Source organism: Meles meles, chromosome X (genome assembly GCF_922984935.1).
Source record: "Meles meles chromosome X, mMelMel3.1 paternal haplotype, whole genome shotgun sequence".
Classification (NCBI taxonomy): domain Eukaryota; kingdom Metazoa; phylum Chordata; class Mammalia; order Carnivora; family Mustelidae; genus Meles; species Meles meles.
Window position 1 is genome coordinate 102,848,032 of NC_060087.1, and position 144,179 is coordinate 102,992,210.

General features: G+C 42.1%; 1 pseudogene; it reads right to left on the bottom strand.

Moving 5' to 3' along the window:
- Nucleotides 1–131,425: 131,425 nt before the first annotated feature.
- LOC123935287 lies at nt 131,426–131,958 on the bottom strand (annotated as a pseudogene).
- Between the last annotated feature and the right edge of the window lie 12,221 nt (nt 131,959–144,179).

A 144,179-nucleotide genomic window follows, 5' to 3' on the forward strand; every position in this document is an offset into this window, starting at 1 on the left:
GGTCAAGCTGGATGGGTGATGCCCAAAGTGTTAGTGAGATAGAGATCCAAAGTTACGACTCCATTACTGGCCTCAGTGTGATGAGCTTCTAGGTCTATAAGCTCTCCAGATTACAGACTTTGCATTGCTCCAAACTAGAGAGGAGTTAGAGCTAAAGGCTGAGGGATGAGGCTACAAAGATTTAGAAATCTAGGGAAGGAGGCTAGATAAGCTTGAACCTAATCTCTTTGGGCACTCTTCCAAGAAGGATTTAAATGGCCCTTCTTCCAAGAAGCATTTAAATGACCCATGTGGCATCCTGAAATCTAGACCCCTAGTTATTTAATAATTAACAATGGGGAAATTGCTTGGAAATGTTTACTTGACTGAGCCAAGATTTTAAACTTGCTTCCAGGTAAGTATCTTGGGAGGGTCAGATGCCTTCAAGGCATAGTTGGTTGCAAAATGGGAATTAGATGGAGAAGGGAATCCATCTTGATGGTGATGATGATGATGATTGTGATGTTGGTGATTTTAGTAATCTCTACCCCCAGTGCAGGACTTGAACTCACAACCCCAAGATCAAGAGTGTCATGCTCCTCCAACTGAGCCGGCCAGGTGCCCCAGAATCCATCTTGATTAATCTTCAATTAGGTAGAATTGTGGAGGGCTAAGAACATCATTGTTCAGTGTCTTCAGGAAGTCACTTATTTTAATCTCTCTTCAGTAGTTACCTATTAATTAAATGGAAATAAAGAGGAGAATAATTAGAGATGGATTTACTCAGACTATCTTGTGCCTTGTAGAGTCTTGGGTATTAATAAGATCTTGGATAAAAGGGAGTAGGTGAAAAGGGAGGCAACCAGGCAGAGGTATTGCCTAGCTAAAAGCAAGATGTTGGGCTAGATGGACTCAGAGTATTTTGCCTCTTCTCCTAACTTGTTCAGTAATCCTTTCCTCTGGGCTACAACAGGAGTCCCAACCCTGGGGTTATTCCACTATAGACAGAACCCCACGATTTCAAATATAATGATCGAGAGTATGGGTTTGGTGTCAGATCTGAGCTAGAATCCCAGCATGGCCATTTACCACCTGTGTGAACTTGAATAAGTTACATAATTTCTCTGCTTCCTCAGCTGCAAAATGGTAGTAATAACAATACTTAACCCTTGATCATTCAGAGAATTATCGAATTTAATGCACATAAAGCACTTAGTGTAATGCCTAACAAAAGGTACTTGACAATGAATATTTGTTTCTTTTCATGCTTTCTCATACCAGGAATCTACTGTGGTGGAAAATCCCAGTTGCTCTGATTTTTTAAAATACATATTTCTTCTGATAAGGCTGCTACCAGTGGAGGCTTGATGAAGCCCTGGGCCCTACTTAGGGCCATGGCCTGGCAGCCCCTCTGTCTTTGACAAGCCCATCTCTACTTTTCCCAGTATGGTATAATAATTTTGAGTGTGGCCTCTGGAGTTAGATCTGGTCTAGAATCCCAGATCAACCATTTCTTGGCTTGTATAACTTTGGGCAAAACACTTAACCCTTCTATGTCTCCACTTCCTCATCTATAAAATAGTAATAATATTAAGTTTCCTCATAGAGATCGTTAGGAGGACTCAATGGGCTGTTGGATGTAAAGCACTCTGAACAATGTCTGGCACTGGATGCCTGGGTGGTTCAGTCTGTTAAGTGTCTGCCTTCAGCTCAGATCATGATCCCAGGGTCCTAGGATCGAGCCCCGCATCGGACTCCCTGCTCAGTGGGAAGCCTGCTTCTCCCTCTGCCTGCCACTCCTCCTGCTTATGTTCTCTCTCTCTCTCTGACAAATAAGTAAACGAAATATTTTAAAAAAAGGTCTGATACATGGTAAGTGCTCAAAAAGTGGTAGCTGTATTGTTCTCTATATTATTTTTATCCTCACTCTCATTCTCTCAGTGACCTGAAGGGTGTCAAGAGTTCATCTGGCAAAATCATATAAGCAGACACTAAATGGTTTAAGTGCTCCCTCTTCCACTACCATGAAACCAAAGGCACCATTAACTACTGACAGGTTATGAGTTTTAAGCTATGCCATTTTATTTTTTGAAAGATTTCATTTTTATGATTTATTTGAGAGTGAGAGGAAGAGAGAGAGAGAGAGCATGAGAGGGGGGAGAGTCAGAGGGAGAAACAGAATCCCTGCTGAGCAGGGAGCCCAATGCAGGACTCAATCCTGGGACTCCAGGATCATGACCTGAGCTGAAGGCAGTCACTTAAACAACTAAGCTACCCACATACCCCAATTTATTTATTTATTTTTAAAGATTTTATTTATTTGAGATAGCGTGAACAAGGGGAGCAGCAGAGGGAAAGGGAGACAAGCAGACTTCCTGCTGAGTGGCAAGCCCTGCATGGGGCTTGATCCCTTGACCTGAGCCAAAGGCAGACACTTAACTGACTGAGCCACCAAGGTGCCCCTAAGCTGTGCCATTTTAAAACATGGCTCTTGGGCACCTGGGTGGCTCAGTGGGTAAAGCCTCTGCCTTTGGCTCAGGTCATAATCCCAGGGTCCTGAGATCGAGTCCTGCATCGGGCTCTCTGCTCAACAGGAGGCCAGCTTCCCTCTCTCTCTCTGCCTGCCTCTCTGCCTACTTGTGATCTCTGTCTGTCAAATAAATAAATAAAATCTTAAAAAACAAAAACAAAAAAACCATGGCTCTCACATTTTTGACACTTCTCCCATTGAGAGGTGATGTCTAGTCCCCTCCCTTTGAATCTGGGTTCCGTGAATTCTTGGCTAATAGAATAAGGCAGAAGTGGCACTATGCCAGTTTCTGGGCCTGTGCCTTAAGAAACTGGCAGCTTCATCTTCCTGTCTCTAGAGGTGTTTATTCTTGGAATCTAGTCACATGCTATGAGGAAGGCCAGACAGTCCATGGAGAGGCTCCTATGGAGAGGAACTGGGTCTCCTGGCCCTCGGCTCTGGCCAGTTGACTGCCAGCACCAACTTGCCAGTCAATGTGAGTGAGCCATCTTGGACATAGATCCTCCAGCTCCCAGTTGAGCTACCCTAGGTGATACCACATGAAGCAAAGATCAACCCACCTTGCCAAACATTGTCCATTGTTGTGACCAGTAATGAATGTTGTATTAAGCCACCAAGGTTGGGGTGGTTTGTTACATATCAAAAATCATCTGAACACAGATTATGGGCAGCTGGCCAATAGGTGGGAGAGATTTTGGGGGCAGGCTGTTTCATGTATTGTGAGCTGTATGTTGCAAGAGGTAACTGGTCTTATCTATGTGTAGGACTAGCCTTTGGCTGAATTATGGAATGGAATGGTCATGGGATGTAGTTATTAAGTTTAATGCTTCAGTCTTAAAAAATAAACCACAAACACAAAATGTTTTTGACCAAAATTGTTGGACAGAATTGCACTGAATGTTGACCTTCTCCCTGCCAAATCTATTCCTCCGCCATACCCCATATCTCAGAAATGATATCATGTCCCACCCAATTACTCAAGTAAAACACATAGGGGTCATCCATGAATCCTCCCTTTCCCTAACCCCTCAATCCATTTCTTTAGAGAGTGCTGTTGGTTCTGTTCTCAAAATGTATCCTAAATCTGTTTACCTTTCTCCATCCCCACCGTCACTACTCTAGGCCAAAGTGTCACTTTGTCTGACTTGGGCTAACCTGTATAGGACACAAACTGGTGCACCTTCTCAGATTCTTTTCCAAGTTTCTGCCACTTTCCAAAGCGTGCTGTTGACGTTGCATGTTTTGGCCTCCCTCCTGAACTTTCAGGGATACAGGGTAGTCTGCATTGTAGCCCCGCACCTGCTTGACTCTCATGTCCTGTACCCTGAGCCTGTGAGTGCCAAGGTATCACTCCACTTCCGCACTTGGGTCAAATTCCATACTATGGGTATGGGGTCAGGCTTTGTGAGAAGGTACCAAGGGACCAGATGATGAAACTCGGGAGGCAGAGTCAGCACCTTGCAGTATAAAACTTGACTAGGGGAAAGGAGGACATATGAGGGTTCCTTGATTTTCTCCCTTTGTGTCCCAACATGTGTGCGCATTTTCTTTTCAACCTTTTGGAGCAAACATACCCGGCAAATGACCGGCAGTTTGTGGTGCAATGTCCAGGGAGGCGTGCATTGCATCACATTGTTGTACATCCTTCCTGGCCTTACTTACCCTTTGCCCTCGTGCGTGTTGCTTTAGGCTTGCACAACTCCCAAGTACTACTTGAATTCCTGGCCCAGGCTCTGTTTTAGAAACCTGGCTGAGATATTTGGTGTTAGAAGTGGTTCTAGAAAACAGACTATCAGGATGGGGTTTTGGAGTTGGATTGTTGGCCCGTCTGAAAGCAATAGGAACCCTGTGGGTAGTGATAAGTGTATGGAAATAACCCCTGATGTGAAGTGCCATGGCAATTACTTGAGCCTTCACCTGTGGTATGTGGTATTTGATTGGTATAGTGTGCAGGTGCAGGGCAAGATATGGGAGGCCAAGTGACTGTGGCACTTAATCGATACACAAACAATGTTATTTATAAGGATCTGCTTTTGACGGCAGTAGAAACTCTGCCTCTATGGCAAATTTAATGGAGATCGTTATGTCCCGCAGCTGCAGAACAGACTGGCCTAAAAATCTAGGCTCAGGAACTGATAATAAGGGTGGGAGAGATGCAAAAGAGATGAAACAGACAACCTTGTTGGGTCTGTTTTTTCCAAAATCACATGGAGATCTGGGATGGTTGTTTGGGTGGGTGAATCCAAGTATTATGAGCCCTTCCGTCTCTCCCTGGACTTCTCTTGGCGGCAGAAGCATCCCCTTTTCCTTTGCCAGAGGAGAATAACTCCCCTTTTCATGGAAACCATGTCATGATTTCACCTGAAGCAGTTGCCTTATGAGATGACATTTTTTTCCAAGGTGTGCCCCATCATCCTCCTTACCTCCAGGTCACTAATCAGAATCATGTCTCGGCACAGCTTGGATAGAGAAGTACACGTCCTGCTCTGGACATCTGCTCAGAGTGGAGCCTGCTTAATATTCTCACTCTCTCCCACTGCCCCTGCCCCCTCCCTCTCTCTAAAAAAAAAAAAAACCCCAACAACGAAGGTCTCTTTTTTTTGTATGTAAATTATATGTCAATGAAAAAATTAAACAGTTTACCCTTATATGGCAAGGACATGCTCACTGTCTTACCTTGGGGCTATTTTAACTTTCTCATGCTTTCTTTCTTTTTTTTTTAATGAATGGCTTATTTATTTTTCAGAGAGAGAGAGAGAGAGCACAAGCAGGGGGAGCAGCAGGCAGAGGGAGAAGCAGACTCCCCGCTGAGGTAGGAGCCCGAGGTGGGGCTTGATCTCACGACCCTGGGATCATGACCTGAGCTGAAAGTGATGCTTAACCGACTGAGCCACCCAGGCATCCCAGCACTCGTGCTTTCTATAATAATATTGCATATAGGAAACTTAAACATCCTCACACTCTGCAGAATATTGCACTAACCCACTTCATTGAAGAATATATTTGCATCATGAATTTCTACAGATTTGGGGGCCTGGGGCAGATTATCCCCTCTAAGGTAAAAGACAAAATACCGTACTTTGCACTCTCTAACACTAAAAAGTGGCACAGCACTAGTAGATCTTTGGGGATTTTGGATATAATACATGGGAACACCGCTGTGACCTGTTTATCGGATAACCTAGAAGGCTGCCAGTTTCAAGTGAGGCCCAGGGCAAGAGAGGGCTCTGCAGCAGGTCTAGCCCATGTTATAAATTGGTTTGTATCCTGGGTGATGTGATTTCTCAGATCCAGTGGCGCTAGATTAATAAGTCTCTGGCCAACCCCTAGAAAAGTCACAGTGTAAATCTGTTTGGTTCTAGAGCAAGGCCAAGCCCTTGGAGGCAGAGAACTGTTCTTTTAAAACCACCTCCCACTGGGGCACCGGGGTGGCTCAGTGGGTTAAAGCCTCTGCCTTCAGCTCCGGTCATGATCCCAGGGTCCTGGGATCGAGCCCCACATCGGGCTCTCTGCTCAGCAGGGAGCCTGCTTCCTCCTCTCTCTCTCTACCTGCCTCTCTGCCTACTTGTGATCTCTGTCTTTGTCAAATAAATAAATAAAATCTTAAAAAAAAAAAACCCACCTCCCATCACCAGAATACAAGCATTCAGGTTTACCCAGTTCCTCCATAAGCAGGTGATTAAGGAAACTTTCTTTAGAGAAACTGCCCAGCTCAGTGATGTTAACACTTAAGGGAACTTACCAAAACATGCCAGAAGGCCACATGTCTCTTCTAACATGCAGCCCACCATTTGGCAAACTCTGCCCACACACAGAGATTCTATTCAGTGTTTAGAAGTTCAATTTATTTTTTTAAAGTTTTTATGTAAATTGCAGTTAGTTAACATACAGTGTAATATTAGCTTCAGGTATAAAATATGGTGATTCAACACTTCAATTTAAAATTAAATGAGTGGGGTGCCGGGTTGGCTCAGTCGTCAAGTATCTGCCTTCGGCTCAGGTCATGATCCCAGGGTACTGGGATCCAGCCCCACATGGGGCACTCTGCTTGCCGGGAAGTCTGCTTCTCTCTTCTCCCATTCCCCCTGCTTGTGTTCCCTCTCTTGCTGTGTGTGTCTCTCTCTCTCTGTCAAATAAATAAATAAATAAAATCTTTTAAAAAAAAAGAGTCCTTAGAAAAAATTAAATGAGCAACCAAGAAGCAAATAAAAAGAATGAGAGATAGTTCAAAAACTTCAGAAAGCTTCCAAATCTAACACTCTTAGAGTGGTAAGATATTCTATCCACCAAACTCAAACAGGACGGTGTATAAAAGAAACAGAGAACAAGTGACTTTGGAACTCATTCTAGAACACAATTTTGGTTTTTGTCTTCTAGTCATACACACCGTGATGGAAGGTAAGAGTGCAAAGTTGTGAACATGAGTACCATACCGAAAAGAGGGGATGTAAGTGGCCAAAATGTGGACTGAATATTAATTGAAAATACATTCGTACATTTTCTCACATTACAAACAATCCATGCTGTTTCAAAGAAAGAGTATGAACTGTCAGCCAGACATAGAGCTTAGGGCCTTCTCAGCTATCTTTCTGAACATGAGTGTGGCCTAGAGTCCCAGGAGTATGTGGAAGGTTTTCAAAGCCCTTATTCTCCAAAGCGTCTCATGGCCCAGTCTTTCCTGGATTGGTCTATTGTTTGCCCCAACTGTTATCCCTTGACCCAGGTGGTAGCAAATAATTTGTTTGTTCAGATGTTTTTGAGAATCACCCCCTGAGTTGTCTTAGTCTCAGCCCCGGGAGAGTTCTGAGTTAGGCTAATAAAGGCAAACTTTCCAGGGCAGGGAGTCAGCAGGCAAGTCCAACAAGGAGACACAATTCTTTGAGAATAGGTCTGTTCTGCTCCCTCCAGGACCGGGTATTGGCTACTGATACCAGGAATGTGGGCTGTTGTTTTCAAGGTCGCTGCTGAGCTGGGGGTGGGGGGCGGCGCAGGGAATGGGTCCTGGGTTGGTTAAAATGCCACAGAGCCCTCTTACCAAGATCCAATGGCTTTTTCTTGATTGAGCATACCTGTTTCTGCAAGCCTTTGATTAGTATCCAGAGTTCTGAAAAAAATGAATTCTTTTTTTAAAAAGATTTTATTTTTAGGTAATCTCTACATTCAACATGGGGCTCAAACCCACAACTCCAAAATCAAGAGTTGCACAACCTACCGACTGAGTCAGTCAGGTGCCCCTGAAAAAGTGAATTCTGATTTTTTTCTTGCCAGTTTATTTGTTCCTTTTGGGGCCAGGAGGGACCTTTACAGTTCTCTTCTCTACCCTTTGCACAGAAGTCACCTGGAATACTTCCTTGTCTTTGATGGCCTTGACAGTTTTGGGGAATACTGGTCAGGTGTTTTTTAGAATGCTTGTTCTCTCATAATTATACTGGGGCTATGGGATTTGGAAGGAACACCATAGGAGTAAAGTGCCATTCTCACCACGATATATCACGGGTATATACGCTCAACAAGACTTCTTACCATTAAGAAGAAGAGAATTAAAGTGGAGTGGTTTAGGGGTTTGGGCTCTCAAGTGAAACACAATAGAATTCAAATCCTGGCTCCTCCAGTTGCTTTGAATAAATGATGGGACTTTTCTAAGCCTCAGTTTTCTCATATGCAAATATGAATAATAATAGTAGTTACTGCATAAGGTTGCTGTGGAGAATCAAATGTAATTAACACAATGTCTGGCACGTAGTAAGTGCTCAATATACGTGAACTAATGGGATAAGAAGATGTGTGTATGTATGGGTATACACAAGAAAAAAAAACTAAAGATAATTTCAAGAGAATCTGAAGTGATTTTTAGGATATAAAATAGTGCCACAATTTCTCAGAAAGATTTGATGGGGAACCCAGAGTTCTGTGGAATTAGGTATGTTTGGATAAAATGGGAAATTTCATACGTGGGGCATTATTCCCGAGGGCAGACCAGATGGCTACCTCGGCTGGAGCTCCTGGGTAGCCAGAAGGTATTGTAAAGCCTGGCAGTTGTGGTCAGGGAGGGACACTAGAAAGAAAGGATGTAGTAGTAAAAATGTAGTAGCTAAAAACACCTCTATTGGAATCAGACAATCCAGGGATCAGATCCTGACATTCCTTTCACGGGCTCTGTGACCTTGAGTAAAATGACTTAATTTCTGTCAGCTGAAGTTTCCTCATCTGTAAAATGGGGATGGTAAATTGAGGATTAAAAGAAATAACCCATGGAAATGGCCAAGAACATTCCCTGTCACATAGTTCGTGCTCAGTCTTAGCTGGTCTTTACTACCTAACAATGGTGACTTGGTCAGGTCTGGAGACACACCATACTAGACTTAAGTCTTTAAGTCAAAGAGGGCATTTTGTGCCAAGGGGTGGCTTTAGGAAGCTTTGCCTTTCAATATGGAGGACATTTTGGTTTCCTCCCCTTTCTAATGGTCTCAGTCCCTTGCTCAGGCCTGTTGCAAGCTGCCCTAGGGGGGCAGGATTCTTTTGTGATATTTGTGGAGAATCAAAATCTTAACAAAACAAAAGACTACCCATGTACGGACAGAAAGAAAATGGAAACGTCATAGAAAAGTTAGGCCATTCCAATGTGTTCTTAGTCTCCTATTCTACATCCTGCTAGGCCCTCTTCTGCAGATGATGGCTGAGAATATCCTCTTTAGAGTAATAAATCACAGGAACATTAAATGCATCCTTGCAGCTGCACCATGGCTAGTTAGAGGCCTATTCAAGAAAAGGGCGTATGTAGAGGGTTTTTTCTCCCTCTCCTCCTTTTAAAAAGCCACCTGTACCATTTTTGTCTTGGTTTTTTAAGTGGAAATGATTTTAATTTTCTTCCTCTACTTGTTTTTATGATGTACAAATAGTTCTTTGTTAATAGGAAATGGAAAAAAAAACCGAAATCCAAATGCCAAACCTAATTAAGGCTCTTTAGAGAAAGTGTGCCTCTTTAACTTTCCAACTTCCTTTCTGAGTTAGTAATTTAGGGGCTGGACAAGATGCAGGTGGAAGGAATTGCTTCCTTGACAGCTGGCCCTGAATCTTTCAAATTCCTGGAAGTGTACCAGTTCAGGGGTACAGAGCTATCTGGGAGAACTAGGGCTAGTCTGGAAACAGCAAATACTGTAATCTAAATCCTTTTCCTGTTGATTGGCAAATTCCCAAAAGTTCTTTGAGGCTAGGAGAGATAGCTTTGAGGAGAAAATTGGGACCAGATAATCTAATCCAGATGTCAAAAACCAGGCCTTGAGGAGGAAAAAACCTTTTTATTATAAACTGGGCCTTGAGGGGAAAAAAATCTCTTCTTTATAAACTAGACCTTGAGGAGGGAAAATCCTTTCATTATAATCATATCAATTCTAGTTAGATTCACATAATGAGGTTAACCGTGCAATTTGGTGAAGATGATGATCAGCCATGTAGAATGATTTAAAGAGTTCCAGAAGGGCTCCTTCTGCACAATATAATCATCCCTACTCAGGTTCACAGTGCCTGATATTTCTTCATCAGTGGTTCTTAACCCTTTTTTGGTCAAGTACTTGCTTTAGAATCTGGTGAAAGCTACTGACCTTTCCCCCAGAAAAATGCTCCTGTGTATTCACACACCAGTATACATTTTTATGGGGTTCACACACTCCTGTGAACTGCCCTGGGGAGTTTTTGAATGGCCAGTGTTTTTCATAGTTGATTTTTAAGAGCTACGTAGTAGGCACTCTTCCCACACAGAGACCCTCATTAAGGTAGACTGAAAAGAAATTCCACCACAGGGGCGCCTGGGTGGCTCAGTGGGTTAAAGCCTCTGTCTTCAGCTCAGGTCATGATCCCAGGGTCCTGGGCTCCAGCCCCACATCGGGCTTTCTGCTCTGCAGGGAGCCTGCTTCCTCCTCTCTCTCTGCCTGCCTCTCTGCCTAGTTGTGATTTCTCTCTGTCAAATAGATAAAATATTTTAAAAAAAGAAGCTCCACCACACTTTTATCACCACTACATTAAAAATATTTTGAAATAATATATTTAATAATGACTTCGTATCAGGGAGAAGGATGGAGTTTAGGAGCAGTAGTTCTCCAAGGTATATGTCTACCTTGGTGATGCACAGCTTAATCACAGATCAGCTTCCATTTTGACCTGGTTTCTTTCCTATTTCTAGTAACTTAAAAAAAATATCCAAACTTTAAAATACTCTGGGATAGGAGGACCTTGCTTGTTCAGTCAGTAGAGCATGTGACTCTTGATCTTGGGGTCATGAGTTCAAGCCCTACATTGGGCATAGGGCTTACATAACTAACTAATTAACTAACTAACTAACTCCAGGATAGATGAAATAAGAATGACAAAATTTGATAACTATTTGTCTTATATTCCCCCCCCCCCAACCACCACCAAGCAACATCTGAAGCAGGGACTTGGGTGTAGCTAGATATATTTGGGGTGATACCCCAAGAAGCAGAAGTGAGGTAATAGAGAGAAGTAGAAAAAGAGGAAAAGTCAATGCAAGGGTGCAGCATGAGGTTGCTACATTGGGTATCAAAGGCTTTATTCTGGTCAGACTTCCTGAGAAGGATACAGAACATCTCCCAGAACTGTCCCCCTGATGGATGAGAGGTTCTCTTCCACTGGTCCATGGCTCCCACCGGTTGAAGCCTATCCCCAAAGGTATTAACATTCCCACACTTCCAGGCTGTGCTTTCACGTAGACTGGTTTGGCAGAAGGGCCCGGGGCAGAAGCAGAAAGAGCAGCTTGATCTCAAAGTAGGATGTTGTTAATGCAGTGTGAGTCTGAGCTTGCGTGGAACTGTCCATCAGAGCTCTGGCTGAAATCCGAGGTGGACTGTTGGGCTGTGATATAGGGCACCAGAAGCATTTGCTACACTACTGAACCTGAGTAGTGGGTACATGGAGGTTCATTATTGTGTCTACTCTACTTTCGTGTATATTTGAAACATTTTCATAACAAAAAGTTAAAATTCCTGGAGCGCCTGGGTGGCTCAGTGGGTTAAGACTCTGCCTTCGGCTCAGGTCATGATCTCAGGGTCCTGGGATCGAGCCCTGCATCGGGCTCTCCACTCAGCGGGAGCCCGTTTCCCCTCTCTCTGCCTTCTTCTCTGCCTACTTGTGATCTCTCTCTCTCTCTCTCTATCTCTGTCAAATAAATAAATAAATAATCTTTTGAAAAAACTTAAAATTCCTAACTCAGAATTTTAAGTCCCTGGGAACTCTCTCAAGTATTTAGTGGCTTTATTTTGTAGTTTTTGGTGTTTGGAGCAAATTACAATGACAGTTCCCTGATAATACTTTGAAGCACTCTATCAGATGCTAAAGTCCTTGAGCAAATCACACTCAAAGGCTGGAAGGTTGAATAGTTCAACTTGGGAAGTAGATGGATATGGAATCCTAATCGCCTCTTTGATTGCATTCAATTCTAGAAAGCATGGTGGTACCTTCTACTGAAAGACTTGGATGGGATGTTTAAACATATTCAATAATATGTAGTCTATTTCTTTTTGTGAGAAGTGAAGAAATCTCCATATGTTGGGAAAGAATAAAAAAAAGTTAAAAAAATTAAAAACCTTTCCTCTTATGGAGAGAAACTGGATGACTCTTACCTTGCTGGTGGAAATGTAGAATGGCACAGCCATTCCGGAAAATAGTTGGAGTTTTTAAAAAACAGATTTATTTATTTATTTGAGAGGGGGAGGGGCAGAGGGAGAGGGAGAGACAGTCTTTTTTTTTTTTTTAAGATTTATTTATTTATTTATTTGACAGACAGAGATCACAAGTAGGCAGGGAGGCAGGCAGAGAGAGAGGGAGAAGCAGACTCCCCACTGAGCAGAGAGCCCGATGTGGGGCTCGATCCCAGGACCCTGGGATCATGACCTGAGCTGAAGGCAGAGGCTTTAACCCACTGAGCCACCCAGGCACCCTGGGAGAGACAGTCTTAAGAAGACTCCGCACTGAGTGCAGAGCCTGATGTGGGGTTTGATCCAATGACCCAGAGGCCAGGACCTGAGCCAAAACCAAGAGTCAGACAGCCAACCTACTGTGCCATCCAGGCACCCCAATAGTTGGACTTTTTAAAAGTTGAAGTACAGTTGACATACGATATTATATTACTTTTGGGTATACAACATAGTAACTTGACATTTAGGTACATTATGAAATGCTCACCATGATAAGTATAGTTATCTCTATCACCATATGAATTTATTATATTATTGACTATATCCCTATACTGTACTCTATATCCCTGTGACTTATTTATTTTATAACTGGAAGTTTGTGCCTCCTGATCTCCTTTACCCGTTTTTCCCATCCCCACCCACTCCCCTCTGGCAACCACCAGTTTTTTTCTCTGTATCTGTTTCTGTTTTGTTTTGTTTGTACATTTGTTTTATTTTTTAGATTCCACATGTAAATGAAATCATACACTATTTGTCTTTGTCTAATTTATTTACTTGGTATGATATCCTCTAGGTCCGTCCATGATGTTGCAAATGGCAAGATCTAATTCCTTTTTATGGCTGTGTATATTCCTGTGTGTGTGTGTGTGTGTGTGTGTGTGTGTGTGTACATGAACCACATTTTCCTTATCCATTTGTCTACTGATGAATGCTCAGGTTGTTTCCATATCTTGGCTATTGTAAATAATGCTGCAGTAAAGATAAGGATGCATATGTCTTCGAATTAGTGTTTTTGTTTTCTTCAGATAAGTACCCAGAAGGGAATTACTGGACTGTATGGTAGTTCTACTTTCAATTTTTTGAAGAACCTCCATAGAGTTGGGAAGTTTCTTTCTTTTTTTAACATCTTAATTTTATTTTATTTTTTCAGTGTTCCAAGATTCATTGTTTATGCACCACACCCAGTGCTCCATGCAATATGTGCCTTCCTTAATACTCACCACCAGGCTCACTCAACCCCCTACCCACCTCCCCTCCAAAACCCTCAGTTTGTTTCAGAATCCACAGCCTCTCATGGTTCATCTCCCCCTCCGATTTCCCCCAATTCACTCTTCCTTTCCTTCTCCTAATGTCCTCCGTGTTATTCCTTATGCTCAACAAATAAGTGAAACCATATGATAATTGACTTTAGAGTTGGGGAGTTTCTTCTAAAACTAAACATGCAACTACTATATAGCCCATCAGCTGCAGTCATGGGTGTTTATCCCATTGAAATGAAAACTTGGGCACCTGGGTGGCTCAGTGGGTTAAGCCTCTGCCTTCGGCTCAGGTCATGATCTCAGGGTCCTGGGATCGAGTCCTGCGTTGGGCTCTCTGCTCAGCAGGGAGCCTGCTTCCCTCTCTCTCTCTCTGCCTGCCTCTCTGTCTACTTGTGATCTCTCTCTGTGTCAAATAAAAAAATAAAATAAAATAAAATCTTTGAAATGAAAACTTACGGTTACACAAAAACCTCTACACAAATGTTCCCAGCTGCTTTATTCATGATAGCCTCAAACTGGAAACAATTCAGATGTCCTTCAACAGGTGAATGGTTCAAAATATTGCGGTGCATACATATCATGGAATACTGCTCAGCAATATAAAGGAACAAATTATTGATACACACAACATCTTAGGTAAATCTATAAAGAATTACACTGAGTGAAAAAAAAATAATGCCCAAAGGCTTCATACTATATGACTCCAAAAATATAACATTCTTGAAATGACAAAATTATGGAAATGGAGAACAGATTAGTGGGTGTCAGGAATAAGGAGGGAATGGAAGTAGGGGTAGTAGGGGTGGCTATAGAAGGACATCAGGAGGGATTTTTTTTTTATTTTTTTGAAGATTTTATTTATTTATTTGACAGACAGAGATCTCAAGTAGGCAGAGAGGCAGGCAGAGAGAGAGGGGAAAGCGGCTCCCCCGCTGAGCAGAGAGCCCGATGTGGGGCTCCATCCCAGGACCCTGGGATCATGACCTGAGCTGAAGGCAGAGGCTTTAACCCACTGATCCACCCAGGCGCCCTGACGGATTATTTTTAAATTCAGTTTCAAGTTAGTTAGCATACAGTGCAGCACTGGTTTCAAGAGCAGAATCCAGTGATTCATCAGTTGCATACAATACCCAGTGCTCATTACATCAAGTGCCCTCCTTATGCCCATCACCCAGTTACCCCATACCCCCCACCACCCCTCCAGCAGCCCTCAGTTTGTTCTCTATAATTAAGAATCTCTTATAGTTTGCCTCCCTCTCTGTTTTTATCTTATTTTATTTTTCCTTCCCTTCCCCTATGTTCATCTATTTTGTTTCTTAAATTCCACATATGAGTGAAACCGTATGATATTTATTTTTCTCTGACTGACTTATTTCACATAGCATAATACACTCTAGTTTCACCCATGTTGTTGCAGATGGCAGGATTTCATTCTTTTTGGTGGCTGAGTAATATTTCATTGCATATATGCATACCACATCTTTTTTGAGAGATTTTATTTATTTATTTGACAGAGAGAGAGAGAGATCACAAGTAGGCAGAGAGGCAAGCAGAGAGAGAAGTGGAAGCAGGATCCCCGCTGAGCAGAGAGCCCGACATAGGGCTCGATCCCAGGACCCTGAGATCATGACCCGAGCCGAAGGCAGAGGCTTAACCAACTGAGCCACCCAGGGGCCCCCCACATCTTCTTTATCCATTCATCAGTCGATGGACATATGGGCTCTTTCTATAATTTGGCTATTGCTGATAGTGCTGCTATAAACATTGGGGTTCAAGGACAACATGAGGGATTCTTGTGGTGATGGAAACGTTTTGCATCTTGACTGTATCAATGTTAATATCCAGGTTGTGATATTGTACTATATTTTCACAAGACACTATGGGGAAACTGGGCAAATGGCACATGGTTTCTGTCTGTATTATTTCTTTTGTTTGTTTCTGTCTGAATTATTTATTTTTGTTTGTTTTATTTCTTACAACTGCATTTAACTCTACAATTATCTCAAAAATTACAAGTTTAATAAAAAAAAAAACAACAAACCCTTTCCTTGGGGCACCTGTGTGGCTCAGTCAGTTAAGCATCCCACTCTTGATCAGGTCTCAATCTCACAGTTATGAGTTCCACCCGTTCATCAGGCTCCACACTGGGTGTGGAGCCTACTTAAACAAACACCCCTTTCCTCTTATGGAATGGGATTTCAGGGTCAAAGATGCAAAAAAGCTGTCAAGCACTTCTCCCTTATGTATATAACACTCTTATGCCAAGATTCTGCATATCTGTGGTTCTTTCTGACTCTAAAATAAAATATCCACCAGTGTCCACATGTGTTAGTAATTGTCCTGCACTGTGTGCTATAGATATTATGGATGACCAATGATGTTGTTTGTTACAGGAATTCTGCCAATATCTTGTTCTGCTTTTTCTAAGTCATTTGTCATTAGTGTTGTGCTTGGTTTTTCAAGCTTCCTGGCAATAAAATGGCATGTACCTGTTTTGCCAAGAGGTCTAACAACTTTGAAGACTTACCCCTATAGCTTTAGTATCTTTTCTCAGAATATTCATCAATTTCATGTAGCAAAGAATTACTTCATGCTTGTTCTTGAAAAATTCCACTGGTTTACCACAGAGTTCACTGTACTTTGTTTAATAATTATGTTAAAGCTTTGATGACTTCATGCTACAATTTTCAACATGTCTTATTACAGATAGCATGCTGGAGACTTGTGGCAAATGAATGGCAGGTCTAATAGCGTCAGATTTTCAGATATTTATCTTCTTACTTCATGTTTGCATTTTTGGCTGCTTATGTGATTTGTCACATGCACAGATTTATTTATCCCAGTACATACAGATACACATTCTGTATTAATATTAGAGTTCTGTTCACTATTTATGTTCATGATGTTTACTGAGTTGTAGCATTTAATTTACTATTTTTACTACTATTTTAATATTCAGTGAACCATTTTTGAGTGTTTGATTTGGTTGGGGGATATAATGGTACACAATGGTCATAACACAAAATACAAATTTATTTTTAACTTTTTTTGCAAATTTAATAAGCATAAGGAATAACATGGAAAGGCACAAATTTATGTTAACAGAGAGGAATTGTGCCCTGATATGTGGGTGTTGACGGAGACAAATACCGTTCTTATTCATTCCCAACCTTTAAGAACCTAAGGATTGTTAAGAAGGTAATGTGAGGGGCGCCTGAGTGGCTCAGTGGGTTAAAGCTTCTGCCTTCGGCTCAGGTCATGATCCCAGGGTCCTGGGGTCGAGACCCACATTGGGCTCTCTCCTCCGTGGGGAGCCTGCTTCCTCCTCTCTCTCTCTGCCTGCCTCTTTGCCTACTTGTGATCTCTGTCTGTCAAATAAATAAATAAAATTAAAAAAAAAAAAGAAGGTAATGTGATTGCTGTGGAAAACAGTAACTAGCCCATTTCAAATAGGTGGAAAGCATATGAAGAAATAATCTCATTGCTTTTTCCTGTGCCTCTTGCTAGGTTTCTAGGGGACAGTTGGTGGCCTAGGACCTCCCAGAGTCCATGCATCACACTTTGAGAAACAGTGCCTATGGGAAAGGTCTATGCTACACATTAAACATATTCATTCATACTTAAGTTTTGATTCTCTTTAGGTTTGTTGAACTTGATTGAATTGGATGGTCAGGTTTCCACTCTGGGTAGGACACTGGGACAGAACAAATACTTTTTCCTGATAGGAAAGAGGTATGGCATCTTTCAAAATAATAGAATTGTAGTTGGGATAAGGCTGTCCTCCTGGGTACTAAATTTCCCAGCCCCCTTTGTGGTCAGGTGTGGGCTGTGAGCAACGGCATGTGAGTGGAAGTGATGTGTGCTCATTCTAGGCCTGGCCCTTTAAACTTTGCATGTGTGCTCCTCTATGCTTTCTTCCTCTTTCTGCAAGCAGAAACACTGATGGTCCTGAAACACAGCTTTAGTTGGGCAGATGAGACTGGAGAAAAATGGAGAAACGTGATGGGATGGAATGAACCCAAGCCCACTAATGACTGAATGGAGACAAAATGCTCTCAGGTGGACAGACACTATGTTGTTCTTGACCCACTGCATTGGGCCTTTGTATTATAGCCCCTTAACCCTTTAATTCTGATAAAGAAGGGGGAAATCCTGGAGGTCTGAAAGCCCTGTTGGTAGGTTGTTGGAAGAGTGGCTCTTGGTAGCACAAGGCAGGTGGGAAGGAAAAGGGAATTAGGACTTGGCACAAGATTACCCACTGTGGTAGGTGAATATGGCAGATGACATGATTTCTAATGCTGATTCTGATAGTAGTGCCAGGCGGGGGAGACAAGAAACAAGGGATAGGCTTGGTTGTGAGTCATATAGAAATGTAGTGGAAAAGAATGACTGACTTACTGAACTAGTGATACTCGGAGTCATCCTGTTTAGGTTGAGAAGGAAATAACACCAAGGGAGGCACATCAGGCCAGGTCATTCCCTGGGCCATCTATTGCTAGATCCAGGAGCCTGACAGTTCTAAGCTACCTGAAGGGTGACTGGGAATTTTGATTAACTTCAGCCAAGATTAGTTTAAGAACTGCTGTGGAACTGGGTCTACAGATTGTGGTTTCATGGGTGGCTTCAGGTATAAAGATTTGGGGCTGGGAGAAACCAGAGAAAAATCTCTTCTACCTTTCTATTTGATCAACAGCGAACCTAATGCCTCAGCCACTGCGAAGACACTTTTAAGTCAACTGAAAATAGTGCCCCTTTTTTTCTGGACACATGGCCTAGGCAACACACAATATATCAAATTAGGAAAAGAAAACATGGCTTGCTGAGTGCAAAGCATTTTGGATTTTACATTTTGATTTTGCATCTGACTCCATGACTGAGCATCTTTGTGCAGTAAACGACATGCACAACTGTATGTGGTGGCCTTGCAGACCCCAGAAGTACAGTGAGAGTGAAGAGTGAAATTGGAGAGTGAAGGATGAATCCAAATGTGACTCCCTTAAAAGGAAAGGTAAAAGGAAAATGTTTTGGAAAAGGTGAAGGGTGATTTTATTTTTTGTAAATTAATTAATTTAGTTTTAATTAATTGTTTTAATTAACATATAATGTATTACTTGCCCCAGGGGTACAGGTCTGTGAATCATCAGGCTTACACACTTCACAGTACTCAGCATATCACATTCCTTCCCCAAAGTCCATAACCCAACCACTCTCTCCACCCCAGCAACCCTGAGTTTGTTTTGTGAGATTAAGAGTCTCTTATGTTTTGTCTCCCTTCTGATCCCATCTTGTTTCATTTTTTCCTTCCCTACCCCCAAGCCCCTCACTCTGCCTCTCAAATTCCTCATATCAGGGAGATCATATGATACTTGTCTTTCTCTGATTGACTTATTTTGCTCAGCATAATACCCTCTAGATCCATCCATGTAGTGGCAAATGGCAGATTTCATTTCTTTTGATGGCTACATAGTATTCCATTGTATATATATACCACATCTTCTTTATCCATTCATCTGTTGATGGACATCTACGTTCTTTCCATAGTTTGGCTATTGTGGACATTGCTGCTATAAACATTCGGGTGCACATGCCCCTTTGGATCACTACATTTGTGTCTTTAGGGTAAATACCCAGTAGTGCGATTGCTGGGTCATAGGGTAGGTCTATTTTCAACTTTTTGAGGAACCTCCACGCTATTTTCCAGAGTGGCTGCAGCAGCTTGCATTCCCACCAACAGTGTAGGAGGGGTCCCCTTTCTCCGCATCCTCGCCAGCATCTGTCGTTTCCTGACTTGTTAATTTTAGCCATTCTGACTGGCGTGAGGTGATATCTCACTGTGGTTTTGATTTGTATTTCCCTGATTCTGAGTGATGTGGAGCACTTTTTCATGTGTCTCTTGACCATCTGGATGTCTTCTTTGCAGAATTATCTGTTCTCTGCCTATTTCTTGATTGGATTATTTGCTCTTTGGGTGTTGAGTTTGACAAGTTCTTTATAGATTTTGGATACTAGCTCTTTATCTGATATGTCATTTGCCAATATCTTCTCCCATTCTGTCAGTTGTCTTTTGGTTTTGTTGACTGTTTTCTTTGCTGTGCAAAAGCTTTTGATCTTGATGAAGTCCCAATAGTTCATTTTTGCCCTTGCTTCCCTTGCCTTTGGCGATGTTTCTAGGAAGAAGTTGCTGCGGCTGTGGTCAAAGAGGTTGCTCCCTGTGTTCTCCTCAAGGATTTTGATGGATTCCTGTCTCACATTGAGGTCTTCCATCCATTTTGAGTCTACTTATGTGTGTTGTATAAGGAAATGGTCCAATTTCATTTTTCTGCATGTGGCTGTCCAATTTTCCCAACACCATTTGTTGAAGAGGCAGTCTTTTTTCCATTGGACGTTCTTTCCTGCTTTGTCAAAGATTAGTTGACCATAGAGTTGAGGGTCTATTTCTGGGCTCTCTATTCTGTTCCATTGATCTATGTGTCTGTTTTTGTGCCAGTACCATACTGTCTTGATGATGACAGCTTTGTAATAGAGCTTGAAGTCTGGAATTGTGATGCCACCAACTTTGGCTTTCTTTTTCAGTATTCCTCTGGCTATTCAGGGTCTTTTCTGGTTCCATGTAAGTTTTAGGACTATTTGTTCCATTTCTTTGAAAAAAAATTGGTGGTATTTTGATAAGGATTGCATTAAATGTGTAGATTGCTTTAGGTAGCATAGACATTTTCACAATATTTATTCTTCCAATCCATGAGCATGGAACATTTTTCCATTTCTTTGTGTCTTCCTCAGTTTCTTTCATGAGTACTTTATAGTTTTCTGAATACAGATTCTTTGCCTCTTTGGTTAGGTTTATTCCTAGGTATCTTATAGTTTTGGGTGCAATTGTAAATGGGATTGACTCCTTAATTTCTCTTTCTTCTGTCTTGCTGTTGGTGTATAGAAATGCAACTGATTTCTGTGCATTGATTTTATATCCTTTCACTTTACTGAATTTCTGTATGAGTTCTAGCATTTTTGGAGTGGAGTCTTTTGGGTTTTCCACATAAAGTATCATATCATCTGCGAAGAGGGAGAGTTTCACTTCTTTATAGGGTGATTTTAAAAGTTTTAAACTGCTTTGCAAAGGGCTGTCTGCAAATACCCAAAGTATTTTCTTGTATTGATACCTTTGCTCATGGTGTTTTCCATCTGGTTATGAAATCCTTACACATGCTTCAAGGTTCAGCTCTAGACCTATTTGTTTGCATGTCCATCTCTCCTTACTGGATCCTAAGCTCTCTAAGTACAGGAACTGTGGTTGATTATCTTTATCCCCACCTAGTCTACGGCTCTACAAATGTTTGTTCAATCAACAAATGGGTAATCTGTGCTCCAAAGGATGTCTATTTATTTGAGTGACTGAGTCTGGAAGATTTCTTCTTGGTCCCAAACAATGTTTATTTCTACTTGGGGAACCTCCAGCGAGCTCCCCACCACAAGGCATGGGGACAACTTGTGACCAGTCAACTTAAAATCTTTCCCCGGTTCAGACACTACTTTACCAAATTCTTGTAGGGGCAAGGGCTCTGGGCTCATCACCTGGTTCGAGGCCAGTATTGCTATAAACTAGCCAGGGGGCTTGAGCAAGTCGAATTAGCTCACTGGTCAGCCTTGGTTCCCTACCCTGTAAAATGAAGAAATAGCTTTAATAGTCTGCCATGTTGTAAAGCAACACAATAAACAATGGGGTAACTGAGCTGAATTGAAGACGTATGAATATCTATGGTAATACCTAACTTCTAGTTCAGCCTAAAGCAGTTTTTCTTTGGTGGTAAAAGGTCACGAGATTTTTATATGTCTGATGATGAACAAACAGCTGTAGGAAACATCGGGAAAATATAACTCTCTCTCGGCGTGTGCAATTTTACTTGTTGTTGTTATAACGAGTTACCACCACTGCCTCTCTCTCCTGGGGGAAGTTGATTTGTTCCTTCATCCATTCTACTTAAGGTTGACAGATTGGTCAAATAAAAATACAAGATTCTTTCCCTTTTTTATTTTTTCTTTGTTTTAAAGATTTTATTTATTTACTTGAGAGAGAGAGAGAGCACAGAGGGAGAGGTAGAAGCAGGCTTTCTGCTGCTGAGCAAGGAGCCCAGTGCAGGGCTCGATCCCAGGACCCCAGGATCATGACCTGAGCCAAAAGCAGATGCTTAACCAACTGAGCCACCCAGGTGCCCCACAAGATTTTTTTCGTATTTGTTCAATCCTTCACAGGTTATGAAAGGGCAGCGCAATGGACTAGAATGTGCTAAGGCAGGAATAGCCTTGCTATCTGAAGTGTGTCCCTCCAACGAGCAGCTTCAGGATTACCCGGGAGCTTGTTAGAAATGCCAACTCTGGGCCCCACCCCATACTTATGGAATGAGATTTGCATTTTAACAAGGTCCCTAGGCGATAGATAAATCCTACATTACATTTAGCTCAGGGAGCCCTGGGCTAGTTGCTAATCTCGTCCACCATCTGCTCAATGGCTGTGCCCAAACTCTGGAGTGGGGAAAAGGGAGAAGGGTTGTCTAAACTACAAACCCTTCAGCTGGCCTCTGCATTAGAGAGGCTGTGGCAAATTCAGTGGTTTTGTAGGGCAGTGCTTACTAAAGAACAGGTAATGTTGAGGTTTCTCTCTGGGCCACGTGCTTAAAATGAAGTCAGAAACCACATCCCCAGGGAGATGAGAATGTGGTGTCTGGGCAGGGCTGGACCTGGCTCAAGCCTTAGTCTGCCTAGCTTGCTCTGTCTATGCCTGTGGGTACCCTGGAGCTCCCCCTTTTGGCTCCATCTTGTCACCTATAAGTCCCTCTCCCTTTTCCTCTCAGCCCCTCTGTGCCCTCCCCAGCCAAAGTGATCACCGGGGATGGGGGTGCTCTGGTGTAAAATTAAGCACATATTTCTCCTCCCCAGGGTTCATTACATTCTCAGTTGGCTTCTTCTTTGCAAACCCCCTTTAAAAGGGACTTCAGTCCTCAGCTAGTATTGGAATGGGGTATTTGGGGAGAGGTGGGTCACACACTCCTGAGAATAAGGACATCTCTCCCAGGCTCTCAGCCCCAGCCCTGCCCATAATACAGAATCTCTCCACTTGACTGGCCTCTCATGCAGTTGCCCCTCCTGCCTTCACAAGTCTCTCCCTCCTTCTGTCCCCTCCCAGTCTGGGCTTTGGTGTCCTGTGTTTGAGGCTACAGTGAGGATGGCGAGGCCCTAGAGACCAGTCAGGGACACAGAGACATTAAAGCAACTTGGGGATTCCCAGGAAATCAGAGTGTTTCAGTGCAAGAAGTGCAGTGAATTAGGCATCGCGTGGTACCCAAGGGTCTTATAAGAGGGAACTAGGGTTTGGGATTCAGAGGCAGGAAAGGCTCCAGATTTCAAGATGGCCTCAGATCAAGGAACCTGATGTACGGACTAGGGATCCAGACAGAGTCATGACTGGGCAACCAGTGATTAGCAAGAAACCAGGGAGTAGACAGAGGTTCTGAGATCACAGATGAGCCAGGGATGGGGATGGATTTGGACCTATACATGGGGTTGGTGGCTCCACAAGTGAAGGCTTGAGTCCTATGCCAAAGCATCACCATTAGCTTTATTTGTTTGAGCTACGGACCTGGGCATTACGGAGCTGGGATTAAGAAGGTGGGCTCTGGTTGCCGTCCTCTGAGAGCTTCTGTGAGGATCATAGCAAACCCTTAGCACAGCGCTGGCCCACAGTACCTCCGGGATAAATGCTGTGCGTTATTACGATTAGCTCTCAAACTTCATGCTGCCACCCGCTGCCCCTCAGGCTCACCTATGGTCACTGGAACATGTTCCGTCTGCTTGGATGCCCTTTTCCATCAGTTCCTTTTCATCCTTCAGGCCTCAGTTCAGACATAATTTTCTGTGGGGCTCTCAGGAGGAAAAATGCACTGTTATCCTCTATTCTGGCACATTCAGTACCTCAGACATCAGATGTTTGGGGTTTTTACCCCAAGCAATTCTCTGACATCTGCTGGGTGTCTTACAATTCGGTTCAATTCTAACACTAACCAGAGTTACCACAGACCCCACAGGTTAAGGGCTCAGCCCCACAGGGCAAGCATGTCCACCCACCTCAGACCCCTGTCAAAAGTACAGTTTGTCATCTGTGCTTCTCACCAGCCAGCTGTAAATAGGAGTTTCCCAGGAACCCCTCCTCAGGTTCAGTCATTTGCTGAAATAGCTCACAGAACTTAGGGCAACACTTTACTTGTTGATTATTATAATAGAGGATATGATAAAGGATACAGATGAATAGTCAGATGAAGACACATATAGGGTGAGGTCTGGGAGGGACCTGAGCACAGGAGTTTCTGTCTCCATGGCGCTGAGATAAGCCACCCACCTGGCATGCTGATTGCGCTGGCAAACCACATTCTTTCGGGTCTTCTATGGAGGTTTCACCCTGTAGGCATGATTGATCATTCCTCAGTCTCCATCCCCTCTCTCCCGTGTCTAGAGGATGGGGGCGGTGTGGGCTGAAAGTTCCGAACTTCTAAGCACGACTTGGTCTTTCTGGTGACCAGCCGCCATCTGGAAGCTATCCAGGAGTCCACCAAGACTAACCTCTTTAGAACAAAAGATACTCCTATCACCCAGGAAATCCCAAGGGATTTAGGAGTTCTCTGTCAGGAACCAGGGTCAAAGGCCAGTGTTGGAACAAAAGATGTTCCTAGTGCTCTTATCACTTAGGAAATTATAAGCGTTTTAAGAGCTCTGTGACAGGAACCCGAGCAGAGACAAGTATGTATAGGTTTTCTGTTATCTCAGAGGGTCTCTTCCCAGACCCTCTTGGAAAGGGTGAGGTGCTCTCCTCACGCTCAGACAGCAGTTGCCCTTCCAACATCATGTGTTGTAATCGCTCATTTCCTTGTTGCATCTCCCAGGAGACCCTCAGCTCCATGAGTTTTTGGATTACATCGGTTTTTCCATTGCTGTATCAGCACTGCTGACACACAGTAGAGATTCATTAAATGTTTGTTGATTAAATGAAAAAAATGGGGAGAGACGCCAGGCTTAGATCCTGTGGGGAGCCATAACCAGGCAGGATTTCTCTGTTAAAGCTTACTCTCAGGTCAGCTAACGATTGTAGAGCCGGAACCCCAAGGCCTAACATCCCTTTCAGACGAAGTCCCTTTGAGAAGGTGGCAGTGAAATCCACCTGGCTACTGCCTTATGTGTCTGCTCCCTGTGTGCCGTGTGGGCCACAGTAATGTCAGGCAGAAGAGCTTTCCATTCAAAAGTGCCCTACACGTCCTCCAAGCTGCAATGGCAGCCACCATCTTTCCCAGTCGCGTTTGTGTCATGGCGCCTGAAGGCCAGCTAACAGAGAATAGTCCAGTACCATTCAAAGCATTCTGGGAAGTACAGTAAGTGTGCTCCTGCTCCTGGTACGTGGATATGTCTTACCTCATCTGAGATGCTGCTTTTCTGAGAATTCATAATAAACTCTTGCTTCAATCTTATTTTAATAGACCTGTCAGTCTGTCTTTGTGAGCAGAACAATAGCCTCCATCAGCAGAACTATTAGAAGGCTGCAGGTGCCTGAAGAGGTGGCCTTAGAAGTCACAGGGCAAAGGCTGGAAAATAGGCCTCTTTTCCCTCCTTCTAAACTGTGTGACTCCCCGCCACCCACAGCCACCAGGCAACAATCACAGAACATTCTCAGGGCCTTTATTTTATTTTATTATTTTTTTTAAGATTTTATTTATTTATTTGACAGACAGAGATCACAAGTAGGCAGAGAGGCAGGCAGAGAGAGAGGAGGAAGCAGGCTCCCTGCATAGCAGAGAGCCTGATGTGGGGCTCGATCCCAGGACCCTGAGACCATGACCTGAGCCAAAGGCAGCGGCTTAACCCACTGAGCCACCCAGGAACCCCTCTCAGGGCCTTTAAATGACTGACCGTCACCCACTGTCTAGTCACTTGGGGAGACCTACACATTTCTCTAAAACTGGCAGGCGGTAAGGCGAACCTGGGAAGAGTTCATTTTGTGGGAGGAAAGGGGACAGGTACCCCAGAGCGAGTGAGAATTGGAGCCAGGAAAGTAGCCAGCTGCTCTGAACATGAGAAAACTAGCCTTGTATATTTATTGCAGTTTGGGGGCACTGGGCTTAGGTCTGGAGAGTTAGGCCCTCATTAGATAATTTGGGGAAAAAAGCACACGTAAACTTTGGAGACCCTGATTGATTTCTTACCCCATTTTCAAAGGACAGCCTAGAGTAACATTGCTGCTATAGGATCCCTGGGTAGAATTTGCTAAATCTTCCAAATTTGCCTGATTTAGCAAATAAAAATAAGGGATGCCCAATTAAATTTGAATTTCAGAAAAATAACAGGTAACTTAAAAATATTTATATATTTGGGGCACCTGGTTGGCTCAGTTGGTTAAACTTCTGACTTGATTTTGGCTCAGGTCGTGATCTCAGGGTCGTGAGATCGAGCCCCACATGGGGCTCCACGCTGAGCAGGGAGCCTACTTGTCCCTCTCCCTCTCTCCCCTTCCTCCCGCTCGTGCTCTCACTCTCTCTCCCTCAAATAAATAAAATCTTTAAAAATATTTATATGTCCCAAATATTGCATCCTACAATTTATCTGGCAACACTATTCTCAGGCCATTATTACTTGGGACTTCATGCTGTCGGTCTGCTTCATAAGGCAAATGCCTGAGAAGCTTCCTGCTACTGGGGTGCCTTCAGCAGCTAGACTCAGTTTACCTCCCCCCAGCACTGCTGGAGGCTCTGAGAGGCTAGCAGAGCCCCTAACAGGTTGAATTGTGTGTGTGTGTATGTGTGTGTGTTGTCTTAATTAAGCCTCTGCTGCTGGCATATGTTAAGATGGGGTTGGTTGGAACAGCAGGTCTTTCAATAGCCCTGTCCCCCACTTCTCCTCTTTTCTCCTTGGGGTGTGCCTTGAAACCCTACTACTTCATTCTTCTCTAAACCCCTTTTCCCAGCAGCCAACCCAAATCAGTCAGGGCTCTTGAAACCTGAAATCAACTTATCCTAATAAACAGAAACCACAGGATTCGAAAGGAAGCTACCGCATGTATGTCAATAAGAAAAAGAACAAAAAGGCCCCTTGCTGAGAGTCCCCAGGCCTGTTCACATGGAAACCATCCAAATGTGGGAATCTGAGAGGACCGCCATGCCTCACCTGGCCATTGAAATAAGAGAAATAATGCAGATTCAAGTCAAAAACAAATGGACTGGCAGCAGTTGGTGTTTGGCAGCAGTGGTTTGGGGCCCAGGGAGCTGTAGGGAGGGGCTGTTTGTTCCCCTGCAGATGTCTTGTGGGCTCCTTTAAGAAAAGAACTTTCCCTGGGTGTCCTGTGGAACTGGACCAGGAGGGTTTATAACTAAGTGACCCGTCCTAGCCTGTTCCCAGCACCAAGGGGCAGTTTGGCCCCCTTAAGACTGAGGCTCCTGGGAAGATTCAACTGACCTTCCTTGGTCCTCAAGTATTCTTTCCTAAGTCTTGAGCTCAGGGAGCTGTTTGAGAGGCACGGACGCCTGGGTGGCTTTATGGGCTGGTGGAAAGATGGGGGTGGGGAAGGGTGAGGATAATTTCTACCCTTCTGTTCAGTTCTCAGCAAAGCCTGGGGTTCAGTGATTCTGAGACACTGTTAGGCTACCTGAAGTAGAAATAAGTTGTCTCTTTTCAGTCTCTTCTCATTTCAGATGATGAGGGCTATGTTGACAAAGAATGGTACACATAAGGCTTAAGAAAAAAAGGCCAGGTGGGGACTGAGCCAGACTGTCAGCCAGACAGGGGTTAAAGACTCATCAGTATTGTCAGACCAGGATGCCCTGACATGTGGCTAACAACCTGCATTTAGGGCTGGAGGACACTTAACTGCATTTGGGCAGCACTTTCTAAAGTGATTTTATACACGCAGCTATCAAATCAGCCCTGGCATCTGGAGCCAGCCCTGGATCAGCTCCCACGGGGCACTTTGCACTGGTGGGTCCCCCTAGGCTTTCAAGAGGGGAACCTTGGCCAAATCTGGGATAATTTGAGGACTGAAATAATTAAGTGCACTAATGAATTATAAACCACTGGAAAGAAGGGGAATCCATGAGTCCAGACTGACAGTAAATTGATGAATAAACGAAGAGGAAGGGAGGTCTCTTGGTTATAAGAGTAAGAAGAATACTGAAAGCCAAGTGACATTAGAAGGAGCGCTCAAGTTGGAAAATTATCATTTTGCAGCCATCATAGTAAATATTGGATCAGGTAACAATTATCAATGGATGCTAAATCTAGGGGAAATATTTTATGAGGAGCAGGGTATTTGCATGTTCTGAACGTGCCTCCCCACAGCATTGCTTATTACTTACAAAGGAGAAAAATTAAGTAATCACACGGCAGAGAAATTGGATGACACCTTGGCTGGAGAATGAAAATGAACATTCCCAGTGAAGGACAGATGCACATCGTGTGTCTCCAGATGTGAGACCGTGAGAAGAGCACAGCGTCGCCTTTGCAGTTTTCCAGTTGGGAATGCACAATCTGAATCTAATCAGGGGGACATCAGGCGAATCCCCAGAGAGGAATGTTCTATTTTTTAAAAAAGGGAAAGGACTGTATGTTTCAAAAATGCCAGTGTCCTAAAAGACAAAGGATGGCTGCATCAACCAACAAATTTGAATACAGATGGTAGATTACATAAAATATTGTTATCAATGTTGAACTTACTGAAGTTGATTACTATAGTTATATAAGAGACTATCCTTATTTTTAGGAACAGACACTGGAGTATTTAGAGGGAAAGGGCTATGGTATATGTAACTTATTTTCAAATTGGTCAAAAAAAGATTTGTGTATGTGCATACACACACACACACACGCACACACACAGATGGAGAATGATTGCCTCATTAATATTAGGTGAATCTGGTAAAAGCTAAAGGATATATGAGTATTCTTTGTTCTTTTTTTATTCTTCCTACTTTTCTGTACGTTTGAAATTATTTCCAAATAAAAAGTTAAAAGAAAGAGTGGGGGAAAAAAAAGAATGGAACCTGGAAGGTAGGTGTTGATCCCCCCAGAAGGATCCATGAGTCTGAGCTTCATGGCATTGCTACCTTCCTGGGGCAGTTTGGAGGCTACGGGAGAAGGCTGGTTCCCCAGGAGTTTGGCTCCTCTCTCTCTGACCCCCAACTTGTCCTAGGTCATCTGTAAAAAGAGATGATGATAGTACTTATCTCATAAGTGTTAGCAAGATTAAATGAGATACTGGATATAGAAACCTTAGCTCAGAGCCTTGCAGGTGGTAAGCACTCAAAGAGTGTTAGAAATGAGTAATCCATGCCCAGCACTATGCTAAGCACATCTGTATCTGTTCAACATCACCGAGCTGGCAAGTGGTAGAGCCAGGACTGGAACCCAGGCTGTCTGACTTCATAGATAAAGCTTGAAACCCTGACCTCATCATTTCTCAGCCTTCAGTCTCTCAAATACCGACTTCATGATTTTTGCCATACCATGCACTATCTATATTATTATTTCCTCAACAGTTTTGAGTCAACTTGCTTTTTAAAAAACTATGTTATTATTTTTAAGAAGGCTGTACGCCCAGCGAGGGGCTCAAACTCATGACCCCGAGATCAAGAGTTGCATGCTCTACTGACTTGGGCCAACCAGGTGCTCCAATATTTTATTATTATTTTTTTTTATTTTCTAGGTAATCTGCAGGCACCTGGCTGGCGCAGTTGGTTAAACGTCTGCCTTTGGCTTAGGTCATGATCCCAGGGTCCTGGGATCAAGCCCTGCATTGGGCTCCCTGCTCGGCAGGGAGCCTGCTTCTTCTTCCTCTCCTTCTGCCTGCCACTCCCCCTACTTGTATTCTCTCTGTGTGTGTCAAATAAATAAAGAAAATATTTTAAAAAGATAACCTGTACAGCCAACATGGGGTTCGAACTTCCAATCCCAAGATCAAGAGTCACGTGCTTTACCAATTCCAGCCAGGCAGCCCTCAACTTGCTTTTTTTATATATAAATAAAATTTTATTAATTTATTTAGAATTTTATTTTTAATTTTATTAAAAATTTGTTAAATTTGGGGGCACCTGGGTGGCTCAGTGGGTTGAAGCCTTTGCCTTCGGCTCGGGTCATGATCCCAGGGTCCTGGGATGGAGCCCCACATCGGACTCCCTGCTCAGCAGGGAGCCTGCTTCCTCCTCTCTCTCTCTCTGTCTGCCTCTCCACCTACTTGTGATCTCTGTCAAATAAATAAATAAAATCTTTAAAAAAATGTATTAAATTTTGTGTCACTTTACTATCATAAAGTGAAATCCAGTATCAAGTGCCCTAAATAAAACTGTAATAATGACCTGTAACTGTTAATTATAAAGGTTAATCTTGGTATGACTGACAATTGTCACGCATCTTACTGGTGATTTGCCTAACATACTTTGGGCAACAGTACATTGTTCTAAGTAATTTCTCCATCCTCGGGATTATAACACTCCTTGAGAGCCATTTACTCAACCTCCCTCCCTGATCTAATCTTGGAATAGCCTACACAGTCTTTCGATTGATACTCTCCTGCCTCGTCTTGAACTTCTCTTATGAGATGGAAAACCTTTTGCTTCTGACCAGAAGCTGCCATCACACATTCTTCAGTGCTCTTTGATGTTGACATAAGTATATAGCCTTTGAAGAACTATTAGTACCAGTGGAAACTAGCCATAAGGCTGCATGGCTCTCCACACCTTTGTACTTCTTCTTTCTCCTTTCTCTTTTAACTTAGCCCTTGTAGGGAGGAGAAGGGAGTGCATAGGTGATCCTGGTGTGTTGAAGAGTATGCACAGGATTGAAGTTTGATTTATGTGCTTCACTCCAAATGAAAAACCAGGTACAGTGAACTGGACCTAATAAGAAATCCTTCATCTTGGGAGGGAAAGAGAAATTCTGCATGCAGATGTGTGTGTCTCCTAGGCCAGCTGCCTTTCAAATCATTTTTGAATCTTTTGGGGAAAAGGAAATGGAAGAGAAGGAAGGAGTTGCTAAGAAAAAAAACAACAAAACCTTAGTAGGACTTTGGCACATAAGCAAGCAAGCCTGCTTTGTTTTCTCCAACAAAGGGTATATCACAAAAGGAAGCGGCATTCTCCTTCATCTATGAGAACACACGGCATGGCTGCTTTGTCATTTCAGGAGTCCCAGGGCCTCAGCTGGAGCAGATTGCAGTGCCCAGCAGACACAGAGGGCCTCAGCACTGGTACCAAGGAGAGCAGTGGCAGCAGCCCCTGATAGGGAGCAGATATCCCTTATGCTCTAATAATATTCAGGGGTCTTTTGTTAGAGGCTATGTTCTGCATGAGAGATAAAAGCAAGAGTGGTAAAATTGGGGACAGGACTGGTAGTGGGACTTTTTATACACCCACAGGCTGGCGAGGCCCGGGGACACTCAGGTTACATACAGTTCAGAGGAAAACTTGGTGCCAAGGCAGACTAAGCCAGTTCCAGACTTCACAGAACAAGAGGTACGTGCCCTTATAATGAAAGTCTCTTTCAAAGCTCTCAGAAAGGCCTTGAAAATATAATACATGGAAGCAGAGCCTGCAACAAAGACACGAGGTGTCCTGCCCCATCATTATTGTGAATTAGCCACTTGATCACCAACCATTGCTCGAACATAGCGCGTACTGCAAATGGATCTGAGTAATTGGAGGCCTGCTATTTGTTCGCTAGGGAGGCAGAGCTATTAGAGCGATGTCTGGGTGAGTTATTGAAAGGGAGGGATGCATTCATGGAACAAAATGGCTCCTCAAAATAGTTTCTTGTATGATGGCTCAGAAAGAAAACCAGGACTCCCGCCCTTTACGTGGCCAAATTACCATCTGCTAATGTCTGCTGCACTTCATCTGGAGTGGAGTCTGTCTGTGCGCTTTGTGTTGACATAGGTGCTGAGGAGAGGCTGGAGAGGGGGAAATAGGCTGGAAAGGCTGCTGTCAGGAGCAGCACCAGGGTGGGGAGTGGGTGGGGTGGGGGCTGCTTTGGGGAGGCAGAGGTGGGAGGAGAGGGATCAGAGGTTTGCTGTGTTCTGTGTATCTGCACTGACAGTGCTCACCAGCCCAACTGTGCCCCATGGGGCCTGGATAAGGCCGCCCTGGGCAGCAGTTGGGGGAAGACAGTACACCAAGAAGCCACTTTCATTCCTCATTTTCATGGGAGAAGGAAGGAGAATGATAATGAAAATCCGTATTTGTTGACCTTTCCCTGAGCCAGGCATTCACAATGATCCTGATAGGCAAGGTATTAATACTGGGCCTATTTTACAGATGAGGATGGCGAGGCTCATTTACCCCTGCTATTTTTTGCGTGACACTGATCACAATCTTGAATCCTCATGTTTATTTGTCCCCTTGTCCGTCCATCCCTATAGAGCATATATGCTGGGAGGGAGGACTTTTGTGTTTTTGGTTCACTGCTCTATGTCCAGTGCCTAAAAGTGTGTGTGGCACATCACAACATAGGTTGTATCTTCTCTCAGGTCTGGGATTTGATTTTATCCTACTTACAAACTCATAATTTCACCTGTTGCTGTTTCCCGGGTGCTGGAAGAAAATCCGAGACTCTTGGATCGGCGATAACGGACTGTATTTTTCATAGCATAGCAAGCGGCATGGGGATTGGCCTGTTTGTGTCAGTTCCGCTTGTCCTGAAATCCTACAGGGAAAACACAGAGGGCCCCAGATGCATGCTTTACACATTGTCGGTTTACATCACAGCTGCAGGGCACCGAGCTTAGGGAACCCAGCATTTTATAGCAAGCAGTAAGCCTGCCTCCTCTTTGTCCCAGCGGGTGACATTAACTCCTTCCACAAGATTGCCGGCTGCAATCCGTAACCCTGAGAAACATCCAGATAAAGCAGGGCCTTGCACTTTGGGCATAGCCAGCGAGAAATATCAGAGCACAACAGACCCATGGGGGAGTGTCTCCCAGAATCCTCTTCCTCCTTGTTCTTCTGAACCACGTGTGGGCACTTGGCAGAACTACCTTGTATTAGGCTCTCTTTCATGCATAGGGCTCGTCCCCATATCTGGTTCAGACTGTGGACTTATTGAGGACAGTCCCCCTGTGTACTTACTCTTTGTGGTCTTCAAAACTGTCTGCGTGACTTGCATACAGCAGCTCCTTAGGAAGCAACAAGGATAATGACAGTAATAGCAGAAGGCCTTGGCGTCACGGAGTCAGGTCTGGCTGTCAGCTCTGACTCACACTCATTTTGTGATCTTGGGGAATTTGCTCCACTCCTCTGAACCTGTTTTCTCATCTGTAAAGTGGGTAAAAGGTACTTATATCAGAGGGATAAGTGAATTTATCCAAATCTGGGGAGTTGGAAGAGTGCCTGGCATGTAAGAAGTATTTAATAAGTATTAGCTATTTATTGTTGCTACTCTTATTGAGCCTCTATATTGAGCCAGATGCTTTGCTCTTGAGGTTTTTGAAGGTATAATCCTTATCATACTCAAGCACAATAGATGTTATCCCATTTCTCTAATGAAATGTTCCAACCCTCAGCCACCAAGGATCTTACAGCATGCCCCCAGAAACTTGGCCTGGGGGAGTGGGGTCAAGGACAAGCTGAGAGGAAGAGAGGGGGCTGCCTTTCTGGGGAGCTGAGGGTGAGAACAGTGTGTTGAGGGAGGGCCAAAGCAGAATTAAATCCAAATGCAGGTGATTTCACTGAGGCCAAGAAAAGAACAACTTTCTGGCAGAGAAGAGAAACCCCGCCCACCAGAGGCCAGCAGGGCCAGTTCCTAGCAGCTGGGAAGACTTTCGCACTCCTTACAGCAGCCAGTTCTCAAGGATCCAATGTATGCTTCTGTCTCTTGGGACTTGTGCAGAGAGAGCTGCGAGGAGGAGTGCAGAGCAAACAACGCAAGTCAAGGCCAAACAGATGCTCTCTGCTTGAGGATGTTCAGGGTGACTCGATCTGCAACAGGGCCCCCTGTCACCCCTAATTTAGGAGCCTCATGTTGAAGGAGAGCTCATCCCCTTCTCCTGGGACCTGAGCCTGCTAGGATAGAGGCTTCACTAAAAGACATGTGTGCTCTTTGTCCAGGATCTGAGTTCACTGTCAAGGGCTTTTGAACTCATCAAGGAACTCCAGGAAATGGAAGAGGATCAAAGAGCACAAGAGAATCATGCTTTAAACGTCTTTTAAATTCTAGCCTGGCTGTGCTGTGAAGAGGGAGGAAGCATCTTCCTTGCCCAGGGACATTCACACAGAGACAAGAGCTGTGAGTCCTCACCAAGGACCACTTGCCCCATGAGTACCCAGGCAGAGGGGAAGTGGGACTTGTGACATGCACATTATTGGGCTCTCCTTAGACCCGCCAAATCTGAATCTCAGGGGTTGGGTCCCAGAAGTTAGCATCTGATACAAGCTCCTCATGAAAAAAAATGTTTGAGGACAACTGGGTTAAGGCATGGGCTTTAGAGAGATCCAAACCTGCTTTTACTACTGACCAACTATGTGATCTTGGGCAACCTGTTTAACATCTTGGAGCCTTAGTTTCTTGCATATAGAAGGAAATAATAATACCTTCCTTGCAGGGCTATTGGGAGGATTAACTGAGATTCCATGTGCATAATTAAAAAGGGTAGTTAGTGTTCAACTTCTTTCCCCACCGCCACCATGCTTTTTTCTCCCACTTTCCCTTTTCAGTGGGAAATGCGAATTTATTTTTCTCCATTTGTTGCATCCCTCTTTCCTTTCACCACCAGGTATTTGGCACCTCTTTGCTTGTCAAAAACAGGGTTAAAAGCTTAGGCAAAGCAGGGGCTCCCGATAGTGGCTCCAGATGCTTACCACATGGCATGCCTCTCTGAGAAGGTCCTACCTGGGCAGTGCCCCCTTTCAAATTGCCTTCTCTCCCCTTCCTTCCCCCTAAATTAAGACTTATGCATCCAATATTCCCTCTGTGTATGGCCCTCCTCGCTGTCAGGGCTGTGGCACTGTGACTTAGTCCTGTAGCTGCATAATAATGCAGTACGTGTTATCAGTCTTTTGGGAATCTGGTGAATGGGAGTTAATCCCTCATGAAGATCCCCTCTGAATGGGCTGACAAAATCGTTTGTTATAAAACTGAAAGCTGGCTCGTGGACCTTGGTTGATTCCATGGAGGCACAGGTGCACGTGGAAGTGTAGCCTGTCTTACCTCTTAACCGTAGCACAGTCAATGATGCCCCACAACTCTGCCTTCAACCATACTACACTGACTGCCCATTTTGTCCCCCCACCCCGTGATTATTTGAACCTGATCTCATCCAAATTCTTTATTTAATGAATACTTATTGGTTTTCTCTGCAGAGGGGTTGTTCCTGTTACTCATAAGATATTAAGGGCTATTTTGACTTTTTGAGCCAGGAGTTAATGCTTATTAGAGTCACCCAGTTAACTTTAAAAAAGAAGAAAGAAGAAAAGGAGCAGAAGAAGAAGAAGAAGAAGAAGAAGAAGAAGAAGAAGAAGAAGGAGAAGGAGAAGGAGAAGGAGAAGGAGAAGGAGAAGGAGAAGGAGAAGGAGAAGGAGAAGGAGAAGGAGAAGGAGAAGAAGAAGAAGATTCTTGGACCCTATTCCCAGAGATTCAGATTTAATGGATATCAGTAAATTTTAAATGCCCTCTACTCAAGTGATTCCAAATGTACACTGAGGGCTGGGAACTACTGCTTGAAACAATGTGAATTTACTCATTCCACAAATACTGTTTGTCATGTGCCAGCCGCTGTTATAGGCCCTGGGAACACAGCCATGAAGATAGTCAAGAGACAACATGAGACTGGGGTGCCTGGGTGGTTTATTCGGTTGGGTATCTGACTTTGGCTCAGGTTGTGATCTTAAGGTCCTGGGATCGAGCCCCCTTCCCACTGCCAGGCCCCATGTAAGGCTCTATACACTCAGTGGGGAGTCTGCTTGTCCCTCTGCCCCTCCCCTCACTCATGCTCCCTCTCAAATTAAGAAATAAAATCTTTAAAAAAAAGACAATATGAAACTAATCTAACAGTTTATATTAATTTAAAAAAACAAACAGAGGGGTGTCTGACTGGCTCAGTCAGCAAAGCATGTGACTCTTGATCTTAATTAAGGTCATGAGTTTGAGCCCCACATTGGATGTAGAGTTTATTTAAAATAATAATAATAATAATAATTTAAAAAAACAGGAAAACAGATAGCCAAGAGATGAAAATCCCTACCATATTTCAATGGGAAAATTAAACAATAAAAATAATTAAATATATATTATTTTGATATGATGATGATAAATGCAATAGGAAAAAATAAAGTAAGGAAGAAGGGATGGCAGGAGTGGTGTGTTATGCAGTTTGGATTGGGGTGGTTGTCTCAGTCCCTTTAGGTTGTCTAAAAAAATACCATAGACTGGGTGGGTTAAATAACAAGCATTTATTTCTCAAAGTTCTGGAGGCTAGGAAGTCTAAGCTCAAGGCGCTAGTAGATTTGGTGTCTGGTGAGGACCCATTTCTTGGTTCATAGACAGCTGTCATCCCACTTTGTTCTCATGTGGCAAAAGGGGTGAGGGAACTCTCTGGGGTCTCATATGGGCACTAATCCCATTCATGAGGGCCCCACACTCATGACCTAACCACCACCCCCAAAGGCCCTGCCTCCTAATACCATCACATTGGGGGTTAGGATTTCAATATATGCATTTTGGCCAGGGGACACAAACATTTAGTCCAAGAGAGGTCGAGGAAAACTTCAGGGAAAGGGACAATTAAAGAAGACCTGAAAGAGGTTGCTGGAGGGAACCATGCAGATAATGGAAAAGTGTTCTTGGCAGAAGGAATAGCTAATGCAGAGAGACCAAGTCAGGGGTGTGCCTGGTGTTCTAGGTAAAACCAGGAGCCTAAGTGTGGCTGGAGGGAAGTGAAGGGGAAAGTGGCTGGGGTGCACAAGTTGCTTAGGGCCTTGTAGGCCATTGTAAGGACTAGGACTTTTCTGAAAAAAAGATTTTATTTATTCATTTGACAGAGAGAGAAGGAGAGAGAGCACAAGCTGTGGGGAGGGGCAGAGGGAGAGCGAGAAGCAGGTTCTCTGCTGAGTAAGGAGCCTGACACCGGGCTCTATCCCAGGACCCTGGGATCATGACCTGAGCCGAAAGCAGACGCTTCACTGACTGAGCCATCCAGGAGCCCCAGGACTAGGATTTTTACTTTGAGGGAGATGGAAAGACATGGGATGGGTTTGAGCAGACGAGGAGCATCGTGCGCTGCAGGGCAGCAGACTCGATTCCCAAGCCTTTGTGCGGGAGATAGGCTAGAGTGGCAAGGATGGGAGGAGGGAGGCTATGTTGGGGGCTGGGGGAGTATACAGATTGGCCTGCACATTCTTGTCGCCTCTTATCCATTCCCCTTGTGGGGATGGGGGAGTGGGGAAATTCGTGACCCTGGACTTTGTGCCACAATGATAAAGGGAGAAATGAATCAGACGTGAGAGTGTGCCTAACATGTGCAGATGTGTTTTCTCTGAATTAAGAGCCAAACACACTGTGGCAACTTGAATCTCTTCCCCTTTTGTCTCTCATTCCACCTCAGATCTCCTTCCCAGTCTGTTTCTTGAAGCTTCTTAGGCACATCCCTCCCCCACACCCCCGTAATGACTGAGGTCTTTTGTCCTGTTTTACCTCCCGCTTTTGACAGAGAAGAAAAAGATTTCTGCGTGGATGTGAGTGGAGATCTTATTAGCGCGGCCACCTGTGAGACAGCGGCGGGAGGTAGAGGTGCTTAATGTGTAAAATATTCGGTGTCCTGGAAAAAATCAATACCACAAATGCGGACTTAATGGCACCCCTTGGGGAATGGGAGTCTGGGCAATGTAACATGCTAGTTAATTGAAAGGTAACCCACTCCTCACCCCTGCTTTCTTCCCTCCTTTTCTTCGCATTAGCTCTTGTGTCTGAGGAGAAAAGTGCACTTATAATGTGCCGGGCACTGTGCGAGGTGCTTTATAGACATTGCCTTGTGTGATCACTGTACCAACTGATGATGTTAGACTTAACCCCGTTTTCTAGCTGAAGGTGAGGCTCAGAGAAAGTAAATAACTCGCCCTAAGCGGCACAGCTAATAAATGGCCAAGCCAGTGTGTCTGACACGGAGGATCAGCCTCCGCGATCAGTCTGTCCATCAGAGACTCTGTTGGGACTAGTTGTGCGACTTTAGAGGGCACCTCAGCCTTAGGGCGTGGCTAGTCTGGGGACACTGCTCAGGGTCAGCGGTGCAGGCGGAGGGGGACGTCGGGGGCCTGAGCCGTGTGATGGAAGCTCGGGGAAGGAGGTGCACTTATTATTATTTTTTTAAAGTAAGGGCCTTGGGACGCCTGAGTGGCACAGTCGTTAAGCATCTGATTCTTGACTTCCGCTCACGTCATGATTTCAGGGTAGTGAGATCCAGCCCTGAATCAGGCTCCGCGCTCAGCCAGGAGTCTGCGAAAGGATTCGGAAAGAATCTGCCCTCCCCTCTCTCTCTAATAAATAAGCAACGTTTCGTTCATTTGGTAATAGTGTTATGTTACCATAAGCATCCAACCTCCTCAATTTGGTATACCTAGTTTTTATTCCGGGGGTGGGCGAGGATGTAAGAAAACCAACCTGAAATAGCTTTAAATCCAAAATCCAGGTTATTTTCAATCAATACAGTTCCATTCCTTCCAGTCACATTTACTAACACGAGCTAATGCTAGCAAAGGGCCAAAGGGATACCTATTTTAATAAACAGATAAGAAAAATTTTATTCATTGTCTCACGCAAATGGATTCTTACATAGTTTAAAATTGTCTGAAAATGTTTACTTTCTTCCAAAGGATTAAAAGCTCTTTTTTACCATTTAGTTTATCCTGCTCATTTGCTTAACAAAGCCAATTTTCATGGTCCAACGAACAAGACCTTGATCTCCGCTCCTCTGAATTACTGAAAAATCTGAATGAGAAGTTCTGTGCTGGAGAGCTCCCATCTGCCCCTCCCGAGCTTCCCTCCATCCCTCTCTACCCCGCACTCTGCCTCTGGAGGCTGTCCTGTAGACATGACATCAAAGGTCTCTTGCCTCGATGGTAAAGTCATCCCCATCTCCTGTTACCAGCCCTGGGCACCCTGCCTGCACCTTTGTAAATAGTTAATTTACTAACCCTCTCTCTCCAAAATACTCATTTTGAGTATGCCGTCTAATTCCTGATGGGACACTTGAATGATTTGAATGATGTCTCTATCTTTACAGGTCTGAAACCGATTTTGGGGTGTTATGACCATCTACTAACTCGAATGTAAAAAGTCATCAATCAGATTCCTGCGACATGAGTTTCAGGAATCTGGATATAGATAGATCATGACTGGGAAAAAGATAGGACCAGTTCAAGGGGTGATGGTGACCTGTCTAGCCTCTTTGTTTCTGGCCTATGAAGATCCTTCTGGCCAGGCTTTGGGTCTCAGGCCTGGGGTCAAGGCAGGAAACCCCTGTGGAGTGGATTCAATGCCCACGATTGGTCTGAGTAGAGTAGAAACACCCGGGTTAAGGAAGGGACTTAGGAAAGGAATCTGGTCCAAGAATCAAACAGACAGCAGACCCAGGAGAACACTGGATTGTAAACTGAGGGAAGACATTGTGATTGCCTTGCTCATTGCCATATGACCACCTCTCTCATTAGTACCTAGCTAGTAGACTGGCACATAGCAGGCATTTTATGCATATTTGAGTGAGTGAATTCTGGAAGATTAAAAAAAGAACATAATGACATAGTGAGTACTGGAAGATAAAAGGAAATAATGCACAACGAAGTTACAGGGCAACCCTAGGGAGAATCTTAACCCCGGTATCAAGGTCAGTATTTAGAAATGAGTAGTAATTTGCCTTCCCTGGCTAGGAAAGCCCCAGCTATGTACTACCCATAATCCTTTGAGCAAGTTAAGACCACCAGAGCCAAGGACCAGAAGCCATGGTCAGTTTGGCCACTGTTAGTTTTAAATAGAGAAGAGTTTGAGTAAATGGGGGTCTGATTTGATGAAGGTCTTCTTGGGGCTTAAGTAATTATTTGAAAAAGTAGGGAGGGGTTTTTTTTTCTTCTACTGCAAACAAAATGTACCCATATGATCTCTTTTGCTAGAAACATGGGATGTGTCATTTTCAGGGATTCTTGTCTAAAAACACAAGATCACATAGAAGATCTAGTGGCAGATCTGAGCCTTATAGTTCTTTGACACATGTAGTGGTACAGCTAATTGTTTTACTTAAGTGTATAATATAAAAAAGAGAGAGAGAGAGTAAAATGTGCAAGTGACATGTTTTGGGGTTTTGAAAGTATGCGAGTTGAGGGTCCCTTTGCTTTAACATTTCTTCTTAGGCCTCTTAAGGACTGCCCCCTGGCAATGACTAGTGGGGAGGGGAACACTTAAAGTCACACTCTGTGCTTTAAATTAAGAAGGCAGATTATAGTACCAGAAGCCTGGATGTTTTGGGATATATAAATTGATCAGAATCAGTTGAGAATGACCAACCAGTTTAAACTTTGTATCAATTTGGACCGGCCTCGTTCCTTCCAACGATCTGAAATGGAAAGTTATCCTGAATTCCAAGAAGCATGAAAAATGGTTTGGAAGAGGTCGGGTCAGTGAGGTTTTAGGCTCAACCAGTGGTGACAGATTATGGTGATCCAAAGTGAATGATTCCTTTCCACTCAACCCCTGGGTTTTTAACATTTCAGGTCAACCTTGGTAGCTAGAGCTGGTGGGAGAGAGTAGCTTCACAGCCCCGCTGAGCATCAGCTGACAAAAAAAAAAAAAAAAAAAAAAAAAGAGGTCATGTCTTTCTTTTACACAATTTTAATGTAATCCTCACCAGCATTAGCGAAAATTGCTTTTTGGTGGCTGGAGGCAAGCAAAGAGCACTTGACTATCTTACCATCCCCATCCCTGACAGCCTCTGTTAAAATGGAAAATTGTTGCGTCGGGAAGATCAGCTTCAGAGACTCTGACAGGGGGCAGCAGGTTCAAATCAACCTTGATTAATCCATCTTCTTTGAAAATTGGTTGTGTAAAATGGTCAAGGTCATAAAGAGACACTTCAGTCTCCTGGATCCTGTTCACAGAGTGATTGTTCTGTCTTGTTCATGTAGAACAGTAAATGTGCCATAATTACGGTGGGGGCAAGGCATTCTGAAAAGGAAAAGGAAGGGACAGGAGGGAGGGAGAAGAGTTTAGAGAGCAGGGCTGAAAGTAAAAGAGAGAGGAGATGGGAAAAAAAGGAAGGGGTGAGAAAAGAAATGAAAGGTGGGGGAAAGGCGGTTATAATTCTGCCCCAGCAGGGTATTGATAGAGCCAGAGGACATGCTGGGAGCACGCACTAGGGAACTGAGGAATAAAACCTCGATTAGGAGGAAGGGGAAAATGGTATAAAATCCAGCGTCTTGGGGTGGGAGGGCGAAGCTGACAGTCCAGATATCAAGTCCCAATGGGAAGGGGACAGGGTTACTCTCATGGAAGTTATGGGGACTCTGTAGTTATGGGATGTGTGACAGGAGTGCATTTTGGGAGGGTACAAGACAAAGATGGTGACTGCCCATTTCTATACCTGTTTGCCTCGGAGTTTGGTCAAAATCGGGCCGGTCTAGTCCCCAAGATGAGCGTCATATGAGCTGGGGCTTCAGGGAGACCGAAGCTCCCGGCACTCATGGGGCCCAGGTAGACATAGAGAGGCCAGAGCCACCGGCATCTATGCCATTTAGGTGAACTTCCAGCCAAAGAGGTCTGCAAGGAGGCTGTGTTTGGCCCTGGGCAAGCTGAGTGATTCCCAGTCTCCTGGCAGCTGTGTGCGCCCAAACAGTGCTTCCCCCCGTCTGCCATGGGATAGGTGCAGCTGGCAGACCCCACCCGAATTTCGGGCTGCTTATCTGGGCCTATGACAGAATAAGGATTGTACTTGGAGGAGAGCGAGCCTAAGAGAAGGAACAAGGTAGAGGAGAGTAGAGGCATGGAGAAGAAAGGCCGGAAGAAGGGAGGAAAAACATGTAAAAGGAAGTTGTACAGATTTAGGAAACCGAAGTGAAGGAAAGATCCTTATTGCAAGAGAAGGAATAAGCAGAGTCCCTCCTTCCTTACCTCCCCAACTTTGAACCTATTGCTGATGTCTTATTCTCTATGGATGACTATGGGCAAAATCGTTTTATATATTCTGTGCTAATTTGACTGAGTAATTTCTTGTGCCTCAATGGTGACATGCTGCATATTATTTTATTTCTTAATTTAAAAAAAAACCTTTTGTTTACTTACTTACTTGAGAGAGAGCCGAGGGGGAGGGACAAGCAGCCTCCACACCCAGCACAGAGCCCGACTTGGGGCTCCCTCTCACAACCCTGAAATCATGACCTGAGCCGAAATCAAGAGTCGGAACTCAACCTACTGAGCCCCCCGGGCGCCCCCAAAATACTGTATATTCTAGCTCTGTTCTAAAACTGTTGCTTAGATACCATCTCATGCCCTGCATCTTGGATTTTTCTGGATCTTGTGGTAGCAGCAGTGGTACTTGAAGTGCTGAAGACATCGGGCGAATGGTTGTCAGGCCCTCTCCCTTTCGCATGAATCAGTTTCAACATGCCGGAAGGAAATAGTCTGCCCAGCCAGGCTGGCCCTGCCCTCCCTTACTGCTCCACTAATCGGGATCCTTTTAAAAGATCTGGCTACTCAGTTACCCCTTGTCTCGGCTGGTGAGGTGTGGCTGGCCTCCCTGGTCAGCTGTGCTAGCTGCGTCTTGCAGCACCGCAGAGAGCTGGGTTTCAGGGGCCCCTTATTTGCTGTTTCTGAAAGGCCTAGATATGTCTGTGTTTGGCGCTCTCTGTGTTGCTTCCGGCTGCTTGCAGCAGGCGTAGTGAGCCAACCACCGCAAATATTTGTTTAAGGTGGTTGTTATCCAGAATCTCTGATGTCAAGGGATGCGAAATTAATGCTAAAAGCAGGAACAGTCTCTTGTTGGCCTTTGGAATGCACGTGGCTGGACTTGATTCATTCCACATGTTTGGTAACCTTCCTGAGTTTACAGGAACACTTAATGACATTTTAAGCTCTTTCCTAGTAGAAGGAAGAGGTTACTCTCCTTTCCACTGGTAGTCAGCAAACACATTTCTGGAACTCTGTGGCATATTGGAAAGAGGACTGTGTTGAGGGTCAGAGCACGAGATCTCTCAGAGAGCAATTTGGTGAACCTGGACACCTGGGTCTCAGTGTTCTCATTTGTGAAATGGAACGTTGGACTAGTGTAAGTGATTCTCAAACTTTCATGTGCATTGGAATTGCCTGGAAGGCTTGTTAGGTCACAGATTGTTGGGTCCATCCCTTAGAGTTTCTGATTCAGGTGAAGCCTGAGAATGTGCATTTCCATAAACTCCCAGGTGATGGGAATGACACATGAATATACTCATGAAACCGCCACCAGTGATCATAATACAGAACACATCCATCACCTCCAAAAGTTTCCTCCTTCTGCATGGCAATCCATCCTTGCCCTGCCCAGCCTCGGCCAATTACTGGTCTCATTCCTGGTGCTCCAGATTAAAATATATTTCTTAGAATATAAACTGAATCATACATTATATAGTAGTTTTTTAGTCTGTCTTCCTTCACTCAGAGCACTTTGAGATTCAACCGTATTGTTGCGTCTGTTACTAGTTCATTCCTTTTTATTGCTGAGTAGTATTTCATCGTAGGGTTATATCACAGTGTTCATTCATTCACTTGTTGATGGAGATTTTTTCCCCCAGTTTTTGGTTGTCATGAATAAAGGTCTGTGAATATTTGTGTACTGGTCTTTGTGGGGACATATATTTTCATTCTCTTAGGGACGTGACTTTCAGTTTCAGCTCTGGAGATTGGAAGTCATTGCTCCCATCCTTACAGGAAAAACTGGGCAAGCTGAAAATCAATGACTTTTTGGGGGGCCCATCAGAGAACTAAGGTCAGAGGGCAAATGTCACCCCTAAATCTGGAGAGACAGACACATAGATGTAGCATTGGAGATTTGCTTACATGGAGCAGAAGGCACTGGACTCCATAGATAGCTGGACCACTTTCTTGACTAGTAATTTTGACAAATTGCTGGGGTCTGTATGTGGGCCAGCATGAGAGTGAGAAAACTCCTGGGGGCCATAGTCACAGGCAGCCCCCCACACTAGTATGAGTTTTCCCTCCAGAAATTCCACCAGACTGTCAAAGTGAGGACCTGGGAAGGGGTCTTCCTGGTCCCGGCTGGCTGGGGAAGAAGAGGAGGCATTGCCACACACAATTCGGAAGGCTGCTCTGTGACAAAGCCCTCCTTTCCAGGGAAAACCTTTTACCCCTGGGTGATACAGAAACTGTACCCCACCTGGGAGAAGGGCATTGCTCTCTACCCCCATTCCAGCTGGCTCCAGAATCCCTATCACACTTAAGAACAAAACAAACAAAAACAAAAACAATCAGACAGTCACGAGGGGATAGGGTTTCAAGGAGACAGATTGGGAGGGCTGCAGCTGGGTGGGGACTGAGGGACAGGGTGAAGGGAAAAAAGCTATGGCCCTGGAGGGACAGAAATACTTGTGAAGGTCACATCCCAGAGATGCTGGACGACTCAAGGACAGAGACTTAACGAGAAGAGTATAGAGTGCCTACAACAACTCCTGCCACACCAACCAGCCTCTAGTACACTAACAGCTCGAAGAGCTGCAGGACACAGATATTCTCTAAGGAGGAATACTTGGGGAAGATTAAAGTTAAGAGGAGACAAAAACAAAGACACTAGAGGAATTTGAGGCCTTGAGTACCTATAATGACAACACACCTTAAACACAGTCTAGTTTCAAGCCATATTAACATACACTACATCTATTTGCTTTATTCCCTATTGACATAGCACCTCTGGTGTTCAGCCCAAAATTACAAGGGATGCCAAAAAGCAATCAAGAGTAGTTTGAAGAGACAAAGTAATCAAAACAAGACTCCGATATGACACAGGATTTAAAGTATTTAATTTCAAGCAACTATGAGGATTTATGGGGCACCTGGGGGGGCGAGTCGGTTAAGTGTCCAGCTCTTGATTTCGGCCCAGGTCATGATCTCAGGGTTGTGGGTTCAAACTCCATGATGGGCTCTGTGCTGGGTGTGGAGTCTTAAGATTCACTCTCTCCCTCTCCCTCTGCCCCTCCTCCACCAGCTCTTGCTCTCTCTCACAAAAAAATAAAAAATTAAAAAATAAAGTAACAGAATTTAAAGTAACTGTGATATGTTAAGGACTCTAATGGAAAAAGTAGATAACATGTAGGAACAGATGGGTAATATAATCACAGAGAGGAAGAGTATAAGAAAGAGTCAAAAGGAAATACTAGAGATAACACAAAAACAAAGGATGCTTTCTTTTTTGCTTTTTTGTTTTTTGAGAGGGGGAGAGAGAGAGAGGCAGGGAAGGGGCAGAGGGAGAGAGAGAGAGAGAGAATCTCAAGCAGGCTCCACACCTAGCATAGAGCCCCAAGTGTGGCTCGACCTCACGACCCTGAGATCATGGCCTGAGCCAAAATCAAGAGTCAGAGGCTCAACCAACTGAGTCAGCCAGGCACCCCCCTCTTTTCAGAATGTTTTTGAGGGGCTCAGTGACAAACTTGACACAGCTGAGGAAAGAATCAGTGAATGTGAAGATAGGGCAATAGAAACTTACTGAACTGAAATGCAAAGAGAAAATAATGACTACTACTACTACTACTACTAATAATAATAACAACAACAGAATAGCAAATTTAAGAAATGTGGTACAATACTGAAAAGTATGACTTTTCTCTTGGGTAAGTATCTATGGTAGACAGAATTCCAAGATGACACCCAAGATTCCTGCTCCCTGGTCTGTACATCCTGTGTAATTCCCTCCATTGAATGTGGGTGGGCCCTGTGAATATGACTGGATATCACTCTTATGATAAGGTCACATTATATGGCAAGATGAAAGGATTTTGCAGATGTAGTTAAAGTCCCTAATTGGTTTGAGTTAAATGGATATTATTCTGGGTGGGCATTGCCTAATCAGGCAAACACTCTTAAAAGAGTGTCTAATAGTCTGAGAGACCATCTTCTGGCTTGCAAGAAGCAAATTGCCATGAATTATGCACTGGAAAGATGAATTCTGTAGCCAACCACATAATCTTGGAAGAAGACACCAAACCTCAGATGAAATTGCAACTGTGGGGGCGCCTGGGTGGCTCAGCAGGTTAAGCCTCTGCCTTCAACTCAGGTCATGGTCTCAGGGTCCTGGGATTGAGACCTGCATCAGGTTCTCTGCTCAGCGAGGAGCCTGCTTCCCCCTCTCTCTCTGCCTGCCTCTCTGCCTACCTGTGATCTCTCTCTCTCTGTCAAATAAATAAAATCTTTAAAAAAAAAAAAGACATTGCAACTGTGGTTGACACCTTAATTGCAGCCCTGTGAGACCCCGAATAGAGAACCCAGTTAAGCCACACCCAGACTCCTGAACCATGAGAAATGTGAGATTATAAATTTGAGTTGTTTTAAACCACTATGTTGGTAGTAATTTATTACGCCATGTAGAAAAATTAATGCAATACCTATGGATTGAATTCTGGGAATTCAAAACATAGGATAATTGTGTATTTAACTTTGTAAGAAACTGCTAAACAGTTTTCCAAAGAGTGTATATCTTTTTACATCCCCACCAGCAACAATGGATGAGAGTTTCATTTGCCAGCATTTGGTATTGTTTGTCTTCTTAATTGTAGCCATTCTAGTGGGTGTGGAACTATGGCTCATTATGGTTTTAATCTGCCTTTCTTTGTTGACAGTCTTTTAACGTGCTTATTGGCCATTCATGTATCTTCTTTTGGGAAGGGTCTGTTCAAATATTTTGCCCATGTGTTAATTTATTTATTTTTCTTATTCTTTATATACTCTGGATAAACATCCTTTGTCAGATTTATATATTGCAAATATTTTCTCTCATTCTGTGGCTTGAGTTTTCATTTTCTTAGTGGGGTCCTGAACCATGTAAGAGTAAATTATTATATATCATCATGATCATAGCTTTTTAATATTTCAGCAGATATTTCCTAAGACTAAAGATATTCTCTTGCATAACCACAGTATAATTATCAGTTTCAGCAAATTGAATACAGATACAATATTTTATCTAATCTACTGACTCTGCCAATTTTTGCAATTGATTAAGTAGTATTCCTTATTGCGTTATTTGCCCCCCCCAGTACAGGATCCGATCTAAAGTTAGGGTGCTTTTAGTTGTCATGTCTCTTTTGCCTCTTTTAATCTGGAATATTTCCACAGCCTTTGGGGTTTTTTTATGGCATTGACATTTTCGAAGAATAAAGTCCTTTTAAAAAAATAGAACATTCCTCATTTTGGGTTTGTCTTTTCTCCTTATGGTTAGATTCAGGTTATGCAGCCCTAGCTGGAAAACAACCTAACTAGTGCTAGGTCCTTCTCAGGGCATCACAGACACAGGTGATATCCATCTACCCCTCCTTGGTAATGCCAATCCTGATCACATTGTTAAAGTGTTATCCAATTTCTCTGTTGTATGCTTACAGTTTTTTTCCCCTCGCAAATAATAAGCAATCTGTGGAAACAGTGTTCTAGGCAAAGGATATAGCAAGTATAAAGGTTCTGAATCAGGAATATGCCTGTAGTGTTGGGAAAACAGCATGGAAGTAATATGGCCGGAGCAGAATGAGTGAGGGTGAGACAGTCTAAGAGGCCAGAGACATTGGACGTGGCCGACTCTGATGGCTGTAGAGGCCATTGCACAGAATTTGGTTTCATACTGACCAGAAGAGGGAGGTACTGGAGGCTGAGAAGGAGCGGTCTGTCATTTTCTGTTTGGTTACTGCTATTGTTATTTAAGGGCCTACAAGTCTGGAGGGCCTAGGTTTCAGTAAAGCAATCCGTCCAGAACTGGGCAGCAAGTGGAGACTTGAATTAAGGGACAAGACAGAAGCCTAATGAAGTGCTGGGGCCCCATGTCTTAGGTGGGCTGGTGAAGTCCTGGGCGCTGTTAGAGGGCCCCTTTGGACTTCCTGTCACTACTCTGCAGAAGAGTTAGAAGCTAAGTGGGGCTCAGCCTATGAATGGAAGCAATGATCCCTTTGGGAGGAGATGGGGGCCGCAGGGATCCTAAACCAGGCTGTTTTCCAAGGTTAGAGCTTGACAGATTGGATTTGTTTCTCCAGCCTCATGGTACAAGTCCAGTGGCCTCCTCTTTGGTGCCAAGTATTCATTCCCACTTTCTACTCCCTCCCTCAGTTGCCAAACATGTAATAAGTACCAATTGTATACCAGATGGCCCTGTCTATGGAGACAGGTCCTTGGGGGTAATGCCTGCTGTTTTAGCCAAACTGAAGAAGTGATTCAATGATACTAATTCCAGGGTCAACTAATAACTAGTGAAGGCATATGTTTCTAGGTGGGGTAGGGGGAGAGAAGCGTGTCGGGGAGGAGGAGCTTTCAGAAGATACAGTATAGGGTGGAGGTTAAGACTGTGGGCTCTGGAGTTAGACTGAGTTCAAATCCCAGCTCTGCCACCTACTTCCTAGCTGTGGGATCATGGCAAAGTCCCATAACCATTTTGTTCCTGCGTTTTGTCATCTGTAAAATGTAGCTAATGATAATACCTACCTCATAAGGTTTTTGTGAGAATTAAATGCATTACTATGTATAAAGTCCACAGAACGGAGCTCTAATAAAGTCCACAGAACTCTAATAATAGAGTTATTACTTGTAAGTATTAGCTATTAGCGTTATCATTATTAGTGCCCATCTTTGACAGAACAGTTCAGATGAAAGGTCTCGACAGCTATTCCCCTATTCCTGTTCCTCCTGTTCTTCCATCCTTAGGAAGAGTCCTGTGGCCCAAGAGCTCGTGGACTAGACTGGCTGGTTCCTCAGTTCCAAGCTGTGCAGAGCAGCTGCGGAGGTTAAGGGTGTGCAGTACTCAGGGAACCTTGCCAAGGATGCAGACGAAAGATATGTCAGTGAAAGCATCCTTTGTCAATTACATCAGCTACAGATTCCTGGGTGAGTTCAAAGGGGGAAAAAGAAGACTCCATCCAACTGCTTTCTCAGCCTCCTCAAATGCAGTCATCTCACTTCTCAGAACAATCGCCATGTATTTGCATCTCTTTATGTCTCAGTCCTGGTGAACTGGACTTGGCATCCCCAAAGTCCCAAAGACCTTTGTGCTCTCATAGTCAGACCCAAGGCCTCTTCCCTCTGGCTACCCTTCCTGGGTGGAATAAAGATGGAAGAAGATACATTTTCTTTTTTGTTTAACTTGTTATTGTGGGAAATTGCAAACATATATTGCAGCAGATGGTTCTCCCATCGCCCTCTGCTATCCCTCTCTGATTTTAGCCGCAGCTCGAATGGACAAGTCCATGCGAACTCAGACCCATCTCACAGGGACAGTAGCCAACCTTTAGTATGTTACTCTTTTCTTTCCACTTTCTGCCCTAGGACCTTTTCCTATACTCTGGGTAGCCCCCAACCAATGTGGACGGGTGAATATGTTTTTCTCCCACACTTTAGGTAGTCAGTTTTGGGAGGCATTCTGTATGCCTCGCAGGTTGTCCTAGCATATGTGAGTCCCCACTGCCCACAGTGGTGATCTCAGTAACATTCTTCTATTTTCCACCTTCTCTATTGCACTCTTCCAACTCCCTTAATCCTGCTCCCTGGAATTGAATCCCAAATAAACTACCAGCACCCACGTCTTTGTCTTAGGCTCTGCTTTTAGGGAATCTAAACTAAGAAATATGTAAAAGTAGATAGAACTGTGTAATGAATCTCCTTGTACTCATCACCCAGCTCAACAATGATCAACTCACGGCTAATCTTATTTTATCTATACCTCACTCTTAGCCCCCACCCCCACATTATTTTGAAGCAGATCCAAGACACCATGTGAAGATGCACTTTAAGCTTCCTCGAACCCCCTTTCCACTTTGGAGGGTGGCTTTTGGAGGTAAGGAGGTCAGATTAAATTACAGTCTTGTTTTGTTACTTAGTTTGCAGATATCATATACCCAGATTTTATTCTTAGTGTACAGTAATGATACCTGTCTCCTAGCTAAAAATTCTGACATTAACTTTTTTTTAAAGATTTTATTCATTTATTTGACAGACAGAGATGACAAGTAGGCAGAGAGGCAGGCAGAGAGAGAGTGGGGGGGAAGCAGGCTCCCCGCCGAGCAGAGAGCCCGATGCGGGGCTCGATCCCAGGACCCTGGGACCATGACCCGAGCCGAAGGCAGAGGCTTTAACCCACTGAGCCACGCAGGCGCCCCTGACATTAACTTTTTCTAGTTGGTCTGCCACACAATGATTCCTGCGGTTTTCCCACTGCCCAAAGGTTAAAGACCAAGAGCCTCGGCCCAGAGGTACTCTGGTGTCATACAGCACTGAAATAGGAGCCAGGAGGTCTGTTTCTAATCGGTAGTGTGTCTTCAAGCTCGTTATTTGATGGATCAGAGAATCCACTTCTTCATCTCTCCTCCCTGCCAACTTTATTGGGTGGTTGGAAGATCACATGAGATCAGTATTGGAAAGCCTATTAAACTGTAGGACACTCTAATAAATGTAAAGATCCTTACTCAAAGCCCTTCATAGTTTGGCCCTACCCTCCCTTTCAAGTCTGATTTTCCAGTGTACTCCAATAGACACTTTCTGTTCCATACCTGTTGGTGCATTCATTCACTCATTCATTCAACAAACATTTACTGAGTGCCCAGGCACTGAAGGTTATGGGCCTGAATGAGAAACAGTTCCTGGCTTAAAGAAGTAGACTGGCTGGTAAGGGAGCCAGACCCTGGCAATATAGCGTGTTAGCACACAGTGAGAAGAGTAGGCTGAAGATGTTGCGGAGTACTGCTCACTCGGGCGAGCTGAACTAGGAAACAAATCTGGGAAGGCTGCTTGGTGGAGGAGCTAGGTGAGCGAAGAACGAAAGAAAATGAGGAGTTCACCAAGCAGATTGGGGAGGGAAGGCATCACAGGCAGAGGAAACAGTATGAGCAGAGGCCCAGAAGTGTGAAGCAGCTTGATGTATTCAGGGGAACTATATAGTTGCTTTGGCAGAACTGCCGCGTGGAGTGCTTGGAGTTGGAGTGGACGTCCAGTGGTGTAGCTGGAAGAGTAAGCAAGGATCAGATGAGGGAGGTCCTTCTTGTCAAGGAATTTACCCTGAAGGCAGCTGGGACCCTTTGGATGGCTTAACCCTCAGGATATTATCAGGACCTATTGGACCCAATTTTCTTTTCTTAAGTGTCTATTTTCGACGGTTCTTATTAATGGTGAGGATTGGTATTTCATGACCCTTTTTTTTTTCCTTAGAGGTTTCCAAAAGAACAAAGAGAAACTTCGGTTTTTTTCAAATTAACATATAATGTATTATTTGTTTCAGGGGTACAGGTCTGTGATTCATCAGTCTTACACAACTCACAGCACTCACCATAGCACATACCCTCCCAGTGTCCATCACCCAGCCTCCCTGTGCCTTCCACCGCCCTCCAATCCAGCAACCCTCAGTTTGAAGCTTAGTTTCTTAAAGAACAGAATACAACTTATTCTGTCTTGCAATTACCATGTGAGCTCATTGAATCCTTTTATAAAGTTAAGGGACATTATGGTATCTTACTGATTTTTATATATATATATATCTTGAAACGTTTTGCTATTCAACATCTCGGGAATTATTTCATCGTTACTCATCAATTATTCTCAACTACAGTAAAAAGACTAAAATAATAAGGAAATAGAAGAATCGTGGAATAGTCTGGAAGGATAATGCAATTCTGGAATAAATCATGACTATTACACCACCTTCTGGCTTCTTTTTTTATTGTGTTGTCCAAAATCATTCATTGCCCTTCAAAAATACATGAAGAAGTTTGAAAACACATCTTCTTAGGTTTTTTTAAAAAGACTTTTATAAACACAGTTGAAAATTCAGAAATTTTAATTCTATACCAAGAGAGGAAAATTGAGAGGATGATGTTTCCCAAGTAGTAGATAAATCAGAAGATGAATCCAAACAGACAGCAGCACTCTACACTAATGGGGTTGGTGAAATTGATCATATAAATGAAATCTCGGGCTGTGGGTCAGATGTCGATATCCTAGATACAATTTTCAAGGTCAAGAATCTATGAGGAAACAGCATATTTCCAAGGATGAAAAGGAAATATAGTATTCTTATCCAGCTAGACATTCAGTAGGAAGGACTTTATCAGGCTATATTCTGTGACAGGAACCTGGACTATCCTGTTTGGCTAAAAGGTCATGTGACATTCTTTCCTCTTTCATGATGTTTCTGCACAAAAATTTACTTGAAGTAGTTCCTAGTGGATACGTGCCGAAAGCAGATGTACATCCAAAGGTGAATGGATGAAAAAAGATGATGCAGAAATGAAAAAGAAAACATCATTGACTGAGCCTGGGTGGCTCAGTCAGTTGAGTGTCTATCTGACTCTTGGTTTGTGCTCAGGTCATGATCTCAGGGTTGTGAGATCGAGCCCCATGTTGGGCTTTGTGCCCAGCAGGAAGTCTGCTTGAGATTCTCCCCCTCTCCCTCCCCAGAAAAGAACCACATCATTGAGTTGATCATTCTCATCAGTATTTAGAATTCTAAAAATGAAAATAGCTTACGATTATGGAGTGAAGAAGATGGCTGTCTTCAGCAAAATTATGAGCCATCAAAGTTTTCAAAGGCATTATTTTGACATTTTAAGTATATGAATAAGAACCAAAGGCAATGATAAACTGGAGGCGGTTAGAGATGTATTTGAAATCTGAAATCAGTATTTACAAGATGGATATGTTCCAGGTTTCCGCATGGCAGGTAATGAGCAGTTTACATTCAAAGGATGTTGTCCATTTGGGGTAGATAGAAACCAGGAAAACCTTCAAAACCTGGGGAATATAGAGTACATTTGATATACGATGTCTAAATTCTTTTTTTTTAAAGATTTATTTATTTATTTGAAGACAGAGATCACAAGTAGGCAGAGAGGCAGACAGAGAGAGGAGGAAGCAGGCTCCCTCTGAGCAGAGAGCCCAATGAGGGGCTCGATCCCAGGACCCTGAGATCATGACCTGAGCCGAAGGCAGAGGCTTTAACCCACTGAGCCACCCAGGCGTCCCCGATGTCTAAATTCTTATTAAAGGTACTAATCACATTGTTTTTCATTACCCCCTTTATCCTTAGTTCAATTATTTGTAAAACTACTTAAAATATAAAACCATAACAAGGTCCATCGGACCCAGATGGTAAGTGGTTATGACTATTTTTTCTGGTGTATTGAGAGTTAAGTAGGAGAATAATCTGGACTCAAAGTGAATGACAGGGGTGCCTGGCTTGCTATCACTGGAGCATGCGACTCTTGATCCTGGGGGTTGCAAGTTCAAGCCTTGCGTTGGATATAGACATTCCTTAAAAATAAAATCTTTAGAAGTGCCTGGGTGGCTCAGTCGGTTGAGTGTCCAACTCTTGGTTTCCGCTCAGGTCGTGATCTCAGGGTCGTGGGACCGAGCCCTGCACTGGGCTCCCCACTCAGCAGGGAGTCTGCTTGAAAGATTCTCTCCCTCCGCCCCTCCTCCCAATCAATCAATCTTTAAAAAAATAGTATCTTTAAAAAACACAACAACAAAAAACAAAGTTAGTAAATGACATGGAAGGGGTTTAACTCTGATTTCACCAGTCTCTACTTTCTATGTTATGATGTCTGACCAATCCTAAATTGCTTCTGGTCCCTGTGAGCCGGGCATTTCGGACAATGGAGATGGATGGATAGACTCTTCCGGGCAGTAGGGTGGCCCAGCGGTGGCTGTCAAATGGATGAATTTGTCCCAAGACTTGGCACTTGGGAAACGAGGACTGCTGGCACTTTCCAATATTTTTATGTAACTGTGTTGTATACCTGTGGTTCATCTTATCTCCCAGTATGGATGTAAACCCCTAGAAAGGTTGGCCAATAGTGTCCATTTCTTTTGAATTTTCATGTCTCTAGCATGTAGCAAATAGATCAGAAATCTTTTCTGAATGGACAACATTAAACCTGAGCAGAAAACAAAATCAAGTGTTTCATTGTGGCGGAGTGGGTAGAAGTCGATTTGAGCACTGTTCATGGAGTCCTGGTTCTGTGCCAGGCCCTGTCCTGGAGACTAGGGCTGTGTTGCTTGGGTCTATCCTCAAAGAGCTCTTGGTCTAGCAAATCAGATAATCCAGGGAGAGCAAAGGAAACCCTTGCCCCCTTGCTGCCGGGGGCACTGACATATACACACGCACTGGGATCTGTTGCCCCCACGTGCTTTATATACAGCAGACCTTTGGTTCAGGGTCTGAGACTAACTACGTGCCCTGGTGTCAAGAGTTCCTTCTCGGATTCCCATTTCTGGTCTTCTGGCTCTTCCTGCCAACTACCGATGATCTCTTATAATATGTCCTTCACTCTCTAAGGTGCAAACGTTGTCAAGGATCTCCGAATTAACCAGGGCTTGGGGTTCTGGCCTTACACTCACCTGCCTGCACATCCTCGATCTAATATGTGACCAGAAAACAAAGTGGACTGTTATCTGCATAGAGATCGGAATGAACACATGAATAAATGAAGAAATGGACAGGCAGTATTTCTAGGTATCTGGCCCGTCTCTAGGTCAGCGATTTATTGTGATTTGGATCTAAAGCTCCAAGCCATATAATATTATCTGTCCATGGAAACGAAGTCAGGCTCTTGAGCGTTCAGCTCTGCTTTGCTTCAGGGCTTACGTGCAAACAGAGAAGCACTAGCTGCAAAGCATGAGACTTGACACTTGAGTCAGATAGATCCAGGTTCCCATCTATCGGTTGTTGTTTGACCTCGGGCAGGTGTCTTTAACTTCTCTGATCTGTCACGGTTTCCACATTTGTAAGATGTAATAATTGCACCCACTGCAGGATGGCGAGGATAAAATGAGATCAGATACAAAGTACTTGGTACAGTGGCACAGGGTAAGCTCTCAAATGATAGCTGCCGGGGCACCTGGGTGGCTCAGTGAGTTAAAGCCTCTACCTTCAAGTCAGGTCATGATCCCTGGGTCCTGGGATTGAGCCCCGCATCGGGCTCCCTGCTCAGCGGGGAATCTGCTTCTCCCTCTCACTCTGCCTCTACCCCAGCTCATGCTCTCTCTCCTTCTCTCTCAAATAAATGAAATCTTAAAAAAAAAAAAAAAAAATGATAGGGGGCGCCTGGGTGGCTCAGTGGATTAGGTGGCCGTCTTTGGCTCATGATCTCAGGGTCCTAGGCTTGAGCCCCTGGGAAGGAGGCTCCTTCCTTCTCCCTCTCCTCCCGCTTTTCCCTTCTCTCTCTCTCAAATAAATAAATAAAATCTTAAAAAAAAATAAATGAGAGCTGGGTCTATTCGTGTTTGGATCAGCCTGCCCCCTGAGCTCTACTCTGACGACCTGAGTGGCATGGTGTTGCAGGGCTCTGAGGGGGCTCCTCGCCTGTTCTGGCAGCATGTTCTGGCAGCATTTTCCGGCTGCACGCAATCTGTCCAAGGTTGCTGGAAGCCGCAGGCTCAGAATCGGGGCGGGGGTGAGGGGGTGCTGTCCAATGGCTGTGCGCGTGCCCTCTGCTGTGCTGAGGGAGTTGGGGAGGAAACGGTGGGCATGGCAGAGACCCTGCTGGGGCTGGAGGGCCTGAGGCATTCGTATTCCTCTGGCTTTGGCTCTCTCCCACGGAGCACCAGATGCCTGGCCAGAGGACGACGCGCCTCCTGCTCTGTCTCACGAGTGCCATCTGCCATCTGCCTGGCATTCGAAATACACTGGGGGTTTTTACTTAAGAATCCAAGGAATTTCCCTTTTCATTAGTAATTGTTTCCCTTTCTACATCCTTGGTGATTGACTATAAAAATAATAAAATCAGAAGCGTATAGCTTGCCCTGGTCGCATGCAAGCTCCCCATTTCTCCGCTCCAGAGATAACCGCAGTTCAGTTTGGGACGTATTCCTCCACATGTTCCGCCTACCCGTTTTCGGGGCATATGTGTTTTATGCAAGGAATGTGTTCCCGAGGATCCCATATCGTTAGAAATTTGCATAATTCGAGACCAGGCTGAACAAAAGGCGGCCAGAATTTGTTTATTAGCTGAAGTGGCGCCACCATGTGGCAAGAGTGTAAACGGCTTACAATTCATTCGGCCTTGGTGACGTTTTGATTTGGGGAGATTTGCATTGTTTCCAATGTTGTACATAAACTGGGACTAAAATATTCTTATGGAAAAGTATTTCAAAGTCTTATAATTTAAATTTATTTAAAATGTGACTACACCACGTTAACTCTGGGGGCCATATTTTAAAAACTGGTCTAAAACTTGCTTTTTAAAATTCAGATGACAACATATTTTGGACATCCTGTCATGCCAGCAAATATATTTTTACATCTTTTAAGGGCTGTAGATCATTCCAGGATAGTAGCGTATCCGAATGCATTAACCAATCTTCTATATTGATGGATATTTCTCCTCAGGGATAAGGGATAAGGCCTCCCTCTCCTGCCTTTCTGCCATCAGATTTACCCTTAGTACCAGGGACCTGGACACATCTGAGTAGATCTCAGTGCCAGTGTCTCGAAGCAAGAACAAATCAAGCTTCTGCCTCTCAGGGACCACCAAGGCCGTGGCGGCCCTGACCAAGGGCCCCGGAAGCCACTTGTGTTTTCCCATTCCAAGCACACTTGGCCTTTTCACTGAACTGGCCCGGTCTGGTGTCACCTGGTGGATTCTCCTGAAGCAGATGCTGAAATTGAGTTTGAGGTGCAAGCTATTTATTAGGGATTTAATAATACCCGTGAAGTGAAAGGGGAGGAAGCAGCATCAGGCAGAGGAAATCGAGCTATAAAACAGGCCAGTCACAGCTTTGGCCAGTGTGGTAGGGAAGTGCGGGAGCAAGGCCTGTCCCTCAGAGCTCTCCTGCGTAGGCCTGCAACGGCTTGGCCTTTTCAGACCGCTGCTGTGCTCAGTCATCAGATGCAGGCTGTACGCGGAACGACATGATCTCAGGCGAGGCTAGCTCTTGGCAGCCGAAGCCAACCCGAAAGCAGCATCAGACTGATGACCGACCCTCACTCCTGGGCGCTGGGTGGTAAGGCCTCCTTCGAAGCGGGATCTGGGCAGTCCATCTCTGTGACAGTCACATCTGGCCTCCTGTCTCTTCCCAGGCGCCCAAGAGGCCCATCTGGAGTTTTGGCAGCCCCCGGCATGTTACACAGGGGGTTCCGCTAGGGGTTTGGAAGTCTGCAAGCAGAAAGGCCTTGCTGCCACGTCATGTAAGGGCGGCCAGGCAGAGTGGCAAGCAGTTCTCTCCCGGAGCACAGACACGAGGCTGGGGGATTGGGTTTGGTGGCAGGGAGCTGTGGACGTCGTGAGGATGACTGGTTGTGCGTGCGTGTGAGTGAGATGCGGGGGTTGTCCTATCTTCTCCTGCCTTCATGAGGCATGTGGTGGCGCTCGAGGAATTTTACGTGTTGGTTGATTTGTTCATGGGATTGCGGAAGGACTGTCAGGGTTAGTTTCTGTCACTGTCCCTCCCAGATTTGCTTCTGCTGTAAACTGGATGAAGGTGCCATCTGTATTTGCTAATGACCCGCCACGTTTGCCTTTAAGCCCTGCTTTGAAAAGAAGACATTAGGAAACCACACTCTTAGGTTCTGTCCACAGCCTTAATAAGCATCTCCTAGAGCCAGCTGGAGCAGCACCTAGCCAGACTCCCTGTGTCAGAGTCTCTGCAGATGGGGCCGAGGTACGTATATTTGAACAAGCTCCCAGGATGATTCTAACAAATAGCCAAAAGACTTGACCATTCGGTAGCACTTGCTGCTTGTTGCTTGGCTCTTCCTGCGTGAGTTTTATTTCTCCAGTCAGATTGTTTGTTTCCGGAGTATTATGTGTTCTAATGCTATGAGCTGGTGGATATACGGTAGGGGCTTAGCTTGCTACGGGTTACTCTGTGTGTGTGCTGTGTGTGTGTATGCGCGTATGCGTCAGACAGGAGAATCAACTATCAACTACAGCAATGACATTTTTGCTGCCTTTTGATAGGTATACAATTTCACACTCTTTTTCCATGCAGCTTGAAATTTCAAAGTGAATTAAGTATGACTAAAAGCAAATAAACGCAATGATAACAGTATGCTTTTTCGTCTTCTATAAAGAAGGCAAGAATATGCAATGGGAAAAAGTCTCTTCTACAAATGGTGCTGGAAAACCTGGGCAGCTACACGTGAGGGAATGAAACTGGACCACTTTCTTACACTGTACACAAAAATAAACCCCAAATGGATTAAGGATCTAAATTTGAGGACTGAAACCATAAAAATGCTAGAAGAGAGGGGGGCCTGGCTGGCTTAGTGGGCAGAGCATATGACTCTTGATCTCAGGGTTGTGAGTTTGAGCCCCATGTTGGGCATAGAGTTTACTTTAAAAAAAAAAAAAAGGCCACAAGAGACAACAAGTGTTGGTGAGGATGTGAAGAAAAAGGAACCTTCCTGCATTGTTGGTGGGAATGCAAACTGCTGCAGCCACTGTACAAGACAGTGTGGAGGTTGTTCAAAAAATTAAAAATAGAACTACCCTGGTGCACCTGGGTGACTCAGTCAGTTAAGAGTCCAACTCTTAATTTTGGCTCAGGTCATGATCTCGGGTCCTGAGATCACGTCCCATGTCTGTCTCTGTATGGAGCCTGCTTGAGATGCATTCTCTCTCTCTCTCTCTCTCTCAAAAAAAAAAAAAAAAGAGCTACCCTATGATCCAGCAATCACACTACTGGGTATTTACCCAAAGAATATAAAAACACTAACTCAAGGGGATACACGCACCCTTATGTTTATTGCAGCATTATTTTCAATAGCCAAGATATGGAAGCAGCCCAAGTGTCCATCGATAGACCAAGAAGATGTGGTGTATATACATACAACGGAATATTATTCAGCCATAACAAGAATGAAATCTTGCCATTTGCAGCAACATGGATGAGAGTATAGTGCTGACTGAAATAAGCTAGTTAGGGGGAGCCTGGCTGGCTTAGTTGGTAGAGCATGTGACTCTTGATCTCAGGGTTGTGAGTTCAAGCCCCACACTGGGTGTAGAGATTACTTAAAAATAAAACCTTTTTAAAAATACAGTTTACAGGGGCGCCTGGATGGCTCAGTGGGTGGAGCCTCTGCCTTTGGCTCAGGTCATGATCTTGGGGTCCTGGGAGCAAGCCCCCATCGGGCTCTCTGCTCAGCAGGGGACCTGCTTCCTCCTCTCTCTCTGCCTGCCTCTGCCTACTTGTGACCTCTGTCTGCCAAATAAATAAATAAAATCTTTAAAAAAATACAGTTTACTTTCTTAGATGAAACATATCCCAAGATTTATTAGCTTTATAGCCTTGGGTAAGTTGCTTTTTTCCTCTGAGACCTTGTCTTTCATTGTTAAAACGGGACTTGTAATAATACTTAATCTACAGGCTGATTATATAAACAAAATGTCATATGCAAATATAATAGTTAACATAATACCTGCTACATAATCATTGGCCAGTAGATATTAAATGCTATTATTATGTATAATAACAGGGATGATGATGTTTGTATCCTTACTCACAACCCAATCTGTATAACCTGGAGCAAGTGACCTTACCCCTCTGAGCTCTAGTTTCCTCATCTATAAAATAGGGACAACAGAACTTGTTCCATAGGGTGGTTATGAGGATAAAATGAGGTGTGTGTTGAGAATGCTTCTTAAACTGGAACTCATGGGGTGCCTGGGTGGCTCAGTGGGTTAAAGCCTCTGCCTTCGGCTCAGGTCATGATCCCAGGGTCCTGGGATCGAGCCCCATGTCGGGCTCTCTGCTCCGCGGGGAGCCTGCTTCCTCCTCTCTCTCTGCCTGCCTCTTTGCCTAGTTGTGATTTCTCTCTGTCAAATAAATAAAATATTTAAAAAAAATAAACTGGAACTCATGAAGCCCCACAACTAACTTACTCACACTGCTTATTTGCTTAATAAATTCTTCCAAAATAGCAACGATACAAACATCATTGCAGTTTAGGTCAAATCAGTATAAATTCTTGGGGTGCCTGGGTGGCTCAGTTGGTTAAGCGTCTGCATTTGGCTCAGGTCATGATCTCAGGGTCCTGGCATGGAGCCCCGCATCGGGCTCCCTGCTCGACGAGGAGTCTGCTTCTCCCTCTCCCTCTACCTCTCTCCCCAGCTTGTGCTCTCTCTCTCATGCTTTCTCAAATAAATAAATAAATAAATAAAATATTTTTTTAAAAAACCAGTATAGATTCTCAATGAATAAAGAGTTTAGAGGGAAGAAGAGAGACTTTTCAGAATGTTCAGTAGGAACATTACTGGGGGAGGGGGGGCTTGCTCTGTAGGCTGTAAGGAAGGTCTGTGGGTATGCTAATCAAAATAACATATCTCCATTGTTGAGCAAATACTTTGACAGGAAGGGTGGATGCTTTGACCTTAAAATTTGACAAGGTCACATCTGTGGGAGAGCAGATGATTTTCCACATCAGGAGGAGACTAGCCTCTTGCTTTAGAAGGATTTGTGCTGGGTGAAGTGGGCTTTGACCAAGTCATTCATCGTGAAGGTAACCTCCATGGTAATGCTCAGACAGCCCCTTGAGAAGCCTGTGAATACAAATGCTCCCAGTTTTCTTTTCACATTTTGGGGTTCAGAGAGTTTCCTGCAGGAAGTAAATGAAACTTTTGAGAGAGTAAGAACATGGTGGGGAGCAATATTCATCCAAAGAAAATGTGTCAGGCAATTAGTGCTTCAGAAGACATCAAACTGGGATGTCTGGGTGGCTCAGTGGGTTAAGCCTCTGCCTTTGGCTCAGGTCATGATCCCAGGGTCCTGGGATTGTGCCCCGTATTGGGCTTCCTGCTCAGGGGGGAGCCTGCTTCTCCCTCTGCCTCTGTCTCCCAGCTTGTGCTTTCTCTGTCAAATAAATAAATGAAATCTTTAATAAAAACATAGAAGACATTAAACCTATAGATCAATCAGGGACATGTGCAGTCAGGTTGGCTCAATTTCATTATTCAATCATTTATGAAATATTTTTAGCAAAACTTCTTTTAAACAAAATGCTCAAAGAATGGAATTTTCTGGCTAACTGCAGGCTGACCATGTATACCTGTAAGTGAAAAGGCAACTGTTAAAGTTGATTTTTAAGTTAGAATCTTAAAAGCCTAAAGGAAGAGGATGTTTGCACCAAAAAATAGTCTTTTTAAACTACAAAACAGTATTGCTAGTATTCTTCTCCCTTTGCAGAGAAGACCTACGTCTTAAAAATCCATGGCAAATGGGAAAGAAATAACAATGGCACGAATTCGTCAGCTTGTAAATACGATACATATGTCTTAAGTATTTTCATATTTTTCTGGAAATGTTTTAAAGATATTATTTATTTAAAAGTGAGAGTGTGCATGTGTGGAGGAAGGGGCAGAAGGAGAGGGACAAGCAGACTCCCTGCTGAGTGCGTCGTCCCACTCGGGGCTCAATCCCACAACCCCGATATCATGACCTGAGCCAAAATCAAGAGTCGATGCTCAACCGATTGAGTCACCCAGGCACCTCTAGAAGTGTTTTATTTTTCCTAAAGTGGGATTTAATTTACAAGATAAAACACCAGAATTTGTGTTATAGATATGCTTTGTAGATATTTGGGACTTTGGAAGGTTGGGGTTTTGCATTTCTGTGGTCCCCTTTGAATGTCTCTGTCTGTATTCCCTTAAGAACAAAATATATCAAGGGGACTCTGGGTTTTTCAGTTCGCTTGTTGGTGGTTGGCTTCTCACTTTTTGGTCAGAGTAAAAATTAGATTCAGTGTTTATAGCAGCAATGTCCACAATAGCCAAACTATGGAAAGAACCTAGATGTCCATCAACAGATGAATGGATAAAGAAGATGTGGTATATATACACAATGGAATACTATGCAGCCATCAAAAGAAATGAAATCTTGCCATTTGCAACGACGTGGATGGAACTAGAGGGTATCATGCTTAGTGAAATAAGTCAATCGGAGAAAGACAACTATCATATGATCTCCCAGATATGAGGAAGTGGAGATGCAACGTGGGGGGTTTGGGGGGTAGGAAAAGAATAAATGAAACAAGATGGGATCGGGAGGGAGACAAACCATAAGAGACTCTAAATCTCACAAAACAAACTGAGGGTTGCTGGGAGGAGGGAGGTCGGGAGAGGGTGGTGGGGTTATGGACATGGGGGGGGTGTGCTGTGGTGAGTGTTGTGAAGTGTGTAAACCTGGTGATTCACAGACCTGTGCCCCTGGAGCTAAAAATACATTATATGTTTATAAAAAAAATTAAAATAGAAAAAAAATTAGATTCAAGAATGCTCCATACCTGGAGGCTTTGACGCTGGCTGAAATTCCAAGCTTTATGGCTCATTATGGCTATAATCAGCATACATCATAATTACAGCTTTCAAAGTGACTCGCTCAAGCTTTTTTGCTTTTGTCTGAAACCTTCAGTGCTTAGGCAGCTTTAGTGTGAGGAACTTGACTCCTTCCTGTCTTCATAGCATTATCTATTCTGGCAACTTCTGCTTTAAAAACAGATGCTACTTCAGGGAACTTATTGATGTGGTTTTGTCGCATTAGACATTAAGTGTCTACTTACTGCAAAGCATTGCATGAGGCTTGCTGGAGAGGGAGAAAGGACAATAGTTACCACCACTTAGCTTGGCCCTTCGTTAGTCCTTACCGCCTGGTTGAAACGATTAGGGCTCCCAAGATCTGTTTGCTCCTCTATCTGGGCACACCACCAGACTGCCTTTCCTTGCCAGCTTGCTCTCGATGGGCCTGGGTCACAGTTCTTGCCAATGGAATGTGACCTGATGGGATGAATGCCACTTCTAGTCCTGGCACATTAGAATGTCCCTCCTAACCGTCCGTGCACTCTCTGGATGAAGAGAACCCTGGGGAGGACACAGAGGCCTTAAGAGATGGCTGAGCGTGGACATCCAAAGGATTGTTTGGAACAACCCCCTCCTCTCTGCCCCTCTCCAAAATCCATATTAGACTGTGACATGAGTAATAAACCAATAGACCATTTTCTGCTAAGCCACAGAGATTTCTTTGAAAGTAGTCAACCCACCTTTACTAATGAGTTTTAGACTAGGTATGAGTATCTGACCCTTCAAAGACAACGATTTCCTCACTGGCTCAGGACCCCAGGGCCTCGCCTGTAACACAAGCTGAGGCAATCAGATTTCTTCCTTCACGAGGAACTTCAACTAGAAGCAATTGCAGTAGATAGGCATCTCAGTCCATATTACTTACATTTGCTGGAAATGGAACATTTTCCCTATATCTGTTTTCACCTTGCATTCAGCCTGCTAGCGGAAACTTAGTTTGGATCTTTTTTTTTTTTTTTTTAAGCAATCTCAGTCAATTCAGGGTTTCCTTGGTGAATTCCGAGTACCAACCGCCTCTGGCCCAGCTGCAGATGACATCTATGTTTGAGGTATTTCTTCTTTCTACTATGGTATCCATCCACTGTTGAGTTCTTCTTATTTGGATCACTGTCTCCAAGCTCAGCTCTCTCAGCTACTTCCTTGCTTCCTTGGATCCATAGGAAACATCTGGTTGTTCCTCACACCACTGTGGGGAGGCTCCACGAGGCTGTTCCAGGCTTATTTGCATAGATTCATCACATAGCCATCTCTTTTGTTCCTTTTACCTGTTGCTGAGAGGTAACTCCACAGGGCTTGCCACTTCTCTGGGCTCCACCCGGGAAGTTAGGCACAGGTCGTATTTATTTTTGAGCCTCCAAACCTATCTTTTGAGTTCTGTGGTTGTCCCCAAGAAATTGGTTTAGGCTGGTGGGGAATAGGGATTAGCATAAAATTAGCATTCGATTCCATTAGCATAAAATTCATTTGCTTCCATCTGATTCATCGTCTGTGGCCAAAGAGTCCTTTAGTATGGGTGGGAGGGATGAGAAAAGCATAAGAATAATCGGAAATAATGGGATGTGAAACACTGTGGTTAATATGTCCATATCATTTGGCTTCTACCAAGAAGGAATCTGCCATCTGGTAGCATGAGAGAAATAATCAGACTTGAAGAGTAGAAATGCACTGAGTGAGTGGTGAAACACTAGCATGTAGGTCAGGAGCCATCTAGGACCCCAAGGTACACTGCGGCTCCAGCCTCAGAGCTGCCCAATTCTAATGCTCAGCGTCTTGGATTCCTGTTATTAATCTGAGACATTTCTAGGGAGGCTTACACTAAAATGTATCCACTTGGTTCCCTAACCTGGAAACCTTGGAGTCCTCTTAGCATAACTTCGAGTTTCCCCAGATCACTATCTTGGCATACAAATGAGGTCACCATTAAGCAATAACTCACATTTCTTAACAGAAGACCCCAAAGAATTGATGGGTGGCATTAGTTTATTAGATATACCTAGATAGATCTATATCCTTATCTAAGCTCAACTTGGGCATCCCCACCCCTACCCAAGCATATACATATGACTCCTTTCCTCCTCCTTTGACATTCAGTTAGTCACCAAGTCCTTTTGGTACTACTGCTTTCATATCTGTCCTTTTGACTCGGTCTCTACCCCCAGAGTACTGCCTTAGGTATGGCCCTCATTTCTTATCTGGTTTACTAGAAAACCTCTCAATTAGTTTTCCTAACTCTAGTCTGTTACCTTTACAAACATCTGTCCTCCAGACTGAAGCCAGAGTGATCTTTAGAAATGTAAATACATCTGATCATGATAGAGACTCTTATCTTTCAATGGTTATTTATTGCCCTTTATAAATTTCAAACCCCTCACCTTAGCATACAGGGTCCTGCATGACCTGACTCCTCTTCCTGTCACAACTTCCCTTCATGCCTGTCCTATGGAACTCTTTAGAGTTTCCTACTTGATACAGTTTCATAGCCAGGAGCTTTTGCGCATGCTGTTTCTTTGGAGGGCTCTCCTTGCCCAGGCCATACCCCAGATTAATTAAATCACAATGTCTTGGTGGAGTGAGGAGGCATCAAAAGCCTCCCTAGGTGGTTATATTGTGCATCCAAGTTTAAAAACCAGCACTTTGAACTATAAGTCAAACTTCACCTCCTTTGAGAAGTTCCTTGAAACCCCAGTCTGATTAATTTCTTCCTTCTCTCGGCTTCCGTAATACCATCTGTAGCCTTCTATCGTAATGGCCATTATTTTTCTGTATGGAAATTGCTGGTTTATTCATTTGTCTGTTATTATACTTTAAACTCCTTGAAGACATAGACCGTGTCTTAATGGTCTTGTATCCCACGTACATAACATGAGGCATAGCACAAGAAAGGTAAAATCAATGAGTATATTTTTATGAAATATTGTTGAAGAAATTTATACAGGACCTGCAGTTGTGTGCCAGGCATAATGCTAGCTGGTTCTCATATTACCTCACTTAATCCACACAACAGTTCTGGGAAATGTGGATTATTTTCCTTGTGTTACAAATGAAGAAAATAAGGATCAAGGAGGTCAAATGATATATCCAGTTACATAGCCAATAAAGCTGTAGGATTTAATCCCAGGTACATAGCCAATAACAGCTGGGGGATTGAATTCCAGATCTTCTAACTCCAAATTCAGTGTGTTTCTATCTATAGCTGGTGGAAAATAATGCTAGGTAGCTGTATGTCACTGATACTAGTTTGCCATTGCTCCATGACAAATTATCACAAACTTTGTGGCATAAAACAACAGCCATTTATTAGCTCACAGTTCTTTAGGTCAGAAGTGTGGGTTCAGTGTGGCTCAGCTGGTTCCTCTGCTTAGAATCTCATAAGGCTGAAACCAAGGTGTCAGGCAGGTTGAGTTCTCATCTGGAAGCTCTAGGGAAACATCTGCTTCCCAGCTCATTCATGTTGTTGGAAGATTTCAGTTCCTTGCTGTTGTGGGGTTGACATACCTATTTCCTTGCTGGCTGCCAGCTGGGGGCTGCTCTTAGCAAAAAGAGGACACCCATGTTACTTGTCATATGGCTCCCACCATCCTTAAGCCAGCAACAGTGTGTCAAGTCCTTCTTGTATTTTGAATCTCAGATGTAAACGGCTCATGCGCTAGGTCAGGCCCATTCAGATAATCTCCCTATTTTAAGGTCAACTGATTTGGAACCTTAATTATATTTGCAAAAATCTCTGTACAGGAGCACCCAGGCTTGTGTCTGACTGAATGACTGGGACACCAGAGACCTAAATCTTGGGGTCATATCAGAATTCTACATACCACACTGCTTATGCTTTATCTGTGAATGTTTGTCTTCACTATATGATTTCCTATTTCTTAACAACCATATTAAATAGGCAGGATGGTATGATTACCACTTTTAAAAAAATACGTGTGAGGAAGTTGGAGCAATCAAAAGCAGCCAGCTGATGACAGAGAAGGAATTAAAACCCATTCTCAGAGAGGGAAAGATAGCAGGGTAGGAAGATCCTGAGCTCATCTTCTCCCATGGACACACCAAGGCTGCAACTATGTATGGTACGACTCACTCTGAGAACAGCTTAAGACTAGCAGAACAACCCTCCTACAGCTAAATATATAAAGAAAAAGCTACATTAGGAAGAGCAGGGGGGGTAGAGACAAAGTTGGGAACCAAGGCCCTAGCAAAGTAACTCACAGGTGGGAGGGACACCGCAAGTTGAGGAGGTCCTCCCTGACGAGTGAGGGGTTCAAGCTCCACATCAGGGACCCCCACCCTGGGGATCTGCACTGGGAAGATAAGCCCCCATAAGGTCTGGCTTTGAAAATCAGTGGGTTTTAATTCTAGGAGAGCTGGAGGGCTATAGGAAACCAAGATTCTACTCTTAAAAGGTCCAAACACAATATTACTCACTCAGAGACTCAGCCCAGAGACAGCAGTTTGAAAAGCCCCCAAGCTATATGTGAAGCAGATTTACTGACTAATTTTAGGATGTGTGTCAGAGAAACAGGGATCTATAGGAACTTTCTTTGGGAATGAAAGTACTGGCTAGTGCCATTTTTCTTGCCTTTCTTGAGCTTAGTTGGCCCACTGCTAGATGGGTAACCAATTCTGACATTACCCATCTATCTTGCTAGACCCATCTATATCCTACCTACAAGAGATTCTCTTCAGACCTAAGACATAGATAAGCTGAAAGTGAAGGGATGGAAAAAGGTATTCCATGCAAATTGCAAAAAACCCAAAGCTCAAGATGGTTCAACATGGGTCAATGACCTAAATGTAAGACCAGAAACCATGAAACTCCTAAAAGGAAACAGACAGTAAACTCCTGGACATTGGCCTTAGGCAATATTTTTTGGATCTGTCTCCTTAGGCAAGGGCAACAAAAGCAAAAATAAACAATTGGGAGTACATCAAACCAAAAAGCTTTTGCACAGTGAAAGAAACCATCAACAAAATGAAAAGACAACCTACTGAATGGGAGAAGATTTGCAAATAATATATCCTATAAGGGGTTAATATCCAAAAAATATGAAGAACTCAACAACTCAACACCAAAAAGCCTCAAGTAATCTCATTTAAAAATGGGCAGAGGTCTTGAATAGACATTTTTCCGAAGAAGATATACAGATGGCCAAGAGACATGAAAAAATGTTCAGCATCACTAATCATCCAGGAGATGCAAATTAAAACCACAGTGAGATATCACCTTATACCTTTCAGAATGACTAAAATAAAAAACACAAGAAACAACAAGTGTTGGCGAGGATGTGGAAAAAAAGGAACACATGTACACTGTTGGTGGGAATGCAAACTGGTACAGCCACTGCAGAAAACCAGTATGGAGATTCCTCAAAAAATTACAAACATAAATACCATATGATCCAGTAATCCCACTATTGGGTATTTACCCCCCCCCCCAAAAAATGAAAACACTAAACACCAATTTGAAAGGATATATACACGCCTATGTTTATTGCAGCATTATAGCCAAGATATGGAAGCAACCCAAGTGTCCATTGATAGAGTAGATGAAGATGTGGTGTTTATATATGCCATGGAATACTACTCATCCATAAAAAAGAAAAGACAATCTAGTGCATGGGATAAGATATTTGTAAATGATACATCCAATAAAGGGTTAATATTCAAACTATAGAGAACTTATAGAAGTTAACACCAAAGAAAAATAACTTATAGAAGTTAACACCAAAGATTCAAAAATTGGAGACACATGAAAAGATGCTCAACATCAAAAATCATCCAGGAGATGCAAATCAAAACCACAATGAGTTATCACCTTACTCTTGTCAGAACAACTAATACAAAAAACAGAAGAAATAACAAATGTTGGCAAGGATGTGGAGGAAAGGGAACCCTCATGTATTGTTGGTGGGAATGTAAACTGGTACAGCCAGAATGGAAAACAGTATGCAGGGGTGCCTGGGTGCCTCATTTGGTTGAGCGTCCAACTCTTGGTGTTGGCTCAGGTCATGATATCAGGGTCATGAGATTGAACCCTGTGTCGAGCTCTGTGCTGGGCATGGAGTCTGCTTGAGATTCTCACTCTCCCACTCCCTCTGCCCCTCCTCTCTACCCCCACCAAAAAAAGGGAAAGAAAATAGTATGGAAGTTTCTCAAAAAATTTAAAATAGAAACAGCATATGATCCAGTAATTCCACTGAAGAAAATGAAGACACTGTTTCAAAAAGATATGTGTACCCCTACATTTATTGCAGCATTACTTACCATGGTCAAAATATGGAAGCAGCCTAAGTGTCTATTTGTAGATAAATAAATAAGAAATGGTGTGTGTGTGTGTGTATATATATATATGTATAGATAGACATATCTATCTATCTATCATCTCTCTCTATCTATCTATGATGGAATATTACTCAGCCGTCAAAAAGAATAGAATCTTGCCATTTGCAACAACATGGATGGACCTAGAGGGTATTATGCTAAGCTAAGTAAGTCAGTCAGAGACAAACAAATACTGTATGATTTTACTTATATGTGGAATCTAAAAAAACAAAACAATCATACAAACAAAACAAACTGATCCTTAGATACAAAGATCAAACTGGTGGTGGCCAGAGGGGAAGTGGGTGGGGGGATGAGCAAAGTAGGTGAAGAGGATTAAGAGCTTCAGACCTCTGGTTATAAAATAAATAAGTCACAGGGATGAAAAGTGCAGCATAGTGAATATAGTGAATAATATTGTAATAACTTTATGTGGTGGCAGATGGTAACTAGACTTAGACAGTGGTGAGCATTTTATAGTGTATATAAATATCAAATCACTCTGTTGATAAAAAAGCCAAATCACTCACTTGCAAATCACTAATATAATATTTTGTTGTCAACTATACTTCAATTAAAAAGAAAAACCTTTTCTCATTCAGTGCTCTGTTTTTAATGTCATACACACTATTGCTTTAAAAACATTTTATAATCCAATTTAGATATAATAGAAGTGAAGAGCAATCACAGTGTAATGTAAGTAGATTTGTTTAAATGTAAGAAGACCTACATCAGATCCAATGTATTCTAATCCATTCGTACAAACGTTTACATTAAGGAAGGATTAATCATGTTATAAAAATGGTTTTCAGTAGAGCCTTTTAAATTACATTCATTATCACCCTTACCTGCTTAGTGAATAACTATGAGTAACATTTGTTGATGGTTTATAGTTGGCAAAATATTTCCAGCTACATTTTATTTGCTTTTGTGCCCACTACCAAGGAAAATTACATTTATTGAAATAAACATTTATACATGTGAAAATGATTAAGAAAGTCATTGGAGTTGAAATTGACTTTCATCTATGCAATTTAACATTTACTGGATTTTCAGGAGCATCCTTTTGTGAAAAGTGAGGGATTCCTGTAGGTGTAGGGGCGTGTGTGTGTATGTTTGTGTATGTGTATGTGTGTAGTTATAAGGAAATGCAATTGATCCTGATTCTGTAGGCAAATATAAACTCATCTCTATGGTATTTCTTTGTAGTTGCACTGATTTAATTGCAAGTCGTATTGACAGCATGGAACCAATGGCAAAGGCTGCAGAGCAGAATGTGTGTGTATGCCGGTGTGTGGTAGGGACACACAGAAAGTCACTAAGGACAGTAAGAAGGAAAGTTGCAGAGTGAGAGACCAAAATGGAGAGAGCACTTCCGTATCCGGTCACAAAGGAGAATGGGCACCCACCTCCCCGTGCCCTTCCCCCGTCTGATAGCTCAGCCACCTGAAGGACAGCTGGTCGCAGCAGGAGAGGTGCTTCTGTACTGCCGAGAATTGTCTTCACCTCTTTCCTATCTCAGAGGAGAGTGGTTGCCCACTATGAGCTGTGTCATCCGTTATAAGGGCTCCTGCCTTCCCCTCCAAAGCAGTGACGTGGACTAACAAGGGCTTTTTTGTCCCTAACAGCCATTTGATTGTGGGTGGTAGAGGAAAAGGCTTTGCATTTTGGGGGTCTAAAACGTGTTTGGGGAGCATTTTTCAAGATCTCTACCACAAAGGAGGGGAGAGGACTGGAGGATCTCTGAGCAGGGCGCAGAATATCAGAATTGCTGATCTCTGTGTAATCATCTAGGCTAGAAGATCTGGCTCTTTATGCTGCCAAGATGGAAATATGAGGGTGGGGGATGATACGAAGAGTAAGATTCCACCCCTGAGAAGTGAATTGGGTGCTGAGTAATTTCTTTCGGTGTTAACTTGAGAGGAAGCAATTACTTCTTTGTACTACTTGATAAAAGGATAATAGTTCTAACATGCTGATTCTGTCTTTCTGTCATATTCATCAGCCAGGCCAGAAAGCTACCATCAGGAATCTCTGAGAAAGTAGTCCTCTTTCAAAATTCCACTAATTCATAATATTGGCTTCCTGTAGCCAAGTAGACTGGAAAGTAAAACCCTCTTCTTCTTTTACAAACAAACAAAAATAACAAAAAACAATCCTTGAAACCCACATATACACAAACAAGCACAATTAAAGACAAGCCCAGGGAGGCGCCTGGTGGGCTCAGTTGGTGGAGCTATGACTCTTGATCTCAGGGTGCTGAGTTTGAGCCCCAGATTGGGTCTAGAGATTACTTAAAAATAAAATCTTTAAAAAAAAAAAGGCCAAGTCCAGTTGATTTCTTCTTTTGGTCTTGACATTAAGGACGGAGGAGTTAAGTATATTAACTTTGGAGTCACACAAAACTGGGTTTTATTCCCGTTCTGTCAAGTAATAGCTGAGTGGTCTCTGGAAAGTCATTTTGCCTTTCTGGCCTTGTCTTCTCATCTGTAAAAAGGGGGGATAATAATAATAATAATAATATTTATAATACTAATACTTGCCCTACAGGGTCATATTTAATATTAAATGGGATAATAAATATGTTACAGTGCCTGGAGAGTAGTAAAGTGTTCAATAAATAGTAGCTGTTATTGTTGTTATAAATAACCTACTTGTAGAAGTTGATATGTGTTGTTATTCTAAGACCAAGAAGACCCTTTTGCCTTCAAAAGACAGCCTCAGGGCCTCTGCCATCCCCCTATTGAACACTTCACATGTGAGAAGAATTTCTTTCCAGAACTGATTTTCCAGGCAGCCTCAATGTGAGTTCTATAGGTCCTCGAGCAAGATAGGGTAGCCGTATAAGGCAGGCAGTGCTATGGGTTTGGATTTTGGGTTTTCAGCTAAGAAAAGGCATTTATTTCCCCTAAGGAAATAGTACCATAAAGTGGGTAAGCGTGGGGTAAAAAATCCCAACAATTTGGGTCATACAGAAGAGCATTTGTTTTCAAGTGGATGAAGGGAGGATACTGAAGAAAGATGCTGAACAAGGAGCACGGTGAAAAGAGTCTTGGGCTTCTGTAAATGGTGATAATAGTAGTACTTAAAGCTTTTGAGTGTTGTGAGGATTAATGAGATAATACATGAAAAATGTTTAGCATAGAGCCTGGTCTACATAGCAGATGCTCAATAGATATTAAATATCAGACTTACTAATATCATACAAGCTCTGTTACCACTCCTTGGAGATTCTGATTTGGTAGATTTGAAGAGGGTCCTACAAAATCTTGTTTCTATAAAATCTTCCCTAGTTGATTCCTAGGCCTTTAAATGGAAGCATCCTGCCACATGTCCCTGCTGTGGCGTGATCATGTCTCCTCTAATTCCACATTACGCTAGTCTCCCTACTTCAGTATAACCCCCCAATACTTCGGTAGTGAGTTTTTTTAAAGGATTTTATTTATTTGAGAGAGAGAGAGAGAGAGTAAGCGAGGGAGAGAGGGAGCGGGAGTGGGGGGAGAGGGAGAGAAAGAGGCAGACTCCTTGCTGAGCAGGGAGCCTGATGCGGGACTCCATCCCCGGACTCCAGGATCATGACCTGAGCTGAAGGCAGATGCTTAACTGACGGAGCCACCCAGGCGCCCCAGTAGTGACTCTTAATGGAGTAAATCGTACCAGACAGCTGTGTGCTAGAGTAACAACCATGTTCCTGGAAGCCACTTAGGATTCACTACATCTCCAGAAACTTGTGCGATTGAAGAGTAAGAAGAATGTCTTCTATTTGCCTGTCAATAGCCATCTTTTTGGATCAAGTTTGAAAGGAAATCCCTCAATGAGAGTATTTTCTGTTGAGAGCAGATTAGAGGGTGGTTTTTTTTTTTTTTTGTTGTTGTTCTAGAAATATCCAATCAGTCTTCCTTTTCACTAGTCTCTCTTCATGCTCAGAGCAAAGTGTTTTGGTGTACTGTAGACTAGTAAGGGGAGTGGAAGCTCACTTAGCCTGGCAAGCAGGTGGATGAGGTTGAGGCAAGTCCTTGAAAGGATTAGCCCTTGCAAGGCCCCCTCCTTTCATCCCAGTTCCCCAGTTCCCAGAAAGGTAGGCTTTACAACAGAGCCACCATTTACAGAGGAGGAAACTGAGGCTCTGAGAGGTCAGATAAGTTGCCGCATGTCTTGCCCAGCACTAGAGATCTTTCAGTCCGTACAGTCTGACTCCAGAGGCCTAGCTATCAAGGTTAAACTATCTCTATGTGTATTTTGACAAAAGCTCTATGAGAAATTTTGATTGTATACCTAGTTAAGAACTCTTGATTTATTTATCGAACCCTTAAAATCATGTTAAGTAAAGTTAAAAGTATTTTAAGTAAAAAAGTAATACAAAATCATGGTAACAAGTTAAAATTATGCAAGAGATCATAAGATGGAAAGTGAGCCTCCTTCTCCCACCTATTCCAGTTCCACGTTCCCAATCTTCCAGTTCACCTCCCTAAAAGCTGCTGCTATTGTTCTGTATGTCCCTCCAGAAATATATTATGAGCATATACAGATTATGTATGTATGTATGTGTATAGTCAATATCTGTCTATATACACATACACACACTCCCTTAAAAGATTAATGGAAACACATCATACATACTGCTGTTTCCAGTCTAACTCAGAAATCCTGCCTTGGTAAGTAACACCATCTCCAAGATCTGAGAAAGCCCACTAGCCAAACACAGGTGAGGACAGGATGGATATGATGTTTTATATTACATGCAGGAAAAACCTGGTGCAGCAACAAAATTCATTCTGGGAGCGCCTGGGTGGCTCAGTCGTTAAGCGTCTGCCTTAGGCTCAGGTCATGATCCCAGGGTCCTGGGATCGAGCCTCGCATCGGGCTCCCTGCTCAGCGGGAAGCCTGCCTCTCCCTCTCTCACTCCTCCTGCTTGTGTTCCCTCTCTCGCTATATCTCTCTCTATCAAATAAATAAATAAAATCTTAAAAAAAAATTCATTCTGTAGTGTTAAACAGTTAATCTGCATAGGAAGTGACTCCATCTGGAAGTGTCTGCTTTGAGGGGCTTTTGCAATGCAACCTGAGTGCATGGATCTCTTACGTCTTGTAGAGTGTTGTATCTCACTCAGTATTTAATGAGCTTAGTTCCTTGTGTGTATACCCTGGGTGCTAAGTCAATGATGACTGTACGTCTGCCTGTAAAATTTGCCTTTTTAGCTTTAAAAAATATATTCTTGTAGTAGAGCATGGGTTACTCCTATACCACTCCCATGATAACTCCTTTTGTTGTCCGTGTTTGGCCTTAAGTACTAAGGTGCTCTGAATGTTTCAGTGTACATATTTTGAATCATGCTGAAAATCTAGCTTACTGCACACTGGCAAAGGTTGCTGGTATGAAAAAACAATCCTGACTAGTATTTGTACTTTTAGAAAAGCATTAACAGAATACCACCTAATACCTGAGGAGGACCGCAGAAACACAAACAACATATCACCTCTATGAATTAAAAAAGACGTTTTGCTATAGGTTATAAAAATTGGTATTCAATTTCCAAACAACAACTACTATCAGTTTTGCAGGGGATAAATTTTATGAATTACGGGTATGGGAGATAAAAACAGGATATATATATTCATGGTCAAAAGTAAGGCACTGAACAAAACTAAAACGTGAACACTACAGTGGAACAGATCACACTAATTTGCTGAACATGGGGAGCAACCTGGTGTAGCAGAAAAAGCATAGATTTTTTGAGTTGAACAAACTTGGATTCCAATCCTCCTTTGCTCTTAGGGACCCTGAGCAAGTTCTCTCTGAGCCAATTTCCTCATTTGTAAAATGGGCATGATCAGGATTAAAATTTTTTTTATTATAAAAGGGATTTAAGCAAACTAAACACTCATCAGAGGAAATAATTCTTTTCATTATCATTGAACAAAACCTCCAAAACACATAGGAATATCTTTCCTTATTAATTGTTCCCCTAATAGCCTATACTTATTTTCACAGTTCACTTTGAATCTTGAGTTTATACCCTATAGACTTTTGAAAAAAAAATTCACTTATTTATTCATTTATTGATATAATCATGGGCTCATAAATTTTATTTTATAATTAATGGATTATAATCCATTACTATCACTATTTATTTTTATGCAAAACTGTCCCATATTTGGCCAGTGGGAGCTCTTCAAGTTGGCTTCTGTGTCCTTTTGACACGTTCCTGCTGTTCTTTAAGAAATTCCTTACTTTTTAAATTTTTTTTAAATTTAAATTCAAATACTTAACATATAATGCATTATTGATTCCAGGGGTATAGGTCTGTGGTTCATCAGTTTTATGTGACACCCAAAGCTCATTACAACACATCCCCTTCCCAATGTCCATCACGCAGTTACCCCATCCCTCCAGCTTACCTCCCCTCCAACAACACTCAGTTTGTCTCCTATGATTAAGAGTTTCTTATGGTTTGTCTCCCTCTCTGGTTTCGTCTTGTTTTATTCTTTCTTCTCTTCCCCTATGATCCTTTGCCTTGTTTCCTAAATTCCACACATCAGTGAGATCATATGATAATTGTCTTTCTCTGATTGACTTATTTCACTTAGCATAATACCCTCTAGTTCCATTCACATCATTGCCAATGGCAAGATTTCAGCTTTTGAAGGCTATGTAATATTCCATTATGTATATCTACCACATCTTCTTTATCCATTCATCTGTCAATGGATATCTGCGGTCTTTCCATCATTTGCCTATTGTGGACATTGATGCTATAAACCTTGGGGTGCAGATGCCCTTTTGGATCACTACAGTTGTATCTTTGGGGTAAGTACCCAGTAGTGCAATAGATCGTAGGGAAGATCTATTTCCAACTTTTTGAGGAATCTCCGTACTGTTTTCCAGAGTGGCTGCACCAGCTTGCATTCCCATATACCCTATAGATTTTTAAAAGTTTTTCTTTGACTCTTGAGTTTATTGCCTTTCCCCGTGTGGAAGGCAGACTCCTAAGATGGCTCCCAATGATCCCCACCTGTTCATGTCCTTGCATAATTCTCATTGAGTATAAGCTGGATCTAGTGACTTGCTTCTAAGGAATAGAATACAGCAAAAAGATGGAATATCACTCTTGTGATTAGGTTATAAGACTGTGAATTCCATTTGCCAGCTGACTCTTGCTGGCTTTGACGAAGAAATATAGCGGGGATTGGAGAGGCCCATTTGACAAGGAACCAAGGGTAGCTTCCAGCCAATAGCCAGTGAGGAACCTCAGGCTGACAGCCTTTGAGGACCTCAATCCTGCCAAAAACCACATGAATGAGCTTGGAAGTGGATCCTTCCTTAGTCATCAAGCTTTGAAATGAGACCCCAGCCCTGGCCAACACCTAAATGATAGCCTGTGAGAGACCCTAAAGCAGAGGACTCAGTTTAGCTATGCCCAGATCTTGATCACGGAAATGCTGAGATAAAGTATATTGTTATAAACCACTAAATTATGGGGTAATTTTTTATGTGATAGGTAACCAATATGCTTAGAATTTATATTCTAGTACTATTTCCTAGAATTTAAAAGAATGATTCTTGGGGTGCCTAGGTGGCTCAGTGGGTTAAAGCCTCTGCTTTCGGCTCAGGTCATGAGCCCGGGGTCCTGGGATCGAGTTCCGCGTCAGGCTCTCTGCTCAGCAGGGAGCCTCCTTCCTCCTCTCTCTCTCTCTCTCTCTGCCTGCCTCTCTGCCTACTTGTGATCTCTGTCTGTCAAATAAATAAATAAAATCTTAAAAAAAAAGAATGATTCTTGCTGACTTTTTAAAATAGTATTAATTGCTCTACTGTATTAAAGTCATTAGCTTATTTAATCCTCATGACAACTCTACGATGTGGGTATTATGATCTCTGTTTTACAGATTAGGAAACTGAGGCTTGGAGAGATTAACCAACTTGTCCACAGTAAAACAAACAGTGGTGTGTATTACTTCAAAACTCATGCTCTTAATCAGAGGAGTATAATTACCTTCATCATAATGTGATGACTTAATACAGACTCTTCCCATGCTTAGCTCAGTGATTGGCACATAGTAGGTGCTAAATATACATAAGTTATGATGATTAGACCTTGAACTCACAACAAAGAGCCTCTGTGTCAGTCTGCATTCAAAAGCCAGCTTCTCATACCCTGCTGGGTTACATAGCTCTTGCTCACAGTGGACCACACATCTTGAACAAGGTTTCACTTCACCAAGTGATCTTAATAACCCATCCCAATATGTCTTCTCAGGAGGCCCATCCAGCGTGTCGCAACGTGCTAAACTGATTTTCATTCTGCTTGGGTGCCACCATTGAACTCTGGGGGCTCTCGATCTGTTCACATAGGTTCCCCATGCCCATATACAGATGCTGGGCTATTTAGAATAGTGATGGAATTTGAGGCATCAGTTGCCTTCCAATGATCTGTTGCAGCTGAAATTAAATACTCCTTTCTTTTATACCTCTACAAGGCTTGGTTAACTCCTATTTACAGATGGAACTTTACAGCCAGCATATTTTTATAGAGCGCTTGCTCTAATGATAATAACAGAAACCCCTTACATTTGTGTCAGCTTGACTGTTTATAAAACATTTTCATATGCATCTCATTTGCTTCCATGGCACTTCATCTATGCCTTATGAGATGAATGACTTTCTACCTTGTACTATAGCTATTTATATACAGGAGGCAGTGTGGTTTCGTGGGGAAAAAAATCACAGATTCTGGCATGAGACAAACCTGGATTTAAATCCTAGATCCTTCACTTACTGGATGTGCGATTGATAAGTCTGTGATCCTCACCGAGCTTGTCTTCTTCATCTGTAAAATGGGCTTAATTATGCTCATCTCATAGGGTTATTGTGAGGAAGGAGATAGCACATAAAGTACGAAATGATAAGAACTCAACTAACATTTTTCTCAAAAATAGGGGCACCTGGGTGGCTCAGTGGGTTGAGCCTCTGCCTTCGGCTTGTCATGGTCTCGGGGTCCTGGGATCGAGTCCTGCATCGGGCTCTCTGCTCAGCAGGGAGCCTGCTTCCCTCTCTCTCTCTGCCTGCCTCTCTGCCTGCTTGTGATCTCTGTCAAATAAATAAATAAAATCTTAAAAAAAATAATAATGTCTGTACACTGTTAGCTAGGGAAATCGGTGACTGTTCTTTGTATCTCCAACAGGCCCAGCGTTTAGTGTTCTATCTTTTAGAAAGAAGCCCAACATGTCCTTCTTCAATGGCTAGGCCTGGGCTTAGTCAGGGAAGCTACTGTTATCCTAGTAGATGGAGGTGGAATGGCCTGCCCAGGGCCCACATGGCTGATAATTAATAGAACTGGAATTGGAATTCTGGCCATTTTTTGCCTAGTCCACTGCATCTTCCTATGGTCTTTCTGATTGGTTTGCAAGATTGCTGTATCTTGCTGGGAATAAAATCTCTTGTAGAAGAGATTCTAGGGAAAGCTTTGGCTTCGTTTTCCCCTAGGCTGCTGGTATCTTTGGGCATCCTGGGAAGAGGCTCCCCACCCGACTGCCCCACGGGCTACCAAGGAGACTTCTGAGAGAGGGCTATGTACACATGCAAGGTCCACTAATGGAGCCTTAGTTGTTACAGAGTTGGGGCAAATCTGAGAAGAGTTCATTGCCTGCCATTCACATTTACTCTAGTTCCCCCGGGATTTGTGTCTAGACACAATGGTTGAGGAGTGCTGAAAGGAAAAACAAAATACAAGCCGGGAAAACAGTCGTTTTGCTAAAGATCTCTGTGAGACATTGGAAGGGAGATAAGGCAGCACAGCTTTTATGCCTACCTAATTGAGAGTTAGCTCAGAACGTAGCCAACTTTGGCACATGGGGTTTCCAGGGAACAGAACTCCGCTTTGGCACGCGGAGGGCTGTAGCACGTTAGTGACGCCAGGGGCAGCACAGAACTGCAGGTGCTACCCAGACGCCAGTAATTGGCCCAGCAGCAGCACCTGGTGCCATTTTGTTTCAAGAGCAGCACGAAGCAGCATCAGGCTTGATGTGGCTCTGGAGGCTTTGGGAACAGAGGGAGCAGTGTCCTTGGGACAGACATTAATGCCCTTTATCTTTCATAATAAACACTGGTAGTGAAGATAAGGTGCTTGTGATGTGGCTTCGTAGGCAGTGGAAGCCTCGGGAGACTCCAACACTGAGAAGCAGACTTGAGACCACCGCTGCTGAGTAGGAAAGATAAATAGAGGACCTAGGGTCGGATGAAAATCATTACTACTCCTTTTTTTTTTTTTTTTCTTAACCTAGAGTTCGGTATGGTTTGAGAAATTTCAGATGACTAACCTGACTCCAAAGGTCAGATTGATAACAATTTACCCAGTAGTCTGGCGCCCACCCGGCCCCTGTTCCTCAGTATGAGAAATACTAATTGTCAAAGGTAGAATCCCACCTCCTTCCTCCCGCTCCAACACCCTACAAGTTCAGGACTCTATGCTATCCAGCAGAATTCCTAGAAGCACAGAGATTGGAGAGGTTTCTGAATGTGACTCCAAATCTCCATCTGACCATTTGGAGTAACTCAAGCCAATAGGCTGAAACTTCCAGGATGATTTGGTTGAAGGTGGTAAACACTGGAGCTTCTGAGGTGCGGGGCTGAGGATGGGGGAAAGCAGCCGACATTAACTACATGCACGGAGATTGCTAGCCGTTTGTATCTAGCGGGGTGGCATGGCCGTGCTTTCCTCCGAGAAGTGTCGCCCATGCAAGGGCTGAGATGACAGCACGATTGCCTCTGCCTGCTCTAAGAGAGGTAAAAGAAGCTTCTTTCCCTCATGAGGATTTCATTGTCTGTCTTGTCCTTCAAGGTCAGCCCAAGATGTGGTAAAGGGTTAGGTACTTGTCAATAATGACACCGCCAGCAACAACCACAAAAGTAAATGCTTTTGTAGTGTTTAGTCTATTTCAGGCAATAAGAAACACACACACACACACAAACGCGCGCGCGCGCGCGCGCACACACACACACATTAGTACATTTGCCTTCTCACAGTGGTTTTAGGGATTGAGCAAGAGTTGTGGCTCATGTGTGTGGAGACTTTTCAGGAAGGCAAAAAGCATAGATAGAATATGAAGAATTTCCCACAGAGAGGCAGGAACGCGTGGTATTGTGAGTGAGGGCCTCTGCCAGCAGAATTTCTGGGCTTAGAACCCAGCTAGGATCGGTCTTGTGGGAACTTGGAAAAGTATATTTCTCCTCTTTGTGCCTCACTTGTCTTCGTCTATCAAAAGGGGAGGACAATTTTATCTCATAGGATGGTTATAATGTATATATAAAGTGCTTATAAGAGTTCTTGGCTCTTAGGACACGTTCAGTAAATATAAGTTAATCTGGTCTGGCTCGAACCATTTTCCTGCAAAGCATCTCACAGTGTTAGGGTCTTAAATTAGTTCACACACACATTAGGAAACATTAAACTGGATCCTTGTGGTATGAAGACGATAGGGGGACAGCCAAGCAAAAGAAAGCAAGTAAAGGAGGTCAGATCAAGCCTGAGCTGAAAGATTCCAACCTTGGAGTTGAAATATCAAAGACTATTTCCTACCCCATCTCTGGATATTTCTTACCTTCTTGTGGAGATAATCACTTGCTGGCCTCAGATGGGTTATATGCACTTTTTTGGAGAAAGGAGAATGGACTTATCACTGAGGTGTTTTTGCCAATGATCTGATGACTTAAATGGCTTTGATTTCTACATCTGAAAAATGGATCCTCTATTAACGCATTGCATCTTGGAATTTTTCTAGGATGAAGGAATGATACCGAAACAGCCAAGATTAATCCAAGTTCACAATCAAAGTGAATTACCTTCTCACGCTCCTGTTTCATCAGCAACTGGCAAACTGCAACCCTGTCAGTGTTCTTTTTGAGCTGAATGTTCTAGACCTTCAGGTACCTTTTAGAGACAAGTGGTATCATACAGAGTTGTTTTCACACTTCCTTGTGGACCGGAATCACCTTTGTGGCTTGTTAAAGTTCGGGGGGTTGAGCCCCCGAGTTTTTGTTTGAATCGGTCTGTTGGGGACAGGTGTGGAGAGAGAAGGCTGAGAATTGTATTTTCAGGCCATGCTAATCCTGCTTATCTGGGGACCACATGTTGAGAACCACTGATATAGAGGTGAAGGGAATGGACACTGAAATTGGACAGACCTGGGTTTACATTCTAGTCCCACCACTTGAAAGATGTGGAATCTTAGTTGAGTTACCTACTCCCTGTGCCTCAGCTGATGGGTAACTTCCGTAAAGTAGGACTGATAGGAGCACCCGCCCCATGGGGTTGTTGTGAGGATTAATGAGTATTAATGAGTCCTGTATTAGTGTTCGCTGTTACTATTGTTTTTAAGAGCTCAGGCTCCTGAGTTGGGACAGAATTCCTAGGCATGCAAAAAGAGCATTGATATGGCCAGCCATATCCTATCCTTTAATTTGCTTTTAATGGTTGACCTTGACGCCTTGGTTTTCTAGGGCTGGAGGTGCTTTGCGGCCTGAGCTGTCCATACCCCTGAGGGTGGGTTGAACCCCCCTATTGCCTGGTTGACTGGTCTTTTAGCTCTCCACCATCTCCACTCCACAGCATGCCTCCGTTCCTCTTCTGTTAGCAAAGCACTAACAGGACAAGGTTGGCCACAGACCTCCAAGGCAGATGCTCCATGCTTCTTTGGGAATCTCATGGCAATATTTTCATTCCGGGTAACATTTATGAAGTGCCTGCTTATGTTCCAACCTCCATGGTTTGATGTTTCTTTTCGAGCTCCAGCTAATTATCCTGTTAAAAAAAAAAAGTCCCAACAAAGCTCCATTCACCCTGCCCTCAGGTATGCCTCCCTTGTCCTGAGGTTCTTTCTGTGCTTCTAGTTTCGATGATAATTAGGAAGCTTGTTATCATCATCAGGATGCAGCTCTGTGCCCTGGTTGGGGGAAGGTGAATCAATCTGGGCATAAGTAACCGATTCTCAATCTCTTTGGATGACAAGCCAGTGTGTTTTTAAAAAAAGATCGGCGCCTGCACTTCACTGTGGCGGCTGATTCTGGCGTGCTGGAGGGGAAAGTTAATAATGCCCAGTGGGTTCATTAGCTTTAGCCAAGTCTTTCTTGGTGTATGAAAATGGAGTGCAGCTCTCATCCACGGCGGCTCTCTCCCTCTGTTCATTAGTTAATGTCAGGGCTTTAACAGTAGCGAGCGAAAGAAAGGGTGTGTGTGTTTGCATGTCCCCATTTGGCTTTTCCCTCACCAGCTGAGAGTAATTTATTTCTTTCCACCAGGAGAACTATGCCTCGATGATAAGAGTCCTGGCCTATAAATTGGAAAACCTTGATTCTGGAGCTAGCATCACCTCTGACTTGTTTTGTGACCTTGGGTGTATTAGCTAGATTTTCTGAGCCTTTGTGTCTTTTTCTGCAGAATAGGATGATCCTGATCATCCCATCTCACAGGGTTATTGACAGCCAATGAGACAATATAACTGGTCATGCTTTGGAGACGGATTAGTGCTTTATGGATATAAGGGATAATTATTTATACCTAATGAATTCGGATTAGAGAGCCGGTGCTCTTCTCTCGTACTTGCCAAGCCCTATTTAACGAGAATAGCAATCCTAGTAATTTTTTAAAGCTAAACCATAAATTAAAGAGCTCTGCGTGTTTTACAAAAGCAATTAAATTATAGTTCAATGGCTTCCAAAGGGCAAAAGGAGAAAAATCCTCCACGATAAAAAGCACAGGGGAATCGATCTATTTGATGCCATAAATGGATTACTTTTGGAAATAAACATGCGTTTCAAAACCGTCCAGTAGATGTCAGTGTTTGACAAGCACAGAGCTGTTCGCAGCTGGTCCCGCATTAGCGTCTGGCTCCATTTCAGCTCTCAAGTTTCTCTGCAAAGGAGAGGGAGTTTGTGTAACTGAAGCAAAGATTTTGCTTTCTCACTTCTCGCCCGGTCTTGCGGAAAACAGCCTGATGCTCTGGGTAAGTCGCCGTGATCTTCACTTTCAGTGGTTCCCTTTATAGATCTGCAGTCCGCTGAGAAGTTTAAAACACAAAATTAAACATGTGCTTAGCTCCCTGAAGGCCACATTACTTGTTTTTCTCCACAAAGGTGCTTTTCTCTTTGCAGACCAGCCTTCCCTGCCTACCCTTTGTGTAATATTCATCAGACAGAACAAGGAAATACTGCCCTTCGGGGCCCAGCTTCCAGAGCTCTCAAAACGAGCCCTTTATTTATTTATTTTTGCAATGGCTCTGATTTCAGATCGTTTGCTAAAAATGGCAGCTACTTGGTGTGTCACTTTGGAAAGGAAAATGTGGTCACATTGTAGCTGTGCTAAACAGCCTCTTTCAGCCCTCTTTCATTTTATACTTTTACCAGAAAGCTTGAAAAGAGGTGATGTAATTAGGTTCCGGTTGTCTCTGTTGAACTCAGAGATGCTCACCTTTTCTTGGGGGAAGATGAATTCCTGTTATGTTGGTTTCTTATCACATCCTGGATTAGGGAGGAAATGCATGGTGAATTCAGACTAAAGCTAGTGATAAAATCAACATAGCTCTTTGAAAAGGCCACCTGCTTTGGGCTTTTGGAATTCAGATTTGCGGGGCATCCACTCTTGAACAATTTTCAAGGGTCTGGTAATTCGTCGATTTGTTTTGTTTTGTTTGTTTGTTTCGTGCCCTCTTGCTCTTTATAATTAATTAATTAATTCTCAGATGCATCTAGAAAACATTTTGGAGCGCAATTTGGAATTGCAACATCCCCTCCTTGGTTTGCTCTTGTTTTTGCCCTCTAGTTGGCCCCAAAGTATAAAAGGGCTTAGTGACACAAAGTCAAAGGTGGCTTTAGATCCCGGCCACACCTCCTGGAGCCCCGCAGAGGAGGTCGGGATGTGACAGCACCCACGAGTGCAGAGGAGCGCCCCACGGCAGCATCCTTAGTGGCTGCTGGCCAGGATCTGGCCTTGTCCTAGGGAATGAGTCATCAGACATAAGCAGCTTGCTCCCGGAGGCAGGCTTGGCGTTGGTTTCAAGGTCCTCTTGGATCTGGTGCGTGTCTGCTCCCACTTCACTCAGCCTCCCCGGGTCCCCTTGGCAGGCGTTCAGAGTCTTGGAGGAAGAAAGGCCCCGCGTCCTCTTACAAGCCTCACCTTGCCCCTTCCCACCTTGTTCCTGAGAACTTATCCCTTCCCAACTCCTGAAGGACATTGCCCCCAGCCCTACACATCAACTTCGGCTCTGGCCATCTTCAGCCTCTTCATCTCCTTACAACTTCCCTCTGCCTTCCTACAAGACAGGGAGGTAAGGGCGACAGCGTTGGAGGCCGACCTACCTCAGCCACTTGCTACTTGCCCGACGTGAGGCAAGTTCCTCTATTTCTCTGAGCCTCAATTTCTTGGTGACCCTCCCTACCTTGCAGTGTTTGGAGAAGATTAAACGAGGAGTATGGGCAAAGCAGCTAGCAGTTTGTAGGGATTAGGCAATCCATAGCTGCTACTATTACTTTTACTCTTGTGACTATCCTGCTAATTGCCTGCTGTCTTTCCTCTCTCCTCTCTTAAGCTGTATTTCTAACTCCCGGGTTATCCTTACATTTGCTCTTCTGCGTTTACTCATTATCCCTCCCTTTTGTTGTGGTAATTATATTTTAAATTCCAGAGCTTTGTCTTGTTCTCTTTTTCTTGCTTGCAGGAACCTGTCCATATTTTGTAAATGCAAAGGTCATCTCAAATCACCCTGAAGAAAATAATGAGAATTTTTTTTTGGTAAACCTAGTTTGTCGAGAGTTTTTATCATGAGTGCATGTTGTATTTGGTCAAATGATTTTTCTGCATCTCTTGAGATGATCATATGTTTTTTATCCTTCCTCTCGTTAATGTGAAGTATCACGTGGATTGATTTGCAAATAATGAACGACCCTTACATCCCTGGAATAAATCCCAGTTGACTGTGGTGAATGCCTTTTTTAATGTATTGTTGGATTCATTTGCTTATATTTTGTTGAGGATTTTTTCATCTATGCTCGTTAGAGATGTTGGTCTGTGATTTTCTTATTTAGTAATGTCTTATTTCTGGTTTTAGTATCAGAGTGATACTGGCCTTGCAGAATGAATTTGGAATCATTCCTTCCTCTTCAAATTTTTGGAATAGTTTAAGAAATATAGGTGTTAACTCTTCCTTAAATGTTTGGTAGAATTTGCCTGTGAAGCCATCTAGTGCTGGACTTTTATTTCTTGGGAGTTTTTTTTTTTTTTTTAATAAATGATTCCATTTCATTCCTAGTAATCAGTCTGCTCAAATTTTCTGTTTCTTCCTGATTCAGTTTTGGAAGATTATATGTTTCCAAGAATTTATCCATTTCTTCTAGGTTGTCCAATATGTTGGCATATAATTTTTTTCATAACATTCTCTTATAATCATTTGTATTTCTGTGGTCTCAGTTGTTATTTCTCCTCGTTTATTTCTGGTTTTATTTATTTGAGTCCTCTTTTTTTTTTTAATGAATCTGGCTAAAGGCTTATCAATTTCATCTATCTTTACAAAGAATCAGCTCTTGGTTTCATTGATCTTTTTTATTTTCTTTAAATTCTCAATTTCATTTATATCTGCTCTAATCTTTATTATGTCCTTCTTTCTACTGACTTTGGCTTTGTTTGTTCTTTTTTTTGTTTCCTTCAGGTGTAAGGTTAGGCTGCTGGTTTGAGATTTTTCTTGTTTCTTTTTTTTAAATTTTTTTTTAAGATTTTATTTATTTATTCGACAGACAGATGTCACAAGCAGGCAGAGATGCAGGCAGAGAGAGGGAAGCAGGCTCCCTGCTGAGCAGAGAACATGATGCAGGGCTCAATCCCAGGACCCTGGGATCATGACCTGAGCTGAAGGCAGAGGCTTTAACTCACTGAGCCACCCAGGCGCCCCAAGATTTTTCTTGTTTCTTGAAGTAGGCCTGTACTTCCTTCTTAGAAGGAACTCTGAACTTCCTTCTTAGAACAGCTTTTGCTGTATCCCAAGAACTTTGTACCATTGTGTTTTCATTTTCCTTTGTCTCTATGTATTTCTTTAATTTCCTCTTTCTTTGTTGACTGAATGGTTGTTTAGTACCGTATGGTTTAGCCCCCATGTATTTGTGTTTTTCCCAGTTTTTTTTTCTTGTAATTGATCCATCCTTCATACCATTGTGATCAGAAAAGATGCTTGATATGATTTCAGTCTTCTTAAATGTATTGAGGCTTGTTTTTATGGCCTAACCTATGATCTATCCTGAAAATGTTCCATGTGCCCTTGAAAGGAATGTGTATTCAGCTGTTTTCGGATGGAATGTTCTGTATATATCTGTTAGATCCATCTGGTCTAATGTGTGCAACGCCATTGTTTCCTTGTTGATAGAATCTTTAAAATTGTCTTGCGTTTCCAGAGTTTTCTGTATTCCAGGGCCTTTTTATTTTTCCTGTTTGATCATTCCTGTTTGCTCAGTTATCCTCCTTTCTCTGATTATTGGAGTTTCATCTAGTTTTTCAAGGCCCAGCTCCATGCTGTACCTTCCATCATGTCATTCCTAATCCCTTAAATTGGAAGGAAATTTTTCCTTTCTTCCTTCACATCTGTAACCCTTGGTTTGCAACTTCTTATTATATAGTGCCATATATTGTATAGCTAAGTGGTTGTTTTTGTGTTTCAATTTGATTTCTTCTTAGAGTATAAATTCTCGGGAGTCAAAACCTATATTATGTAATCTCACCTCCCCATAGGGGTTCAGCACTGGGCTCTCTGCCTTCGTGGAGACAGGGAGGGAATTTGCTGGTCGCCCCCTCAGTGTGAGAATCCTGTAAGACTCAAGCAAATAAAAATGCCCTGGTATGGGGCGCCTGGGTGGCTCAGTGGTTTAAGCCTCTGCCTTCGGCTCAGGTCATCATCTCAGGGTCCTGGGATCGAGCCCTGCATCCGGCTCTCTGCTCAGTGGGGAGCCTGTTTCTCCCTCTCTCTCTGCCTGCCTCTCTGCCTACTTGTGACCTCTCTCTCTGTCAAATAAATAAATAAAATATTAAAAAAAAATGCCCTGGTAGATTAAGGATAGCAGTAGTTGAGGGATGAAGTGGTAGATCTTTTCTCAGAATTTTACAAATGGCTGTGTCTTCACTGGGCTGAGATGAGTGAAGCAGACAGTTGCTTGAAGTGAGGTCCTGATCACCATGAAGTGTTGTGATTCTTTAAGTACAGTAGCGGTGTAGCCCCTGAGACGACATTGCTGGGACGCCCTGTCCTCCTGTAGCAAACGGCTGATAGCTTCCAAGTGCAGGTGTGTCTGCAGGGACCTGGTGAGTAAGGTCTGAGCAGTGGGTTTGGACTGCCTCTGTGTTTCTTCCGATGGGATTAACACGTATCAGAATGTTTTAACCCAAACTGCCCAGCAGAGAAATCCTTCACAACGAACATTGAACATCATGGTACAAACGAGATAGCCTATCTTTTTGCCTGACACCTGTCAATCTCACACATACAACCCAAGACAGGCCAAGGCCAAGGCCTGACTGATTCCACTGGTAAGGATACAGTGAACCACTTTTAGAGTTAGATGGATTAGTACTTATACAGACAGTGAAAAGAATAAGCCAAAAAATGCCAGCTCACTGTGGTCCTTGGCCCCCACACTAGAAAGGATGACATGGAAACAAAAGGAGCCAGATGTCTGCCATGCATGTTGTGGGACACGCTGTTGCTGAAGCCTGATCTAGGCAGCCACTAAGTAGTCGTATATTCTGCAGAATATATGCATATATAACTTCATAAAGCATATTTATACTTTATGGTTATGTAACATTTTAATAGTTTATTTATATATTCTACATTAAGGCAGTTTTTATATTCTGAGGAAACAAAGCAGAAAACCCCCCTCATCAGAGCCAGGGAGGTGATGAGAAACTGTTTTATACCAGTCTCGCAGGGGAGGTAGGGAGGTGAGTGGGAGATGGCTTTGTCGCAGCTCCTTAGAGGCCTCTCCTGGTCTCACGCTCCAGGAGGATCACAAAGCATTTCCCAGGGTGTCTCAAGGGCAGAGCCGTTCCCCTCCAGGGGTTGGTCCTTCTTTGGAGCCCAGTCATATAATAACTGCCAGTACCTTTGGTTTCTGCATTCAAGAAACTTCTGAAGGGCACCCCCTCACCCCCCGCCCATCCCCCACACATGGCCCTTCTTTTTCTAGATTCACATTTTCGGTGGTTTTCAACAAAACTATTTGTAGAATTTGCTATTATTTTTATTTTTTACCCTCTGCCTTATGTTCCCTACTGGAGTTAGGTTGATTTACTTCCTTACTTCCTTATCCTGGGTTCTTTTGCTGTAGGAAACATCTAAGAAACTTCCTGATCAGGGCAGGGATTGGCCTCTGAACCTGGGTCTCCTTGAGCCTAGCACACTAGTTTGCTCTCTGGCTCCTGGCTCACTTGTCCTAACCATTTGGTTTCTGCAGGTCTTCAGGATGCTGAACACCTCTATGGCCTTTCCCCAGAGGCCTTTACCTACTCTTTGTCTCACAGGTCCTTGTAGTTGTGACTGCCTTGTCAAGTCTTGGAGCACCAGCATGATTTGGTTGTCAAACATGAGGGCCTATAACTTTTCACTCTCCTGCCTTATTTCTGTTCCGTTGTTCTTTCTGTGCTTCACATGTGCTGCTTTTTAAAAGTTTTATTATTTTTAAAGTCATCTCTACACCTTACATGGGGCTCGAACTCACAACCCTGAGATCTAGAGTTGCCTGCTCTACTGATTTGAGCCACCCAGTGCCCCAGCAGTTCATTTCTTTTTAGCATTGGATAGTATTCCTTTGTCTGGCTACACCTCAGTTTATTTAACCATTCACCTGCTGAAGGATATCTTGGTTGCTTCCAATAAAGTTGTATAAACATCTGTATGCAGGTGTTTGTGTGGACATACATTTTCATTTCTTTTGGGCAAGTGCCAAGGAGCACAATTGCTGGACTGTATGTCATAAGAGTATGTTTTGTTTTTGCATTCCCATGAGCAGTGAGTGAGAGTTCTGATTGCTCCACATCCTCACCAGCATTTGGTGATATCAGTGTTCCAGATTCTGGCCTTTCTAATAGGTCTGTAGTGTTATCTAACTGTTGTTTTGATTTGCATTTCCCTGATGCATGTGGTGTAGAGCATCTTTTTGTATGCTGAGCAGTATCTTTTTTACAAAGATTTTGTTTGTTTATTTATAAGTTTACTTATTGTAATCTCTAGCCCCAACGTGGGACATGAACCCACAACCCGAGATCAAGAGTTGCACGCTCTACTGACTGAGCCAGCCAGGCCCCCTGTGAGCAGTATCTTTTTAATGTCATGGGAACAGCCATTATGGTTGGGTCCGAGAGTAGAGACTCCTTTGTTCATCTACTCATCCTTTTCCTTTATTCAATAAATATTTACTCAGTGTTTTTTAATGGACCAGATACTGTTCCAGGCTCACATGTGGACAAAACAGATAATATTCTTGAAATTTTCATGAAATTCTACTTGGTGGTATGGAGGGGAGAAAAGATTAAACAAGTAAAGAAACGGGATCAGATAAGATCAGGTACTAACCAGTGTTATAAAGGAAATAAATCGGCAAGGTGCTAGAGTAGACATGTGCTAGATAAGAAAGGCCCACCTGAGGAGGCTACGTGTAATTTATATAAATTCCAGGAGGACTAAAGCATTCTGGCAGAGGGGACAGCCGGTACTGAGGCAGCGAGCTGGGACTCAGCATTCCAGGCTGAGGGAATAGAAATAAAATCATGGTGGCTCAGGCAGTTTTCACAGAAGGCGACGGTGGTGGGCTTCGGAGGGGGAGGAGTTGGAACCATGAAGACTTCTCTATTGACCTTCCTTTCATCTGCGTCCCTCCAAACATATAAGGGCTCAGATAGCTGGTAGGTGCCTTGACCAGACACAGAAGGAACTGAAAGTGAAGCTTTCCATCTCTGACACCTATTCTGATATTCTGGAGTTGGCAGAGATGATCGTGAATTCATTTTTAGGAGCCTGGAAAACATGACTTTGGTTTTCTTCCCCTCCTTCCCTTCCTTCCCCGCCCACCCCTCCCTCTCTCCCTTCCTTCCTCCCTAGTCCTCTCTCTCCCTCTTCTCTCTATATATACTTAGGAAAAGAAGTTGATAGATTAATTCACACTAAAATGTCAGTGATTGTATGTAATCTCCCCTATGAATGTTTGCCTTTTAAAAGAAGACTTCAGTGAAAAAGGAACAAATATACGAATAAATGAATGAAATGACTGAGCCTGCAATGTTGGAATTTCAAACCCTGGGCTACTTAGGAAAAGGAAATATCCCCTCTAAGTCTATTAATATTTCTCATCTGCATTTTCCAGACTCATGGTCTCACATGTCCGCACCTCCATCCAGACTCCTTGCTAATGTGCTTTCCCTGTCCCAGGTCTGGAGGTGGTTTTAGATGTCTGCACAGCAGCCTCTGGGGACCATCCGCATTTTCTGCCTGTTGTTGGAGTCCATTTTCTTGAACCTTGGTTTCCTGCCTGAAGATGGGAACAATTTCTACCCTCTCTGCCCACCCCACACCCTGCCACCCTGAGCTTGGAAGGCTGACAGAGAAGATTAAGATCATTGTCATCAAGTTTTTATCTGCTATAAGCAAAAACAGGAAACTAAGAAATAAAGGCACAGCTCAGTAATAGCTTCTGAGTGGGTAACATGGGAGAAGTTTTTCTTAAATCCTTTTTCCCATGTACCTTCCCACCCACATGTTCTTAGTCAGATTTATTTTTTGCATATCAGTTTCTGAGGATGACAAGAAACTTGCCCTTTTCTTAACTATGGTTTTTCAGAAGCAGATTATCTTGTACTTAGTTGAGACCTCATGCCGAACCCGTGGAATAAATAATAGCTTGGGCTGAGGAAGTGGATGTTGAATAGAGATTTTATGACTCATAATGGAGTGTCAAAATAGCCACTGCTGATGCATGGGTCCCTTATCAATTTTGGAAATGACACTTAGTAGTGTCCAATTCTCTCTTAGTAGTGTACAATTTCTCTTGTATTGAAATACTGTGATTGAGGGAAAGTGCTAACAAGAACGTTCAGCATCTCTTGATATTTAAAAGTCCCACGCTGAGCAGTGGCCTTGTTCAAAGGTGATTTGAGGCCAGCCTGGAAAAGCAGCTGTCCTCAGAGGAGGAGGCCAGAGCACTTTTCTAGGGAAGGGCAGCCCAAGACCCAAGCTGCCAGAATGAAATGAGAAGAAAGACTGGCATTTCCCTGGCCTGTGTCTTGAGGTGCTTGTTTTCAGAGGAGGATAGGGTCAGACTTGTATGCTTTCCCCTAGAGTAGATGGAGAGATCTTGGCTAATATCAAGCAATTAGGCCACATTTTCAGGGCTCAGGCCTTTGCTCTACTCTCTCCCCTGCCGGAGAAAATAAGTACTTCTGCCACTAGGGACAATGGGCCTGAGGGCAGCCTCACTTTGAGCTGAGCCCTTCTCTTTGGGGTATTGGCTTAACTACCACACTTTCAGCATTGGCTCCATTAATGCAGCCTTCTCATTAGTGATTGTTTTGTAGTAATGAGGTTCTATGGTCTGCCTCTTGGACTATTAGTGCTTCATGTAGATACCATTCAAACAACAAATACTTATGAATATCTATTGTGTTCATTACCATGGGCTACTTGAAAACAATATGAAAGATATTACTGTTCCTCGTGAGTTTGAGAGCCAACTGGGGAGATTTTAAAAGCCTGGAATAGATAGAGAAAAATGTAGGTCAGCATAAAATGGGGTGCTAGACAGTGTGATTCAGACTATAGGGCTTAGTAGGGAAGAGGAGGGAGAAGCAATGCAGGCTGGCAAGGCTAGGAGAGTCTTCCTGGAGGATGCAAGGTAAAGAGAAGTGAGTGCATTTGAGGTAGAAGGGTCAGCAAAGGTATGGAGATAGGACTGATTGCCAGACCGCGATGGGTCAGCAAGGTTGATATTTCTGAAGTGGATGGTTCTTGTTGAGGAGTTGTGGGACTGGGGGGCTGAATAAGCCTGGGGGTAGAGGGGCAGATAATGAGCATCTCAGAAGCCAGACAAGATTTCATGTGAACTATTTTCATTAGGCTCTTTGGTCTGCAAGGGATAGAGACTCTTTCAAATTCAGTAAAGAGTTGGGGACTATTGTAAAAGAGCTCTAAGAGAGAAAGGGATTTTAGGGACTCAAAGATGGGGGGGCAGCCGAGTGCAGTGGGCCCTCATGTGAACCATGCTCGGAACCATGGCAGTTTCAGGGACTTGAGCGGCAGGACATGGAGACTTAACTCTAGTCGTCTGCCATGAGCACTCCTTAGCTCTAGTCCGCCTCTCTCCTCACTGCCTTGATGTTCCCCTGTGCTCATGTTCTCTTTTCTCTACTTTACAATTTCTGTTTAATCATCGTTTCTGCTTCGTTATAATTTTGGCTTGTATGGCCCATCAGGGTTCCAATTTTCTCCTTTTTCCCTTGTAGTTCTGACTCTTCCTCATGGCTTCTCTCTGGGCACCCTTTCAACTTCAGCTCTTGTTCTTCCTGCCCTCTCCCCCACCTCTCCCCCTTCCCCTCTCCCTCTAATAATTTTAGGCCAGATTCTTGAGAGAGGCTCTGATTGTCCTAGTTCCTATTTTTGTGCCAGGCTCTATCTTAGATCACTGGCTAGAATACAGATTGACAGCCCTTGAGTCAGGGCTTGGTCAAAGGTGATGGAGAGGTGACATAGTCACCTAAGATGGGTGACTTTGTCAGTTAAGCCTCTGCCTTTGGCTCAGGTCATGATCTCAGGGTCCTGGGATTGAGCCCCGTGTTGGGCTTCCTGCTCAGAAGGAAGTCTCCTTCTCCCTCTCCCTCTGCCCCCTACTCCTGGCTCATGCTCTCTATCTCGAATATAAATAAATAAAATCTTTAAAAAAAAAAGAGAGAGAGAGAGACCATTTAAGAGATTGGTCATGAAGGAAGTGATGGGTCCTGGATATGGGTTCTGGCAGTGAGAATGGAGAGGAAAGAATGGATCTAAAAGATGCCTCAAACAAACAAACAAAAAACTTGGTAGAAATCGGTATCTCATTGGCTGCAGGGTTTGATAGAGATTGGGAAATTAATGATAATTAATGACAATGGTAATCTCACATTTCAGGTTTGGGTGACTAGGTAAATGCTAAGGTAAAGAAGGAGGGAGCTGGGACGGGGAGTTAATTTAGGGAGAGAGACAGTGAGTTCTGTTTTTGCTGTGTTGTGTAGGAATCAACAGTGGATTCTGTTCTATTGGACATCTTTGCTGTGCCCTTTGCTCACTGACCTCCTTTCTCCTGTAACTTGGGCATCCTGTTAGGGTAGAGTACTGAGTGACTCAGAGGATTTAAGCCAGAGGCTAGAAGGCATGTGGAAAACTTCTCGGAAAAGGTCTACTTTACTCCTTTTCTCCTTCACCCTGAAATAGCTAATTGGCTCCGTGGAGCAATGGTTTCTGCCAGGAGGGCAGTAAGGAAGGCAGACACGAGGAGACCTTCTCAGTCCTGTGTGAGACCTGATTCTGTTTCGGTTGCTGGTTTCTAAATCTTTAGAAGAGAGAAAGTGAGTAAAGATATAAGGAAAGGAGGCAAAGAAAAGGAGAAACCCTCTTGAACAAGTTAGAAGTAAGCTTCATGTTCACGACTGTTCCATACCCATTTTGAGAAAAGCAGTTCAAAGGAACATGCTGAACGGAGGGCACACAAGCATTGGACAATGACCCAAGTGGAACTAGCTTAAGTTCAAAGAGACTTTATAGGAAGAGTACCTGGTCGCCCACAGGTCTGGAGACAATGCTGACCAGCCAGGCCTTGGGAAAGATAGAACTCAGGCAGCTTCAGTGCTGGGCTTAGGGACCAAAACCAGAGGCTGAAAAGCTATCAGGACTCTCTCTCAGTTTCTTGTCTCTGCTTTTCTTTCTGTGTTGGCTTCATTCCTTGTACCAAAGACAGGCTTCTCCACACGGTGGTGCATTTGGCTGCGGCTAGCTCTGAGCTCTCAGACTCATAGCTCTTTGACCAGAGAGGAAGGGGTTCTTCCTTGCCAGCTCCAGTCCAAGGAAACCTGGGGAAGAGTTCTGATGGATTGGTCTTGAGTTGTGTGCCTACCACCGCACTAATCACCGTGGCCAGGAGCATGGGACCCTATCCATGGCCAGCTGTGGAACCAGCATTCACTTTTCATCCAATTACTATGACTGGGGATGCTGAATCATGTAAAAAGCATGGCAGCCACAAATTGGGCCATGTGCCTGGAGCTGGAGGGGAGGAGGAGTGGTTCATTGAAAGAAGGGAGGGGAGAGGCTGCGCAGACTGGGCCACTGGGGTACCTCTGTGAACCGGGTAGCCCCCCATCCTTTGTGTTTTTCCTTCATAGTTTATTGCCCAGTGCTGATGTAACAAAACTCTAAGGTAAGAAACCTCACACGGAAGCAAAAGGTAGTAAAGAAGCAATGTTCCTCATTTCAGTCTTGTCACTTGCTTTCCCTTCCGCATTGTCTGCCCTACCCCCCATCATCACGTGCTATGTCCCGTTCATATTTCAGTTCCTTTAAACTGTTGTGTTCTTTCTGTCATTCCTTTGGCTTCCCTTCATCTTTCAGGATTCATTGAGGCTGATGCTGGCTTTGGGAAAACCTGACTATCTAGCCGCACCTTTAAGTCTGGGTTAGACATTCCTTTTATGTGATCTCCCTGTACCACTTCCTGTGTTTTGTAATTGCTTCGTTACTTGTACATCTCTCCCACTAGAATGTAATAAGCTCCATGTGGGTGAGGATTTGTCTTTCTCGATCTCCTTTAATGCCTAGTGACGTGTCAGCCATGTCATTGATGCCCTAGAAATATTTGCTGAATGAATGACAATCTCCAGGCTCAAGTGGTAGGGCTGGGTGCCCTGAGAAGATCCCAGAACAGTCCAGATGCGACTAAGAAAGAGCGTGGCCTTCGTTCAGATTTTTTTTTTTTTCCTAAAGTAAAGTAAAGGAAAGGAAGGAAGGAAGGAAAAAAGAAAGTGTTTAGGTAAATAGACCTTATAATAGCATTTCAATAAAGACAAGGGACTCACTTTGTACTCAGGAGTTTCTAATTCTTTTAGTTTTTGGTTTCAGTAAGTAATGGGTTGCTTGTAATTAAAAAGTAAGGGTTAAACAATATTTTGTTGTCTTGATAAGTTAACACATCCACAATGCATTTTCCTAATAAAGCAATTATACCTCTGTTAGAAAGTGAGCCTGTGGGTAAATTGTGTCATAACCCTTCTTCTCTTAGTTTTCCACATCTGAAGAAAACTTATGTTTGGGTCTGAGTTGACCTTAGTTAGGCATCAGTTTTTACTTAGTAACAGTTGACTGATGTGTCCAGTTGATTGAAGTATGGCCCATAGACCATTTACATCAGGGATGGGGAGAAGCTTATTGCCAGGCTGATATCAAGACCATGTAGACACAGGCTCTGAGACTCTGGGGATGTGACCCAGCAATCTGGGTGCAGGGAGTCCTTCAGATGATTCTGATGCGGGCTCAAGTTTGAGAACCACTGGACAAGAAGGAGTGCAGTAGTTGCCACGGGGCAACCGTCATGCTCCTTTATCAAATTAAGAGATAGAATGTTCAGATAAGAGACCTCTCATTATAGTGTTCATGGTTCTGTTGGGAGGGTAATAGCCTCATACAAATTTTGGTGGGCTGACAAATGGTTGGTATTTGCTGGCAGGGTGCTGCCAAAACCAGTGTACCTGCAAGTCTGGCTTTCCCAGGGGTCTAGCCCCTCACCCCATGGGGTTTGCTTAGTTCTCTAGAAGTCAGGCATGGCACAGGTGTGCTGGGCAGAAATGACGTTACCTATATCAACGATTGTGTCTGAATGTGTAAAAGAATTTGAAAAGAAAAGGTGAGTTCTATACTTCCCCTAAAATGGCTGGGGAGAATCCCTGATTGTTCGGGTGACATTAAGCACTCTTTAGAAAGCTAGATGGCATGTATAGACACAGGCGTTGTTTCCAGAAGAGCTCTGACTAGGCCCATTCCAAGCTGAGGAATGGTTGTTGAAGAGAAGCATAAGGTCATTATTTTAGAAGGTGCCTTTTGTCAAGAAGCCTCTAATTTCCTTCTTGATTCCTGAATTTCTATTTGTGTGTTCAGTTTTTAATTGAAACATTCCGGTTTCATTTTCAAGTCTAGTACAATCATAGCTGGCATTTTAAATTTAGTTAGGGAAAGGTCATGTAACACTTTGTGACACTCTCTAATGATACACCGACCATTCTGGGGATCTTCTACAACCTTTCAGGATTAAACACAAGTGGTAGGTAGAAATGGTAAGACATTCTAATAAACAGTAACAATAAAATAACAGAGATGAGCGAGGTCTGTGATGTACCAATTCTTAAACTGTGTTGCGTGAAGTGTTCTATGAAATGGAAATGGTGGTTCCGCTAATAAAAAAAGTTTTGTGTTGTTGGGGTGCCTGGGTGGCTCAGTTGGGTAAGTGTCCAACTCTTGATTTCAGCTCAGATCATGACCTCAGTGTCTTGAGATCAAGCCCAGCATTGGGCTTGTGCTGGGCATGGAGGCTGTTTGGGATTCTCTCTCTCTCCCTCTCCCTCCCTTTGCTTCCCTCTCTCTCTCTCCCTCGAAAAATTAATAGAAAAGAAATGTTCTAGGGGCACCTGGGTGGCTCAGTGGGTTAAAGCTCAGGTCATGATCCCAGGGTCCTGGGATCAGGCCCCGCATCGGGCTCTCTGCTGGGCAGGGAGCCTGCTTCCTCCTCTCTCTCTGCCTGCCTCTCTGCCTACTTGTGATCTGTCAAATAAATAAATAAAATCTTAAAAAAAAAAAAAAGAAAAGAAGTGTTGTATTGTTAAAGAAATTTGTGATGCTGCATGCTATAAAGCCCTTTTAGAGATTCATTGTTCATGTTAAGGCTCTGACAAACCCTACCATAAAGTCGTTTAAGTTTGTGTAATCTTTTTTCACACACTTCTTTAGCCTTCCTCAGTTATCAGCTTCTCCAAAGGAAACAAACTGTGCCAGAGGCTCAGCTAACCCAGACAAGTTTCTTGAGCTCAATGTTGTTTCATTTCAGACATACAGATCAGGAGGTAGTGCCTGATCCACTAGAAGATTCATGGGCCAAGACGCTCGTATAGAATCTCCCTTTGCCATTGGGGGCAGCTTGAAGGATAGCACTCCACGTTCACACGTGGTCTTGATTTCCAAATCATCCTTGCAGGAAGTGATACCTAACTTTTGTAGAACTTAAAAAAAAAAACAAACCAACTTCATTATTACATATAATCTTACCAAGGAGTGTTTGAGGAAAGTATTATCATTCCATTTTTAGATGCCTAAAGAGGCTGAGAACCTGCCCAAGGATACAGATAGAAGGGCTTAGAAGTTAAAGAGGAAGTACAAGTAGGGGGAGTGGCAGGGAGAGGGAGAAGCAGGCTTCCCACTGAGCAGGGAGCCTGATGTGGGATTCGATCCAGGACCTCGGGATCATGACCTGAGCCAAGGGCAGTTTCATAACCAACTGAGCCACCCAGGTGCCCTCATTGTGCTTTTAAAACTACTCCCTGGCAGAGCCCTAGGGGTTCTGAGAAGCTCCTATAGGGGCCTCTAAGGTGGCAGGATGAATGTGGAGCCAAGAGAAGTTAAGGGAGCACCCTCTATTTTAAATCACAGATACTTCGCCTTTATCTATTTTACATAGTATATTTGGGGATAAGATTTCTTTTTTTTTAAATTTTCATTATTATTATTTAATTTAAAGACAGAGATCACAACTAGGCAGAGAAGCAGGCAGAGAGAGAGAGAGGGGGGAGCAGGCTCCCCACTAAGCAGAGAGCCAGAAATGGGGCTCGATCCCAAGACCCTGAGATCATGACCCGAGCCAAAGGCAGAGGCTTTAACCCACTGAGCCACCCAGGCACCCTGGGGATAAGATTTCTTTAGAGAAAAGTATTCCTAAGAAAATTTGCAAAGAAGCTGAAGTTAATTTTTTTAGTTGCTGGAGGCAGTAAAGCAGGTACTCTCTCCAGATGAATGACCTTAACATAGGCACAGCCTCACAGAGTATGGACATAAATCTAAGCAGACTTTGGTTAAGGCCATTTTCGGTTCCTCAAGAGACCTAGTGGAGAAGAAAGGTTGGGAGGCGCTTCCCAGGCAAACAACAAAGAAGGTTGTTCACCACTCCAAACAGGGTTTGGGGTGATCTGATAGAGGAGAAGGAGCTGGATCCTTCTTCTCAGGCTAAAAGGCGTATATCACGTTTTATCAGTAGGTCTTAGCATGTTGAGCATTGGCAATACTGGTTGGGTTTGTGGCTTATGTCTTAGGTAGTCCTAGAGAAACCAGATCTTGCGTGCTATCCCCCATAACTACCATTATAGAGACAAGTAGGCGTGGCCTGGGAGGAACCCAACAGCCACAGCCTGGAGGCCTGATCATATGGAGCAGGTGACCAGGTGTTTTAGGGGTAAGACTGCCCAGGCATTCATGGGCTAGGAATCCCATGCAAAATGAACTCACTAGTCCTTTTTAAAAGATAGATAGTTAAAAGCTGATGAAACATTTGCATTTCCTACATGGCATTGGTATCTAAGAGAGTCAATTTTATGTGTCAATTTGGCTAGTCGACGGTGTGTAGCTGTTAGGTCAAACATCAGTCTACATGTTGATGTGGAGGTATTTTGAAGATGTGATTAAGAACCATAATTACTTGACTTTCAGTAAAGCAGGTTGCCTTCCAATATGTGGGTGGGGCTCATCCAATCCACTGAAAGCCTGAAGAACAAAAACTGTGGTTTTCCAGAGAGGAAGGAATTCTGCCTCAAGACTGTGATAGAGAAATTCTGCCCGAGTTTCTAGCCTGCTGGCCTACCCTATAAATTTGGGACTTGCCAGCCTCCACAGTCACATGAGCCAATTCCTTAAAATAAATCTCTTAATATACATATACATAGATCCTGTTGGTTCTGTTTCTTTGAAGAACCCTTACTGATACAGTATCTAAATTCAAGCTGCTGTCATACAGTCAGTTTTTATCAGCCGGCTGTATGTCTGAGGCTTACAGGTTTTAACTGCTTTAAGGAACAGTCCAGTGATGAGAGAAATTTCCTCATGGCGTGACTTTTCTTTGCAAAGGCCTACATTCCCTTTAAAGGGGATTATGTGGGGCTCCTGGCTGGCATGCGAACTTTGATCTCAGGGTTGTGAGTTTGAGTCCCACATTGGGTGTAGTGAAAATCAAAATAAAATCTTAAAAAAATAAAAAGTAAAAATAAAGGGGATTTTCTGAGGCATCCCTACCAAACACCACCTTCACATTCTTATGTTGCAGAGACAAAAGAATGTCGGTTAGTGTTTTCCTTGCCCAACTTAGGAGGGAATAGTCTAGAATTCCCAGAGGCTTATATAATCCTTCTCTGGAAACTGAAAGGGCAATGTGATTTACCTGCATTATACGTCTATTGGCTCTTAACTCTGTTGCAAAGTGCTTTCACAGAATTTATCTTGAGCCTTTGACATAGGTGTGGCAGAGGCTGCTATTTGCTTTCTAATACTAGTTTCCCCTTGGTTCCCTGGTAGAAACCTTCAATATTGTGCTGCGTTAATTGCCACACAATAAAAAGACTACTAGTCCTCCTTGGAGCTAGGCGATGCCCAGCTTGTTTTGGCAACATAGCACTGTGGTTAGGCACACAGATTCTGGAATCAGGCTATGTAGGGGTCACATCTCTGCTTTATCTCTTATTAATGGTTAATTTGCTTCTCTGTGCCTCAGTTTCTGCATCTGGAAAAGGATCCGGTAATAGTACCTACTGTACTGAGTTTCTGTGATGAATAAATGAGTTTATATTGATAAAGCCTTTAGAACAGTGCTTAGCACACAGCAAACACTCTGGAACCACTAGCTATCATTTTTATTGTTATTTTGGCCAACAAGATATAAGTACAAGGGTTGTGTGAGATATCTAGGAAGTGTTAAAGGGAAGGGCAAACCCTTCTGCTCCTTCTTACTTCCTCGTGGAGTTTGGATGGCCATCTTGGAACAGGCAGCCGCAAGCTTAGGATGGTGGACTAGCAAGATAGAGCGGAGACCTGTGATGGCCGTGGAGGGGCCACGGCAGTCCTAGACTGCCTATCTCCAGACTTCTCTTCATGAGAGAGAAATAAGCTTCTGTTTTGTTTAAGACTCCATTGTTACGTGCAGCCAAACTTAATACTAGTGGATTCAGTAAATATGACAGGTGGTACTACCCTCTCTCAACTATAACTCAGTAAGGTCGCCCAATAAAGTTCAGAATGTTGGACTGAGAAGAAGGCAGTGGTTAAATAGCCCTTATGTATAGCCCAGCTTGTGGCCCGGTATGAGGGCAATTTGCCAGGCCTACATTTGGAGAGAGGTGGCCCTTTGTATCCTAGTCCTGTCCTCACCTTCTTCCCTATCCCAGGTAGAGCTGCTTGATCATTAGATCATTTTTCCTTCTGTGTGGAAGTCATGAGGAGACTGGGACCACATTAATAATTGTATTTAAGAGGCAGTTAAGGCCCTTCGTTTGGCAGAGTTATTTTCTAGGCAGAGTTATTTACTAGACTCATTGAGGCATTATTTCTATTTTCACCTTTCTTCTTGGAATCTTTCTTCCCCATTTCCCACTGCACGTTGAATCTAATGGACTCCATCAGGTCTGACCCCAAACCCACCTCCTTCAGACGACCCTTTTTGATTATTCTAGCTCCTTTTTAACAGCTTCTTACTGCTCCCCTATGGAAGGAAATATTTTTGTTTTGTTTTGTTTTTGTGTTTTTTTAAAGTGGAGTCCAACATGGGCTTGAACTCATGATGCAGAATTCAAGACCTGAGATCAAGAGTCAGCTGCTTAACCAATTGAGCCACCCAGGCACCCCTCATTACCTCGGAAGGTTTGAAAGCCATGTTCATGAAGCAGTGAAGAACGGGGTCTCTCCTTTGTAGCCAGAATGGCATGTCACGGATGGTCTTCTATCTTTCTGCCCCTCTTTGAACTCACACATTTCTTATTTATGTTATTCAGATATCAACTTAAGATTTAGGTCGATGAAGTTTTACATTGCCAAGTTAAACTAAGAACAATTTTGCTTTACACCTCTTATTGCCTAAGTCTGCCCTTTGTATACTCAAGATATCTTTTATGTATAGTGGTCTATCTTTTCCAGAGCCCCTTACTTTCGCAGCACAAAAGAACTGGCAAAGGCTATGAAATACATTTTTCTTCTCTCTTCCCACCAGGCTCTGTGAGGGGAAGGGAATTTATCCCTACTGGTATGAAATATACTTCCTCCCTTAGAATGCAGAAGTGGAAAAATTAGTTTGGGGTTTAAAAATATTCTTTCAATCAGTGTTTCACTAAAATACTTGCTATTTCTTTTTTACTATGGAAAACATTATGTGAACCATTTAATGCACATTGTTCTACTTCATCATCACAACACTATGGGTAGGGATAGTTACAGTACCTATTTTGCAGATAAGGAAAGAGGCTCAAGAAGGTTAAGTACCTTGTCCAAAGTCACATAGCTGGTTTTTGAATATGGGTCAGTCTGACTCCAAATTCCATAAATTCAACCATATCCTATACTGACTTGTCAGTGTAATTTGCTTAATCTGTTGGATTTAATTAATCATTTGGCGGTGGGATGTAGTGAAAATAATGGCTCTGGAATTGGACCTGAGTTTGAATATGAACTTGTTCTTTTTTTTTTAATTTAAAAAATTTTTTAAAGATTTTATTTATTTACTTGAGAAAGAACATACATAAATGAGCAGAGGGTAGGAGCAGGGAGAGAGAGAGAGACAGACTCCCCGCTGAGCTGGGAGCCCAACTCAGAACTCCATCCCAGGACCCTGAGATCATGAGTGAGCCAAAGGCAGATGCTTAACTGACTGAGCCACCCAGGCGCCCCATCTGAACTTGTTCTCTTGCTAATGGTTTGACCTTGGGCATACCTACATCATTTAAATGGGTAAATGAATGAATGAGTGAGTGAATGAAGGAATAAACAACACATCTTGGAGGAATTTGGTGAGGATTAGATATGACTGTGCCTAACACATAGCAGATACTAGCTGAAAGTTTCCTCTATCTGTTCTTCACTCTCTTACATCGTTAACCTGTGTTTTTCCAATAAGACCATAAATACCTTAGGGAGAGGGGCATGTCTTAGATTTCTTGTATAGCCTCAGAATGATATACAGTGTGAGGCACATTATAGAAAGATAATTAATACATTTTATATTAATAATTTTTAAAGAAAGTCTTGTGTTGAAATTTGATGCCTATAAAATATTATGAGTTTTTTCTCCATTCTAGAAGCAAATAATTAACTGGGAAAATACCATCTTGGCTCTTTTCCCTTGTAGTGTGTCACAATAGTACAAACTTGTTTCTTAATGCTTTAGCAATTTTTTTTTTCTAACTTGTAACATGGGAAATGAGTAATTATTGTTGAAAGCATATCCATTTAACTTACAATTTTTATGTACTCTTCCAAAATGAGAATTAATTTTTGATTTGAGAATAACTTCTGAAATCCCCGGCTAATCCATTTTCTTTATGGCCATCTTTAGGACATTAGAAAAGTTAGTTTACTCTGATGAGTAGTCAAATTAAAAAAAAAAATTAGCCAAACTATTTGTTTGGCTAAATTGTCTCTTAGACTAAATTAATTGATAGAGTATTTAAATCAAAATTACTGAGGGTGTATGTCTTGATATTTTAGTGTTTGTGTTTAAATCACTATTTCAGACCTTTAAAGAAAGGTTGAGAATTAAAAACTTGAAATAAAAAAGAAGGGTAAGAGACATAAAGGATAGATTTAAAAGGTCCAACATATGCCTAACATGAGCTCTAAAAAAAGAACTAGAGAGAATGGGAGAAGAGACAATTTTTGAAGAGATAATGCTTGAGAATTTTCCAGAATTGATGAATGACATGTCTTTAGATTCTGGAGGCATGAATCCAGAGTAGAACAAATTAAAGCAAATCTGTTTTCTAGACACACCATGGGGAAGTTGCATAATACCAAAGACAAAGAAAAGCTCTTAAGATTAACTTGCTCATAACCATACAGCTAGTAAGTAATGGAACCAGTATTCAAACCTAGTGTATTTAATCATGAGTACTAGATTATCCAGTTATAAGCTTTCATGTACAGATGAGATAATGGAGGCCAAGATATGGCAGATTTGCTTTAGGAGTTTAATTGTAGCAGGTCTTGAAGTTATACTGACCCCTTTACCTCAGAAATAGGAGAATCGGGACACCTGGGTAGCTCAGACAGTTTAAGCGTCTGCTTTCAGCTTGGGTCATGATCCCAGAACCCTGGGTTAGGGCTCCCTGCTCAGCAGGGAGCCTGTTTCTCCCTCTGTGCTGCTCCCCCTGCCTGTGCCTGTGCTTTCTCTCTCTCTGACCAAAAAAAAAAAAAAAAAAAAAAAAGTAGGAGAATCCTCATTGTGTGTGGTAAGATGAATAATGCTATATCTTGGAAGCAATTAGTTATGGATTTTGGACTGTTTCCAAGATGATCAGCAGACACTGAAGAACATAGTTGAGAACATCCAATGCTTACCATGCTTACCATGTGACAGACATTGTTCTAAGTTTTTAACATACATTAACCCATTTAATTCTCATACCACCTCATTGAGGTAGGTACATGCATGCCTCAGATATTGCGGGTTCTGTTCCAGACCACCATAATAAAGCAAACATTGCAAAAAAGTCAGTCAAATGAATTTTTTATTTCCTAGTGCATATGTAAGTTATGTTTATACTATAATATAGTCAGTTAAGTATATAATAGCATTATCTCTAAAAAAAATGTACATATCCTAATTTAAAAGTATTGCAGGACACCTGGGTGGTTCAGTCAGTTAAGCCTCCAACTCTTGATTTCGGCTCAGGTCATGATCTCAGGCTCATGGGATTGAGCCCCACATTGGGCTCTTTGCTGAATGTGGAGCCTGCTTAGGATTCTCCCTCTCTCTCTCCCTCTTCTCCTCCTCCTCCCCTGCTCACACACACACACTTTCTCTCTCTCTAAAAGAAGGAAAAACATTTTTTTTTTCAGATTTTATTTATTTATTTGACAGGGATCACAAGCAGGCAGAGAGGCAGGCAGAGAGACAGAGAGGAGGAAGTAGGCTCCCTGTCAAGCAGAGAGCCCGATGCGGGACTCGATCCCCAGACCCTAAGATCATGACCTGAGCTGAAGGCAGAGGCTTAATCCACTGAGCCACCCAGGCGTCCCGGAAAAACATTTTTATTGCTAAAAAATGTTAACCATCATCTGAGCATTCAGCGAGTCATAATCTTTTTGCTGAGAGATGCTCTTGCCTTAATGTTGATGGCTGTTGACTGATTAGAGGTGGTTGCTGAAGGTTGGGGTGGCTGTGACAATTTTTTAAGACAATAACAATGCAATTTGCTGCATTGATGGACTCTTCCTTTCATGAAAGATTTCTCTGTAGCATGTGGTGCTGTTCAATAGCATTTTACCCACAGTAGAACTTCTTTCACAACAAATCGGTCCTTATAAACCCTGTAGCTGCTTTATCAGCCAAGTTGATGTAATATTCTAAATCCTTTGATGCCAGTTTAATGATCTCCACAGCATCTTTAGCAGGTGTAGTTACCATCTCAAGAAGCAACTTTCTTTGTTTATCCATAAGAAGCAATTTCTCATCCATTCAAGTTTTATCATGAGATGACAGCAATTCACTCCCACTCTTCAGGCTCCACTTCTAATTCTAGTTCTCTTGCTATTGCCATCTCATCTATGGTTACTACCTACACTGAAGTCTTGAACCCCTCAAAGTCAATCCATGAGGGTTGGACTCAACTTCTTGCAAATTCCTGTGAATGCTGATATTTTTACTTCTTCCCACGATTCATAATTGCTCTTAATGGCCTATAGAATGGTAAAACCTTTCCAGAAGGTTTTCAATTTACTTCACTCTGATCCATGAGAGGAATCATCTAGAGCAGCTAGAACCCTATAAAAGCTATTTCCTTCTTTTCTTTCTTTTTGGATTTTATCTATTTATTTGTCAGAGAGAAAGAGCCAGTGAGCACAAGCAGGGTGAGCAGCAGACAGAGGGAGAAGCAGGCTCTCCACTGGGCAGGGAGACCAAAGTGGGACTCCATCCCAGGACCCTGAGATCATGACTTGAGCCGAAGGCAACTGCTTAACTGACTGAGCCACCCAGGCATCCCAAATGTGTTTCTTAAATAATAAGACTTGAGAGTTGAAATTACTCCTTGATCTTGGGCTGCAGAATGGATGTTATGTTAGCAGGCATGAAAACAACATTAATCTCGTATATTTCCATTAAAGCTCTTGGGTAAACAGGTGCATTTTCAGCGAACAGTAATATTTTGAAAGGAATCTTTTTTTCTCTGAGCAGTAGGTCTCATCAATGCGCTTAAAATGTTTAATAAACTGACCTGTAAACAGATATGCTGTCATCAGGCTTCATTGTTCCATATATAGAGCATAGACAGAGTTCATATAGCATAATTCTTAAGATCCCTAGGATATTCAGAATGGTTAACGAACATCGGCTTCAACTTAATGTTACCAGGTGTATTAGGCCCTAACAAGAGAGTCAGCCTGTCCTTTGAAGCTTTGAAGCCAGGCATTGACATCTCCTCTCTAGTTGTGAAAGTTCTAGATGACATCTTCTTCCAGGAGACTGTTTTTCTTTTCCTTTTTTTTTTTAAAAAGGTTTTCTTGTTTGTTTGAGAGCAAGCGAACACATGAGTGGGGGGAGGGGCAAAGGGAGAGGGAGAGAGAGACTCTCAAGCAGACTCTGTGCTGAGATCACAAACTGAGCCGAAACCGAGTAGGATGCTTGATTGACTGAACCACTTGGCTGTCCCTAGACTGTTGCAAATACATTGAAAATCTGTTGGTGTAGCCACCTTCATTAATGATCTTTTTTTTTTAAAGATTTTATTTATTTATATGGCAGACAGAAATCACAAGCAGGCAGAGAGGCAGAGAGAGAGGAGGAACAAGCTCCCCACTGAGCAGAGAGCCCGATGCGGGGCTCGATCCCAGGACGCTGGAATCATGACCCGGGCTGAAGGCAGCGGCTTTAAACCACTGAGCCACCCAGGCGCCCCACCTTCATTAATGATCTTAGCCAGATCTTCTGGATCACTTGATGCAGCTTCTCCATCAGCAGTTACTGCTTCCCGTTGCACTTTTGTGCTATGGAGATGGCTTCCTTCCTTAAACCTCATGAACGAACCTCTGCTAGCTTCCAATTTATCTTCTCCAACTTCCTCACCTCTCCCAGCCTTCAGAGAATTGAAGGGAGTTAGGGCCTTGCTCGGGATTAGGCTTTGGCTTAAGGGAATGTTCTTACTAGTTTGATTTTCTATCTAGACCACTAAACTTTCTATCAGCTATAAGGCAGTTCCACTTTCTTATCACCTGTGTGTTCACTGGAGTAGCACTTTTAGTTTCCTTCAAGAACTTTTCCTTTAAATCCACAACTTGGCTGACTGGTTCAAGAATCCTAGCTTTCAGCCTGTCTTGGCTTTCAACATGCCTTCCTCACTAAGCTTAATCTTTTCTAGCTTTTGATTTAAGATGAGAGATATGCGACTCTTCCTTTCACTTGAACACTTAGGGGCCATTGTAGGGTGATTAACTGGCCTAATTTCAATCTTATTGTGTCTTAGGGGATAGGGAGGCCTGAAAAGAAAGAGAGACAGGGAAATGGCAGGTCTGTAGAGCAGGCAGAACACAGACATTTATCGATTAAGTTCACTGTCTTGTATGGGTACGGTTTGTGGTACTCCAAAAACAATTACAATAGTAACATCAAAGAAGACTGATCACCGATTACCATAGAAATTTTAGTAATAAAGGAAAAGCTTGAGATGTTGCAAGAATTACCAAAGTGAGACACAGAGACAAAAAGTGAACAAATACTGTTGAAAAAATGGTGCCAGTCGACTTGCTCAATGCAGGTTTGCCATAAAACTTGTAAAAGAAAAAAAAAGCAACATTTTTGTGAAGCACAATAAGGCAAAACACAATAAAATGGGGTATGTTGGTATTGGTTTTATCGTAATTTTTTAAAATCACAAATTTTGAGGAAATTATGGTACGTAAAAAGAGGGGAAATGATATGCCAAGGTCACAAAGCCAGTAAGTGGAAAAGCCAGGAGTTACACCTCAAGTACTCTGACTGCAGAGTCCTTAACCTCTACACTACATTGACCCTACCTCAAACGAAGTAAATCTTGTGAAGTTCGAAACCGTGTCTGTCTTCTTCACTGTTGTAGTCCTAGGACCCAGTACAATGCCTGGCACATAATAGACATTCAATATATATTCCTTATACTAATAAAGGGATAAATAAATGAGTCAACATGGTTTGCACTGCATACCCAGTGTGGCTGTATGGACTGAACGGTCCCATTACCAGCTAGCTACTTAGTAACCATGAAATTTCTTGAAAATAGGACCGCTTTGTTTCTTACAACGCCAGGCACCTTGGCAGTTGGAGTTGTGACTTAATACCCAACATCAGCTTTGCCCTGCAGCTTTCAGGATCTGGCTTCAGTAGATCTTCTGGTTCTGATTCTCAAGCTCTGAATTGTAGCTGAACCCTATTTGCTGCCTGCTGACTCGTGACTGGGCCCAGAGGCAACAGGACCCTGGGTGGAGAGAGTCCTTGTTATGATTTAAAAATATGGACCTGTAACACAAAGGCAACAAGAGGCAGCTGGAAAGTATCCATATCCTGCATATTCTCTGGGGGCCTGCCCGATCATGTGATCGCAGAGCATGCAGATTTTTAGCAGAATGAAAGAAGCAACATGCTTATAACATAAAAGCATCTGAGAGGCAATGGGAAGCCATCTGTCTCTTAGCTCTGAGACCAAACTGAGGGCTAGTATTAGGCCTCTTGTATGTTACAGCTCCATTTTATTCTTAATTCAAACCAGATTCCTATTAAAACAGACTCCTTAAAAAGCCTAACAGCCCAAGTGGGTAATCACTCTCTAAAAATGCAATCTCTCTGCTTTCACTCTGGGGCCCTTATGTGACATTATGCAATTTTTAAAGTTTTAAGAGAATAAATTTTCACTTAAAAGATGGCAGAGACCTCTTTGTCTGTCTTATGCCTCAGAATACATAGCCACATCCACAATTTAATTATTGGAATTCTCAGGTTGATAATGCAACTCGAAAGAACTAATGTATTGTTCACTGCCAAATATGATTATACCTACTCAGAACCCCCAGTCTGAGCACTTTGCTTGAAGTGTTAGGCCTCTTCGGTAAAAAGTAATTAGCAAAAGACTAATTTAATAATGTGACTGGCTTTGTTAATTTCTTACTACACTGGACAAACCAGTTTTTTTTTTTAAATTGTTTGCTCCAACCAGTTGTTTTGGCATTCTGTATTGATTTATGTCTTCAATAAAACCCATCTACGAGTTGGTCAAGCCAGTGCAAACAGTTGAATAACTACAGGGCATGAACCTGTGCAAACGTTAGCATCCTGTTGTCCTCTTTTGATCAGACATAGAAGGATTTGGCCATTCAAACGTGATAAAAAAGATAATGAGAGTGTAAATTGTTAACAGAAATGTCAACACATACCAGTCCCATCACTAAGATGTGACTATTTATCAAGGGTGTAGTCACCTAAGAAATCAATGATGTGGGAGGCAAATTGGTAATAATACCCTCATCTTTTTCTAAACTAGAAGACTTCAACTAGGTTTGGGCATGATTAGTAAATCCTCCTTCCGCTCTGAATAAACCCTTTAATTTGCATCCATCACCACATATTTCCTAAGACAAGAGGTGGTAATCTTTTGATTTCATGAAATATTCTCATTTATAATTGTCATTAACTGAATAGCAGTGGATCTATTCTCTTTTCTCCAGATTTTTTTTACCAGAACATGATTATTCTGCTTCCTTAGGTATATAACTAAGACATGGATAAATCAAAGAGATAGAAGAATTATCTCTGATTGAAGGAGGGAGAGGTGCTATAAATACATGTCTAGACACCCCTTTTTTTAACTTCCATCTCTGCATCATTAATACATTCATTAGTGAGGGCCCTGTTCACATATTTCTTATCAACTCTAATCATTTGTGTGTTTGAATCAAGGTCTCCTGCCTTCATTAGTGTCATTAATGCCTGTCAGCAGATGATAATGTAGGGGAATCTCACAAACTGATATGCATTCCAAGAGAGGAGACCAAAACTCAGTCAGTATTCTTGTATGACAGAAGCTGTAACAAATGGCCATCCTTCCCAGGAGAAGTGTAAACAGGTCGCTAATTAATGCATTTACCATTAGCTTCTGTTTAGTCTTCAGTCATACTATATTCATTCATTATGTTGGGACACTGAGTACAATGTTGTTATGGAAATGAGGTATTTGCACAGTCTCCTTAGATCCACATGACAGATTGAGTTATCTACCTATTTTTCTCTAAGCACTTTCCCAGATATCGGAGAGTTTATAAATGACCTTGGAGAAGATCCTAATTTATTACTAGCCTCCTGATGTAAATTGTGTAATGGGTTGGCACTTTACTTAGACACATGCAATGACAGCCCTTGGTGTGCGTGGGGGCGGGGGATAAAGTTGGGGCATTGAGGAGGAAAGGGGAAAGTAAATTCTAACTTTTAGGAGATGTGATATAATGGCAGGGAATTTAAATTAAAATTAGGAGTAGAATGGTACAATGAGAGGTTTGTTGCTGCTGAAAGACTAAACTATAGACATTGATGGTCAGTTTTCTTCCATCATATCCACAACAGTTCTCCAAGAAAGATATAATTAGGACAAACTTTTCTTTCTTCCAGCTGGAAATTCTAAATCCCCCAAATTCTTAGATGAAAACCTCAAATAAGGAATGGGAGCATCAGGGAAACCTAGTCATGCCTTCTTTGTTGACTACGTATGTTATATATTGACTATAAATAGCAGTTCTTAGCATAGCTCATCCGTTCACTTACTTAACAACATTTATTGAGTAACATTTTGGGCCAGGTGATCTGCTATATGTTTGGGATACAGAGATGAAAAAAATAGAGCCCCCCCCCCCTTCAAACTCAGGAGGCAAATTGATGAGACACTGTGGTTATCATAAGGATCATAAGTGATATGATGATTTTATGTCCAGAAGGCTATGGGAGCATAAAGAAGGGATTTGTCATGGAAAGCTTAGGGAAAATTTCTCAGAAGAGGTAACGTTCTAGCTGGGTCTTAAAGGGTAAGTAGGAATCTATAAGAGAGGAAGGGAGGAGACATATATGTCAGGTGGAGAGAATAGGATGTACACATGTAAAAAGACATTAACCAGTGTGCTGTGTTTTCGGAATGGTAGGAAGTTCAAGGTGACTGGAGCATTGTCTATATACAGGATAAGCTATCAGGAGGAGTGATGGAAGATCACTAATGTACAAGAAGTAGACGAGGGCCAAACAGAGTCTTACATGTCATTCTAAAAGGTAGGCAGGGAATAAAGAGTTAATGGAGGCATGACATAGCTAGGTTGGTCTTTAGAGATTACCTTAGTAGCAGTAGGGCAATCCTGGGAGAAAGGAAAATGGTCAGGAGCTTAGTGAAATAGTCTAAACAAGTGAAAAGGAGGGTCTGAATTAAAACAGGTGTATTCAAAGAGGGAAAGGAGGTTTTGAATTTAAGAGATATTTGAGAAATCCAATTAATGGGACTAGTGATATGTAAATGTTAGGAAAATGAGAATTAAAAGTCAAGAAGTCCTTATAGTTACCTTAATTTTCAAGATCCTTGAAAGCTATGTTACCATGATATACACTTATCAATGTGCAGATGGAGAAACTAAGGCATGGGGATTGCATAATTTGTCAAAGTCAAATCAGGATTAATAACTCTTGGGGCTTTAATAGACTTCATTCCTCAAAGAGCTGCCTCTTCCAGAGTTATGAAGGAAACTTCTTTTTTTTGAGGTTTTGGACCTAAACCTCTACTTGTAAATGTGAATTGGGAAATGTTATTTTGTCTTTCCTGCTATTCTTTTCGTTCAAGAACAAGGCAATTTTTTCATGTGTTTTCTTTTTAACCACCTCTGCATGATGACAAAACATGCAATTAAATAATAACAGATTCAGCCAATGAAGTGGAAAGAAGACTGGAAAGGAGACAGGCACATGAATTCTAATCCTAGTTCTTTCACTCTGTAGCTGTTTGATTTTAGGCAGGTTATTTAACCAATCCTTAATATAATAATCAAGCCTTAATATTTGGTTTACTTTGTGTCTGTAATTAATTCTGTGATCTGTGTAATGCTAAATAACTTGATAGACAAATAGTCACCCACCAAGTCACCATCCAAGAAAATAGACCTGTTGTTTTACTGAAATTACCCAAATGTTCAGTGATTTGGATGTTGGTAGTTCCCTCCTTCTTTTCCATTCTTAATGCTAATTTCTATCTCCAGATTCAACCTGCTGCCTTTTTGGTACTGGCTAACTATTGAACACTTGAAGGCTGTTAAGAGACCTATGGATTGGCCTAGATCCTTGTGTTCCCTCCAATCAGGTGTTCCAGCCAGGAGAAGGGTAAAGAAAACTGAAATAGTGTGAGTTATCTACTGGCTACTCCGAACAAAGACTTGGTGCCATTTTCCAGTGCTGGACAACTTTATTCCTGTGTATCCAGGACAAAATAGTGCCAAACCTTAATTACCAAGGTACTTTTGAGAAAAATGCTTCATTCTTGGGGTCTTGGTTTATCTATCAATAGAAAAAAGATAGATACAAGTGTATTATTACACTGGGGATGTTATGATATTAAAAGAGATTATATGGATGAAGGAATTTGAGAAGAGTCTAAAACAGGGATGGTAGATGGGCTTTAGGTCATGTGAACCCTGGCTGCCCGGGGTCACTTAGAAAGAGTAATTACTATGGGCATAGGGTCAGATATGGCTGAGTACAGCTATTATGCCAAGAGTAGGACAGACAAGTTATCGAAAGTTTGTGAGTAAGCTTTAGGAGGTCTTTGAGGCAAAAGAGAAAGGGTACTTGCATGGTGCCTACAAGGCATAAGGGTCAGTCTATACAGGAAGTACACTTTTAGGACAGTGAGAAATTCTCTTTTAAGCTTTTATTGAGGTATAATATGTACAGAGAGGAGTGTACATGTCATAAGTATGCAGCTTGATAAAATAAACTGAAAATAAACAATAAGGGTTATTGTTTTGGATTCATAGTCAAGGTATTAAGTATTTGGGGGCCAGGCTGAGTTAGGTGACTTAATGGGTGACTGTGGAGCACTATGGCTGGCCTTTTAGTGTTGGGGTCTTGTATAGTTGAAACTAAAAGGGGACTTGTTGTCATGAGACCAGCATTCACAATCTGGATTCACTACAGTGTTGCTGTGTGACCTTGGGAAAATCTTTTCCCTTCTCACTACAGTGATACGTCTCAGAGTCCTAATGTCCTTATCTGTGAAATGTACTCAGTGACAATTCCTATATTATCTAGAGGGTCAAATGTAGTTGCAGTTGTGAAAGCATCTTTGAAAAATTTGAAGTGTCATTTTCCCAGTGCCTAGCACATTTCTTGCTACATAGTAAGGTTTTTTTTTTTTAAAGATTTTATTTATTTATTTGTCAGAGAGAGAGGGAGAGCGAGCGAGCACAGGCAGACAGAGTGGCAGGCAGAGACAGAGGGAGAAGTAGGCTCCCTGCCGAGCAAGGAGCCCAATGTGGGACTCGATCCCAGGACGCTGGGATCATGACCTGAGCCGAAGGCAGCCGCTTAACCAATTGAGCCACCCAGGCGCCCCTACATAGTAAGTTTTTGAATTGGTAGCACGTAATAACTCTCAGAAATGTTTGCTTAAATAGTATGAAAGGTAATTTGACCTAAATGCACACCCAAAGCTGCCTTTAAGACAATTTCCGTCATGAATGTTAAGGTCAGTTCAACCACCTTGAATATTTCAGCTTTAGATTCTTTTTTGCTTACAGAGAAGGAAGTTTGCCCAATGGGAATATGAATAAAAATACTGCAGGGCAGGATGATAGAATCCCATGGTGTCATGGCAGGACTATGATGTGACATGGTTGGACATGTTTTTCTTTTTACCTACAGTATTCCCCTGTGCCTTCCGATGCTTATCTATAATACCTTGTAGTATAATGTTTAGATACTTTCTAGACCTAGCTGTCTCCCTGGAGACAACGGTAGATTTGTGAGTGTGCTAGTTATTCCAAGTGACTAACTGTAGCAGTTTATCCAACCTTTTCTCTTTCTCTCTCTCTCTCTCTCTGTCTCTTTTTTTCTTGCAGTTCAGAAGTCTTGAAAAAACCTACTGTACTGCATGACTTGTACGGAATTCACTTTATAAAATATCTTCCTTCCTGAATTTAGTTTATTTTGCCTTGGGGAGAGTACAGTTTGTTCATAGGAATTGCTACTTCTTGCCTAGAAATATGCTCTTGGTAAAATGAAACATTAACATATAGGAGAATTTCCAAGCCTCACTGCCCAGCTCCTCCAAGCTCCTCCAAGAAGATGTTCAGTGGAACAAAGGCAAATGAGAGATGTGTTTGACTAAGAATTGCCACAGGATGCAAGACACTCCAGAGCCTGAAAAGTCTTTCCCTCATTAGAGTAAGCAGTGGACCAAAGCCATGGTCCCCCATGGGTTCTCCATCTAGTTGAGCTTATTCTGGCCAGGAGAAAGTGGCCTACTTATGTTGGTGGTTGAGAGAACTGAAGCAAGAGAGAATGAATGTAGGACAGTTTCTCTCCATAGCAAATCCCTCTGAAAGTGGGCAGCTAACAGCAGGTGAAGCCATCAAAAAATAGGCTTTGGCTTTCAAAGTTAGCCCTTCATCTCCTGGCCCCGTATCTTCTCTTTCCCTTACCTCAGGTTTCCCTTGATATTTTCACTAGAAGCAGAACCGTTATGGCTCTCTCTGGAGGATCCCAATTACCCTTGCCTTGAGCTTGAATACAGGTAGGCTGAGTTTGGGAGAGTGAAGTTCAAGGGTCTTGGAACTTTGAAAAAAACTTTTAATGGAGTTAAAGGTCTAATATTAATCCCAGTAATTTTAAACTTATAATAACTTAGAAGGCTGACTTGGAAGTTACCTCTGTTCAGCAACGTATACAAAAAGAACTTTATTATGGAAACTGTCAAACATACACAAATATAGTGAGAATATTATAATGAACCACTACCTACCCTTCACCCAACTTGAGAATTTATTACCATTTTGCCAATATTAGCAAAGTTTTTCTTCATGCAAATTTTCATCTTGGTTTTCTTTCTTTCTTTTTAAAATTTTAAGTAATCTCTACACCCAACATGGGGATCGACTCCCAACCCCAAGTCCAAGAGTTGCAAGCTCCACTGACTGAGACAACCAGGCGCCCCTCATCTTGGTGTTTCTATAAGCCTGTTTACTGCCCTTAAGCCTTTAAATGATTTTAAGAAATTGTAAATACTTTAGAAGCTCCCCTCTACAAAGAAGTAATCCATCTATCAAGTACAAATAATTCCTAGTTGCTCATCCAATAGGTCTCTCAGTGTCATTCTGAGATAATACTTCTGTAAGGCATTTTGAGTCCAGCTTGAGTTGTTTTTCTTTGAGAGTAATAAACCTGTGTTTTTTAGGAATTATCCTATGATTTGGATTTTTCCCTGGTTTAAACTAACTTTATCTCTTACCATCTTTCCTAGGTAATATCAATTACCAAAGAGGGCTGATAAATTGAAAAAAGATGGTGTTTGCAGCCCGGAGTTTTGTGTAACAGCTGAGCTCTTCCTGTGAAGACACAACCACTTAATGCCAGTATTTCAGGCTGGATCCCAGGAAGCCATTGGCTTGTTTGTCCAAGCAGAAACAGAGGAGTGTGAATGGGGCCTAAATGAGATAGTGATTGTCCATTAGCCCTCCAGGAAAGGATTGAGTCATACTGTCCAAAGGACATTAAATCAATCTGGATTGCTGGAGTGGATGATTCACTTCCAAGCTGCTTGGATTAACAACATTATTATTTCTCTGCCATCGACCAGGCTTATTTTGCCTTGTGTGAAGCAAGACTAATATGCTTGAAAGCACTTAAAAGTGCTTGAAGCTTTTTAAGCTTCTAAAAATTTATATACAACCTGGTGTAAGTGCCTGGTATATCTGAGGCCCATCTCTGGGTGCTTCAGAGCTATTAGCTTCTTGACTGTAGAGGAGAAAATGTGACCTCCCATTTTTTGCTTCATTAGTATAGTGGCATAAATAAACTAGGAAAACAAAGCATTTTATCAACTGATTTGACTTCCAGAATTCCACTCATTCTAGCTCTCCATAAGCTACTATATCATGTTTCTAATAGAGTCAGCTTTCTTAAGTCTGCATAAAGGATGAGAGATCTGTGGTGTTCCTCCATCTCTCTCGAAGCAAGAACTTTGGGTTAATCATAATACTTGACTGTGAAACCCATCTACAAATCTCAGGGGGAAAGTCAGCTTCCCACGGGCCCTGGGTATGACAGGATATGTAATTAGAGTCTCTGGGGTCTGAGGCAGTGTGGCTGCAAATCAGTTAAGCTCAGCACTTTCAAAACCATTTTCTCTCATGGAAGTGAAAAACAATCCAAAGTGCAATGTGAGTTTGGAGGAGAAAAAGCATCTGGGTAAATTGGGTCTTGGAGGGGCTTATAAGACCTTTATTTTGTGGAGATAAATTATTCTCTCATTGTTCCCTAGCCTCTCATCTTTTTCCTTGTTTGATAGTGGCTGAATCTGAAAGTAGGACAGGGGTATCAATAAGAGATAAGTAGTTGCCTTCTGTTTGAATGTGCAACTTGAGATAAGAGCAATACTCAACTCGACTGCTTACGAGGTTTTTTTGTATTGGGGGGGGGTTTCTTTCTTTGAAAGAGTTGAGTTAACAATGACTTGGTTTCAAAGCCATGATTTACAGCATCTGTCTGTTTACATTTCTTGATGGGCTCCATCATTTCGAAGTGGCAATTGTTCCCTGTCTTTAGATATTTTTAGGGGTCCAGGCCCTGACACTTTTTATTTCAGGGACTAGAAAGGGAGAGGGAAGAAATACTGGGACGTGATGATTCTGTGCTTTAATTTTTTAGGTCTGAGATTCCCTTCTAGGTTTTTCTCTCCATTTTCTGCCAATCTCCAAAGGGCAGGTGGGGCCTATGGGGGGAGGATCAGGCCAGGCCTTATCCCTGCACTTGTTTATTTGTTGTCTGTTGCCCACAGGGTGCCTTCTACCTCTCTCCCAGTGCTCTCCAGGAAATCGACATTTCCCCATCCATCCTATTGTGTGACACAGCCCCTCTGAAGTGAGAAAGACTAGGAATTGTATTTGTTCATTTATATTCTGGAAGGACTTCAGTGCATCAGTGCACATTGGCTGGGGTGATCTATTGGTGGTTGTGGAGAAAAGCCCTAAAGGAAGGGATGCTTCTATTAACTTTAGGACCTCTCTCATTCCTTACATGTCAGGGTTTGGTATAACTAAATTGACTTGCTCCCAAAGGAAACAATCCAACGCTGTTGTTTTGTTTTTCCTCCAAGCTAGAGGTATGGTTGGTTGTTTATGTTGGAGGTCGGGGGCGGGGGGGGGGGGGTGAAAGAAGAATGTAATGAAATCTGGAAGGACCTTTAATGAAATCAAACCCATTTATTTTCCAGGGTTTTATTGTGGGAAGATTTATATGTGGGTGGACTAGCTGGATCTAAGAGCCCTCAATTTTCTTTCTCTAAGATCTCTTACTCTCTTAGGTGACCTGCTACTCCCATGTTTGATTGAATCTTATGATTTCAAAAGTGGTTGAGGAGCCTGGTTTGAAATTCTAATTCTCTTAATAACTACCTATTGGGCTTTGGACAATTCCCTTTTCCTTAGTTGGCTCATCTTTAAAATGAAAAGGTTGACATAGATTATAGGTCTCTAAGACTCCTTCAAGTTTTCTGGTTGTAAATTCGTGAGTCCTCATCTTTCTTTTTTAAGTTTATTTATTTACTTTTTTAGTAATCTGTACCCGAGATGTGGGTCTTGAACTCATGACCCTGAGATCAAGAGTTGCATGCTCTTCTGACTGAGCCAGCCAGGTGTCTGTAAATTTTGAATCTTCTGATCACGTCTGGTAGAGGGTATCATTGAATCCCACAGAGACTGGTCCAATAGGTATCCTGTATCATTAACATAACCATGAGTACTTTTTTTTTTTTTAAGGTTTTATTTATTTATTTGAGATAGAACACAGCAGAGGGACAAAGGAGAAGGAGAAATAGACTTTCTGCTGAGCAGGGAGCCTGATGTGGGGCTTGATCCCAGGACCCTGAGATCATGACCTGAGCTGAAGGCAGAAGCTTAACCTACTGAGGCACCCAGGCACCCCACCATGAGAACTTTTGAGTTTTCTTTTTCTGTTTCTGGGCTATAAGATATAATAAGCAGAACTAATTATTTCAGGCCCCTAACTACAAATGTAGTTTCTTAAATGAAGAACAAAGTAAAGATTTGGAGGAAAAGGGAAAAAGCATTTGGGGCCTGATGGTGTGAATCAGATTTCTTGAAGAATGGCATTTCAAGGGGAGTATCTCATCCCGGCACCACGGGGATGAGTGGGAGTTCAGCAATCACTGTGCTTTCCTTCTGGGACTGAGTAGCTTCAGCTCCAGGAAGTCCTAGAATGAGGAAGTCCTCATTCTGGGCACATTGGGGCACTGCCATGTGAGACCACTTGCTCTAGTTGTGGAGATGGTTTAGGAGAGACGGGCTTGGAAGTACTGAATTAGTGGGGTCTTTCTTTGTGGCTCCCACAGCACGTATTCTGTTCAGCACTTTTCCCACTGCCTTGGGGTTACTGGGTAGATATGTCTCCCTTGTGTTCCCCATGAATTCCCAGAGTTCCTAGAATAGGAACAAATATCTCAAGCGTCTCTGCAACTCTAGCATCTAACACAGGACCAGGAATGCCATGAGTATTCAATGCATGTCTTCTGAAAAATCTACTCTGATTTCTCCAACTGGAATCACACAGCTCCCATAGCACCTTCTTTTCATCTATCAGAATACTGGTTACACTCTATTCTAGGTGCCAACTGGTTTGTATGCACTACCTTGCAGGTAGGATTGTATATTCCTTCTCTACCACAGTGCTATGCACAGAGGAGGTACTAGATTAAATAAATATTTGTTTGATGGAAGTGTAGATGATTTTATTGTTGAAAAGACCCAAATATTATGTGATAATGCCTCTTTCCTGCTCCTTGGGGCTCCCAGAAAGGTATATCTCCCAGCATTTTGCTAAATACTTTATCTTTGTCATTCATTTAATCCCTGTTATTTGAGAACCTACTATATGTCTATACTGTACCAGGGGCAGTCCCTATACAGAGATGAATCAGAGAGCTCCAGCCTTGTCAAGAAAGCTTTTATAGGTGAGGAACCTTCAGAATTAAAACAATGTTGGGGTAGGTAGGTGGCTCAGTCAGTTGACGGAGCATCACTCAGCGAGCGTCTCACTCTTGGTTTCAGCTTGGGTCTTGATTTCAGGGTTGTGGGTTCAGGCCCTATGCTGGAGCCTATTTAGGAAAAAACAAAAAAAAAAAAAACAAAAAAAAAACAAACCAAAAAACAAAAAAACAAACCAATGTCACTATAAAATGAGGTACAAAATCTTAACCCAAATATGGGAACTTCGATCTTAAATCAGGTGGTCTAGGGCCCCACACACAAGATTTCCCTCTTCTCCATTCTTTCTTCCCTGTATTCCATTCTTGGCTGCTTTTGCATATCTGCCTATCTCTTGTGTGTTTTCAGGCCTTGGCATGGAAGCCAAAGTGTTGCAGCCTCTCGCTACTTTCGTTCTCATTGAGGACTGCTCATTTATGACACTACCAAACTAAATTCATGCTTAATAATGGTCGTGGAGAATTGTTCGTAATGTCTTACTCTTTCATTTTATGACTTGATTAGCCACCAAAGCTGATTACATGAGTTGTTGTTGTTGTTGTTTTTCTTACAAGAATGATGTCTTAGAGTCTTTTAGGAATTTTTTTTCAATGGTTAAAGTATAGCACTTGCTTTGGTAGATATATCAGTTATGCTCTGTTGTTGTTTTCCATCTTGTGAGGCTAACTAATAATTATCCTATATCCTAATGGTTAATGGGCAAAAATCAATCACACGAATACAGCTCTCTATAGGGGATACTGTTAAATAATGTCTACATGTCACCAGAAGGAAGGGAAACATGTTTTCTTGAACACATAATGGCTATAAAATGTAACTCTAGGGAGACCACTAGAAAGCTAAACCATTCTTTCCATACCTCTCTCCCTTCTGCTGGTGCAACAGAGCTGCTGGGGGACAGGGTCATTGTTTCCTACTCCTATTGTCTTTCCAGATATTCCCATAGCTCTCAGGTGGAAGGAGCTAGACTCTAACCTGATTTATTATAAAAGGGGTACCTGGGTGGCTCAGTGGGTTAAAGCCTCTGCCTTCAGCTCAGGTCATGATCTCAGGGTCCTGGGATGGAGCCCTGCATCGGACTCTCTGCTCAGCGGGGAGTCTGCTTCCTCCTCTCTCTCTCTGCCTGCCTCTCTGCCTGTTTGTGATCTCTGTCTGTCAAATAAGTAAATGAAATCTTAAAAAAAAAAAAAATAAAACATTATTGATCCAGAGGTCAAAAATCATTCCCTGAATGTCATTTTAAAGAATGATAAATCTCTAAAGAACATGACATTATCTGTAATTTTCCCCTTTCCTTTTCCTCACAGATTTCCCTAACAGTGAGGAAACTGGGATTGCATTCTGGTTTGTGCTGAAGGTAGACACCTAGTTGGATTCTAAAGTATCCGCAGGCTGGGGCCAGTACCTATATGTGACATTATCAGAATTAGAACTGAGCAAATATTTACCAAGCAATCAACATGTGCCAAGTACTTGGTAGAAGCTGGGGATTTAGAGATGAATAAGATGGTCAAAACCAGCAATGAGATACCCTTTTTTCCTCTGGTAATATTGGGAACATTTAAAAGTCTCACAACAGCAAGTGTTAGTAAGGATGCAGCAAAGTGGCAATTCTTGAATAATGCTGATGGGTATTAAAAACTGGGTTAGTTACACTGGAGAACACTTTGTCAGTGTCCATGAAGCTAAAATTCACATATTCTATAATCCAGCAGTCCTACTTCTAGGTCTCTTTATTAAAGAAACATTTACACACATACACCAAGATTTAGTTAATAAAGCACATTTGTTTTAACTTTTTTCTTTGTAATAACAAAATCTTGGAAACAACCTAAATGCCTATCAACAGGGAACTGGGTAAATAAAATGAGGTAATCCATATAATGGATTATTACACTACAATTAAACAGAATTAGCCAGATATATGAATCAACATGGATATATTTCAAAAATAGTTCTTTAAAGATTTTATTTATTTATTTGACAGAGAGAGACACACAGAGAGAGGGAACACAAGCAGGGGGAGTGGGAAAGGGAGAAGCAGGCTTCCTGCTGAGCGGGGAGCCCAAAGTGGACCTTGAACCCAGGACCCTGGGATCATGACCTAAGCTGAAGGCAGACACTTAACGACTGAGCCACGCAGGCACCCTCAAAAATACTTTTGAGTGAAAAGAAGTAAGTGGCAGAATGATACACATAGCTATGTGACATTTGGGAAATGATGTACAAGCCAATACTATATGATTTCTATGAATATAGGAAAGTCAGAAAATATATGAAAAAGACCAGAAAGATATATATCAAACTCATATTAGTGTTTGGTTATCTTTGGAAAGGCAAGGAAGAAAAATAGTATGGGGGTGGAGGTCAAGGGGACATTTGGTTTTAGTTATAATATTCTATTCTGAAACAATGAACAGTATTTTCATAAATTATTTTCAAAGAAAATAAATAGAAAAAGACTAGAAACAAAAGTGCCAAAATGTCAATAGTGGTTACTTGTGGATGTTAGAAATGTGGGTGATTATTGTATTATTCTTTATACTTTTCTGTATGTTTTTAAATTAATAACAACAATTGTAGAAACAACTACAAAATCCCATTGTCCATAACTTCAAAGAGCTTGCTCTCCAATGAGGAAAGAAAGGTAAACAAACACAGAAATAGGTACAAAGTTCAGGGTGCTGAGAGAGCAAGAAGGAGAGGCTACTAACTTAGACTTAGGGGTGCAGTAAAAACTTTCCCAGAGAAGATGCCAATGATTTAGGCCTTAAAGATCAAATATGAGCTTTCTAAGTCAAGGAACTACATTCTATGGTATTCTAGGCCAAGGAAAGAGCATAAGCAATGGAGTAGAGATTTTTTAAAAAAATGGTATTGGTGGATGAAGAAACTCCAATTGGTTTGGTTTGTCTTGAGTACAAATTGTCAGGTGTCATGGGAGGAGTGTCAGGAGATGCGGTAATGTAGGTATTCATGAAGATTGGAAGGGCTTCAGTAAGGAGCTTGGACTTTGGGTGCCTGCGTGGCTCAGTTGGTTAAGCAACTGCCTTTGGCTCAGGTCATGATCTGGGAGCCTGGGATCCAGGCTTACACTGGGCCCCCAGCTCCATGGGGAGTCTGCTCTTTCACGCTCTCTCTCACTGTCTCTCTTTCAAATAAATGAATAAAATCTTTAAAAAAAAAGGGAGCTTAGACTTTCTCTTAGTATAATTACTAAAATTTATTGAATGGTTTATCATGTGCTAGGCATTGTGTAAGGCGTTTACATATACATCTTTTAATTTTCTCCACAGTCTATAAGATGTAGGTATCTCCATTTAGAGATAGGAAACAGAGACTCATTAAGAGGATCAGTCTGTATCTGGGCAGTAAAATGCCTTTTTGACTGATTGATTGAGATCTAGTTATGAAGATGAATTTGCACTAAGCTAGTGATTCTTAAATGCTGGTGAGTGTAAAAATCACAAGGGGCAGGGAGTTTAATGACATGTAGTTCTTCAGCTCCAACCTATAGGTTTTGATTTAGCAGATCTGGGGTGGAAACTAGGACTCTGTAGGTTTAATATTCATCTCTAAGTGATTCTGATGTAGGTGGTCCTGGGATCACACTTTACACAATCCTCACACTACTGATTTTCTTCCTTGAGAATGTTGGACCACTGGTATCCATTTTAAGCATAGCTTCCCAGGGCAGGGCAGTGCTCTAACTACTTATTACAAGAATTAGCCCCATTACTTTGGGACCCTGTTTCATTTAGATAACAAGTCACTGACATAAATGACAAAAGCCCAACTTCAAAAACCGTAAAGTGAATTAGGAGACTTTAGTTTCTCACCTGAGGTCTTCCAGCTCTTGGAACCCATCAGACCTAAGGCTGAGCGCTTGGTGTATGCTTAAGTAAACACTGCTCAGCTGTCAGTTGATTAGGCTCAATGTGACCATAAAAGAGTGATAAATCGTAGGTAAGCCATCAGTTTTGTATTTTATAAGTAAATACATCATGAATATAGGTTACATGGAAACCAGCTGGATCTGTGGACAAGAGATTTTACAAATGGAATGCAGAAGACACAGTCTAACATCACTATTCACACATCACAAAAAGCAGAGGCTTAAACACCATCCTATAGCCTTGACTCAGAGAGATCCCATATTCATATTCCTGCCATGGTATAAACTCTCCTTTACCCACTTCTATTCTCTATGCACCTACAGTTTCTTCTGGATCTCCCGAGAAGAATGTTTATTTTGTCTCCTGTGTCACTGGGAGCTATAGGAAGAGGCAGAGAATTCATATTCAAAGCTCTTCATTTCTTTCTCCCTTAACTTTAGATGGATGGTTAGGAGATTAATGAAGCCCTTTGAAGTTGGAAATGAAAGTCCTGCTGAATCACAGCAGCCTGGTGTTTTGGTTCCTGTAATGGTCCTGTATTCTTGCCTCTTTCTTTTGAAGTGATAACAATTTGAGGAATTGGTAGAGGCTGTCCTATTTTATAGTGATATACCTCAATCCCTTTGCTCTTTCAGGGCCACACTCAAGATTATGTTAATAAATTATGGTTTTGGGGCGCCTGGGTGATTCAGTGGGTTAAGCCACTGCCTTCGGCTAGGGTCAGGATCTCAGGGTCCTGGGATCAGGCCCCGCATTGGGCTCTCTGCTCAGTGGGCAGCCTGCTTCCTCCTCTCTCTGGGCCTGCTTCTCTGCCTAATTGTGATCTCCGCCTGTCAAATAAACAAATAAAATCTTTTTAAAAAATTATGGTTTTGATGAAAGGAAGCAGTCATATATTAGCTCAAATGCTTTGGTCTAGAATGTGGATAAAGACTGAAACATAACACTGATGCATTGTTATTTATGTATTCCTTTACCTCTGTAGTCAGCATCAAAAATTCTGATTAAATAGTGTTGCCCCCCACAATCCTTTTAATAGTTTTTGTCAAAACAATATCTCCCTCCTGCTACCATAATTATATCTCTTCACACTTTCCAGTCTTTTGCAAGTTCTATGTCCTTTTCAGACCAAGTTGTATTCAGAAGCCATGCTGATACAATATCAATGTGACTTGAAGTGAAAGTTATTAGTTAAAGAAATTCATGTTGTTTTGTGTGTTTTCCCTCCCCTGCGGAGTGAACTTCTTTCTTTTTCCTTTCTTTCTATGACAGATTTGCTTTGTTGTGGACACTCTGGTTTTAAGGAAAACCATTAGTATGGACATTAAAAATGATGGAGACATTCATAGGGTGACTGAATAGACTAAAAAAAAAGTTCCATCTATATGCTGCCTATAAGTCAATCAGAGAAAGACAATTATCATATAATCTCCCTGATATGAGGAAGTTGAGAGGCAATGTGGGGGTTTTGGGGGGTAGAAAGGAATAAATGAAACAAGATGGGATTGGGAGGGAGAAAAACCATAGGAGACCCTTAATCTCACAAAACAAACTGAGGGTTGCCCTGGGCGGGGGGGTGGGGGGGGGGGTGGGGTGGATAGGGAGAGGGTCGTTGGGTTATGGACAATGGGGAAGGTATGTGCTATGGTGAGTGCTGTGAAGTGTGTAAATCTGGCGATTCACAGACCTGTACCCCTGGGGCTAATAATGCATTATATGTTAATAAAAAAATTTTAAAATTTTTTAATAAGTCACTTCAGACCAAAAGACACATACTTAAAACAAAATAAGTCTCAATGAATTTAAGAAGATTGAAATCATATCAAGCTGCTTTTCTGACCACAGCAGTATGAACTGGAAATCAATTACAAGAAAAACACTGGGAGGATGCCCATGTGGCTCAGTTGGTTAAGTGACTGCCTTCGGCTCAGGGCATGATCCCAGAGTCCCAGGATCAAGTCTCGCATCAGGCTCCCAGCTCCATGGAAAGTCTGCTTCTCCCTCTGACCTTCTTCCCTCTCATGCTCTATCTCACTCTCAAATAAATAAATATAATCTTGAAAAAAAAGAAAATAGAAAAGAAAAACACTGGGAAAAACACAACTACATGGAGTCTAAACAACCTGCTACTAAACAACCAATGGCTTAACAAAGAAATCAAAGAGGAAATCAGAACATACATGGAGACAAATGAATATAGAAACGGACCAAATTCTTTGGGATGCAACAAAAGCAGTTTTAAGAGGGAAGTTTATAGCAATACAGGCCTACCTCAAGAAATGAGAAAATCTCAAACAACCAACCTAATGTTACATTTCAGGGAACTATAAAAAGAAGAACACACAAAGATCACATATAGAGGAAGGAAGGAAATAATAAAGATTAGAGTGGAAATAAATGAAATAGAGACTAACAAAACAATAGAAAAAGCAATGAAGCCAAGAAGTGGTTCTTTGTAAAGATAAACAAAATTAATAAACCTTTAGATAAACTTGTCAAGAAAAAAAGAAAACTTAAATGAAGTTAGAAATGAAGAAGGAGAAATAACAACCAAGACCACAGAAATACAAATGATTATAAGAGAATATTATGAACAATTACATGTCAACAATTTGGACAACTTAAATTCCTAGAAACATCTAGAAATCCTAGAAACAATCTTTCAAAACTGAATCAGGAAGAAATAGAAAATTTGAACAGACTGATTTTGAGCAATGAAATAGATCAGTAATAAAAAAATAGAACCTGATGGCTTTACAGGGGAATTCTACCAAACATTTAAAGAAGAGCTAATACCTATTCTTCTCAAACTATTCCAAAAAGTGGAAAAGGAAGGAAAACTTTCAAACTTATTCTACAAGGCCACTGTTGTCCTGATACCAAAACAAGACAAAGACACTACAAAAACAAAAACAAACTACAAGCCACTATCTCTGATGAACATAGATGCAAAAATCCTCAATCTAATATTAGCAAACCAAATCCAACAATACATTAAAAAAATTATTCACCATGATCAAGCAGGATTTATTCCAGGGATGCAAGAGTAGTTCAATATTTGCACATCAATCCATGTGTTACTTCATGTTAAGAAGAGTAAGGATGAGAGACAACTGGTCATTTCAATAGAAGCAGAAAAAGCATTTGACAAAAATATAACATCTGTTTATGATTAAAAAAACATTCAACAAAGTGGGTTTAGAGGGAACATACCTCAAAATAATAAAGGGCATATATGAAAAACCTACAGCTAACATCATACTCAATGGTGAAAATATGAAAGCTTTTCCTCTAAGATCAGGAACAAGAAAGAATAGCCACTCTTTCAGTTTTTATTCAACATAGTTCTGGAAGTCCTAGTTGCAGCAGTCAGACAAGAAAAGGAAATAAAAGGTAAGGGAGAAGTAAAACTGTCAGTATTTGCTGATGACATAATACTATATATAGAAATCTCAGAAAACTCCACCCAAATATATTAGAATTGATAAATGAATTCAGTAAAGTTGTAGGATACAAAATTAATATGCAGAAATCAGTTTGAATTTCTATACACTAATAATGAAAGAGAAATGAACAATCCTATTTACAATTGTACCAAAAAGAAAAAAATACCTAGGAATAAATTTAACCAAGGAGGTGAAAGGCCTATACTGTGAGAACTATAAGACATTGATGAAAGAAATTAAAGATGACACAAACAAATGGAAAGATAGTCAATGTTCATGGACTGAAAGAATTAATATCATCAAAATGTCCATAATACGTAAAGCAATCAACAGATTCAGTGTAATCCCTATCAAAATACCAATAACATTTTTTCATAGAACTATGGCAAATAATACTAAAATTTATATGGAACCCCAAAAGACTTTGAATAGCCAAAAAAGCCAAAAAGGTCTTAAGAAAGATGAACAAAGCTAGAGGTATCACAACCCCAGATTTCAAGATATACTACAAAGCTATAGTAATCATAATAGTATAGTACTGGCACAAAAGTAGACACATAGACACATAGATCAATAGAATAGGATAAAGAGATCAGAGATAAACCTACACCTGTATGGTCAATTAATTTATAACAAATTTATATATATTTTTATATATATATATATATTTATATATAACAATATATATAACAATTTATAACAAAAGGAATAGGATAAAGAGATCAGAGATAAACCTACACCTGTATGGTCAATTAATTTATAACAAAAGAGATAAGAATGTACGATGAACTATGAGATGAACTATGAGACATGAAATCATGAAACTCCTAAAAGAAATCATGCCATAATCACTTGGACATTGGCCTTAGCAACATATTTATGTATATGTTTCCTCAGGGAAGGGGAACAAAATAAAAAATAAACTATTGGGACTACGTCAAGGTAAAAAGATTTTACACAGTGAAGGAAACCATCGACAAAACAAAAAGGCAACCAAGGGGAGAAGATTTTGTAAATGATGTATCCAATAAGGGGTTAACATCTAAAATACGTACTTAAGCAACTCAACACTAAAAAAACCTAGTCTGATTTAAAAATGGGTAGAGGATTGGTTCATGGGAAGAAATTTTTATTTTAGAGTATGAAAGTATTTGTATGGATGGAATCTCTTTGAATTATTTTATTTCATGAAAAACAACAGCATTTTACAGTGAATAAAAATATACTGGTATAAACTAAAATATACTACATTAAAAAAAATAAAAATGGGCAGAGTACCTGAATGACATTTTTCTAAAGAAGACATACAGTTGGCCAACAGATACATGAAAAGATGCTCAACATCACTAATCAGCAGAGAAATGTAAATCAAAACCACAATGAGATACCACCTTACACATGTCAGAATGGCTAAAATCAACAACACAAGAAAGTACAAGTATTGGTGGAGATGTGGAGAAAAAGGAACACATGTGCACTATTGGTGGGATGCAAATGGGTACAGCCACTGTAGAAAACAGTATAGAGGTTCCTTAAAAAATTAAAAATATAAATACCATATGATCCAGTAATTCCACTATTGGGTATTTACCCCAACAAAATGAAAACACTAATTTGAAATGATATATACACTATGTTTATTGTAGCATAATTTCCAATAGCCAAGATATGGAAGCAACCCATATGTTCGTTGACAGATGAATGGATAAAGATGTGATGTAAAAATACAATGGAATATTACAAATCCATAAAAAAGAATGAGATCCTGGTGGCACCTGGGTGTCTCAGTTGGTTAAGTGTCCTACTCCTGCTTTTGGCTCAGGTCATGATCTTTGTGTCATGAGATTGAACCCTGTGTGAGGCTCTGTGCTCAGCGGAGAGTCTGCTTGAGATTCCCCTCTCCCTCTCCCTCTGCCCCTCCACTTGCTCACTTGCTCTTACAAGCACTTTCTCTCTCTCTCAAAATAAATAAATAGGGGCGTCTGGGTGGCTCAGTGGGTTAAAGCCTCTGCCTTCAGCTCAGGTCATGATTCCCAGGGTCCTGGGATCGAGCCCCGCATCGGGCTCTCTGCCCTGCAGGGAGCCTGCTTCCTCCTCTCTCTCTCTGCCTGCCTCTCTGCCTACTTGTGATCTCTGTCTGCCAAATAAATAAATAAAATCTTTTAAAAATAAATAAATAAATAAATAAATAAATAAAGCTTAAAAAAAGAAAGAATGAGATCTTGCCATTTGTGACAACGTGGATGGACCTAGTGGATTTTATGCTGAGTGAAATAAGCCAGACAGAGAACAAAAATACCACATGATTTCACTTATATATGGACTCTAAAAGACAAAACAAATGAACAAACAAAAAGCAGACTTAAATACAGAGAACAAACTGGTGATTAGCAGAAAGAAGGGAGCTGGGTGGGGCAACGGGCAAAACAAGTGAAGGGATTAAGAGGTACAGACTTCCAGTTATAAAATAAATAAGTCACAGGGATATAAAGTACAGCATAAGGAATATAGTCAATAATTTTGTAATAATATTGTATGGTGGGTTTATTTATTTGACAGAGAGATCACAAGTAGGCAGAGAAGTAGGCAGAGAGAGAAGGGGAAGCAGGCTCCCCGATGAGCAGAGAGCCCGATGCGGGGCTCGATCCCAGGACCCTGGGATCATGACCTGAGCCAAAGGCAGAGGCCCAACCCACTGAGCCACCCAGGTACCCCAGCCCTTTGAAATTGTGAGGCATGTTTCAGACATGTGCAAATCTTCAGACCAAAGATTGGGAGCCCTTGTTAGGGCTTCCGGACTTGTATGGTATGGGTGAGATCCTGAACATCATCATCAACATTTACTGAGCATTTATGTGTCAAGCTCTGTTCCAGGACCTTTATGTTTATTATCCCATTTGCTCCTCACAAAAGCCATATCTTATAGGTTCTGCTGTTATCCCACCTTATATAAGGGGAAGTGGAGCTTTAGCGAGGTCAAGGAGCTTGCTTAATTTCACACAGCCAGTAAGGGCTAGAACCAGAATTTCAACTTATGTCTGACACTTGAGTCTTTGTTTTTAGTCATTATGCTTTGTTGTCTATCGAGCCTTGGATAGAAGGTATACCTTATTTTATTCCAAAGGTAGAGACACAGGAGACAGAATTAGACATGTCTTTCTATTAACCAAAATGGGGAAAACGTGATCCAGAAGTTTTTTGTGAGGTTACATACATTGTCAGATGTTTTTTTGATTTCTATTTGGAATCAAGTTTCATTGGGCCTGGGTGACGAGGACTTTTGACCAAAAGCCCCACAAGACCCTGTGTAATTTGCAACCATACATGAAAAACAGATGATGGTGCTTAAGCAGGGTAACATAGCTAAATAGGGTTCACATGAAGTGTCCCAGTTGTCTCCTAAAGGGATTTTTAAGGTATGTCTGATAACTTTTTGTAGATATGGCTCAAAAGACTTTACTTTTGTGTTGAGACAGGGGTTCTCTCATTGTTTGCATTTTATCTAAATTCTTAAACTTTTTCTCTTCTGACCCTATATTAGTAAAGGTACTACTTTGCAGTCTCTGCAAGATTTTTTTTTTAAAGATTTTATTAATTTATTTGACAGATAGAGATCACAAGTAGGCAGAGAGGCAGGCATAGAGAGAGAGAGAAGAGGAAGCAGACCCCCCGCCAAGCAGAGAGCCCAATGCGGGGCTCGATCCCAGGACGCTGGGATCATGACCTGAGCGAAAGGCAGAAGCTTAACCCACTGAGCCACCCAGGCGCCCCTCTGCAAGATTTTTGAATCCATAAACTGAAAAACATTTTTGAGATCAACACTCACAAAGATAAGCCATATGCTGGGCCATAAATACATACCTTAATATGTTAAATAATTAAATTATACAAAGTATATTATTTGACTATAATGAAACTAAACTACAAATCAATAACAGAAAGATTGATTAGCAGGAACATCTCCACTCAGAAAATAAATAACCTATTCCCTAAATAATTCATAGGCCAAAGAGGATATATATTTAGAGGAAATATATTTAGAAATATTTAGAAAATATTTTGAGGGACACCTGGGTCACTCCATCCGTTAAGCGTCTGCCTTTGGCTTGGGTTATGATCCTAGGGTCCTGGGATCAAGTTCCTCATCGGGCAACTTGCTCAGCGAGGAGCCTGCTTCTCCCTCTGCCTCCTGCTCCCCCTGCTTGTGTGCCTTCTCTCTCTCTCTGACAAATCAATCATTCAATCAATCAATCAGTCTTTTTTTTTTTTAAAGATTTTTATTTATTTGACAGAGATCACAAGTAGCCAGAGAGGCAGACAGAGAGAGAGGGGGAAGCAGGCTTCCCACTGAGCAGGGAGCCTGATATGGGGCTTGATCCCAGGATCTTGAGATCATGACCTGAGCCGAAGGCAGAGGCTTAACCCACTGAGTCACCCAGGCGCCCCTCAATCAATCAGTCTTATAAAAAATGTATTTTGAACTGAATGAAAATGAAAACACAAATAAAATTTGTGGCAGGTATTTAAAGCAGTGTTTAGATGGAAATCTAGACCCCTAAATGCTTAAAATAGAAAAGAGAAAATATCTGAAACCAATAATCTAAGCTTCTGCCTTAAGAAAGTTGAAAAAGAAGAGCAAATTAAACCCAAAGAAAGCAGAGAAAAGAATAAGGCACACAAATTGATAAAATTGAAAACAGAAAATCAGTAGAGAAAAATCAATAAAACCAAAGCTGATTCTTTGAAGATTCATAAAATTGACTAACCTCTGATTAACTGACAAAGAAAAGGAGGGAAGCACAAATGATTAACACCACGAATGAAAGAGGGGATATCACTACAAACTCCACAGACAATAAAAAGACAAAAAGGATACACTATGAATAATTCTATATACATAAATTCAATAATTTATTTTTTCTAAGATGTTATTTTTATTTTATTTTAAGATAGTTTCCTTTTTTTAAAAGATTTTATTTTATTTATTTGACAGACAGAAATCACAAGTAGGCAGAAAGGCAGGCAGAGAAAGAGAGGGAAGCAGGTTCCCCGCCCAGCAGAGAGCCTGATGTGGGGCTTGATCCTAGGACCCCAGGATCATGACCTGAGCCGAAGGCAGAGGCTTTAACCCACTGAGCCACACAGGTGCCTCTAAGATTTTATTTTTAAGTAATCTCTACAACCAACAGTGGGCTAGAACTTATGACACTGAGATCAAGAGGGCATTCCACAAATTCAACAATTTAGGTGGTATGACCTAGTTGCTCAAAAACCACAAACTACCAAAGTCACCCAAGAAAAAATAGCCTGAATAGTTGTACAACTATTATATAAATCGATTCTGTAGTTAAAACTCTTTTGAAAAATAAATCCCAGGATTTAGATGGTTTCACTGGAGGATTCTACCAACCATTTAACAAAGAAATGACACGAATTCTATGCAATCTCTTCCAGAAAATAGAAGAGGAAACACTTTTTTTTTTAATTTCATAGTTAATATTTATAGGTGCATAGTTTCATGCTCACATTTTTTTTAAAGATTTTATTTATTTATTTGACAGAGAGAGATCACAAGTAGATAGAGAGGCAGGCAGAGAGAGAGAGAGGGAAGCAGGCTCCCTGCTGAGCAGAGAGCCCAATGTGGGACTCGATCCCAGGACCCCGAGATCATGACCTGAGCCGAAGGCAGCGGCTTAACCTACTGAGCCACCCAGGCGCCCCTCATGCTTACATGTTTTTAAGTATTATATATATTAACAAATTTCACAACACATCATTATTTTTAAACAGAAATAATCATTAAAAGACACCTAGAAATCTTATAATATATGATAGTAAATCAGAACTTCTCAATAACAGCAACAAAAAATAGTGAAGATTTAGAAATAAGTGGTAGTCACTTAGGTGTTTTAATTTAACATTTTAGATTTGAAGCCACAATAGGCACACAGCACACAAGGACCCTTGTGCTACCGTATAATCACTTCAGTGAGAGGGAAGCACTGAAGTGCTGAGTAGGGGCAGGTTCAGATAACTCCAATCACTGCTGCTGGAAGAGTTCAAAATGCACTGTAAAAACTTTGCGAAAATGTCGTGACTGGGCATGTTGGAACTGAGTACTTGTACCGGTTGTAACATCTGTCAGTAGGTCTCAAGAAACTGGGAGCAAAAGTATTTCTTGGGCTTCAGGTTCATAGTCTTGATATCCTTCCTCAGAAGGCATTTCATATGCTTCATTGTCAGGATCAACTGGCATATCTTCCAGAATTCCTTCCTGTGGGCCTCCTTCTTCACTCTTGCCCCGCTGATCCTTTTTGCCAAAGCCAGTGGCAGCTGCAATGCTCTCCCTCCACGGTCTTCTGTGCTGCTGCTGTCACCCCTGTCACCACCGCCTCACCCACATTTGTCACTTGCTCTTTGGTCTTCTCAGCCACTGTTGTCCCACCATGAACCACTCCTTCCTTGGTTTTGGAGCCTACATAGAGAACACCCTCTTCTGTCTTTCCTGCTGCTTCTGCCACACCCTGTTTGGTTTTTTCAGCAGCAGCCACGACTCCCTCCTTGGCCTTTGAAAGTCCTTTCATGAATACATCCATGGCTAATGAATTCCTTTACACCACACTTGCCCCACGCTTGCGGCGCTCGGTCTCTCACCCCCTCTGTCGGGTCCCCTTCTAGTTGTCGTGGTCTCAAGGAAACACTTTTTGACACATTTTCCGAGACCAATATTATCCTGTCAATCCAGATATAAATAGTATAAGAATACTACAGACATTATAATATTACCCATGAACATAGTGCAAAAATCCTTAACAAAATATTAGCAAATTTAATCCAGCAGTATAAAAATAATAATATAGCATGACCAAGTGGGGTTATTCTAGGAGTGCAAGACTGATTTAATATTCAAAAATCGAATCAATTTAATCTACTCTATCGAGTCTAAAGGAGAGACTCCACTTGAGCTTATCAACTGATTCTTTTTTTTTTTTTTACAACATCCAGAATCCATTCATGATAAAAATTCTCAGTGCACTAGGACTAGAGGGAACGTCCTCAATCTGATGAAAGTTGTCTATTTAAAAAAAAACAAAAACCTTCAGCTAACATCACACTTAATGGTAAAAGACCCAATGCTTTTCTTTACGACTTGGAATGAAGCATGGATTTCCACTCTTTCCACTCCTATTCATCCATGTACTATACTGGAAGTCCTAGCCAGCACAGTAAGGAAAGAAAAAGATATAAAATTGTCCCTAGTTAAAACACAATTTTCTATGTAGAAAATCCCAGCAAATCTACAGTAAAACTCCTAGGACTAGTAACAGACTTTAGCAAGGTCACAGGATACAAGACACGTAAAAATCAATTGTGTTTGTATATACTAGCATTGATAATTAGAAACCAAAATTTTAAAAATATACCATTTACAATAGCTCTAAAAATGGAATAATTATGTATAAATCTAATAAAACATGCATTAATTTATATTTTTTAAAGATTTAATTATTTATTTGACAGAGAGAGAGTGAGACAGGGAACACAAGCAGGAGGTGTGGGAGAGGGAGAAGCAGGCCTCCTACTGAGCAGGGAGCCTGATGTGGGGCTGAATCCCAGGACCCTGGGATCATGACCTGAGCCGAAGGCGGACACTCAACGACTGAGCCACCCAGGTGCCCCATTGATCTATATTCTGAAATCTACAAACTGCCAATTAAAGAAATCAAAGACCTAAATAAACTGAGAGCTATACCATGATTATATATTGGAAGACTAAACATAGTGAAGTTGTCAATTTTACCCAAACCAATGTGTAGATTTAATGCATTTGCAATAAAAATTCTAGAGGTATGTTTGTATGTATAGATAAGCGTGTTCTAAACTTTATATAGAAAGCAAAGGAAATAGAATAGCCAAATAATTTTGAAAATAAAGAATAAAGTTGGATAAATTACACTACCCAATTTTAAGACTTACTGCAGTCATACCTTAGAGATGTGAATTTGTTTCCTGACCACTGCAATGAAGGAATATCACAGTAGAGTCAAATGATTTTTTGGTTTCTCATTGCATATAAAAGTTATGTTTACACTATACTGTAGTCAATTAAGTGTACAACAGTGTTATATCTAAATAAACAATGTACCTACTTCAATTAAAAGATATTGCTAAAAAGTTCTAACCATCAGGGCGCCTGGGTGGCTCAGTGGGTTAAAGCCTCTGCCTTCGCTCAGGTCATGATCCCAGAGTCCTGGGATTGAGCCCCGCACCGCACCGGGCGCTCTGCTCTGCGGGGAGCCTGCTTCCTCCTCTCTCTCTCTCTGCCTGCCTCTCTGCCTACTTGTGATCTCTGTTTGTCAAATAAATAAATAAAATCTTTAAAAAAAAAAGTTCTAACCATCATTTGAGCTGTCAGCGAGTTCCTAATTTGCTAATAAACACAAGTCACTGATCACAGACTACCATAACAAATGTAATCACTAAAAATTTTGAAGTATCGAGAGAATTACCAAAATGTGACGCGGAGACATGAAGTGAGCAAATGCTATTGGAAAAATAGTGCCAGTAGACTTGCTTGATGCAGGGCTGCCCCAAATCTTCAATGTGTTAAAAAAAAAAAAAAAAGCTCTGTGAAGCTCCATGAAGCATGAGGTATGCCTGTATAAGGCAGTTCTAAAGAATTTAATTATGTATCTGGGCATGGATTTCTTTGGATTTATCTTGTTTGTGTTTTACTGAGCTTCTTGAATCTGTAGGTTTATATCTTTTGCCAATTTTAGAAATTTTCATTCATTATTTCTTTAGATGTTTGTTGGGTACCCTACTATACTCTTGAATCTATCTACTGAGATTTAAAAACCTTTCCTTTTGTTTTTTTTTTAGTTCCAAAATTTCTATTTTGTTTTTCTTTCTATTTTCTATTTCTTTGAGTTGCTGCATCATTCTATTCATTTCAAATTTTGCCTTTTTTCATACAAGTTGAGATTTTCCTAGTTCTTCATATGCTGAGTAATTTTGAATTCTGTCATGCAAATTTTAAATATTACGAGTGTCTAGGTCTTGTTGAAATCCATGGAGAATGTTGATATTTTTGTTGTAGCGGACTGTCTACTCAGTTGGGTTTGGGGTTGCAAGTTTTGACCAGATACCTGTGGATTTTGCTTTCAGTGTCAGTTCCGTTTTCAAAGCCTTTGCAATGTTATTTGTATCTATCCTGCCTGGTGGCCAGCATGAAATTGGGCCGTGGTCTACTCTGGAGTTCCTCTCTCAGATGCACATCTGGGTCTGATCCACATATCCAGTAGCTTAGTAGTGAGCCCAGGAATTTATAAACAAGTTTTGGGGCCAGGCCACTTGGCCAGGCTCCTTCTTCTCGCCCATATTCCCTATACTTTCTGGTTTTTTTGAGGCTTCCTTTTTGGTCCTTTGGCCAGTAAATTGGCCTTCATTAGTTCATTCTGCTGTGCATTTCCTGAAGCTGTGCTCACATGTAGGGCCAAGTGATAGGAGCACAGAAAGAGGACTAACAGTGGTGTTTTCTCCAGACTCTTGGGACAACTGCTCCTCTGACCTTCCCTCAGTGTTGGGTCCCCCACTGTTGATGCTACTGCTGCCTTCCTTATGGAATTGCCTGGGGTCTTGGGTATGAGAGAACAAAGGCAAGACAAAACAAAAGAATAGAAAAGAGAAAAGAAAAAAGAAAAAAGAGACCAGAAAAATGGGATTAATTCCATTGTCTCTGGATGTTAGGAGACGACTTTCCCATGCCTTGAACCTGAACTAGAGGGCTTCTCCTAGCTGAGAGCCTCTAGTTAGGATCTCTGTTGAAAGCAACTTTATACATCTGTACTGAGATTAGGATTAAAGGGGTACCATATTCTCAACAGAGTGTGTATTGGATAAGGCTAGTAGCCGAGGTAGGAGAAATGAGAAAGTACGAGAGTAAGCAGGTGTGCCTCCAGCACCCCCTCTAACTTAACTCTCTTGACAAGCAGTTTCTCATTCTGACAAGTAATGGCTCCAGCTGTGTGTCTGCTAGAATGTTCAAGGGCTAATGGATGTTGGTATGTGTTTATTGAAAGAGGTGGTTAGTATTCGTCAGAGTTGATGGTAAATGAATGTTTTTTATTTTCTTCCTTGTCTGTGAAATATCAGACATAATGAGATTCAGATATAGCAGGTTTATAAATATGAGTAGGGGTGAATGTCCCTTCTCTCTCAACTGAAAAATTTCATTTTGTAAGTATCAACCTTCATTGCAGAAACAGTGTCATTATTGGCTGTCCCTCCCTTCTATTTAAGGGAATACAGAATATGGGGTAGAGCTAACTTAATTACCTCAAGGTTAATTAATTTCATCCAGACTTGGGTGCCTTTTACTTACCTCCCCCCAAGTCATCTCAGCAACCCCCTGTGTGGGTCAGAGCATGGCCACAGGCACCAGAAGCCCCCATGCTGAGATGAGCCTTGCAGCTGATTTGAAAGCTTGGTATGGACACAGAAGGCCACAGTCATCTACACTTTCAGCCTACCTGGTATTGCCTGAATATAGAATTCTTGAGTCATTTGTCCAAGCTGAAAGGGCTTGGGATGGGGGGGGGGGGGCGGGATCCTTATATCCATGGAGAAACTTAGATGGGGGCCCAATCTCTTCATTATACCAAGGGAGGAACTGACCTATTGAAGATCACATGAAAGTCAATGGCAGCTCTGAGCATAGAACACTGTCTTCGACTTCCTGTCTGTCCTTTGCTTTTTCTGCTACACTTTCCAAAGACTTTTAGGGGAAACCAAGTGCTATAAGAGTGTGTGATCCCTGGAATGACAGGTGAGAAGTTAGTAACAAGACCAGATAGTGGCTTAGGCTTCTCAGAGTAGCAAACTTAGGACTTCACAACATTAAGGAGAGTCTCATCACTCTTGATGGCAAAGATAAGAGAGGAAATCAAGCTCTAATAATTCTCACGACCCCTGGGTAAGATAGGAAATTGTTGTTCCCATTTAACTAAGGAGGAAACTGAGGCTCAGTTGTACTTGAGTCCAAGTCACAGAGTAAAATTTGAAGTCTGAATTAGAACTTCCATTTGTTGACTCTTCTTGTGTTTCATTCATGAGTCCATTTCTGATTCTTGTGGTGAAGTTGGGTTTTATTAAAAGAACCAGATACTACAGCTGGTCATAAGCAGGGTATAAAAATAGTTTTATAGAACCTTCTCTATAGAATATTATTCCTAATTTGTTTAATAAATACTAGTCAGATGATATTTATAAGCTTTTTTACTGACCTTTTAAATAATTGATTGGATCTATATATAGACAAAACTAAAGAGTATGAAGGGAGTGAGCCTGCCTAGTGTTGTTGAAAGAGCATTGAAGGATTGTGATACTAAGTAAATCAGTTAATCTCTGGGTCTTGGGCTCCCCTCTGAATGATTCGGGATCTTTAGGGTTTAGCCTAGCTCTGAAATTTTGTGCTTTTGTGATTTGTGCTTGCTTGGTATTTTCTTCTAAACTTTTAATTCTCCCTTGGTGCATCATACTTCCCTTACATTAAATGTGTGTGCACATATGTCTATGTGTGTGTAGGGAATGAGGGAATAACTTAATAAAATTACTGTTCTGAGTTGCTTACCTATGTATATCACAATTTAACAGCAAAGTCTCTAAAAATTCTGAGTGACTCTTTTATTAAAAAGGCTATTTTCTGGGGCACCTGGGTGGCTCAGTGGGTTAAGCCGCTGCCTTCGGCTCAGGTCATGATCTCAGGGTCCTGGGATCGAGTCCCGCATCGGGCTCTCTGCTCGGCAGGGAGCCTGCTTCCCTCTCTCTCTCTGCCTGCTTCTCTGTCTACTTGTGATCTCTCTCTGTCAAATAAATAAATAAAATCTTAAAAAAAAAGGCTATTTTCTGAAGGACAAATGTGGTGATAAGTTAACAAATATTAGACAAGCAGTAATTTATGAACTATCTCCTCAAAACAAAGCAAAACCATATAGAACCCCCAATGCCACTCAGTATTCTAGTAATTCTGATGGATAAGTAGGAATTGTCTAATATTCATTTTTTTTCCTTCTATTTTTCTTCTTCTACCAGTATAGAGAGGTCTCATAGATTTTCCCTTGACATTCTCAGGATTTGAAAATAATGTATCTGAAAATATCAAGTATTTACAAAAACTAGCACCTATAAGAAATCACCTAAAAGAGAGTATTCTGGCCTATTTACACATGGGGAGTAAAGTAATGGAGTGAGAATCATGCACTGTAGTGTGTGTGTGTTTGTGTGTGTGTGTTTGTGTATCTTAAACATCTTTTTATTTTAGGATAGTTCTAGATTTACAGAAAAATTGCAGAGATAGTATGAAGAGTTCCTATATACACAATGCTTATTTTCCCATTATTAACACAATTTTTTAACCAATACTGACATACTACTATCACCAATGTCCATACTTTTATTCAGATGTTCTTAGTTTTTTTTTTTTTTAATATTTTATTTATTTGACAGAGAAATCACAACTAGGCAGAGAGGCAGGCAGAGAGAGAGGAGGAAGAAGGCTCCGCGCGGAGCAGAGAGCCCGATGTGGGGCTCAATCCCAGGACCCTGAGATCATGACCTGAGCTGAAGGCAAAGGCTTTAACCCACTGAGCCACCCAGGCGCCCCAGATGTTCTTAGTTTTTACATGAAATCCTTTCTCTATTCCAGGATCCCATCCAGAATACCACATTTCACTTAGTCATTATGTCTCCGTAGGCTCCTTATGGCTTGCGAGTTTCTCAGACTTTCCTTGTTTTTGATGACTTCGCAGGGAAGGAAAAATAATTTTCTCTTAATCCTTCTGGGCTCTTGGCTGAGATCCTTAACCCCATAATAAGATACAGATTAACAGGAGAAAAATAAACAGTAGTTTGATAACATGTATACCTTTTGCATACATGGAGATACTCAGGAAAACTGAGTGACTTCTAGAAATGGCCCAAGCCTCCACCTTAAATACCATACCCTGCTAAATACAAAAGATGCTGGTAGTCATGGAGGGGTGGACAAGGCAAGTTATGGGAGGTTTTTAGGCAAAGCAGTAAACAAGGGGATGGTTGTTATGCAGGTTTAAGTCCTCACCTTCTCCATTAACAAGAGTTTCTAGAGATGTAGTCCTCCTCCTCTGCCTGGTACAGAGAGGGAGACACCCTTACAGATGGAGATTTCCCTTCTATATGTAAGTGTTTTGTACAAAAGGGTAACTTCTGCTTTTCAGAGCTTCTCCTATCTCTGCTGTTTCTTAAAAATAACCAGCTCAAGATAATCCTTATGCCAAAGAGGCATATTTTGGGGTAGCAACTTGACAGTTTTAAGGAGTAAAGTCCCTTCAGTTTGTAGTTTTTCTTGTAGATAGTTAATGTAGTTTTGGGAGAGGAATGTGGAGGGAGTGGAATGTGGAATGAAGATGCCATCCTTACATGGCCTGGTTGATCTGCTTTCGTTCCAAGGACAAACTGTACTTGACTGCAAATGAGTACGGTTAGCCATGGTGGATGGTGTCTTAAGGAGGAGGGGAATGCTGATTCTCTGGCAGGTAACACCTTTATTTTAGAGCAGTCTTCCCTGCTAGAACAAGGCCAAGTCCAGTCTTTCTAATGGTGGCTCTGTGGTGTCTCTGCAAGTATGATTCCATTATATGGAAATGCCATTTTCGAACCCTTAACAAAGAATATTTGAAATAGTATGCTTGCTGGTAAATTGTTGCAAAATACTGTACAAGTAGAATCTAGTATATAACCTGGGGCTTATCTTTAACAATTCTCCCCCCTTTATTATGTGCTATATCTAATCCATAATCAAGTCCTATCAATTTTACCAACCCAAATATCTTTCTAAGTTACTCATTCCCACCACCTTCTCCATTACCATCTCAGTCTAAGCTGTCATCAGCTGTCATGTGGAATACTATACTTGTCTCCTAACTAGTCTCCCTAGATCACTTTGGCCCCCTTCCAATATATTCTTCACATTGTAGTCATTGATTCATTTATTCATTCAATCAAAAAATGTTTAGTAAGTATCCATTATATGCCAGGTACCATTCTAGGTGTTAGTTATATAGCAGTGAGCAAAACAAAGCCTCTGCCCTCATGGAGTTATATTCTATTGTGAGAGATGGGCAATAAGCAAATATTTAACACAATGTTAGGTAGGGATATTGTCGTGAAGAAAAATTAAACAGGCAAGGGAATAGTGTTGGGAGTGCTATTTTAGATGGACTTGACAGAGAAAGCTTCTCTGAGTAGATTTTTTTTTAAGATTTTATTTATTTATTTGGGAGGGAGAAACAAATGAGAGAGGGAGATTGAGAAAATGAGTGGGGGGAGGGGCAGAGGGAGACACAGACTCCCTGCAGAGCAGGGAGCCTGACACGGGACTTGATCCCAGGACCTTGGGACCATGACCCAAGCCGAAGGCAGAGGCTTAACCAACTGAGCCACCCAGGTGCCCCTGAGTAGATATTGTTTGAACACAGAGACTTGAACAAGAGAGGGGGTGATACATGCAAATGTCTGAGGAAAGAACGTTCTAGGTAAGATGAACAGTTAAGTCCAATGGCTCTTGGGTGGGAACAAGGTTGGCATTTTTAGGAATAGCATGGAAACCAATGTGGTTGGAGCACAGCTAACAAAGGCAGGATAGGAGAAGTAGGTAGGGGCCTGAGCTTTGCAAATCATGGTGTAAGGACTTGAATTTCTCCCAAGTGTATTTGAAAGCTGTTAGAAGATTTTAAACAGAGGGAGGGTGTGACTGAGTGATTTCTCATAATTAATCATATGACATCCTCTCTCCTACTTAAAAGGTTTTAAAATCTTCCCATGAATTTTGGGATAAAGACTAAATCACTTACTATGATCGGCAAGGCCCAGTATGGGCTTACTCCATCTGAGTCTTCAGCCTCATATTGTATTATGCTCTCAAGCCTTGTACTTACAATCTTTAACTTGTGGCAGAGCCTTTGCCTATGCTATTTCCTTTGCCTGAAATGCTCTTCCCTTCCCTTTTTGTCTCATTAATGCCTATTCATGCCTCAGATCTCATTTTCATTGAGTAGGTAGAAATCCTCCTATTATGTTTATAGAACTATATCCATCTCTATCATAGCATTTGTCATAAGCACAATTTTGTATTTGCATAATTACTTAAATAACATAATTTTGCCATGCAAAATCAGAAGCTCCATCATCATTATATCCATAGCATCTAGAGTACTTGGTATTCTTACAGAAGTTACAAAATCAGTATGTGTTGAATGAATGAATGAATGAATGTATTTCCCTGGGGTCTAACTTGTGTATTTCATATGGTGGAGTAGGGGGCTTAAAAAGAAAAATCTATCTGCTATGTGTTTGAGACACCCAAGAGATGCGTGTCTATCTTTTATTCTGTGCCTGAAGACACTCTCTTGATTCACTAGATCAAGCAGTTCTCTCTGGACGTCATATTTCTCACAGATCTCCTGGCATGGAGGTGTCGGTTCAGATCCTACGCCTCTTTCATCAGGCACCATAGCCACTTCAGCCCTGATGGGCCTTGGCATAGTGGGGCTCATGGCTGCTTTACCGAGTAAGGAATTTCCCTGTTGATAGGTACCATTGCTCTGATCATTCATCTTATGTTACCGGAGTTGCCTATGACAAAGTTGAAGATGTGTGTATGTAAGAGGGGGGTTGCTGTGAATCATGTTACTCTCTGTTGGAGGAGCCCCAAAGAGTGTTGCAGGGACCACTGATGTTAGTGTTTAGTGAAAAAACTCTTGCCTTTTCACTAGGACATAGTCATGCATGTAAGAGACCATGCTACTCTCAAATGTTATGTCACTCTGATGACTTAAGGTATGCTTCCCAACCTGAACTCTTCATTCCTGCATCCCTTTTCCCTTAGGATGTGTTTTTTCCCCCCCGCAGCATTTCTTAAATTAGGTTTCTGTTGGGGCACGTGGGTGGCCCAGTCTATTAAGCATCTGCCTTCAGCTAAGGTCATGATCCCAGGGTCCTGGGATGGAGTCTATGTTGGGCTCTTCCTCTGCCCTGGCCCCCACTCATTTTCTGTCTCTGTCAAATAAATAAATGAAATCTTAAAAAGAAAAATTCAGTTTCTGAGCCATCCTATCCCACAGTGCAGTGGACACAACTGGACTTCTCACTGGGGTTCCCCATGCACTATGCAGACACACTCTCTTCAGACCAGACTGTACTTATCAGGTTGCAAAACATGCCGTCACATGCCTGAGCGTCAGGCATAGAGATGATGATGCAAGCTGAATTCCTTCCACATACAATTAGGAAGAGCAGGGTGAGGTAGAAAGAGCATGTGTGAACTTTGTAACCCGACCCATGGAGTAGAGTTCGTCTCACAGCTCCACATATCAGCGGTTGAACGACCCGGTATGTTGCTAACTTCTCTGAGCTTCAGTTGCTTCTTCATTCATGAAATGATACAGTAGCGACTTCCTTGCTGGATCCTTAGGAAAAATAAATAAATGAATATAAAGCTTTACCATAGGGTCTGACCTAATAAGGCTAGCTAACCAAACAATTTCTGAGTTAGGAACTGCTCTAAGTGCCATACTAAGTATTACCTCATTTGAAAATGCTCACAATAACCCTGGGAGGTAGGTTATATCTCCATTTTATAAATGAAGAAACAGGTACAGAGAGGTTAGGTGACTTGTCCAAAGTCACACAGCTAGAAGTGGCCAAGCTGACTGGAAGGGGCTGATCTAAATGAGCTCTAAAATCTCTTTCCCCCAAAATACGAGGGCTCTATACATTGGATTAAAATAAGGTCATTGTATTACTTAAATAGATGCATTCATTCACCACCGACTCCCAGCAGCAGTCATTCTATAAACCAGAATTAGGGCTAACACTAATGAGGAGATAAAAGAATAAGTAGCTGCCTGACTTACTTTTATCTGAGAGTAATTGAATATTTCTGGCAGCCAAAGGGTCTGAGCAGGGTGACTCCTTAGGATTACTGGTTTAAAAGAGGGCTTCACTGGAGCGCCTGAGTGACTCAGTGGGTTAAGCCTCTGCCTTCGGCTCGGGTCATGATCTCAGGGTCCTGGGATCAAGCCCTGCATCGGGCTCTCTGCTCAGTAGGGAGCCTGCTCCTCCACCCTCCCGCCTGCTTCTCTGCCTACTTGTGATCTTTCTCTCTGTCAAATAAATAAATAAAGTTCCACTACCTCTGGGGACTATTTAAAAAAAAGAGAGAGAGAGAGAGAGCTTCATTGCAAACCATCCTATCCCGGAGGTTTTCCCTGACCTTTATATCCTTAAGGAGAAGCAGGGCACTGGAAAGAGAATTCCAAGTGGTCTTCCGCGGTTATGTGAGAGCTATTGTGGCTTGCAAATGTCTGTTTTTAGATAGATAACTTGCTCCCAGGTGTATCTGGTTTGGGGGAAGGGAGAATAATTATTAACATTAATAATGAAAATAAATGTTAAGGAATAGGAAATTAACTTAAGGCTAATTGCATTGCAAAGAATGAAAAACTATCGTCCTATCAAAAAAGCTGAAATTGGAGCGCCTGGTTGGCTCAGTCGGTTGAGCGTCCAACTTCTTGATTTTGGCTCGGGTCGTGATCTCAGGGTGGTGAGATTGAGCCCCACATCGGTCTCTGCACTGGGTGTGGAACCTGCTTGAGATTCTCTCTCTCCCTTTCCTTCTGCCTCTCTCCCACCCCACTATCTAAAAAAGGGGGGGGTGCTGAAATCGTGTCTATGCAAACATACACCCTAACTGCATATGACTACCCAAAACAAAGCAGGAAACTTTTGGAAAATACACAGGACAAAACCCTAATAACCTTGAAGATTTGCCCTAGTGGTTCTCAAACTGTGCAGCGTATTAGAATCACCTGGGGAGACTAAAAAACTCCTGATACTTGGGTTGCACCCCACTGTGATTAAATCTAAATGTCTGGGGGGTGGGAACTAGCCTTTTTTTTTTTTTTTTTAAGATCCCCAGGTGAGTGCAATGTTCAACGAAGTTTGGGATACTGGTCTAGCCTATATATTCAGAAGTCATCTTCTTACCCCTGAGGCTCTATTGAAGAGCCAATGACAAGGAAGCCTTTGAGGACCTGACATCATTTAGTAAGTCCATCTCCAAGGTAGGATTCCTGACTATTAGAAATGGGTGGATGTTCCTTGAGGTCATGGGCTGTGTTCTTACTCAAATAAGAAGTTATGAAAGTGGCTGAGGAGAGAGAAAAGAAATGGCTCTAGAATTTCCTTATAAAAGGAGACTGGGGTGCCTCGGGGGCTCAGTCAGTGAAGAGTCTGACTTCAGCTCAGGTCATGATCTCTCAGTCCTGGGATGGAGCCCTCTGTTGGGATCCCTGCTCAGCAAGGAGTCTGCTTCTCCCTCTCTCTCTGCCCCTCTCACCCGCTTGTGTTCTCTCTCATTCTCCCTCAATTGAATAAATAAAAACTTTTTAAAAATGGAGCTTTGGAGGATGATTTGGTTATAATTCGTTGTGGCTGTTTGCAAGGACTGCTTTAGATTATAGATTACATGTTCGTTTGGAGTGTTGATGGACTTTGTGAGGAAAGATAAAGCCATCAATCATTACCACCATGAAGGAGAAGAGGATTTATTTCACACTTTTTTTTCCTCTTTCTTTTTTTGCTTAGGTGATTTTCAGCAAAATCTAAAACGACTTAACATCACCTTACTTTCCTGTCCCTATTCATTAGTGTCTCGAACCCCAGTAAAAAGACACTAATAGTTACTAGTATTTACAGTATTTACATAGCTTTTACCATGTGCAAATGCTGTTTTGAACTACTTGTTACATTAATACACAATGTCTCAACCCAGAGAAATAGCCCATTGAATGGAATG